The sequence below is a fragment of the Vulpes lagopus genome, chromosome 10 (assembly GCF_018345385.1).
Source record: "Vulpes lagopus strain Blue_001 chromosome 10, ASM1834538v1, whole genome shotgun sequence".
Lineage (NCBI taxonomy): Eukaryota > Metazoa > Chordata > Mammalia > Carnivora > Canidae > Vulpes > Vulpes lagopus.
In genome coordinates, this window is record NC_054833.1 from 15,521,932 (window position 1) to 15,666,110 (window position 144,179).

At 38.7% G+C, this 144,179-nt stretch overlaps 3 protein-coding genes across 3 annotated transcripts; 2 read left to right on the top strand and 1 right to left on the bottom strand.

The window, feature by feature from the left end:
• Positions 1 to 4,920: 4,920 nt before the first annotated feature.
• On the bottom strand, positions 4,921 to 108,157 carry SYCP2L (synaptonemal complex protein 2 like). Its single transcript, XM_041771204.1, has 30 exons — positions 107,765 to 108,157; positions 105,888 to 106,025; positions 103,891 to 103,959; positions 102,140 to 102,277; positions 101,619 to 101,738; positions 98,351 to 98,455; positions 97,956 to 97,980; positions 90,733 to 90,818; positions 90,541 to 90,629; positions 88,157 to 88,191; positions 87,126 to 87,268; positions 85,420 to 85,472; positions 84,761 to 84,806; positions 83,011 to 83,103; positions 82,852 to 82,912; positions 65,880 to 66,025; positions 64,002 to 64,041; positions 63,252 to 63,432; positions 61,580 to 61,609; positions 36,819 to 36,867; positions 34,562 to 34,709; positions 33,621 to 33,674; positions 30,678 to 30,751; positions 30,457 to 30,526; positions 16,552 to 16,647; positions 15,403 to 15,509; positions 14,413 to 14,504; positions 11,594 to 11,693; positions 11,440 to 11,498; positions 4,921 to 5,035 (listed from the first exon to the last, which is right to left on the bottom strand). Exons 1-30 carry the CDS (start codon positions 108,155 to 108,157, stop codon positions 4,921 to 4,923), a joined length of 2,955 nt encoding a protein of 984 aa, XP_041627138.1.
• On the top strand, positions 70,996 to 71,960 carry LOC121500087 (uncharacterized protein NKAPD1-like). The gene is given in 2 exon segments (XM_041771543.1): positions 70,996 to 71,513; positions 71,516 to 71,960. Coding segments are annotated over 2 exon segments (879 nt in total). The 5' UTR covers positions 70,996 to 71,035; the 3' UTR covers positions 71,917 to 71,960.
• Positions 108,158 to 109,945: 1,788 nt separating the features above from the next.
• On the top strand, positions 109,946 to 116,529 carry GCM2 (glial cells missing transcription factor 2). The gene is made up of 5 exons (XM_041772952.1): positions 109,946 to 110,035; positions 113,425 to 113,677; positions 113,818 to 113,930; positions 114,546 to 114,671; positions 115,594 to 116,529. Exons 1-5 carry the CDS (start codon positions 109,946 to 109,948, stop codon positions 116,527 to 116,529), a joined length of 1,518 nt encoding a protein of 505 aa, XP_041628886.1.
• The last annotated feature ends 27,650 nt before the right edge of the window (positions 116,530 to 144,179 follow it).

Consider the following 144,179-nt stretch of genomic DNA (forward strand, 5'->3'; position numbering starts at 1 on the left):
GTTATAGCATGTCCATAAACTACAATATTTTACAATTAATTTAAAAAAGTAGACTCATATTACTGACTTGGAAAGGAATCCTACTTTTGCTAAGAGAACAAAAATATGCCTAATATTTAGTATAGCTTTGTGTTACTTAAAAATACACATATGTATCCTTATATGGACATTTATAGGATATTGTCCATATCCTTATATGAACATATATATGTTTATATATGTTCATATGTTCATATATTTATATATATGGACAAAGTGTCTGTCAATGCTTAAATGCTGTCAAACTGTAAAGAGGTAGTTACCTCAGGATCATAGATAAGGAGGGTTAGGGAAAGGGGAAAAAATAATTCTTTATAAATGTTATGCTGTTTAAATTCATTCCACAAAAGTAATTCATATCTTGGACTAAATTCTAAAAATACAGAAGTAGCCTAGGGTAAGACGATTCACCCAAAATGTTACCACACAGAAATAACCACAGTTGACATTTGGGTGATATCTTTTAGACTCTAGACCTCTCACCGTGTATACATGCATATAGATACACACACAAACTCTCCCTTAAGTTACTTTAACACATTGGAACAGCCCGAGAACTTTCTCCTGACACTCTTCTCTATACTCACACCCTAAGTCAACTCCACTGGTCTCATGTTGCCCTCTGCCATGAGTCTAAGTCTCAACTATCCACTCATTTGCCAACTCCATTCAGATGCTGAAATCACAAATACATGTTCCAAGTTAAGCTTTTAATATTTATCCACAACTTCCTCATCACCCTACCAGCTAAACCAGGCCTTTCATAGTCTCCACGATCTCATTCAGTGACACCACTGTCCATCAGGGTTGCTCAAACCCCAACCCTGGAAGTTTGTCCTACACCCCTCCCGACTCATCGGAAACCCTTCCAGCTCCCTTTCTGTTGCTCATGTCACCTGATCTCCCACCTCAACACATACGCAGAGGGCCTTAAAAGTAGTCCTTTACTGGGGCTCCTGGGTGGCTCAATGGCGGAGTATCTGCCTCTGGCTCAGGTCATGATCCCGGGGCCCTGGGATTGAGTCCTGCATCAGGATCCCTGCAGGGAGCCTGCTTCTCTCTCTGTCTCACATGAATAAATAAATAAACAATTTTTTAAATAGCATTCCTTTACTATTACACCTTTCCCTGCCACTAGAGTAAAGTCTTTCTACAGCCCATAAGGTGACTACCATCCCCCCACACAGCACACCCGCCAGTCTCATCTCATACTACTCTGCCCTCACTCCTGTTGCTTGACTCTCACTGAATTCCTAGAACCTATCAAGCTGCTTCTGGCCTCAGACATTGGTCTTGGCCATTCCCTCTGAAATGCCCTTTCTCAGTCTCCCCATTGCTGGCTCCACCCCACCCTTTGAGTTTTAGCTCATATGTCACTTCCTTAGAGAGGCTTGACTTGATTCTCTTTCTACACCATCAGTCTCTGTCATCACACTTTTTTCCTTCTGACCACTTACCACTGTCATGAATTCTTACCTATTTACTCTTCACCGTCTGTCCATTCTACTAAAGCGCACCCTCTATGCAGCCAAGGACCTCTTGGGTACCATACCGGCCCCAGCATCAGAGACAGTACCTGGCACCTAATAGACTCAGCAGTTTCTTAAGTGAATGACCATATACATCCTCATTAGCATTTAAAACAAATGGAATCATGTGGTCTACAATGCTTTGCAACAAGCTTTTACTTTTCATTCACTGTTAAATGTCTTCCCAAGTCAATTAATCTAATCCAACCATTCTTTTTTGAAATGGCCATGTGGCATATCATGTAAGTCTATGAATCTCTTTAACCAAGCTCTAGCTGGGCATTCAGGCAATTTTCAACCTCTCCTTATTAGAACTGCTTGTGATACACACCACTGTACATATCCTTGCACAGTCCAATCTAATCCTGAAGATAATTTCCTGGAAGTGGATTTGCTGCATCAAAAATCACAAAGCACAGCTTTGGACACTGGAATTTAAGAAAAAAGCCACCCACTTCAGTTATTCTCAAATAAAATGAAACAAAACCCATGTTTTTAAAGTAACACTATAGCTTAAGATACATGGAATGTTATTCTTATGAAAATATAGTTGGACATGGTCTACTTAGGGAACCTACCTTAGACCTCTAAGTCGAAGAGACTTTCAAGTTGAGAGCTGTATAAAAAGCCCCATTATTAAATACTGGGGAAATGAACAATACAATGTTCTATGAACCCAACTAAGCAAGAAGGCTGTTGTCTGTAAAGTGACCGGATCCAAGAACAGAATAGTTGGTGGTTGTTCAACACATTCCATGTTTATTTACTCTGTAGGGCTCACAGCACAGGCAGAAAGCTTGTAGAGCGATAGCCCCAAGAGCTGCTGGGCCATCTGGGGAAACATTAGGGCTCACGGTAATAATTCTACAAACTCCTTCCTTTAAAAATCTCTCTGAATCAAAAAAAAAAAAATCTCTCTGAATCAATCCCATCCTGTCTCAAATCCCTCTCTGCCTTTGCAGCTGCTAAAAGGCAGCCCTTATCAGCCACATTCTCATCCAGTGATGCCTATAGCTCTCCTCTGCTCTGGTCTGCTCCCCAACGTCCTCTGCCTCTTCTTCAAAGAAAATGTCTCCCTGTCTACTTTTCACTAAAATGCAGACTTCTTAGGGTACCACGTTCCCCAATTTGCTCTGTCAATTAAAAAGTTTTTGTGGGTTTTTTTTCTCTGTTGTCCTCTTACTTCCTGGCCAGGTGGAGAGGTAGATATTCTCCTTCTCTAAGCTATCAAACATGGGGATTACTCCCTCTCCTCTAGACACCTCTCTGCTGATGTTTATGCCAACCACCTAACTTATCATCCATCATCCTGGCCCCTCTGTTCACCTGGCCCTGGTTCCCATCAGCCTTAGTAGTAACTGAAACTCCGTCATGAGGGACCCATCTGCATGCTGTGGCTTCTCAGTTTTTTCATCTCCTCATATCCTCACCTCCTCTAGCATTTTCTTCAGTTTCACCACAGCTAGGCACTCTCAGATTTTTGGCATCACTTCCCACCTCTGAAATCTTGATTCTCAACATCCCATTTTTTGACCACACTTTTTGGGCCTTTCCAAGTCACCTCCTCTCCTTCCCTCACTGTCCTAACTTTTGATTCCACTGAAACTGACACCATTTATGTATGGAATGTCTGTGCCCCATTCAGTTGCTACAATTCCCCCTGCACCCAAGTGATGTAGAAAGTAGGGTCTCAGAGAGGTAATCAGGATGACAGGAGGTCATGAGATGAAGCCCTCACAAGTGAGATTAGTGCTCTAAAAAAGTCAGGAGAGAGCTTGCTTTCTCTGCTCTCTACCCTGTTAGAGCTGACATCTTTATGTTACCGGAGTCTCCCCATCGACTGGTCCTGAAATTAGTAATAATGCATTTAGAGTTTCTCTATTAAGTTTCTACTAATAGTTTCTCTATTAGTGGCTTTTGGACTGAGATTTTTCATACTACAGAATATCTAGTTATGACTTTTTTAAAATTTTATTTGAGAAAGAGCAAGAGAGAGGAAACGCAGATGGAAAGGGAGAGACAGGCTCCCCACTGAGCAGGGAGCCGGATGCAGGGGTTGATCCCAGAACCCTGGGATCATGACCTGAGCCGAAGGCAGATGCTTAACCAACTGAGCCACCCAGAGGCCCCTAGCTATGACTATTTGTGTGGGTTTATACAAATTTAAACACAGATGTAGCAATTTCTCAATGCCTTTTGAAATCTATGGGGAGAATCATAGTGATTTTTCTCCCTAGATTGATTAGCAATTGGTGTTATTAGCGGATTTCCTAATATCAAACCATTTTTGTGTTACTGGAATAAATCTCCCTTGATCATGACATATTATTCCTTTAATAAGCTGTGAAATGATGTTTGCCAATATTTTTACTTTGAATTTTGGCTTTTGAGTGAGATTGCTCTATTTTTCTTTGTGTAATTTTCACTTGATTTTGGCATTGTAATGCAAGATGCATAAAAAGAATTGGGGAATTTTCATTCATCTGTGCATTAGAATAATACTAAAGTTACCCTTTAGTCCCATTTAGTCAACAGCACTGAAGTTATCCTTTGCTAAGGGACCAGTAGAATTCCTCTGTGACACAATCTGAACATACACATCTGCATGGTAGTTCATCAACTCTGTCTACTTCTTCTATGAATATCTCCCGTCTATGTAGGAGTCCATTTTATTCAGTTATATTTTTTAAAAGTGTTAGGGTATCCTTTAGGGCTTACTTCCCTCACTCCAATTCCATCAAAGCAAACCTTTGTACCTACCCCATGAATGCAGTAGTGACACGGGGCTTTGGCTTTCCTCATGAAGGCTGATCTGGGTTAAGCCTGGAAGAAATTAGTCTATCTCATTACATTTATATTAGAGGATTTAAAAATAAGAATACACATATATGTACATACGTCCATACATTAATTATTTCATAGATCATTGCATTACTTGGATGTTACCTGAAGAGGATCAATGGCCAATTCAGAATATCAGCCTAAGCTATTAATATTTTTACTTGATTCTATTTTATGCATTGTATCTGTCAAAGCTACTAGCCTACAATATAGGTAGAGATATTTCATCACAACCATTCAAAGTAACGAATCCCTTCCTGATATCCTGGTTGGTCAGACAGATAGATGAGAGAGATAAATAGATAAATTTAAATAAAATAAAAAAAATTGAATTCCTATGTTCTTGCAGCCCTGTGCTAGGGGCTGAAATAATCTCGTGTGAGGAATGTCCTTTGCATTTCCCTAGCAAAATACGTAAAACCACCACATTTGCACCATGATATGCAAACATGCCAAAAGGACAGACACTGAGTACCAACCAGATCCAGATACTGGATCTCAGTCAAGCTCGTTAACCTGTCTCATAGATACTTGCAGCCTGGTGCCCAGTAAGCACCCAGCATGAGCTACAAGCATCATCACCATCATCTCTCTTCTGCAAGCTGCAGGGTGGTTTCTTTCGGTGTCTGGAAGAAAAGAGAGCAAAGGCAAAACCCAGGGAGATGTATATTTTGGAGGAATTTTTGTTCTTTAAGGTATTCTAAATTCACACAAGGGGCCTATTATCAGGAGATGAAAGCAAATAGTAATTAACATCCTACAATGTAATGTGTATGAACTCAAGAGACAGTTATCTAAAATCTGGGGTTTAGTCAAAATAATTCCCCAGGTTTCAGAAGACGAAGGGGTATAAACTTCCCTAATTTTTAATATAGCATTGCTTTATATCAGCAGTTCGCAGAGTGTGAACGTTTGGGACCCTTAAGAGACTGCTTTTCTTGGAGATCTCTAAGCTTCCAAAGGTTCTGTGAGTCCAAAACTATTTTCGTAATAATGGCAAATAATGCTAAGATCTTGTTTGCTTTTTTTTCATTCTTACTCTCACAAATACTCAGTGGAGTTTTCCATTACATGATGTGTGATATCACAACAGATTGAATTCAGAAGCAAATATGACAAAAAAGCTACCTCCTGTGAAGTCTGGCATTAAAGAGATTTGCAAAAATAAAACAATGCGGGCAGCCCTAGTGGCTCAGTGGTTTAGCACCACCTTTGGCCTGGGGCGTGATCCTGGAGACGTGGGATCGAGTCCCGCATTGGGCTCCCTGCATGGAGCCTGCTTCTCCCTCTCCCTATGTCTCTGCCCCTCTCTCTGTCTCTCATGAATAAATAAAATGTTTTAAAAAATAAAAATAAAAAATAAAACAATGCTACTCTACCCACATGTTTGTTTTGAAGAGTCTGGTTATTTTTCATAAAAATCTGTTACTGACATCAATATGTAAAGGTTTGTTTCGGTTATTTTTTTAATTAGTCATTCTATTTTTTATAAACCAGTCTTTTGAATATGTTCAGCCATGAGTGCAAAAGATTCATTCATCTGAATTGTGACCCACATATATATGGTGACAAGCTTTTTAAGAGAGGGAATCCAGGACAAACCTATACTAATATATACATAGTGATCGCACCAGTTTGCATTCCCACCAACAGTGCATGAGGGTTCTGTTTTTTCCACTTCTCCAACACCTGTTATTTGTTTCTTTGTGATACTATCCATTTTGACAAGTATAAGGTAATATATCATTGGATTTAGAATTGCATTTCTCTAGTAGTTAGTGATGTGGAGCATCTTTTCATGTATTTGTTAGCCCTCTGCATGTTTTCTTTGGAAAACTGTCTATTCCGGTCCTCTGCCTATATTTTAATTGGAACATTTGTTTTTTTGTTTTGTTTTTGGTGTGGAGTTGTAGAAATTCTTCATATATTTTGGATACTAGCCCCTTATCAGATACGTCATTTGCAAGTATCTTCTCCCATTCAGTAAGTTGCCTTACATTATGTTGATGGTTTCTTTTGCCATACAAAACCTTTTTATTTTGGTGCAGTCCCACTTTTTGTTTTTGTTTCCTTTGCCTGAGGAACAGGGTCATGTCTAAGAGATTACTGCCTAGGTGTTCTTTCAAGAGTTTTATGGTTTCAGGTCTCACATTTACTTAGGTCTTTAATACATTTTGAGTTTATTTGTGTGTATGGTGTAAGAATGTGGTCCAGTTTTTTCAGCACCATTTATTGCAGAGATAGTCGTTTCCCTATTGTATATTCTTTCCTTCTTTCTCATACAAAATAATTGACCAAGCATGGATTTCTGGGCTCTCTATTCTGCTCCATTGAGCTATATGTCTAATTTTGTGCCAGTACCATACTGTTTAGAATACTAGAGCTTTGTAGTATGGTTTGAAACCAGGATTGTGATACCTCCATCTTTGCTCTTCTTTTTCAAGACTGCTTTCCCTATTCAGGGTCTTTTGTGTTTCCATATAAATTTTAGGATTATTTGTTCTATGCCCGTAAAAATGTTGGTATTCTGATAAGGATTCTATTGAATCTGTAAGTTGTTTTGGGTAGTATGTACATTTTAACAATGCTAATTCTTCCAATCCATCCAATCCACATTTTAACAAAGCTAATTTTTCCAATCCATGAGCATGTATATTTTTCCATTTGTTTTTGTCATCCATTTTTCTCAAAAACGTTCTATAGTTTTCAGAGGACAGGTCTTTCACTTCCTTGGTTAAGTTTATTCCTAGGTATTTTATTCTTTGTGATGTAATCGTAAATGAGATTGCTTTCTTAACTTCTCTTTCTGCTACTCTATTATTGGTGTATATAAATGTAAAAGATTTATGGATATCAGTTTTATATTCTGCAACTTTACTGAATTCATAAATAGGTTCTAATAGTTTTTTGGTGGAATCTTCAGGATTTTCTGGATATAGTATCGTCATCTGCAAATAGAGACAAGTCTACCTTTTTTTTCACCAATTTGGGTACTTTTTACTTCTTTTTCTTCTGATCACTGGGTAAGACTCTCATTACTATGTTGAATAAAAGTAGTGAGTGTGGACATCCTTGTCTTGTTCCTGATCTTAGAGAGAACATTCTCAGTTTTTTTTTATCATTATGATGTTAGCTATGGGTTTGTCATATATGGCCCTTATTATGTTGAGGCATGTTGCCTCTAAATCCACTTGAGAGTTTTTTTTTTTAAATCAGTAATGGAGTTGAATTTTGTCAAATGGTTTTTCTGCATCTACTAAGATGATCATATGATTTTTATCCTTCATTTTATAAATGTAGTATATCTGTTTATCAATTTGTGCATATGGAACCATCCTTGAATTCCTAGAATAAATCCCACCTGATCTTGGTGAATAATCTTTTTAATATACTGTTGAATGCAGTTTACTAATATTTTTTCAGGATTTTTGCATCTATATCCATCAGGGATAACAGCCTATGATTCTCTTTTTTTTTTTTCTTTTTGCCTTATTTTACTTAGCAGTATACTCTCTAGATCTAACCACATTGTTGTAAACGGCAAGATTTCATTGTTTGTTATGGTTGAATAAATAATCCACTGTACACATATACATCTTCTTTATTGATGAACACTTAGGTTGCTTTCATAAAGTAGTTATTGTAAATAATGTGGCAATAAACATTGGGGTGCATGTATTCCTTTGAATCAGTGTTTTTGTATTCTTTGGGTGAATTTCCAGTAATGCAATTAGTATTCTATTTGCAATTAGTTATATGCAATTAGTCTATATGCAATTAGTTAGTAGTTCTATTTTTAAGTTTTTGAGGAACCTCTATACTGTCTTCTATGTTGGCTACATTAGTTTGTATTTCCACCAAAGATGCAAGAGGGTTCCTATTTTTCCACATCCTCACCAATATTTGTTGCTTCTTGTGGTTTTGATTTTGGTCATCCTGACAGGTATGAGGTGGTATCTCCTTGTAGTTTTGATTTGCATTTCCCTAAAGATAAGTGATGGTGGGCATCTTTTCATGTATCCATTGGCCATCTGTCATCTTTGGAAGAATGTCTGTTCATGAGCTTCTGCTCACTTTAACTAGATTATTTGTTTTGGGTGTTGGGTTGTATGAGCTCTTTAGATATTTTGGGCACTAACCCTTAATCACATAGGTTATTTGCAAATATCTTCTGTCATTCAGTAGGTTGTCTTTTAGTTTTGTTGGTTGTTTCCTTCACTGTGCAGAAATTTTTTACCTTGATGAAGTCCAATAGTTTATTTTTGCTTCCTTATTTTGTTCTCCTTGTTTAAGGAGATGTATCTAGAAAGATGTTATGACTGGTATCAGAGAAATTACTGCCTGTGCTCTTTTTCTAGGATTTTTATGGTTTCAGGTCTTACATTTCGGTCCTTAATCCATTTTCAATTTATTTTTGTGTATAGTGTAAGAAAGTGGTCCCGGTTCATTATTTTGCATGTAGCTGTCCAGTTTTCCCAATACCATTTGTTGAAGACACTGTGTTTTTCCCCTGCATATTCCTGGTTCCTTTGTCAAGGTTAATTGGCCATATAATTGTGCATTAATCTGATTCCAAAACCAGATAAGGACACACACAAAAAAAGAGAACTACAGGCCAATGTGTCTGGTGAATGTAGATGCAAAAAATCCTCAACAAAATATTAGCAATATTTCTAAGTATTGCTGTAATCCAGTATAGAAAATGCACTCATCATGATCAAGTGAGATTTATTCCTAGGATACAATGGTGGTTCAATATTTGCAAGTCAATGTGATACATCACCATCAATAAGAGAAAGGATAAAAACCATATGCTCATTTCAGTAGATGCAAAAAAAATGATCTGAGTAAGTACAACAACCATTCATGATAAAAACAAGGGTTTAGAGGGAGCATTCCTTAATATAATAATGGACTTATATGAAAAACTCACAGCTAACATCATACTCAATGGGGAAAAACTGAAAGTTTTTCTCCCTAAGATCAGGAGTAAGACAAAGATGTCCACTCTCACCACTGTTATTTAACATAATACTTGAAGTCCTAGCCACAGCAATCAGGCAAGAGAAAAGAATAAAAGGCATCCAAATTGGTAAGGAAGAAGTGAAACTTCTACTATTTACAGATAATATGATACTATATGTAGAAAATCCTAAAGACTCCATCAAAAAAACTAGTAGAACTGATAGGTGAATTCAGTAAAGTTGTAGGATACAAAATTAATGTACAGAAATCTGTTGCATTTCTATACACTAATAATGAAGCAGCAGGAGAAATTAAGAAAACAATCCTGTTTACGGTTGCACCCAAAATAATAAAATACCTACAAATAAACTTAACCAAAAAGGTGAAACATATGCACTCTGAAAACCATAAAACATTGATGAAAGAAAGAAATTGAAAATACAAAGAAATAGACATTCTATGTTCATGGGTTGGCAGAACAAATATTGTTAAAAGTTCTATATTACCCAAAGAAATCTACAGATTTAATACAATTCCTATCAAGATATCAACAGCATTTTTTTTACAGAACTAGAACACTAAAATTTGTATGAAAATGCAAAAGACCCCAGATAGCCTATGCAATCTTGAAAAAGAAAAATAAAACTGGAGGTATCACAATTCTAGACTTCAAGTTATATTACAAAGCTGTAGTAATCAAAATAGTATGGGTTTTTAAATTACCAATTCAAGTTTGTTACTATGATTCAATTTCATTACTAGTAATTGGTCTGTTCATATTTCTATTTTTTTCTGATTCACTCTTGGAAGATTTTAATTTTCTAGGAATTCATTTATTTCTTCCAGATTGTCCAATTTGTTGGCATATTTCTGTTATTTTTTAAAAAATATTTTATTTATTTATTCATAAGAGACACAGAGAGATGGAAACATAGTTAGAGGGAGAGAGGCAGGCTCCCCCCGTGGGGATTCCCGATGTGGGACTCGATCCCAAGACCCCAGGATCATGACCTGAACAAAAGGCAGATCCCACTGAGCCACTCAGGTGCCCTCGTTATTTTTAAATAAATACATATTTTAAATCTCAGTCTCAATTTTTAATATGGAAAATATTTATAGATATAACCCATGAAACAAAAGCTCTTTGGGGGAATCTGAATAAATTTTCAAAGTGTTAAGAGGTCCTCATTCCAAGAAGTTTGAGAACCTTTCACAACCAACCAGAAGCATTCAGTGAAGAGGTTATGCAAGGATATCTCCTTAATCGTGTGTTGAAAGAGTTTTGAAAATCTATTTACATACTCTCATTGTTATTAATTGTGTTAACTGGAGTAACAGAAGAATGGATAAGTCAAATTTTAAACTTTCTGTGGTGTGATCAGAATAATAGCCTTTCTAAAACTTTGATTTAGATTTCTGTGACAGAAACAGATGCTGAACTGGTAGATAAAGCTCTAGGCAATTACAGGTTTCTATAAGGATTATTTTTTTATTATTCAAGCAGAAACAAAAATCCTAGAATTTCTCGAATAGCAGAAGCAGAGGAGTGGAGGACTCTACTTTCCCATTTCTCTATTCCCTACACTTCAGAGAATCAGACAGTACTCCACACCAATAGAAACAACAGCCTCAGAATGTTCACTGAGTAATCACACTGAAAAGAATGTGTAGCAGAATAAATTCATTGTTTAATACACACACATAAATATATATATTTTAATATACATATATATTCTACAAGACCACAATTCAATATATCTCTTTTTCTCAGAATATATTCATTTTAATTTTTTGAAATATTGCTTAAAAATAAAACATTTTAGATCAAAATCACTGATATTTGTATGATCTTGTTAAATGCTTTGCAGAATTTACACTTCTAAATTGATCCCTAAGCCACGCTCTTTGCTCAGGGAGTGCCACAAAAGTAACTGGTTTGAAGAGATGCAGCTTCATAGCTACCTAAATGCCGTCTTATCAACATCAACCACCCGTACTATAGCTAAAGCACTACCCTCATTCTTCAACTAAGATACATCTGGAAAGAATACTTTGGAAAAAATACCTTAGCACTTGCCGTTCACAGAATGATTTCAAATCATCAGACTGTTTCCCCCAAAATTCCTAAAATTGAACAAAAGTTTTTGTTATTTTACTCTGGAACAGATCCTCTTCAGTGACAGAGGATTTTTTTTTTTTAAAGTGTGGAGGATACTTACCAGAACATCATCCTCAAGGTGTTCCAGAGCCTGAATATCCTTCTCAAGATGGCTCAACTCTTGAAGAATAAAATTGTGAAACTTCTCTAGTTTATGCAGTCTGATAAATGTAAAAAGCAATGGATTTCATTGGGACTGCTTGACTACAACAAAAGACAATCCTCTTATTACAAGAATACTTCTTATTTTGCTCTAGATGCTTGTTTTTTAAATCTAAATTCAAGTTAGTTAGCATATAATGTATTATTAGTTTCAGGGGTAGAATTCAGGGATTCATCAGTCGCATAGAACACCCAGTGCTCATCGCATCACGTGCCTCCTTATTACCCATCACCTAGTTACACCATTCACCTGCCCCCACCCCTCTAGCAACCCTCAGTTTGTTTCCTAGAGTTAAGAGTTTCTTATGGTTTTCCTCCTTCTCCGTTTTTATATTATTTTTCCTTCCCTTCCCCTATGTTCATCTGTTTTTTTCTTAAATTCTACATATGAGTGAAATCCTATGAAATGCACATATGACTGACTTATTTCACTTAGCATGATACCCTCTAGTTCCATCCATGTCATTGCAAATGGCAAGATTTCATTCCTTTCTATGGCTGAGTAATATTCCAGTGTGTGTGTTGTGTTGTGTGTGTGTGTGTGTGTGTGTGTGTGTGTGTGTGTGTATTACATCTTTATCCATTCATCAGTCGATGGGCATCTGGGCTCTTTCCATAGTTTGGCTAAAGTGGACATTGCTGCTATAAACACTGGGGTGCAGGTGCCCCTTCAAGTCACTATTTTTGTATCCTTTGGATAAATACCTAGTAGTGCAATTGCTGGGTGTTAGTGTAGCTCTATTTTCAACTTTTTAAAAAATATTTTATTTATTTCTTTATTCATGAGAGACACACAGAGAGAGGTAGAGACATAGGCAGAGGAGCAGGCTCCCTGCAGGGATCCTAATGCAGGACTTGATCTCAGGACCCCAGGATCACAACCTGAGCCAAAGGCAGACATTCAACCACTGAGCCACCCAGGCGCCCCTATTTTTCAGGAACCTCCATCCTGTTTTCCAGAGTGGCTGCACCAGCTTGCATTCCACCAACAGTGTAAGCAGGTTCCCCTTCGTTTGCATCCTCACCAACCTTTAAGAACACATACCTCTTCTTCCCTCCCCTCTCTGGGGGTGACCATCCTCACCCCCAGAAACTATGCAAACTTTCTGATTTAGCCTTTCAACAGAAGTCTGGATGCAGCTGGCGTTTCAGAATCATCCTTAGAACAAAGGAGAGGTGACTCCACGGAAAAAGACAGAGGCCAGAGCTGGCCTCGAAGCCACTATACCACCAACCATGGCTCCCCATCCCTTCCTACCTTCCACTTGCTCCCTTTTCTCTTGCCTTAAGCTGGTCCCGAAAGCTGAAACTGGCTAATAAACTCGGTCCTCCTCTCCCTATTAGTTCTGAGATTTCCAACATTTGCTATTCTGCATTTACCACATGAACTGCTTATTTGCTTGCTTATTGTCTGTCTTCTGCATTAGGCTGAAAGCTCTATGAGGCAAGAAGCTCCTAAAGCTTGATGGCACTGCTGTCCTGCACTTAGCACTGGATCTGGCACCTAGTGCTACTCAGTGTGTATTTGCTGAATGAAACATGGAAAATTAATAACCCCTAAAAGACAATGGAAGTTCCACAAGTCTAAAGCCCTTCATGGGTTTGTTCTGAGAATTAAATCGCATTGCATGTACAAAAGTTTGAAAAAAATCAAATTCTCATTGACATTATATTTTCTGCCCTAAGAAACTTGCTCCCTCAGTTAAGCTAACCAACCCACCGTTATTTTCTTCCTGTCCTTCATCTGCAGGCCATTCTCTCCAACAAGGAACAATCTCTACACATACCTTCCCTACACCATTCAAACCTTTGTTTCCAAAATCTTGCTACAGAAGCACTTCCATTGTAATGGTTCTGGATTAACTCTAATCGCCACAGAACCCCATCTCCACTCATCTTTCTTATCCTTCACATCTCTATGAAATCTTGCACCTTTGTCCCTCTTGCTCCATGGTCATCAGGGTGTGTTTGTGTACATGTGCATGCGTTATGTGGGAGTGCCTAGCATTTTTTATTGTAGCAATATCTATATATATAACATCAAATTTACACTTTTAGACATTTTTAAGGGTACAATTCAGTAGCATTAAGTACATTCACAATGTTGTACAGCCATCACCACCATTCGTCTCTGGAACTTTTCTATCATCTGAACAAACTCCACACTGATTAAACAATAACTTATTTCCCATGGCCTCAGCCCCTGGTAATCCCTATTCTACTTTCCTTCTCTAGGAATTTGCCTATCCTAAGTACTTCATATACTGAAATCATGCAATTACTTGTCCTTTTGTATGTGGCTTATTTCACTGTGCATAATGTCTTCGAGGTTCATCCTTGATGTAGGTTCTTCCTCCTTAAGGCTGAATAATATTCCACTGTACAGGTATGACACCCAGCATTTACACACACACACACACACACACACACACACACATAACTGGATTCATAATCCAGTCAAATCCTCATAACTGGATTGTAAATATTTTTTAAATAGTGTTTTAGGATCATAGCATGGTAGATCATGAAGAAGCTTGAGACAGGCCTTACCCCATCATCTTATGAATGAAGAACAAGAAACCTAGACAGGTTAGGTAATGTACCAACCTAACATCTTCTCAAGCTTCAGTACCTCAACGACTCTAGCACGGTGGTCATGACACAAATGTTTGTGAGCCATCACACTTTTATGAACTTGATTCGAAACCCAACACTTACCTGCATTGATGTATCTGGTTTAAAAGCTGGATTAAGCAATCTGGTGCTTGCTTTGCATTATTTGAATAAAGTGGACTCCCTCTGTACCTAAGCTAAACCATAACAACAATAACAAAATGATCACGTTTGAATTAACCATAACCACAGAAATGGAGTTCAGGCTTTGTGTGAAAAAGATGCTGCCAGTACCTAAAATTCATAGCAAACATGAGCTGCTAAACAATTGTGATGAGATACCATGTTACACACTTGCTATGTATTACCTCAGGTTCAGTACCAATAAAGAACAATAAGCTAAAATAGGAAAACTTATATTCATGCTATCAAAACACATATTGAATATTTTGAACAAATTTCCATTATAAACTAGCTTACATTGGTATTGCAGAAAATAGGATCAGACTTTGGAGATGTCCTAAATTAGTTAAATGAATATATGTCAGGGTAAGGTTCTTTCCCTGAATGTGCTAATAAATAACTCTTTCATAAAGAGTTTATAAAGATTTATAAACAATAGGACATAAAAGGAGGACACTGAAATGCTTCCAAAGTTCATCTTGCAGACAAGATTTTGGGATAGCCTGCATCTGCACTGCTCAAAGATTTGCCACCACTCAGTTGACCGTCCACCCAAAGTCCACCTCCACCTTTGCCCAGGACATCTCTCATCCACATGATCCCCTCTCCTCCTTGTCTATCGTTATGACCAAATCATGGCTTCCTGGTGCTTCGTGGTCTGAGAGTGGCTATCCCTGGAACCAAATCATGAGTCTGATTTCCACAGAGGCCCATCCGGCCCCCCTGTAGCAAACGGACATGGAATAGCTATCTTATAGATGCAAGCCACAGTTCACAAAGGCACTAAAGTCAGTGGCAAACATATCTCCCCTGCCCCAAAGTCTCAGGAGCAACAATAGTACTGATGAATAATATGAACTTGTTACTTTAAGCTCATAACAAGCTAGCTCTTCATTTTTAGTGAACCATTACCTCAGATTTTCTTTTCAGTTCTTGAGTGAAGTTTTCCAGGGCTGTGATAATAGCAGAATCATTCAAGTTCCCTGGCACAGCTGCCAGGGATGGAGCAGCAATGCCTTCTGAATAATAAAAATAGAACATTAGATAAAGCTAACACAGTGCTCAAAGTAGATGTGCTCAGGCCATCAGCTGCCCAGAGGATGGAGACTCAGTCAGAGGCACAGGTACGATCCATGGTAGTAGCTTCAGTGGAGCCTGACTCTGGCCGACAAGGCCCACCTGAAGCATCAAGTCCTCATGGTGAGCACCTCATGCTGCTTCCCATCAAAACTCACCCTCTGGTAAGTGCTCATTTCATCCTAACTTTCCCAGAACTTTAAATTGGAGCACCTGCTATTATGTCTAAGCAGCAGCCTGAAGGAGGTGTTGCAGGAGGTTTTAATGAGGACGTGATGGGAAGGACATTTCTATGGGGGTAACATTGGCATCATGGCCTCTGGGTGCCCAGCATTTTATGAGGGCCCATGAGGGCTCTGATACTATTCTAAGAGATTTGTAGGTATTGACTTATTTAATTCTCACAAAACCATGTGAAGTAGGCCCTATTGTTGTGCTTATTGAACAGAGGGAGCAAATAAGTTGTGCAAGCTCACACCAACAGTGCCAGGATTAGAACCCAGGCTGACTGGTTCTTAACCACCAACTGCTAGAACCACTGGGCTTCCCAATTAGACCTCTTGGGGCCTCCCATTTTGAAACAGAGTAACATCATTTAGCAGAAGGCCAACCCCACATATGCAGATGCTTTGGATCATTCTCCTTCATTAGTATAGAGTAGATCTTTCTTACAGAAACTTGGTCAATAACTACCAACCCAAGCAGAGATCTAGAAGTTTGAGAACCTGAGGCCCTAAAACTTGTCATAAAGAGGAGTGAAGAGGCAAAATCAAAATGCTAGAAGGACACGGTGCTTGTTTGCCCTTATCTATAATTTGTGCAACAATTTTCTTGGCTTTGAAAGGACAAAATGCTTAGCTTTTAGAGTTCTGCAACTCCTCTGATCTTCAAACCATAACCCCCTTAGAGTGTGTGCTGGGACATTCAGTGCTTACAGATTTATCACAGTCCTGCTTGAATGGCTGGTTGGGCACATAACGTTACCTGCTAAATCTTCTGTCACTGAGGAGAGAGGCTCTGGAGCGGACCCTTCTTCCAATTTTGACTGTTTTGACTTAGCAAAGCTGCCATCTGATACGTCTGAAAGCAAGCACAGCACAATAACCACACACACGTTCCTCTTGTCCCAATTTTATCTTGTCCTCTTTCCACCAGTTAATACCTAACTTTGATAAGTAGCAAGCAAAACTTGTTCCCAGTTACTAAGGACTTATCAGTTGGCATACAAAGAACAGCCCGAGTATCCAAGCACGAAGCCTGCTGATGCCTGAAAGAGGACACAGGGGAACGGGCATCCCTTTGATGAGCTCTGTAACATTTAGGAATGATCTGCTTAGCAAAGTACAGATGGACTCAAACAAAACAGTAGTGGATGTAGCATCAACACTGCTAGGGCTCAGGCTAAATGGCAAGGGAGAAAGGTATCTGAGCAGATGGGAAGCTCAGGAGATCACCCTACAAGGTGCGTCGCCTGCTGGTGACACTAGAGCTTTAGTGCTGTACTGAGGGCTGCCTTATAAATGAAGTCATGCTGGCTCCTCACTAGCTAAACTTTGAGACCTCAGTTTATGAGATTTTAAATATAGATCCTCTTTCAATTTGGCATTTACTAAATATTTTCTTTTGATGTTCACTTTTATCCTAAACATGTCCTTGTTCCTATGTGAGCCCCCGCCCAAACTTATCAATGGCACCACCATTGTCAATAGAGGCCTAGAATTAGGCCCAACTCCTGCTTTTCCTTACCATCCTCCCATCTCTCTTCCATCACCAAAGGCCAAGGTCCTGCATAGAGAATGAATTCATCCCTCTTTCTGCATTCCTACATCACGACCCTGTCCAAGCCCATCCTCCCTTGAGGACCTCACCAGTCCTATGCCTTCAACTGTGTTAACTCCCAAATTTCTCTCGTCCCTTTATTAAGCAGCAAATTTGTGTTTCCAACTGCTTAGCCAACAACCCCATCTCAAAACATACTCTATTCTATCCTTCTCCACCCAAACCACTCTTTCTTCCCCACCATACACTTAGCCCCTACATATACACCTAGCTGTGAAGTCATCTGGCTTTGCCCCTTCTCTTCACATATCCTGCCAGTCATTCATTATACTGATTTGTCCCTTTGAAGGGGAAGAAAAATCCAAATTCATTACTCAATACATATTTGAATGTTACTATGTACAAATATTTGAATGACCTGTACAATATGATGGTACAGTGGAGAAGCAAAGAGACAACTTACTCTTTCTGTGCTCTGCTTCTCTACATAGTCTCCCTGGAGTGTCTCAGGCACCCCAGACGTTTTTATCTCAAGGCCCTGCTCTTGCTGCTCCTCTGACTTGAATCCTTTCCTCCATAGATCTGTATTGGCCAGGTTTCCTCTGGCCAACCAACATAAAATTCAGTACAACCCCTCAACTTTTAATCTCTTTCCATGCTTTTTCTTTTTAAGATTTTATTTATTTATTCATGAGAGACACAAAGAGAGGCAGAAACACAGGCAGAGGGACTCAATCCCAGGACCCCTGGATCATGACCTGAGCCAAAGGCAGGTACTCAACTACTGAACCACCCAGGTGCCCCTATACTTGACTTTCCCCCCCCATCTTTTATCATAATATAACACACTACATGTTTTACTCTTCTTGTATATTATTTGCACTCCCCTGCCACACACACACACACACACACACACACACACACACACACACACACACGAAGATAAACTCTGGCAAAGGCCAGTATTTTGTCTTGATCACCAGAATATCTAACACTTAGAAAAGTGCCTGGTCTGCAGTAGACAATCAGTAGATATTTATTGAATGAATAAATGAATGTTACACAATATCCAAGTTCCTATGAAAAAAAATTATAAACCAAGGTGTTCCCAAGACAACAACATAGGAAGACCCTGAACTCACCTCCTTCACAGACACACACATCTATAGAGATTAGAGAATTAAAGAATGGAGGGCACGGCAAAGGAGAGAGAGACCACATAGAGAACAGCAAGAGAGAGGGAGACATGGTACTGAAGGGGACCCCAGCCCCCACACTGTGAACTGCAGTGGGGAAGGATAGTCCTAAGGAACAGGGAGCAGATTTGTCTGCCCGGGGCAAAGAATAAAGGCTGCGGTTTAAAAGGGCAACTAGGATAAAAAAGATCTAGCCCTGGGACCCTGCCAAACAGTGGAGGAGTGACTAGAACTCACTCTGGATCACAGGGGTTAGTGAGGACTGTGGTTTATGTTCATCCTCTACCTTAATAGCACAGAGGGAATGTGGCTTCCATAGCTGACCTACTTCTATACCAGCCCCAGCCATCCTACCAAAAGGGAGCCAGTGCAGCACATACCACAACACCCCTGGCCAGCAGTCACTATGGCTCCAACTATCTCATCAAGACACAAAACATCCCAGAACGCTTTAGGCCTGAATCACTTCACCTCTAGACAACTTGCCAGGGGCACCCCCACAATGCCTCCCTCTGCACAGAGTGCCCTTGAACCCTCTAGGACCATCCCTCCTTTGGCTCCAGACTACCCCCTGCATGGAGCATCCCAGGACACCCCAGCTTGCACCTACTTCAGTTTTAACCATCCTACTAGCGTGCCCTCTACTTAGAAGGCCCAGGGATGTAGAGAAAAGGGAATCCTCTTGCACTATTGTGGGAATGCAAACTGGTGCAGTCACTGTGGACAACAGTATGAGGGTTCCTCAAAAAGTTAAAAACAGAACTACCCTGGGTGTTTAAAAAAACAAAAAATACAAAAAACACAAAAAAAACCCAAAACAATTCAAAGGGATACATGAACCCTCATGTGTTTAGCAGCATTATTTACAATAGCCAAATTATGGAAGCAACCCAACGGTCCATCAATAAATGAATGGATAAAGATGTGGTGTATATACACAATGGAATAATATTGAGCCATAAAAAGAATGAAATCTTGCCATTTGCAACAACATTGATGGAACTAGAAAATATAAAGCTAAGCAAAATAAGTCAGAGAAAGACAAATACCATATGATATCACTCATATGTAGAATTTAAGAAACAAATGAGCAAAGGAAAAAAAGAAAGGCAAACCAAGAAACAGACTCTTAACTCTAGAGAACAAACTCATGGTTACCGGAGGGAGGTAAGTGAAACAGATCAAAGAGATTACACATACACTTAATCTTGTTGAGCACTGAGAAATACATACAAGTGTTGAATCACTATATTGTACACCTAAACCTAATATAGCACTGTATGTTAACTACACTGGAATTAAAATAAAAATAAAAAATAAAATCAACAGAAAAAGAAATTCCCACATAGAAGGGAACCTCCGTAAGTTTATATTTGGCATATGTCACAAATTATTATAAATATAATTATTTTATGTTATATATCAGCAGATGCCTCATCAGAAATTTTGCAGGCTGAGAAAAAAATGGAAAAAAAACACACACACACACACACACACATATATAAAATGCTGAGAGAAAACAATTGCTAACCATGAATATTTGAACTGGAAAAGTTGCACTATAGAAATGAAGGAGAGGTAAAGACTTTCTCAAACAAATAAAAGCTGAGGGAGTTTATCATCACAAGACCTTCTTATAAGAAATGCTAAAAGTAGTTTATCAAGTGAAAATGAAAGGGTGCCAATTAGTAACATGAGAACGTAGGAAATATAAGTCACACTAATGAGCACACAGTTAATATCAGGATACTATAATGTGGCAGTGTGTTAATTACTTGACTCTAGTATAAAAGATGCAAATATTGAAAATAATTATACCTATAATAATTTGGTAAATGTATGCCCAATATAAACAGAGGTACGTTGTGATGACAAAAACATAAAATTTGGGGGAAGAAAAGGGTGGAGTTTTGTATGCAAAAATTTCATCATTTTGAAATAGATTATTAGATATCTAAGACATTATATGTAGTCTTGGTAGTCACAAGCAAAACCTACACAAAAGTCACAAAGCAAAACCTACACAAAAGATACACAAAGGTATAAAAATATACCAAGGTGAAAAATCACCAATTCACAAAAGAGAGGAAGAGATTAACAAAGGTACTATTAAAATGCCAGAAAATAACAAAATGACATTAGTTATTCCTAACCAATCAATGGCTACTTTAACTGTTAGTGGACTGACCAATTAAAAAAAGGGAAGAGGCCCGAAATAGACATTTTTCCACAATTGGTCAACAGACACATGAAAGGACATTCAACATCACTTATCAGGGAAATGAAAATCAAAACCACAATGAGATATCACCTCACACCTGTCAGACTGGCTAAAATTAAGAAGGTAAGAAACAACAAGTGTTGGTGAGAATGTGGCGAAAAAGGAACCCTCACGTACTGCTGCTGAGAATGTAAACTGGTACAGCCACTGTAGATAACAGTATGGAGGTTGCTCAAAAAATTAAAAATAGAAATACCATATAGGGGCACCTGAGTGGCTCATTTGGTTAAGCATCTGACTTTGGCTCAGGTCATGATCTCAGGGTCCTGGGACTGAGCCCCATGTCAGACTCCTCACTCAGCAGAGAGTCTGTTTCTCCTTCTGCTCCTCTCTCTCCCCCTGCTCAAAGTCTCTCACTTCCTCAAATAAATAAAAGAAATCTTTTCAAAATGCTGTATGATCCAGTAATTCCACTACTGGGGAGGATTTACCCAAGGAAAATGAAAACACTAACTCAATAAGATCTATACACCCCTATGTTTATTATAGCATTATTTACAACAGCCAAGACTTGGAGGCAACCTGAGTGTCCATCAATAGATGAATGAATAAGGAGGATGTGGTGTATACACACACACACGCGCGCGCACGCACACACACATACATATATTATGCAGCCATAAAAAAGGATGAGATCATGCCATTTGAGACAACATAAATGGACCTAAAGGGTATTATGCTAAGTGAAACAAGACTGAGGAAGACAAATACCATATTATTCCACTTACAAATGGAATCTTAAAAAAATGAACAAACAAAAAGTAGAATCAGAACTATAAATACAGAGAACAAATTGATGGTGGCCAGAGAGGAGAGGAGAGTGAAGGGGCTGGACAAAATGGGTAAAGAAGAATGGAAGATATGGGTCTCCAATCATGGATCAAATAAGTCACAGGAATAAAAAGCAAAGCATAAGGAATTCAGTCAATGATATTGTAATAGCTCTGTATGGTGACAGATGGTAACCATACTTGCAATGAACATAGCATAATATATAAGCTCGTCAAATCACTAAGTTGTATGCCTAAAACTAATGTAATATTGTATGCCAAGTATACTCAAAATTTTTTTGAATTAAATTAAGTGCAAGAGGATTGAATTCTTCAATCAAAAGGAATAAAGTAGCTGAGTGGATTTAAAAATAAAAGACCTAATTATATGCTACCCACAAGAGATTTAGTTCACTTTAAGGATGTGCATAGGCTAGGGACACCTGGGTGGCTCAGCGGTTGAGCGTCTGCCTTTGGCTCAGGGTGTGATACTAGTCCAGGATCGAGTCCTGCATCAGGCTTCCTTTAAGGAGCCTGCTTCTCCCTCTATGTCTCTGCCTCTCTCTCTGTTTCTCATGAATAAGTAAGTAAAATCTTTAAGAAAAGAAAAAGGATGTGCACAGGCTCAAAGAGAAGGAAAAAATATTCCATCAAATAGAAACTAAAAGAAAACAGAGATAGCTTATACTTACATCAGACAAAATAGACTTTAAGTCAAAAGTAGTAATAAGAGACTAAGACAATCACTGGATAATGATAAAGGGATCAATTCATCAAGAGGATATAGCAACAGTAAATATAAATGTATCCAATGTCAGACAAATATATTAAGGAAATACTAACCCATGGGAAGGGATAAACAGACTATGAATTAATAGTAGTAGACCTTGATACCACACTTTCAACAATGGATAAATTATACAGACAGAAAATCAATAAGAAAACACTGGACTTGATTTTACTTTACACCAAATAGACCTAACAGACACATACAGATTCAACAGCAGAATAGCAATTCTTTTCAAGCACATGTGGAACATTTTCTAGGATACACCATATGTTGGGTCACAAAACAAGTCTCAGGAAATTTAAGAAGATTGAAATAATACAAAATATGATCTGAAAATAGAAATGCCAGGAAGAAACTGGAAAGTTCACAAATATGTGGAGATTAAGCAGCACATTCCTGAACATTTGTGTCAAAAAGGAAATCAAAAGGAAAATCAAAAAATATCTTGACACAAATGAAAACAGAAACAATCTACAAAAACTGGAGCTCAGTAAAACTAAGTACTGAGAGAAATTTCTAGCCATAAATGCCTACATTAAGGGAAAAAATCCAAATAAACCACCTAACCTTACATCTTAAAACTAGAAAAAGACCAAACTAAGCCTTATTTGCAGAAGGAAAGAAAGATCAGATCATAAATAAATAAAATAGAGACCAGAAAAAAAAATCAATGAAACTAAGAGCTGTTTTTTTTTTCTTTTTTTTGAAAAAAGATAAACTTGACAAACTTTTAGCTAGACTAAGGGGAAAAAAAAGACTCAAAATAAGAAATAAGAGACATTACAACTGATACCACAGAAATACAAAAGATTGTAGGAGGCTACTGTGAATAGTTATACACCAAAAAAACTGGATACTTAGAAGAAATGGACAAATTCTTAGAAACATACAACCTACTAAGACTGAATCATGAATAGAAAATTTGATAGACTAGTAATGAGGAAATCAAATCAGTGAATTCTACCAAGAATTTAAAGAATTTACACCAATCCTTCTCAAACATCCAAAAACTGAATAAAAGTAAATATTCTCAGATCATTTGATGAGGCCATTATTACTCTGATACCAAACCAGATACTACAAAAACAAAAAAAACTACAAGCCAATACACCTGATAAATATAGACGCAAAATTTCTCAACAAAAAACTAGCAAACAGAATCCAACAGCACATTAAAAGGATCATACACCACAATCAAGTGGGAATTTATCCCTGGGAAGCAAGGAGGGCTCAACACCCACAAATCAATAAATGTGATAAACCGCATTAATAGAATGAAAGATTAAAATCATATGTTCATTTCAATAAATGCAAAAAAACCCACATTTAACAAAATTCAACATCTTTTCATGAAAAAAAAAAGCTCAACAAATTGAGAATAGAGGGAATATACCTCAATATAATGAAGACCAGATATGACAGGCCCACAGCTAATGTCATACTCAATGGTGAAAATTTAGTTTTTCTCTAAGATCAGGAGCAAGACAAGGGTGCCCATTCCTACTACTCCTATTTAAGATAGTACTAGGAATTCTAGCCAGAGCAATTAAATAAGAAAAAAAGATGTTATCCAAGTTGGAAAGGAGAAATAAAATTGTCTCTTTGTAGGCTACATGATTTTATATAGAGAAAATTGCAATAGCATCAAAACCAATAATATACTTAGGAATAAAATTAACCAACAAGTTGAAATATCTATACATTAAAAACTGTAAGACACTGATGAAAGAAACTGAATACACAAATAACTGGAAAGATATCTCATGTTTATGGATCAGAAGGACGAGTATTAAGATACGCATGCTACCCAAAGCCATCTATGGACTTAATACAATACCTATAAAATAAATTCCAAAAGCATTATGGATCCAAAAAGACCTAGAATAGCAGAAGAAATTCTGAGAGAAGAACAAAGCTGGAGATATCACATATCTAGATTTCAACCCATACTACAATGCTATAATAATCAAAACAGTATGGTATTATGTGCAATGTAATATTATTCAGTCCATAAAAGAGAATGAAATCTTGCTATTTCCAACAACAGAGATGGATCTAGAGAACATAATGCTAAATGAAATAAGTCTATCAGAGAAAGATAAATACCATATGATTGGACTCATGTGGAATTCAAGAAATAAAACAAATGAACAAAGGGGGGAAAAGAGAGGCAAACAAGAAACAGACTCTTAACTCTAGAGAATAAACTTATGGATGGATGGATGGGGGATGGGTAAAATAGGTGATGGGGACTAAGGAGGGCACTTACATGATGAGCACTGGATGACGTATGGAACTGTTGAATCACTATATTGCACACGTGAGATTGATATAACACTGTGCGTTAACTATACTGGAATTTAAAAAATAATAAAAAGGACTTTTAAAAAGATTTATTTTTAGAGAGAGAAGGGGGAAGGGGATAGGGAGAAGGAGAGAGTCCCAAGTAGATGCCACACTGAGCAGGAGGCAGGGCTCCATTTAAAAACATTGAGATGACAACCTGAACCAAAACCAAGAGTCAGATACCAACTGACTATACCACCCAGTACCCCTAATAAAAAGTTTTTAAAAAACCGTATGGTAGTGGCACCTTGTAGCTCTGTCAGTAAAGCCTCCGACTCTTGATTTTGATTCATGTCATGATCTCAGGGTCATGAGATCTAGCCCTGCCTCTAGCTCCATACTGAGCAAGGAGTCTGCTTCTTTTCTTCTCCCACTTCATCTGCCTCTCACCCACTCACACATGTGCATGCTCTCTCTACACAATCTTTTAAAAAAACTGTATAGTATTGGCAAGAAAATAATCACATAAACCAATAGAGCAGAATCAAGGGCTCAGAAACAAACTCTTGTATATTCAGTCAATTAATATTTGACAATGGGAGCCAAGAATACTTAGTGGATAGAGTCTCTTCCATAAACGATGAGATAATATATGAGATTATATATATATATATATATATAGGATATATATATATAAACGATGAGATAATATATATCAAGGGGACATATACGATATAAAGGGGACATACGATATAAACGATGAGATAATATATATAAAGGGGACAATCCAATAAGAAGACATAACAACTGTAAATATTTATGCACTCAACGTGGGAGTACCCAAATACTTAAAGCAGTTAATAACAAACATAAAGGAACTGATAGTAATACAATTAATTACAGCAAGGGAATTTAACACCCCATTTACATTAATGGACAGATCATCCAAACAGAAATCAAAAGGAAACAATGGTTTTGAATGACACATAGGACCAGCTAAATTTAATAGATATATTCAGAACATTTTATCCTAAAATATCAGAATACATATTCTTTTTTAAGTGCCCATGGATGGGCAGCCCGGGTGGCCCAGAAGTTTAGCACTGCCTTCAGCCCACGTCAAGCTCCCTGCATGGAGCCTGCTTCTCCCTCTGCCTGTGTCTCTGCCTCTCTCTCTCTCTCTCTCTCTCTCTCTGTTTCTCATAAATAAATAAATAAAATCTTTAAAAAAAAGTTTAAGTGCCCATGGAACATTCTTTGGAACTGATCACCTATTAGGCCATAAAATAACTCAATAAATTTAAAAAGATCAAAGTCATACCATACATCTTTTCTGGACACAGTGCTATGAAACTAAAGATCAACTATAAGAAAAAAAATCTGCAAGAAGCACCTGGGTGGCTCAATCAGTTAAGTGTCCAACTCTTTTTTTTTTTTTTCCTTAGGATTTTATTTATTCATTTGAGAGACAGAACATGAGCAGGGAAAGGAGCAGAGGGAGAGGGAGAAGCAGACTCCCCATTGAGCAGGGAACCTAATGTGGAGCTCGATCATAGGACCTGGGATCATGACCTAAGCAGAAGGCAGAAGCTTAACCAACTGAGTCACCCAGGCACCACATGCCCAACTCTTGATTTCAGCTCAGGTCATGATCTCTTGGTTGTGGGATAGGGCCCCATGTTGGGCTTCACACTTAGTGGGGAGTCTGCTTGAGATTCTCTCTCTCTTCTCTCCCTCTGCCCCTCCCCCCACTTGTGCTCTCTAAAAATAAATCTTAGAAAAAAATCTGCAAGAGCACAAATATGTGGAGGTTAACATGCTACTAAGTAATGAATGGATCAACCAAAAAATCAAAGAGCAAATCAAAAAATACATGGAGACAAATGAAAATGAAAACAATGCTACGAACCTTTGGGATGCAGCAAAAGTGGCTCTCTGTGGGAAGTTTATACCAATACAGGGCTATCTCAGGACGAAAAATGTAAAATAAACATTCTTACTTTATACCTAAGGGAGCTAGAGAAAGAACAAACACAACCCGAATCAGTAGAAGGAAGGAAATAATAAAGATTAGAGCAAAAATACACAAAATGGAAACTAAAAAAAAAAAAAAAATTGAACAGATCAATGAAACCAGGAGCTGGCTCTTTGAAAAGATCAACAAAATTGATAAATTTCTAGCCAGACTTTGCAAGGGGAGAGAGGGAGAGGATTCAAACAAAATCAAAAAGAGGAAAAATAACTGATCCCACAGAATTACAAGGATAAGAGAATATTATGAAAAATTATATGCTAACAAACTGGACAATCTAGAAGAAATAGATAAATTCCTAGAAATATATTAACTTCCTAAAATGGAATCAGGAAGAAATAGAAAAGTGGAACATACTGATTACCAGCAATGAGATTGAATCAATAGTAAAAAAAAAAAAAAAACTCCAAACAAACAAAAGTCCAGGACCAGATAATTTCACAGGTAAATTCTACCAAACATTTATTTTTTTTTAAAAATTTTTATTTATTTATGATAGTCACAGAGAGATAGAGAGAGAGGCAGAGACACAGGCAGAGGGAGAAGCAGGCTCCATGCACCGGGAGCCCGATGTGGGATTCGATCCTGGGTCTCCAGGATCACGCCCTGGGCCAAAGGCAGGCGCCAAACCGCTGCGCCACCCAGGGATCCCCTCTACCAAACATTTAAAGAAGAGTTAACATCTACTCTTCTGAAACTATTCCAAAAATTAGGAAAGAAAACCTTACAAACCCATAATTATAAGGTCAATTAATATTCAACAAAGCAGGAAAGAATATCCAATGGGAAAAAGTGTCTTAAACAAATGGTGTTCGGGAAAAAAGGACAGCTATATGCAGAAGAATGAAATTAGACCACTTTCTTTCACCATACACAAAAATAAATTCAAAATGTATAAATTCAAAGACCTAGTGTGAGACCTGAAACCATAAAATTCCTAGAAAAGAGCCCAGGCAGTAATGTGTCTGACACTGGCCAAAACAACATTTTTTTCTTTTCTTTCTTTCTTTTTTTTTTTTTTTTAACATTTTTTCTAAATATTTTTCCTGATGCAAGGGAAATGAAAGCAGAAAATAAGCTAGTGAGACGACACCAAAATATAAAGCATTTGTACAGCACAAGAAACCATCAGTGTAATGTAAGGCACCTTTCTGAATGAGAGAAGATATTTGGTTTTTTGATTTAAATTCAACTAGCCAACATACAATACATCCTTAGTTTCAGATGTAGTTTTCAATAATTCATCAGTTGCATATAACACCCAGTGCTCATCACATCACGTGCCCTCCCTTAATGCCTGCCACCCCGTTACCCGTCCCCCCACCTCCCTTCAGCAACCCTCAGTTTGTTGCCTATGACTAAGAGTCTCTATGCTTGGTCTCCCTCTCTAACTTTTCCCCATTCAGTTTCCCCTTCTTCCCTTATGGTCCTCTGTGTTTTTTATATTCTGCATATGAGTGAAACCATATGATAAATGTCTTTCTCCAGCTGACTTATTTCACTCCGCATAATACCCTCCAGTTCCAGCCACATCGATGTATATGGTGGAAATTCGTCTTTTCTGATGGCTGAGTAATATTCCATCGTATATACAGACCACATCCTCTTTATCCATTCTTCTGTTGAAGGACATCTTGGCTCCTCCCACAGTTTGACTATTGTGGAAATTGCTGCTATGAACATTGGGGTGCAGGTGCCCCCTCATTTCACTGCAGCTGTTGCTTTTCTTTACAATTCATTCTTTGTTTGCAGCCCTAAATAATATGCATTTCAGTTTTATTTCATGTATGATGCAAACAAATGGCATCATACCGTGTAAATTTTGTGTGGCCTGCTTCTGCTCAGAATCATTTGTAAAATCTATTTATGCTGAGGGATGTAGGTGAAATATATTTATTTTAATCACAGCATTACATTCAGTTATATGAATGGACCATATTTTATCTGTTCTAGGGCTGTGGGAAATTTGGATTGTTTGCAGTTTGGGATGTTATAAATAATGCCACTGTGCAGAATGATTTACATTTCCCTGTCCATATGTGAAAAGTGTTCCCTAGATATAGTCTTAAGAACAGAATTGCTAGGCTACAGATCTTATGTATCTTTAACAGTTTTAGATGTGCCAAATTGTTTTTTCCAAACCGGTTGTATCAATTTACTTTCCCATTAGCTGTATGTAAGAGTCCTGTTGCTTCACATTCTCAAACACTCGGGATTTTAAAATTTGTGTGTGTGTGTGTGTGTGTGTGTGTGTAGATGTTGGAGTTTTAATTTGAATATCCCTGATTAAGGTTAAGAGTCATTTTTACATGTTAGCCATTTGAATCTCCTCTTTTGTGTAGTATCTAAAACGTCTTTCCCATTTGTCTGGAGGATTCTTTTTACGTCAGTTCCTAGGAACTCTTCATATATCCAGGACTTGGTTATAGGTCTTGTAAATGTCTTCTTGCACTGTATGGTTTGTACTTCTCTTTGTATGATGCTCTCAGTGTAGGTCTTTATGGCTGATTTTTAAATAAAGTTTTTAATTTTAATAAATTCTAGTTTATTCATCTTTTCTCTGTGGCTAGCACTTTTTGATCTTGAGAAATTCTTTGCTATCAAAAGTCAAAGATATTCTCACGTAATATTTCCTATATCATATATATTTATTGCGGTACATTTCTGAGTACCACTAGAAGTAAGTGCCACGTGGCATATTTTCAATTTAAAATATTTTCTATTTTTTGCTTGTACTTTTTTGGCCCAAAGATTACTCAGAAGTATATTTCTTAATTCTCAATAGTAGGGGATTTTTTAAAGCTATGATTCTGTTACTGTTTTCTAGATTGATTGCATTGTGGCTAGAGAACATAATCTGTATCACATAAACCTTTGAAGTTTTGACATGTACTCTGACCCAGTAGAGGTCAATTTTTTAGAGGTAGCTTATGGTCAAAAAGTATAATTCATGATCACTGTAACATCTATATAAAGTATGGTATGTCCATTAGGTCCATATAAAGGTATATGTCCATATATGTCCATATATGACCTTATATGTCCATATAAAGGTATGTCCATTAGGTCACTTAAAATTATGTTCATCAAATATTTTATGTTCATTTTTTTCAGTCTGATTGTTCTATCAATTGTTGCATTCCCACCAACAGTGTAAGAGGGTTTCCCTTTCTCTGCATCCTTGCCAACATCTGTTTATTTCCTGAATGTACAGCTATTTCAATCTTCCTGATATTTCACTTAAAATGTAAAGAGAAAACCAATGGTTCGGGAACATCCTAAAGAGTAGCTAGGTGCTAACACTAATTCACAAACCTGTGAACTGTTGGAAAATCTTACTGCGGTTACCATGAGAAAACGAACTGGGAAGTTTCCATACTTGGCCACGCCATTTTTTTAGAACATTGCTTTATCAACTGCAAGTGACCTACTCACTCAGGGATGGGAAGAGCCTCTGGGCCAGATCCTTAGGAAAGAGCCCCCACTGAGCTCTCCTTTGAGGCCAGAGAGGAGGCAGCCAGTCCCAGACTACATGCTTCTTGAAACAAGACCCTTGTTGTTCCTGAGTGAAGCCCCCTGTCCCTCCCCTTGACCTTGACACACTTTTAGAGATGGTAAGCAGATTGTACTGCTCTCTCCAATGCCTGGTGTCCCTATGTAAAGTGATTTTTATCTGCTGCAATTGGAGTAACAGTCCAGCCTACCAAAATCAAATTATTATTTGCTTTATTCTGCAGAGTTTAGTATTCCCTCACCTCCATCTTCCAAGTTTTGCAGTTTGTGTTTGAAGCTAGTACTCTTCATCAATGACTCTTGGTCTACAGTCTACAAAAAAAAAAAAAAAAAGGCCATAAAAGTATGTTACAATAAGACACAAAAAGTGCTACATCAACCCAAAAGAAGGAATAAAGCACATCATGCAAATAGGATATTAGCTCTGGAAAAACCAGATGAATAACCAACAATTAAATAGTACCTTAGATACATTTTCTTCAACTTCTGAGTGTTCCAAGGAAGACAGATCGCTCAGTGGGTGGGGACTTTGAAGTTCTAGGCATTAGAACAGATTCCAGGGAATAAACATGCGAAGAAGCAATTTCAGATAATAATGTTTCTCTATCACTCTCTATGTTAAATCTTACCATCAAAAAAATATATACTAAAAAAGAAGTCCCTTTGTATCTTTCAGGGGGTGTGGGGTTACTAGGTTTGTAGATCTGTAGGTAAAATGAAGAGCCTCAACTAAATCAGCACCTTTCATAGCTTCCCAGTTGGCCCCCAACATATGGACAAAGTTCCTACCACCTTAAGATTGTGATCCTTCCTTCTTCTCTTTCATAGTTCTACCTCTTGCTGTCTACTGCCACATTTTTCTCTTTTCCTTACTCCTTTTCTTCCAGTGGCAGCCATGCTAAGAAGTGGTCCGTCACCAGCTTACTGACTGCTATCACGTGCCTGGCAATGTGCACAGCTGCAGAATGATAAAGGTGAACACACTAAAATCCCTAGCCTTACAAAAGATGTGAATAGTTTCAATAAAATGCGATGGAGGTTAAGATACACACCTAACAGGACAAGGGTTGGCAAAATCTGGCCCCTCCAGGCAAAGCCAGTCTACCACTTGGTTTTGCAAATAAAGTTTTAATGGAAATGCAGGCATGTGCACTGGTTTACATCTGGGCTGGGGCTGAGGTTGCAGAGCTGAATAGTTGAAACAGAAACTACAGAGGCGAAAAAAGCAAAAAAAAATACCATCTGGTACTTTATAGCAATAGTTTACCAATCCCTGCTATAAGTCATCATTTGAGTGTTCTTGCTTCTTTAAAAGTGGAAGGAACACGAGCTAATCTCCAGTGTTAAAAGCAAAATTAAAACACAATGTCCTCTATATTTTGCTAATGAGGACATTAAAGGAAAGATCATATATTCATACTTTCTTCAACAGATATTAAAAGAAAAAATCTTGTTTAGTTCCAATGACTGTTCCTAAAATTTATTTTTTCTATGTAAATCAACAGAAAATCAGGTACCTGTTTTCTGAACAGAATCTTCAGGAGAATCTCCAGAAACTCTTGGAGGTCGTGGAGTTACTCTGCTTGGAGGTCTCTTTCCATAATGGTGTTAGAGGTTTCACCTAAAATATAGTATTTTATCTATACTTTGGCAAATCGAACTTCAATAAAATATATATATAATAAATAAAATATAGTATTTTTAAAGAGTGTTAACATCCAGAACCATTCAAAATAGCTTTCAAAAACTTCCAGTATATTTCTAATATCCTTTCAAGCAGTTTAAGTACTGGATTTGCTCCATTCGAAAATAAACACTAAGACCATGATCTCAAAGTTGGAAGCACATTAATTCGGTTCAATTAATTCAATTATGAATCAATTCACAATTCTAACTCAAAAATAACTCGAAATCAAAGTCCTCAAAGTAGGGCCCCCATACCAGAAGAGAGCATCAGCGACACCCAGGAACTTGACAGAAATGCAAATTCCAGAGCCGTCTCTTACTTAGTCAGAAACTATGAGGACAGAACCTGGCAGTCTGCATTTAAATAAACCATGTTAGTCATTCTGATGATCACTACAGTTTGAGAACCACTGCTCTAAATCAGGAATTCACAAACTACAGTTCACTGGACTTCTAATAAAGTTTTATTGGAATGCAACACACTCATTCACTTAGTCCATGGCTGCTTTCGTGCTACAATGAAAGAGTTGAATAGTCACCGCAGAAAATATTTATGATCTCTGTGTCTAAAATGTTTACAGTATTTACTATCTGATCCTTTACAGAACAAGTTTGCTGACTTTTGCCTGATAAATTATTCTCTTATATTCCAACACAGAGGAGTGGATTTTGAAAGCTAATATTTGTACAAAGTCAGCACTGTTCTCACTGAAAAATCAACAGACCCTGCCAGTTGCACAGCTTATATGCATGGATTCTCAAAGTTTTGATGTTCCTTTAGTGTTTCCTTAAAGCAAAAGCTGTATTTAAAATTTTCTTTTGATCTATTTCTAACTGATAAATCAGTTTGAACTCTTCGACAAATATTTAAGTCCTTGTTCTGGCTCACAGGTTTAAACTATAAACTATCTTTGTTGGTATGGAACACGGCAGCCCCTTAGATTCGCAGAGGGCAGGGAATAGAAGGGGGCAGAGGTAGGGGCAGAAAACTGTGATTAGAGTACTAACCACACTGTATTTCTGCATGGGTGAGTAGGGTGATGCCCTCCAAATTCCAGCAGCCACCCCCTTAGAAAACTCATATACCTGGCACTCTCTCTGTAAGTCTTTATATATCTCACTTGACAAGGGACAAAAATCAACTGTTGAGAGGGGTGATTCAGCTATTAGAGGAAAATCTGGCTTTGAATTCATCTGGACAACACCCGTGTTCCTATTTTTAACTCAAAAACAAGGATAACCAAAGTGAATTAAGAAACTTTGAGGATTTATTCAATATTTATATAAGCCCGAAGCCATTTCAACCACTTACAAAATAAAGATTTAAATGTTTAAATCATTAAAAAGCTTTAGAAATAACATGTCAGCAAACTAAAAACTGAGAGACGAATTAAACCAAGAAGTTTATTTTAAAATGTAAATTCAAAGAGCATGTATTTACAGGAACGTAGCCCAGATGTGAGCATCATTCATAATAAACATCTTGCAACAACTTTGGGAACAGTGAAGAAAGATCCGAAGTCTTCAGCTAAGATGCATACTAAATGTTTACAAATCCTTGCAGTTTCTATTGACAGTGATTTATGTACCAGAAAACCACTGGTTTGCTATCCTCATAATCCTGAAAGGAGTTTTTTTTTGAGAAGTAAATGAAATTTAACATTAAGCAGATTGACCTGTTTCATTCTAAAGCCATAGGGGACACCTGAATATAATTTACTTACATGGTCTTTCTCATGCTCACTGCCACTGCTGGGAGGGGTAAATAGCAAAACTAAAAAAAAAAAAAAAAAAAGAAGAAGAAGAAGAAGTATATTACGGATAAGTTTGCTTCTGAGAAGTGCAAAGACTCATTTCTCCCTCCCCCAATTATACATGTCCATGCTGGAAGCAATTTCCAAATCCTGAAGCTTGCTCAAATGTCTAGCTCTTAAGATCCCTTTCTAATTATCCAATTTGCTCCTGAGCCTCCACACTCAGTGTGAATTCTCTGCTTCAGACTCTGCTCTGATCCTCTCCTCATGTCAACTTGTCCATGGAGCTTTATCTAATTTAGAATGCTTCCCCTTCTGCACATCTTTTTGAGTACTATCTTTCCCAGAGATTAGCTCAAATCCCACCTGGCTCCTCCTTGAAGCTTTTCCTTGGGATGCCAGCTCATGTTAGATTCTCTTACCTGAACTCCCACTCCATTTATCTATTATCAATATATATTTATAGATATATAGATATCTGTATATAATCTATAACATCTAAATATTACCTATAGAGGACCACCTGGGTGGCCCAGTGGTTGAGCATCTGCCTTTGGCTCAGGTCATGATGCTGGGGTCCTGGGACTGAGTCCCACATTAGGCTCCCCATAGGGAGCCTGCTTCTCCCTCTGCCTGTGTCTCTGCCTCTCTCTCTGTATCTCTCATGAATAAATAAAATATTTAAAAATAAATAAATAAATAACCTATATATTTAACAATTATTGGTCAATTCCATTTTCTTTTGTACTGTTTTATGTATGTACATTTTACCTTTTTAATGTAATTGCACCCAGGAAGAGGGATCATAAAATCATTTTTTCTTTGGTACCCTCCCTTCTATTGCATAACTGAAAAATACCTGATTTATCTGAAAAATGACTTGAAAGAAGACATGTACCAAACTTACGTCTTACACTATTTCTGGTTCTTGTCTTTTTTCTACTAGAATACGGTTTTAGGGATTTCTTTTTTTGGTTACTGGTCCAAGATCGTTCACTGGTACTAGTACTCGAATCTTGATTACTATCCGAGAAGAGGTGTTTCCTATAATTAAACTTTTACAAGCACAGATTATAAATGTATGCTATTAAAAAGGTTTTAGCTCTCTTTACATACAACTAAACATATCACTACAAAGTTAGACAAAAAAGAAGTAACTTCTAGAAGCCTGGGCTCTCATATAATAAAAAGGCACAGTAGTAAGGAGAGAGGAGGAAAAAAGAAGAAACAGATTTCTTTAGTCAATTCTCAACTAAGTTGCTGTTGTAAAGGATGATTAAAAAAAGAAGAATTCTTTCTCATCAAATATTGCAACTAAAGAGATCATAGTTATTTGTTCAAAAGCTGATGCAGAGGATCCCTGGATGGCTCAGTGGTTTAGTGCCTGCCTTCAGCCCAGGGTGTGATCCTGGAGGCCCAGGATCAGGTCCCACATCAGGCTCCCTGCATGGAGCCTGCTTCTCCCTCTGCCTATGTCTCTGCCTCTCTCTCTCTCTCTCTCTCTCTCTCTCTCTCTCTCTGCCTCTCATGAATAAATAAATAAAATCTTTAAAAAAAAAAAAAGCTGATGCACCTATCATGTCAACACTGTGCCTTTGAAATATTAACCCAAATGACAAAAGAATTTAAAAGATAACTTTTGCAATGACAACCTTGTCTACATTTGAAAGGAGTTAAAATAAAACAAGGGGATCATTTTTATTTAAACCTGAAGTATTCTGAAATTAAGACCAGACTACCAAGGCAAATTTAACCTCTTCTGATGGTTTAACTGTACTCTGATTACTTATATATTTTTAACTTTTTCTGGTTTGGGATTAGTTTTTACAAATGCTGTGACAAATAATGTTTATGCTCAATTTCAATGTGGAATTTGTCTTGATTTTAATTAAAAGAACCCTCTATTTGAACTCTGTCTGTTGTGCCCCTCCAGGGGGCCCTGTCCTAAATCATCAATGCCTCAACAGAAACTCCACCATTCAGCTGGTGACAGCTCATTCTCACTTTAAGGCAAGGAGGATTCTTATGAATACAAATGTATTAAGTGGTGACAGTCTCTCACATAGTCTTCTCAAATATGAAATGCATCAGCTGGAAGAGACACCCTGTGCCTGGAATAGCAAAATGCAGACTCATCTCCCAAGGCCATCACTACATCCAGAAGAAAACCAGTACCCTCCTTGTTTATGACAGCATGACCCACAACTTTTAAGGTGGGTCATGGTGAGTGATCTACTTTTGAAATGAATTTGTTGTTGAAGACCCAATTACTCCTACTTTAAAATGTTTAGCAGTTCAACATTTTTCTAGAGAATGTCATTTTTAAAGGGTACCTTATAAGTGAGGCCTATTTGCATTTTACATTTATGGTGGGGCAGGAGTTTCGGTGAGCCCTCAGATTTGTTCCACAGTTCAGCCCAAAGTCATGTTAAGAGCAAACATTACTTCATTTTATGCACACAATTAAAAAACCATGCAGCAAGGTTTTGCTCGTTTCTTTGATTTATGTAAAAAGGTATTGAAAGTTATCTACAAAACAAAAATCTAGAGCAGTGGCTCTTAAATTTGGCTGCATATTAGAATCATCAGAAGGGGCTTAAAAAAAAAAGCCTGAGCATCACCCTAGGTCAATTAAGTTGGAATCTTTGGAGGGCGGCACCTATCTAGCCTCCAATAGTCTCATCAACTTCCCTGATGTGATTCCAACTCAAGACTGAGCAGCAGAGAGTGAGAACCATTGCTAAAAGCAAGCCAGAAGGAACCTTAACTCATTTAAAACCCATTATCTCAATTTTTAAAAATTCATTTAATGTTCATTAAAAATGCACTGACTATAAACCTAGAACGTCCATAGGAATGAAGAAAAAAAACCATATCATTGACTCAGAGTAAGTAATTTCTTTTCAACTCATTAATGCTTCTGGTTCTATTCAGGATAAATCTCAGGTATGAGAGGGTCTTTAACACGTTTCTTTTTATTTATCTTTTTTTTTTTTTAACAAAGCAAGAACCAATTTTTCATTTAAAAGTGAAATAATTCCTCTTATAACTTTAAGATCAATTTAATTAGAGATAATAAAGACTAGAGCAGTGACAAATTTTAAAGATGACACACACATAATTTAGAAAGTACTGCCTTAAAACAAGAAGAGTAACTTCATTACCAATATCTTTGTTTTTCGTTTTCTCTCACCCTCGGAAGCAGAATCTGTCCTAAAACAAAACAGGTCAAATGAACAGAACTTCACCAACACTACCTTCTCCCTCCCTCATCGTCCAGCCTTAACTTTTTTTTTTTTCCTTTCTGTGCCTTTGTCTGATCAGGAGTCCAGTGAATGGGAAATATCCCATCCTGCCAACAAGGTTCTCTTACAATCAATTTCCATAGATTCTCTGCAGACAACAACTGGTAATTTAAAAAAAAGCAATCTTTGTTGAGCCCTTCTCTAGGTGTGGTAATGTGACAGAGTGGTATTTCCTGCCTGGCCTTTCCTTAAAATCAACAGGGAGAGCTTAACAAGAAAGGTATTCCCACTAATTCGTGAATATTGAGCAATTTTTCATATACCTGTAGGTCTTCGGAGAAATGTCTATTCAAGTCCTTCACTCGGTTTTTAAAATCTGGCTGATTTTTTGGCTGTTGAGTTGTAGGAGTTCCTTAGATACTTTGGACATTCACTTATTACTATATGGTACGATAGTATTTTTTAAAAGCCCCCAAAGATAACAAGTGTTGGTGAAAATGTGGAGAAATTAGCACACTTACACATTGTTTATAGAAATATCAAATGGTATAGCCACCATGGAAAAAAATTGCTCAAAAAAATTAAAAAGTAGAACTATCAAATTATCCAGCATCCCACTTCTGGATATATATTCAAAAGAAGCATTTTTACAATAGCCAAATTATGGAAACCATTTAAATATCCATCAATGGACAAATACAGCATGATTCTACTTATAGGAGAGATCGCCTATAAATGGCACTTAAAATGTGTTAAGATGATAAAACTCATGTTAAGTGTTCTTGCCATAATGAAAAACAAAAACAAAAATAAATGAAAAGTTAATGCACCCATATATGTGGGCAATCACTGATCTACTTTGTCTCTATGAATTAGTTTGGATTTTCTAGTATTTTATATGAATGGAATCATATAACACGTACTCCTGTTTTTTTGTCAGGCTTCTTTCATTTGGAAATAATTTCGTGTTGTATATATCAGTTGTTAATTCGTTTTTATTTTTGAGTAATAGTCCATCATATGGATATACCAAAATCTGTTTATGTGCTCATCTACTGATGGACATTTGGGTTGTTTCCAGTTTGGGATAATTACAAATAAAGCTGTTATAAACATTCATTTGTATGGACACATCTTGTCACTTCTCTTGGGTAGACAGCTGGGTTTAGAATAGCCAGGCCAGAAGATATGTGCTTATTTACCATTTTAAAGAACTACCAGCAGTGTATAAAGTTGCAGTTGCTCCACATCATCACCATTTGATATAGTCTGTATTTCTCATTTTAGCCACTCTACTACATGTGTAGTGGTATCTTATTATAATTTATATTTCCCTAATAGCTAATGATGTTGAATAAGTCCTTACCTACCATCTGCAGATCTTCCTTAGTGAAGTAGCTATTCAAATGTTTTGCCTATATTTTTATTGAGTTTTATCTTTGTTACTGAATTTTGAGAGTACTTAAATATATTTGGGGTATAAATCCTTTATCAAATATATGCTTTACAAATATTTTCTTCAGAGCATCTGGGTGGCCTAGCTGGTTAAGTGTCCAACTCTTGGTTTCAGCTCAGGTCTTGTGGTCATGGGATTGAACCTTATGTTGGGCTCTATGCTCAGTGTGGAGTCTGCTTCAGATTCTCTCTCCTTCTTCCTCCCAACCTCTCTCTCTCTTTCTCTCAAATAAGTAAATAAAATCTTCAAAAACAAATATTTTTTTCAAGTCTGTGGCTCATTCCCTTTATTCTCCTATGTTTTTTTTTGAAAAGTATAAGTTTTTAATCTTGATTAAGTTCAATTTATTAATTTGTTTTTTTATGGGCTGTATTTTGGTGTTATATCTAAAAAAATCTTTGCTTAATGCAAAGTCACAAAGATTTTTTTCTTATGCTTTCTTTCAAACAGGTTTTTACATTTGAATCCATTTTAGTTATTTTTTTATGTTATGGACTATAGACTTAAGATCATTATTTTGTTGCACATATAGAGAGTCAATGGTTCTAGCATCATTTGTTGGGAAAAAATGATCATTTCTCTACTGAACTGTCTTTGCATTTTTGTCACATGCCAGCTGTCCATCTATACATAGGAAGACTCCCTGCTGTGTTCCACTTTTTTTTTTATCTGCCTTTATGATAACAACACATTCCTTTCATTACTGTAGCTCTATACTAAGTCTTCAAACACATAGTGTATTAGCCATTTTGTATTTATTTTGAAATTTAATTTGGAGTTATGGATTCCTATCTGAAATCTAAAAATAGCTTGCCAATTCCTGAAAACAAAAATAAAAATCTCTGCTGGAATTTGAATTGGGTTTGTATTAAACCTAGAGGTCAATTTGAGAAGGATTGGCATCTTACCAATATTAATTGAATCTGTCATCCCATGAACACCGTAGCTGTCTCCATTTATTTAGATCTTCCTTAATAGCTCTCAGCAATACCCTGTACTTTTCATTGTAAAAGTCCTACAAATATGATGCCAAATTATTCCTTAAGTATGTTGTTTTTAATACTATTATAAGTGGTGTTGCTTCTTAAAAATTTTTTTTGCTAGCATATAGAAACCTGATTTTTGTATATCAATCTTGTATCCTTCAATTATGTTGAATTTACTTATTAGTCCTTTAATACTTAATTGCAACAAAGTTGCAGTATGCAAAATGAACACACAAAAGTCAGTTGTGTTTCTATACGCCAACAATCTGCAAAGGAAATTAGGACGACGATTTCATTTACAATAGCATCAAAAATACAGTACTTAGGCATATACTCAAGGAAGTGAAAAATAGAAAGGTAGCTCATGTTCGTGGATTGGAAGACACTATTATTAAGATATCAACACTATACAAAGCAACCTACAAATTCAATACAATTCCTATAAAAATCCTAATTTTTTTTCAGAAAGAGGAGAACCCATCCTAATAAGTCATATGATATCCCAAGGGATTCAGAAATGCCAAACAATCTTGAAAAACAAGAACAAAGTTGAAGATCCTAAACTTCCTAATTTTAAAACTTACTACACAATGACAGTCAAAACAGTGTGGTGTTGCCATAAAGAGAGACACATAGACAAACAATAGAAGAGAGTACACAAAAATAACCCCTTCACATATGGTCAAATGATTTTTGACAATGATGCCAAAACCATTCAATGGGGGAAAGAATAATTTCTTCAACAAGTGTTGAGAAACCTGGAAATTCAAATGCGAAAGGATGAAGTTGGACCCTATCTTACACAAATACAAAAATAAACTCAAAATAGATCAAAGACCAAAATGTAAGCACTGAGGCAATAAATCTCCTCAAAGGAAAAGAGAAAAATTTTCAGACACCGAACTTGGCTGGCAGTGATTGCTTGACTAGGACACCAACAACATATCCAACAAAAGAAAAAAAATAAACTGCACTTTATCAAGTAAAAAACTTCTGTGCATCAAAAGATATAATCAATAGAGTGAATAAACGGCCCACAGAATGGGATAAAATATTTTCAAATCCTCTATTTGATAAAGACTTGATATCCAAAACATGCAAAGAACTCCTACAACTTGACAACAATAAGCAAAAAAAATTTAATAGACATTTCTCCAAGGAAGATATGAAAATAGTCAATAAGTATGTGAAAGGAATCTCAACATCACTAATTACTAGGGAAATGCAATTCAAAACCCCAATCAGATACCACCTTACGTGCATTGGCATGGCTGCTATGAGAAAACAGTGTTGGCAAGGATGTGGAGAAATTCACACCTTTGTGCTCTACTATTGGTAGGAATGTAAAATGATACAGTTGCTATGGAGAACAGCATGGCAGTTTCCCAAAAAAAATTTAACTAGACTACCGTGTGATACATTATGATACATCAATTCCACGTTGGAATATATGCAAAATAATTGGAAGTAGGAATTCAAACAGATATTCGAACACCCATGTTCATAGCAGCATTATTCAAAATAGCTTAAAGGAAGCAACACTTGACACCCCAGTGTCCATTAAAGGATAAAAAGATAAACAAAATGTAGTATATAACATGCAATGGAATATTACCCAATCTTAAAAAGAAAGGAAATTCTAACAAAAGTTATAACATGAATTAATCTTGAAGCATGAGGCTATAAGTGAAATAAGCAGACACAAAAGAACAAATGCTGTAGGAGTTCATTTACGTGGTATACATGTAGTTGTCAAATTCAGAGATGGAAAATCAATTGGTAATTGCCAGGGGGTGGGGGAGGGAGAAATAGGGTTTTGTATATATAGTTTTATGGGTACAGAGTTACATTACAAAAAGAAAAAAAAAACAGACCAATATCCCTGATGAATATAGATGCAAAATGCTCAAAAAAATCAGCAAACTGAATTCAATATATGAAAAGGTCAATTCATTGACCACAATCAAGTGGTATTTATTTCAGGGATGTAAAGATGGTTCAATATCCACATATCAACTACTGTGATACACAGTACATTAACCAAATGAAGGATAAAAGCAATATGATCATCTCAAAAGATACAGAAGAAACATTTGACAAAATTCTATATCCATTTATGATAAAAAATTCTCAATAAATAGGTTTATAGGGAACCTCAACATAATAAAGGTTATATATGGTAAACCTACAGCTAATATCATACTCAATGGTGAAAGACTGAAAGCTCTTACTCTAAGATCAGAAACAAGACAAAAATAAGGATGTTCACATCACCACTTTTATTCAACATAATACTGGAAGTCCTAGCAGCAGCAATCAGACAGGAAATAAATACGAATTAATGAAAAACAATAAAACTGTCACTATTTGCAGATGACAAAATACTATATATAGAAACTATAGACTATTGGAACTATTAAGCTATTAGAACTACTAAATGAATTCAGATACAAAAATATAAAAAGATCTATTGCATTTTTATACAGTACTAATGAACTAGTAGGGAAGTTAATAAAACAACCCATATATAATTGCACACAAAAAAAAACCAATCCCAAAATAATTATAACCAAAGAAGTAAAAGACCTCTACTCTGAAAACTATATAACACTAATGCAAGATAATAAAGATATCACAAATAAATGGAAAGATCTACTGTGCTCATGGATTGGAATAATAGTAGTATTTCCATAAGCAATCTACAGATTCAATGCAATCTCCATCAAAATACCATAGTATTTTTTAACTAGAACAAATAATTCTAAAATTTGTATGAAAACCAAAAGATCCCAAATAGCTAAAATCTTGAGAACTAAGAAGAAAAATAGAGGTATCACAAGCCCAGATTTTAAACTATACTACACAGCTGTAATAATCAAAACAGTATGGTACTGGCACACAAATACACACATACATAAGGGAACAGATAGTCCAGAAATAAACCCAGACTTACATGGTCAATCTACAGTAAAGGAGAAAAGAACATACTATGGGGAAAAGACAGTCTCTTCAATAAATGGTGTTGAGAAACCTGGACAGCTATATGCAAAACAATGAAACTGGACCACTTTCTTATGCCATACAAAAAGAAACTCAAATGGAATAAAGACATAAATAGAAGACCTGAAACCATAAAGCCCCTAGAAGGAAACATAGGCAGTAAACTATTTGACGCTGGCTATAGCAATATTTTTCTTGATCTGTCTCCTTAGGCAAGGGGGGGAAAAGCAAAAACAAACCACTGGGGCTACATCTAAATAAAAAGCTCTGCACGGGGCAGCTCCGATGGCCCAGCGGTTTGGCGCCACCTTCAGCCCAGGGTATGATCCTGGAGACCCGGAATCAAGTTCCATGTCTGGCTCCCTGGATGGAGCCTGCTTCTCCCTCTTCCTGTGTCTGCCTCTCTTTCTTTCTGTCATGAATAAATAAAAATCTTAAAAAAAGGCTTCTGCACAGCAAATAAAACCATCAACAAGAGGAAAAGACAATTGACTTAATGAGAGAAGGTATATGCAGCAGATTTATCTGATAAGGAGTCAATAATCAAAATATATAAAGAACTCATATAAGTCAACACCAAAAAGACAATTATAAAATGGGTAGAGGACCTGAACAGACATTTTCCCAAAGATGACATACAGATGACCATCAGTAATCATCAGGGAAATGCAAATCAAAACAATGAGATATCATCTCACACCTGTCCGAATGGCCAGGCTCAATAAGAAATAACATGGTTAGTGAGAATGTAGAGAGAAGTTGGGAATGTAAATTGATGCAGCCAGTATGGAAAACAGTATGGAGTTTCCTCAAAAAAATAAAAATAGAAATACCATACAATCCAGCAATTCCACTTCTGGGTATTCACCTGAATAAAACAAAAACACTAATTTGAAAGATACATGTGCCCCTATGTTTATTGCAGCATTATTTATGATAGCTAAGATATGGAAGCAATCCAAATGCCCACTGATAAAAGGATAAAGATGTATATTACTCAGCCATAAAATGATGGAATTTTGCCATTTGTGACAATACAGATGGACCCAGAGAGTATTCTAAGTGAAATAAATCAAAGAAACAGAAATACTGTATGATTTCACTTCTATGTGGAACGGAAAATAACAAAACAGCCTCCCAAATACAGCAACAAATTGGTATTTGGTCGGGGGGCAGGGGGAGGCAAAATAGGTAAAGAAGGTGAAATGGTACAACCTCCTAGTTATAAAGTCAATCATGGGGATGAAAAGTACAGCACAGGAAATAGTAAAAAATATTGTAATGATTTTGTACGGTGACAGATGAGTACACTCAAGGTGAACATTTTGTAATGCATGCAATTATTTAATCACTATGTTGTACACCTGAAACTAATGTTGTATGTCAACTATATAAAACAATGGGTAAAGAGTTTCAGTTTTGCAATATGAAAGTCCTGTGGATTGACTAGTGGGGATGATTGCACAGCAATGTAATGTACTCAGTGCTACTTAGAAATGGTTGAGATAATTTTATGTTGTATATTTTAAAACTTTAAAAAAATATAATTATCTGAAAATTATTAGCTCATAATTGATGGACACTTGGGCTGCTTCCATAGTTTATTATAAATAATGTTGTTATAAACATAGGGGTGCATATATCCCTTTGAATTGGTGTTTTTATATTTTGGGAGTAAATACCCGATAGTGCTATTGCTGGATCCTGGGTAGTTCTATTTTTAGCATTTTGAGGCTCCCCTATACGGTTTTCCACAATGGCTGCACCATTTAGCATTCCCACCAGCAGTGCAAGAGGGTTCCTTCTTCTCCACATCCTTGTCAACATTTGCTGTGTCTTCTGTTTTTTTATTTTAGCCATTCTGACAGGTGTGAGGTGATACCTCATTGTAGTTTTGACTTGTGTTTTCCCTGATGATGAGTGATGATAACACTCATGATTTTTGTCATGTGTTTATTTGCCATCTGGATACTGTCTTTGGAGAAATGTCTGTTTATACCTTCTGCCCATTTTTTAATTGGATTATTTGTTTTTTGAGTGTTGAGCTTTTATCAGTTTTTTTTTAATTTTTATTTATTTATGATAGTCACAGAGAGAGAGAGAGAGAGAGAGGCAGAGACATAGGCAGAGGGAGAAGCAGGCTCCATGCACCGGGAGCCTGATGTGGGATTCGATCCTGGGTCTCCAGGATCACGCCCTGGGCCAAAGGCAAGCGCCAAACCACTGCGCCACCCAGGGATCCCCAGCTTTTATCAGTTCTTTATACATTTTGGACACTAATAGGTCAGATAGGTCACTTGCAAATATCTCCTTCCATTCCATAAGTTGCTTTTTAGTTTTGTTGGTTTCCTTCACTGTGCAGAAGCTTTTGATTTTGCTATAGTCCCAATAGTTTATTTTTGCTTTTATTTCTCTTGTCTCCAGAGACACATCTAGAAAAATGTTGCTATGGCCACTGTCAGATTAGTGCCTGTACTGTCTTCTAGGATTTTTATAGTTGATTTTTATAGCTATATAGGATTTTTATAGTTGAATCTGTTATGAGTTTATTTTTCTATACGGTCAAAGAAAGTGGTCCAGTTTCATTCTTTTACATGTGGCTGCCCATCCAGTTTTCCCAACACCATTTGTTGAGGAGACTTTTTCCCACTGTATATTCACTTCTCCTTTGTCAAAGATTAATTGACCACATAATTGTGGGTTTATTTCTGGGTGTTGTTCTATTCCATTAATCTGTGGATATTTTTATACCAGTACCATATTATTTTGATTACTACTGTTTTGTAACATAAACTGAAATATGGAATTGTGCTACCTCCTCCAGTTTTTTTTCTTTTTCAAGACTGCTCTGCCTATTTACAGTCTTTTGTGGTTCCATACAAATTTTAGGATTCTTCTAGTTCTGTGAAAAATGCCATTGGCATTTTGAAAGGGATTGTATTAAATCTGTAGATTGTTTTGGTTAATACAGTCACGTAAAAATATTTCTTCTTCCAACCCATGATCATATAATGTCCTTCCTTTTTTTTTTTTTTTTTTTTTGCTTCATCTTGAATTTCTTTCACTAATGATTTGTTTTTTTGAGTATAGGTTTTTCACCTCTTTGGTTAAGTTTATTCCTAAATATCTTATTGCTTTCTTAAAAAGATTTGAGAGGAGAGAGAGAGAACATGAGTGGTAGGGAGGGACAGTGAGAGGGAGAAGCAAGCTCCCCATTGAGCAGGGAGCCCAAAGTGGGGCTTGATCCCAGGACTCTGGGATCATGACCTGAGCCAAAGGCAGACACCTGAACCACCCAGGCACCCCAATATCTTATTGGTTTTGGCGCAAATATCAATGAGATTGTTTTCTTATTTCTCTGGCTTAATTATTATTGTATGGAAATGCAACAGATTTCCACACACTGGACCAGATGGATTTAACAGACATATTCAGAACACTCCATCCTAAAACAGAATTCATACTCTTTAAGTGCTTATGGAACATTTGCCAGAAGAGATCATGTGTTAGACCACAAAACAAATTTCAACAAATTTTTAAAAAGAAAAAAAGTTCTACCATGCAGCTTCTCTGACCACAGTGGTAAGAAACTAGAAATCAATCACAGGAAAAAGTCTGGAAAGAACACAAATACATGGAGGTTAAATAACATGCTACTAAACAACGAATGGCTCAACCAAGAAATCAAAGAAGAAATAGAAAATTACATGAAACCAAGTGAAAATGGAAACCTTGCTCTCAAGAATCTATGGGATGCAGCCAAAGTGTCCTAAGAGGAAAGTTTTTGGCAATACAGGCCTATCTCAAGAAGAAAAATCTCAAATAAATGACCCAACCTTACACCTAAAGGAGATAGAAAAAGAAGCAACAAAGCCCAAGCCCAGCAAAAAGAAGAAAATAATAAAGGTTAGGGCAGAAATAAATGATACAGAAACTAAACAACAACAACCAACAATAGAACAGATCTATGATACCAGAACTTCTTCGAAAAGATCAATAAAGTTGATAAACTCTAGCAAGACTCATTAAGGAGAGGGACAAAGCCAAATTGCTAATGAAAGAGGAGAAATAACAACTGACACCCCAGAAATACAATTATAAGAGAATATTATGAAAACCTGTACACTAACAAATTGGACAACCTAGAAGAAATGGATAAATTCCTAGAAACAATCTACCAAAGCAGGAATAGAAAATTTGAACAGATCAATCACCAGCAATGAAATTGCATCAGTAATCCAAAACATGCCCCCCACACTCCCTCTCCAAAAAAAAAGTCCAAGACCAGACAGACAGCTTCACAGGCAAAATCTACCAAGCATTTAAAGAGGAGTTAATTTCTGGGACACACCTGGGTGGCTCAGCAGTTGAGCACCTGCCTTCAGCTCAAGGCATGATCCTGGGATCCGGGTTTGAGCATTGGGCTCTTTGCGGGGAGCCTGCTTCTCCCTCTACCTGTGTCTCTGCCTCTCTCTGTGTGTCTCTCATGAATAAATAAAATCTTAAAAAAAAAGAGGAGTTAATTCCTATTCTTAAACTGTTCCAAAAATGGAAAAGGAAGGAAAATTTCCAAATTCATTCTATGAGGCCAATATCATCCTTCTCCCAAAACCAGATAAAGACACCACAAAAAAGAGAACTACAGTCTAATATCTCTCATGAATATAGATGTAAAAATCCTGAACAGATCATTAGCAAACCAAATCCAACAAAACATTAAAAATAGGCATACACCACAATTAAGTAGATTTTATTCCTGGGATGGAAGGGTGATTCAATATTTGCATATCAATGTGGTATGTCATTTACATTTTAATAAAAATTAAACAACAACGTGAAAGAATCAGGGAGCATTTACAGGAAAGAGAATTTTCACCTGCCATGCAAATGTGACAGAAAACTTGTAACAAGCACTTTATGGGTGTGATCCTGTTATGTCTTCTCAACACTAGGAGAGGGGTCCTGCTATTATCCCATATTACAGATGAAGACACTGAGGTCTGGAGTGATTAGTACTGTGTCCAAGGCTACACATAAAGCAAAGATTTGACTCCAAGTACTTTTACCCAGGGACCCAAATTCTTAACAAGATGCTATAGTTGATATTTGCACATATATGGTCAGAATGGGCTAGAAAGTTGCTCTTGGGTTTGTGAAGAAATGAAAATGGTGTTAGATTTGTTTCCTTTAAGCTCTTATTTTCTTTTTATATTAAAGCCCCCTGCATACATTTGGGTCAGTTATGATCTGTACCTGCTAACAGACTCTTATGATTGGCCCATTCATGGCCATCTTACATCAAAGAAACCTCTAATAAAGAGAAAATAAAAAGGAACCAATCAGAGATGAAGAATCCAACTCAAATTAAAATATACTATGTGGAATAGTAGACTAGAGAAAGCAGAATAGATCAGTGAAGGGCCTGAGTGGCTCAGTCAGTTAAGTGTCTGCCTTTGGCTCAAATCATGATCTCAGGGTCCTAGGATTGAGCCCTGAGTTGGGCTTCCTTCTCAGTAGGGAGTCTCTTTCTTTCTCTCCCTTAAGCCCCTCTCCCCTGCTTGTGTGTGCTCACTCACAATCTCTCTCTCAAATAAAATCTTTTTAAAAAGAGAACAGATTAATGGACAGGAAGACAGAGTAATGGAAAGCAATCAAGCTGGCTAACAAAAAGAAAAATAAAAAGTGAGAATAGGTTAAGGGAACTTAGAGACATGATCAAGTTTAATAGCATTTGCATTATAGGGATCTCAGAAGGAAGAGAGAGAAAAGAGGGCAGAAAATTTATTTGAACAAATCATAGATGAAAAAATACTTCCCTGAGTTTAGGAAGGAAACAGACATCTAGATCCAAAAGGCACAGAGAAACACCAATAAAAACAGTCCAAAAAGGACCACAATAATTAAAGGGGAGGGTGTAGGGGCACCTGGATGGCTCAGTTGACAGAGCATCCAACTCTTCGTTTCAGCTCAGGTCGTGATTTATGAGTTGTGAGATCAAGCCCTGCCAACAGGCTCTGCACTCAGCAGGAAGTCTGCTTAAAGATTCTCTCCCTCTCCTGCCCTCCCATCTCCCTGAGTTGTGAGATCAAGCCCTGCCAACAGGCTCTGCACTCAGCAGGAAGTCTGCTTAAAGATTCTCTCCCTCCCCTGCCCTCCCATCTCCCTCCCCTGCCCGTCCCATCTCACCCCTCCCCTCCCCTCCTCCTCTCTCTCTCTCTCTTGCCTTCTCTGATAAATCCAAACAAAACAAAAACCATGGAGAGGAAGTAAAAATTTAGTGCTTTTAAATGCATTAAAACTTAAGTGGCCATGAGCTTAATATAGACCACTATTTGCACAGGATGTTATATATAAACCTAATGTTACCTAAAATTAAAAGCCTGTAATAGATATACTAAAAATAAAGAGAACGGAATCCAAGCATATCACTAAAGAAAGCCATCAAACCACAAGAGAAGAAAGGAACACAAGAGAACTACAAAACGACCATAAAATAAGTAATGAAATGGCAATAAGTACATAATTATCAATAATTTGAATATAAGTGGACTAAATGCTTCCATTTAAAGACATAAGGTAATTGAATGGATAAAACACAATCCAGTCATATGTTGCCTGTAAGAGACTCACTTCAGACCTAAAGACACATGCAGAATCAGAGAAGAGACAAAAAGAAACATCATGCAAATGGAAATGAAAACACAGCTAGGGTAGCAATACTCATTTCAGACAAATAGACTATAAAACAGGCTAGAACAAGGGATGATAAAGGACACTACGTGATGACAAAAGAAACAATCCAACAAGAAGATAAAATAATTATGAATATTTATATACTCAACATAGGAGCACTCAAATACACAAAGTAGCTTATAACAACCATAAAGGAAAACAACAACGGTAATTTAATAATAGTACAGGACTGTAACATACCACTAACATTAATGGGTAGATCAACCAGATAGAAAACAAGGAAATGGTAGCTTTGAGTGACATACTGCAGCAGATCGAATATATATATATTCAGAACATTCTATCCTAAAACCGTAGATTGCACTTCTTTTCAAGTGCACATAGAATATTCTTGAGAATAGATCACATGTTAAGCCATAAAACAAGTCTCAACAAATTCAAAAAGGGTGAAATCATTATGCATCTTTTCCCACTACAATGATATGAAACTAGAAATCAATAACAAGAAAAAATCTGAAAAGAATATTAATACATGGAGGTTAAATAAAAATCCACTAGACAATGAATGCATCAACTGAAAAGTCAAAGGAAGTAAAAAAAAATACATGGAGGCAAATGAAAATGAAAATGCAACAGTCCAAAATCTTTAAGATGCAGAAAAAGCTGCCCAAGAGTGAAGATTATAGCAATACCTCAAAAAATAAGAAAAAAAATCAAACAATCTAACCTTACACTATAAGAGCTAGTTAAAGATGAACATAGCCCAAAATCAACAAAAGGAAGGAAATAATAATTAGAGCAGAAATAAATGAAATAGAGACAGAAAAAAAAAAAAAACCCAATAGAACAGATCAATGAAACCAGGAGCTGATTCTTTGAAAAGATCAACAAAATTGATGAACCTTTAGCCAGAACTCATCAAAAACAGAAAAGAAAATAAAAAGAGAAACAGAATTCAAAAATCAAAAATAAATAACACTACAGAAATACAAAGGAGTATAAGAATATTATGAAAAATCATATGCCAACAAATTGGACGATGGATAACTTCCTAGAAACATATAACCTAAAACTGAATCAGGAATAAATTGAAATTTGAACAGGCTGATTACTAACAATGAAATTAAACCAGTCATATAAAAACAAAGCAAAACAAAACAAAAAAACAGTACCAACAAACAAAAGTCTGGGACCAGATGGCTTCATAGGTGAATTCTACAAACATTTAAAGTTCAGATAATACTGATTTTTCTAAAACTATTTCCAAAGATAAAAGAGGAGTAAAAGATTCCAAATGCATTCCACAAGTCAAATATTAGCCTGGTACCAAAGCCAGATAAAAATGAAAGACAATACAAAAAAGGAAAACTACAGGCCAATAGCTCTGATGAACATAGGTGTGAAAATCTTTAACAAAATATTAGCAAATTGAATCCAACAACACATTAAAAAAATCATTCACCATGATCAAGTGGGATTTATTCCAGGGCTGTGAGGGTGGTTCAATATTTACAAATGTTTACAAATATTTACAATATTTACAAATCAACATAATACATCACATTCCTTTCAGATAAAAACCATATGATCCAATCAACGGAATCAGAAAATGCATTTGATAAAACCCAATATCCATTCATTATCAAAATATTTAAGTAGGTTAGAGGGAAAATACCTGAACATAATAAAGGCCACATATGAAAAGCCCACAACTAACATACTCAATGGTGAAAAACCAGGAACTTTTCCCAAAACCAGGAACAAGACAAGGATGTCCCTTCTCACCACGTCTATTCAATGTATTAATAGAAATCCTACCCATGGCAATCAGACAAGAAATAAAAGATATCCAAATTGGTAGGGAAGAGTAAAACTTTTACTATTTACAGATGACAGGTTATGATATTTAGAAAACTTTAAAGACTAACAAAAAACTACTAGAACTGAGAAATGAATTCAGTAAGGTCACAGGATACAAAATTAATATACAAAAATTTGTTGTATTTCAATACACTAATAATGAAGTAGCAGAAAGATAACTTAAGAACCCCACTTATAACTGCAAAGAAAAAATATAATACCCAGGAATAAACTTAATCAAGGAGGTTAAAGACTTGTACTCTGAGAACTATAAAACAATGATGACAGAAACAAATGGAAAGGTATTCCAAGCTCATGGATTGGGAGAACCAATACTGTTAAGATGTCCATACTACACCAAATCATCTATGGATTCAATGAAATCCCTATAAAAATACTAACAGCATTCTAAAATGCGTATGAAAACACAAAAGACCCCAAATATCCAAAGCTATTTTGAAAAAGAAGAACACTGGAGATATCACAATCCCAGATTTCAAGATATGCTACAAAGCAATAGTAAGCAAAACAGTATGGTATTGACACACAAGTAGAGATCTAGATCAAAGACAGAGAGTTCAAAAATAAACCCATGCTTTTGTGGTCAATTAATCTACAACAAAGAAGGCAAGAACATACAGTGGAAAAAAGATGGTTTCTTAATAAATGATTTTGGGAAAACTGAACACCTATATGCAAAAGAATGAAACTTACACCATAAACAAAAGTAAACCTGAAAGACATTGAAGACCTAAATGTGAGACCTGAAACTATAAAATTCTTAGAAGAAAACATAGGCAGTACTTTGACATCAGCCATAGAAACATTTTTCTAGATATTTCTCTTAGGCAAAAGAAACAAAAGCAAAATTAAACTATTGGGACTATATCAAAATAAAAAGCTTTTGCACAGTGACAGAAACCATTAATAAAACAAAAAGGTGACATACTGAATGGGAGATATTTCCAAATGATGTTTCTAATAAGGGGTTAATATTTGAAATGTGTAAAGAACTTACACAACACTAAAAAACCACAAATAATCTGATAAAAAAATTGGCAGAGGACCTGAATAGACATTTTTCCAAGGCAACATACAGATGACCAAAGGTCACATGAAAAGATGCTCAACATCATTCATCATCAGGTAAATGCAAATCAAAACCTTACGTTTGTCAGAATGACTAAAATGAAAAACGCAAGAAATAATTGTTGGTGAGGATGTAGAGAGAAAGGAACCCTTCCTGCACTGCTGGCGGAAATTCAAACTGGTGCAGTCACTGTGGAAAACAGAATGGAAGTTCCTCAAAAACTTAAAAATAAAATTATTAAATTATCCAGAAATTCCGCTACTGGGCATTTGCCCAAAGAAAATGCAAATGCTAATTCTAAAAGATTTAGGTTTATTGCAGCATTATTTATAATAGCCAAATAATGGAAGTAACCCACATCCATTAGTAGACAAATGGATAAAAGAAGTTGTCATATATATCTATACAACAGAATATTACTCGGCCATAAAAAAGAATAAAATCTTGCCATTTGCAACAAGATAGAGCTAGAGAGTATAATGCTAAATGAAATAAGTCAGTCAGAGAAAGACAAATACCATATGATTTTATTCACCTGTGGAACTTAAGAAACAAAGAAAAAAAAGATAACAGACTAGACTCTTAAATACAGAGAACAAACTGGTAGTTGCCAGAGGGGAGCTGAGTTGGAAGATGGGTGAAATAGGTAATGGAGTTTAAGAGTACACTTATTGTGATGAATGCAGAGTAATGTATAGAATTGTTGAATTATATTGTAACACCTGAAACTAATAGTGTATGTTAATTACATTTGAATTAAAAAGTTCATGGATATCACTTCAGATTTCTCAATGCAACTAACTTCTGAAATTACCTCTTGTTAAATTTTGATATAATTTCAAATAATAATACTCACAATTTTCCCAAAAGGCTATGAAGGTACTATTCTCCTTTCCTGTAACATATGTGTGGCAAGGTTGGATTTTCATTATGTACTTAGTGACACCTTAGAGTACCAAACTGAACACAGAAGCAGATATAAGAAACCAGCTGTTTTCTATTAAGCCAGATATGAAAGATATTTGAAAATATGCAAATCAATACAAGTCTTCTCATTAAAATTTTAGTTCTTTTTCATAAAAGTGTTATTTATGTTGACATGCAATAGTTTCATTATCTCTATGAACTATATGAACTAATAAAGTATTTTTAAATATCACATTTAAAGATTTCCATATAGTCACAACTTCAATATAACCCCCACATAAACAAGAGCTCTCTGGTTCCTCTAATTTTTTAAGAGTGTAAAAAAGATCTTGAAACAAAAAGTTTGAGAACTACAGCTTTAGTTGCTACCATATGCTAGGTACTCAAAAAATTCTGGATGAATATATTGAAACATTCTCTTTAATATTTCTTTCCTCCTACTCTCTTTCAACAAACATCCCATAAAGCTTTTATAAGGGCTGATAAGTAATAGACTAGGGCTGGTGACATGAAGTCCCATTGACAGGAATACATATCTTGTCTGGGAAAGCTAAACTCTTTTCTTATTGTCACATCAATGATGAACTAGCAACAGCCATGGTTCACAGTTGGCCAGGTAACCTAGAACTCCTATGAACATCAACAAAGTTTTTTGTGTCAAAGCCTCAAACAGAAAAGAATATGTACACATAAGGATACTGATTGTAGTCTCACAGCTGCTTTGCCAGGATTCTCCAAAGAAAGGGTCTTCTGCTTCCAAAATCCCATGTTAGCTAAGCATTGTCCTTGAGCCACAGGGAGCCTTTCTTCTATCAAGTGTAACAGAATCATTAGATTAAATATTTTTGTTTCAGTTAGATGAAATTTTTGGTTAAAAAGAGAAAAAAAAATCAGTGGAGCACTTGGGATCAGGACCCTTGATCAAGTCCTGAGTCAGGTTCCTGCTGAGCAGGAAGTCTGCTTCTCCTCCTCCCTTTCCCTCTCTGTGAGCTCTCTCTCTCTCTCAATTAAATATAAATCTTTAAAGAATAAAAAAATCAGCTTGCATTCTGAATGGTCACCTTTGAACCTGATATTCTAAATATCTCCCATTGTACTTTCAGAACTTACAGCCTGTTCCACCTGGTTCACTGTTCAACAGTGGCATCACCTGAAAACTAGGAAGTCACTAAACACCTGTCAGCAAAAATGTGGCTAAACCTGGTCATCACAGGAAATCTTCAGAAAAGCATACACAGTAATAAGCATATCATATGTACTAATAACAATAGTAACAATAATAATAGCTAACATTTATTGCTGACTCCATATAGAGCAAACACTGTTCTAAGCCCTTCACAGGTCTTAATTCTTTTAATTATTTACAACCCCATGAAGCAGGTATTAATATTACTGTTTTGCAGATTTCCCTTATCAAATATAAGGTACCATTCACTGAACACTTACTAAAACCCAGGCACTATGCTAAATATATAAAGCCTCTCATTTAATTGTTCCACTTTACAGATGAGAAAACTGAATTCACAAGTGTTAAGTAATGTGTGGTTAGTAAGTGGCTGGAACACAAGTCAAATCATTTACGTGATTCTCAGGCCTCCTTTGGACTCTTGTAATTGCAATTACACCACTGACTTTCCTGGGCCTCTGTCTTGCAGATGGCAGATGTAGGACTTCTCAACTTTCACAATTATGTGAGCTAATTCCTCATAATAATTCTCTTCCTATATATTCATCATATTGGTTCCATTTCCTTGGAAAGCCCTGACTAATAGAAGTACCAACCATGCATATAAGACTACCTGAGGCTGGGAAAAGAACAATTTCAAAGAAAGACAACAAAACAATCCCCAGAACTCAAGGGACTGGGAATAGTTTGTGTTTTTATTAGTCATGGAGAAACCTTTTAACTCATGGAGCATTAGGTATAGTATTCACAAGAATATTGCATCAGTGGTGGGGAAAAATTATCCCTAAATTAGAGCCTGCTTTATTCTCACCTAACAAGGCTTACAAGTAAACCTCAAAAGGATCACTTGGCTTTACAACACTTAAGCCACATCCCAGAACAAAGTACAAAGAATTTACTAGAATACACAAATATCCAATTACTAACCAGGTAGAAACTCACCAATTTTATTGTCAAAACTTACTAGGAATGCAAAAAAGCAGAAAAACATGCATCATGAAAAGGAAAAACCAATCGATTGAAATAAAAAATGTCACAAGAGATAGAACTAACAGGCAAGTATATTAAAACAGTTATGATAACTGTATTCCATAAAGTGAAGAAGGTTGAGGATAGCTTGAAGATGTTAAGGCATTAAAGATGAAAACTTCAAAAAGGACCACTAGAAATGAAAAACAATCTCAGAAGTGACAAGTACACTGAATGGGATTAAGAACAGTTGGAAAAAAAAAAAGAACAGTTGGAAACTGTAGAAGAAAAAATTGGTAAACTCGAAGATATGACAGTAAAAATAATCTAAAACAGAAAAAAATCTGTTATACACATACAATATATGTATAATTGGAAACTTCAGGAGGAAAAGAGGGAAAGACTAATAAATCTTTGAAGAAATAGTGGCCGAGTTTTTCTCTTTAAAATTAAAAAAAATTTTTGATAGAGAGAGAGAGAATGCATGCATGCATGCACACAAGCAGAGGGAGCAGCAGCAGGAATTGGAAAGCAGGCTCCCTGCTGAGCAGGGTATCCAATGTGGGAGCTGATCCCAGGACCCTGGGATCATGATCTAAGCCAAAAGGCGGATGTTTAGCCTACTGAGACACCCAGGCAATCCTCAAATTTTCATTTAATAAAATCTAAAAACCAACATTTCTAAGAAGCTCAACAACCCCTAAGCTGAAAAAAAAAAAAGCGAAAACTATATCAAGTCTCATTACAACCAAATTGCTTAAAATTATTAACAAAAATAAAGTCTGAGAAGCACTCTTAAGGAAAAAAGTCACCTTACATATAAGGGAACAAATATAAGAAATAGACTTCTCAGGGCACCTGGATAGCTCTGTGGTTGAACATCTGCCTTTGGCTCAGGTCGTGATTCCAGGGTCCTGGAATAAAGTCCCAGGTTCCCTGCAGGGAGCCTGCTTCTGCCTCTGTATGTCTCTGCCTCTCTCTGTGTGTCTCTTATGAATAAATAAATAAAATCTTTAAAGAAAACCAAACTTATCATTAGAAATAATCAAGTGAGAAGTCAATGAAGCAAGATCTTTAAATTAATGGGTGTGGGGGGGAGGGACCTATTAGCCCAGAACTCTATACCCAGTGAAAACAGCTTTCAAAAAGTTGAAACAGACTTTATCAGATATGTAAAAGTTGTAAGAATTAATCACCAAGAAATCTTCACAGAATATTAAATCTTTCATGCAAAGCAAAATGATAGCAGATGAAAATTTCTATCTGTACAAAGGATAGGGCAGTAGAAATGGTAAATATGTGGTAAGGCAATGTAAGTTTTGTTATTTCTAAAGTGTTTTAAAATTATAATTATTTTAAAAAGAAATAATAAAATTAGAGGTTAACAACAAATGTAAAAGTAAATTGTATGGTAAAAGTAGCAAAAACTTGGAGTTGTGTTTAAGGGCTTATGTGTAAAGCAATACAATGTTATCTGAAGGTCAAGGGTGGTAAGTTAAACATGTATACACATACACAAACACACACACATATATATATATGTATGAGAGAGAGAGAGAGAGATCATAAAGTAACCACCAAAAAATCCAGAGTTATACCAGATAAACTGACAAAGGAGATAAAATTGAGCCATAAAATATATTCCATTTATCCAAAACACAACAAAAAAAGGAAAAGTGGAACAAAAAACAGACATGACAAATAGAAAGCAAATAACAAAATAATATGATATATATAAATGCAATCATATCAATAATCATATAAAATATAAATGGTCTAAATATCCCAATAGAGAACAGAGACTATCATATTGAGATATAAAGCAAAGCAAAACCAAATGCTGCCTGTCATAAACCTACCTTAAATATATAGACCCAAAAAGGTTAAAAGTAAAATGATGGGGGAAAATATGCCATACTTACACTAATAAAAAGAAAGCAGTAGTGGCCATATTATCATCATACAAAATAGTTTTCAGAATAAAGCTTGCCAGAGGTAATTCTGACATATTTGGTCAACTAATATTTGACAAGGGAGCCAGGAACACTTGATAGGGAAATAGTCTCTTTAACAAGTGATGCAGGAAAATTGGATAACCACATGCAAAAGAGTTACATGGGATCACTCTCACAATACTCACAAATATTAATTCAAATGGATTAATGACTTAAACATAAGACTTGAGATCATTATCTCCTAGGGAAAAAAAAGCACTGGGACTAAGCTTCTTGACATTGGTCTTGGAACAATTTTTCCAAGACTTCAACAATTTTTTATATGTTAACACCAAAAGCAACAAAAGCAAAAATTTTAAAACTTGGACTGCACAGAAGAAAAAATTAACAAAATAAAAATGCAACTTGCAGAAAGGGGGGGGCGTATTTGCAAGTCATATTCTAATAAGGGGTTAATATCAGGGAAGTAAAAATCAAAACCACAATAAGGTATTACCCCATACCTGTTAGAATTCCTACCAAAAGGACAAGAGAGTACAAGTGTTGGTGAGGATGTGGAAGAAAGAAAACTCTGGTGCACTATTATTGGAAATGTAAATTGCACAGCCACTATGGAAAATTAAACAGCATGGAGGTTCCTCAAAATTTAAAGAATCAGCAATTCCACTTCTGGGTATAAATCCAAAGGGAACTAAATCACTGTTGAAAAGATATCTGCATCCTCATGTTCACTGTAGTGTTATTTACAATAGCCAAGATATGGAAACAACTTGTCTATTGGCAGATGAATGGATAAAGAAGATGTGGTGCATAAAAATGCAAATCCTGCAATGCCCGATGACATAGATGGACCTTGAGGATATTATGCTAAGTGAAATAAGTCAAAGACAAATACTATTTGATTTTACTTATATGCGGAATTTTTAAAAGCCCAACATAAAACTGCAACACAAGTGTCCATTGATAGATGAATAAGGAAAATGTGGTGTATATGTACGTGTCACAGCATGTATACATGGTGTATACGTAAAGTATAAAGTACGTATACTTTATGGTTGGAGTATTATTCAACCATTAAAAAAAAACCCTGCCATTTGTAACAACATGGGTGGGCCTAGAGGGTACAATGCTAAGTGCAAGAAGTCAGAGAAACACAAATGCCATATAATTTCACTCCTATGTTGAATTTAAGAAACAAAGAAGGAGACCAAAAGCCAGACTCTTAAATATAAAGAACTGGTGGTTGGCAGAAGGGAGGGAGGTGGGGAGATGAATGCAATAGATAAAGGTGACTAAGAAAACACTTATTTTGATGAGCACTAAGAAATGTATAGAATTGTTGAATCATTATATTGTATTCCTGAACCTAACATGACACTGTATATTAATTGTATTTCAAAAAAACACCACCAAATTCATAGGGAAAAAAACATCAGTTTTGTGGTTACCAGAGGTGGAAGTTGGAAGGTGGTCGGGTAGAGGTGGTCAAAAAGTGGATGAAACAAAGTGTGGATGACAACACATCTGTTCACAGCAGTGGTTTACTAAATATTTTATGCCCACTATTGAGACCTGAAAAGATTCCTTTCAACATGTAACTGCTCATGACAATATACCTGGTCACCCAAGAGCTCTGGTGGAGATGAACAGCAAGATGAATGTTGTTTCATGACTTCTAAGAGAATCCATTCTGCAGCCAATGGATCAAGGAGTCATTTCGACTTTCAGGTCTTATTTAAGAATATATTTCATAAGGCTATGGCTGTCATGGATATTGATTCCTCTGATGGATCTGGGAAAAGTCCATTGAAAAACTTCTATAAAGGATTCACCATTCACTAGATGCCAGTGAGAACATTCATGATTCATGGGAAGAGGCTAAAATAACAACATTAAGAGGAGTTTAGAAGAAGTCAATTCCAACCCTCATGGATGACTTTGGAGGGTTCAAGATTCTAGTGGATAAGTAACTGCAGATGTGGTGGAAATAGCAAGAGAACTAGAAGTGGGGCTTGAATATGGGGCTGAACTGTTGGAATCTCACGACAAAACTTGAACAGATGAGGTGTGGCTTCTCATGGATGAGCAAAGAAAGTGGTTTTCCAAGATGGAATCTACTCATGTTGAAGATGTTATGAAGATTGTTGAGATGACAACAAAGGACTTAGAATGTCACATAAACTTAATAATGCAGGCAGGGTTTGGGAGGATTGACTCAAACTTTGAGATAAGTTATACTGGGAGTAAACTGCTACTAAAGAGCATCTCATGCTACAGAGAAATTGTTCATGAAAGGAAGTGTCGATTAATATGGAAGACCTCATTTGTTGCCTTATCTGAAGAAATTGCCACAGTCACCCCAACATCAGCAACCACCCCTCCGACCAGTCAGCAGCCATCAACATGGAGGCAAGAGCCTCTACCAGCAAAAAGGTAATGACTCACTGAAAACTCAGTGAGAAATAGGTTATTGCTACCAATATATATATATATATATATACATATGGTCCTAAGGCCTCATGGTTCAAAAGTAGCATGTATCCAGGGTGGAGTAGGGGAGGACAGCATCATTCTGGAGGTCTCCACCACCACAGATCTCCATCTCTGGGGGGTGTGTCCAGAGCTGGACGGATGTGGCTAAGAGCCAGCCATGGCAGGTAGCTGTCCAATGTTCTGTAGTACCCTGTTCTCTGGAGGCTGTCTGACTCCTTTTGGCTCGTGGATGATGGCTCCTATGCAGACAGGTCTAAGGCTGGCTCCAAAGTGTTCTGGGCTCCAGATGAGTGGCTGTGTTGAGGGCAGGTGTGGTTCAGTAGCCCACACAGACTAGAAAGTAGTTCCCAGTTATACATATATACATATATATATATATTCAGTGCGCCTAACAGGATGCTACTGCATACTTAATAGATTACAGTAATAATGTAATCATAATCTCTGTATGCACTGGGAAGCCAAAAATTCATTTGACTTGCTTTATTGCAACATCCCCTTTATTGTGATCTGGAACTGAATTTGCAGTATCTCCAAGGCGGGCATGTACACGGTCCAGAAACAGACCGACATACATATCGTCAATTGATTTCTTCAAAGGTTCCAGGAAAATCCAATACAGGAAAAAATAGTTGTTGCAATAAATGATCTAAAGTAATTGGACAGCCATATGAAGGAAAGAAAATTGAAGGGAGGGTGGGAAGAGAAAGAAGGAAAAAAAAAAAAAAACCTCAACCCTTACTTCACACAATATATAAAAATTAACATAAAATGGTCCATAACTGAATAAGATCTAAAACTATAAAACTCCTAGAAGAAAATGTAGGGGAAAAGGAAATGTAGGGAAATTGATCATGAGTTTTGCCTGAGATTGCTTTCTTTCTTTCTTTTTTTTTTTTTTTTTAAAGATTTTATTTATTCATTCATGAGAGAGAGAGAGAGGCAGAGACACAGGCAGAGGGAGAAGCAGACTTCCACGTGGGAGCCTGATGTGGGACTCGATCCCAGGACTCAAGGATCACGCCCCAGGCTGAAGGCAGGCACTAAACCGCTGAGCCACCCAGGAATCCCATTGCCTAAGATTTCTTAAGCACATCACAAAAAAAAAAAAAAAAAAAAAGTATAAAGTATAAACGAAAAAAAAAAATCAATTGGAAACAAATCACTTGAGCTTAATAAAAATTAAGAACTTTTATTTTTTAAAGACACTGTTAAAATTAAACCAATGTTTTCTAGGGATACATCCTTGAGTAAGTTCTGTTGTTCTCATGTCCTTCTTTAGCAAATGGAGGTAAAAATAATACATTTCTTAGGGATATGGTGAAGACTAATATATGGAACTGAATGCATTTAGTAAAGGATATTGGGTGTCTAACAAAAATAAGCATGAAAGCAAAAAAAAAAAAAAAGACAAAAATGGGGATCCCTGGGTGGCTCAGCAGTTTAGCACCTGCCTTTGGCCCAAGGCCTGATCCTGGAGTCCTGGGATCGAGTCCCACGTCAGGCTCCCTGCATGGAGCCTGCTTCTCCCTCTGCCTGTGTCTCTGCCTGTCTCTCATGAATAAATAAATCTAAATAAATAAATAAATAAATAAATAAATAAATAAATAAATAAATAAAATGTAAGCCAAAGATAGGGAGAAAATACATGTAAAACATATCTAATAAAGGACTTGTGTGTAGAATAAAGAACACTTAAAGCAAATAATCCATTTTTAATAGTGAAAGATTTGAAGATGTAGAATGATATAAAATAAACACATGAAAGGATGCTCAACACCATTAGTCGTTACAGAAATGCAAATAAAAACCACAATGAAATATCACTATACTTTCACTGGCATGGCTAAGATTAAAAAGACTAACATTAGCAAGTAGTAGTAAGAATGTGAGCAACTAGAACTCTCAACGACTGTTGGTGGGAATGTTAAATAATTTAACTACTTTAGAAAAACTTTTGGCAGTGTTTTTGTTTTGGGGCTTTGGGGGAAGTTAAATGTATACCAAGAATGATCCAGTCATTCCACTTCTATGTATTTACTCAAGAGAAAATATGCATCCATACCAAGACTTATACACGATCTCAAGTGCTTTACTTATAACAAAAAACTGGGAACTCAAATAGCCATCGACGGGTGAATGGATCAACAAGTTGTGGTATATCCATGAAGGAAGTATTTACTTGGCAATACAGAAAAATTAACTATTGATACACACAATATGGATAAATCTTAAAATAATTATGCTGAATGAACGAAGCTGGTAGAAAAAAGTGCATATTCTTTTATTCCATTTATATCAGATTTTTTTTTAACTGCAAACCCATCTATCATGGCAAAAAGCAAATCCGTGATTGTAAGGGGCATGTGGATGAGAGAAAAGGCAGGAGAAAAGGATTTCAAAGGGGCAAGAGCATCTTGGAGATGATGGATATGTTCATTATCTCGACTGTGCTGATGGCCTAGGTGTAGACACATGTCAACACTCAAATTGCATGCTTTAACTATGTACATTTTATTCCAGTTGTCTCTTTCAATAAAGCTATAAAAAATTACTTGTCCTATGACCTATTCTTCATAGGCCTCCACAGAAAAGCAGGAAATTAATGCCAGGTGATACATGTTTCCTGGTTAGGGAAAAATACACCACCCCACAGATCACTGGGGGTATAATGGTAGAGATCTACAGGTCAGGAGAACATCCCAGCACTGCTCAAATCATTCTACAGAAAACTGTATGCAATGTTCTCTCCTCCTGTGGGGTGTGGCCAGATGCACAAAAGATGGAAAGTCCAGACATTTGATTTATACACTAACCAGTCATATTAATAGCAATCAACATGGTTTATTAATTTTCAAAATTTCATACCTAGATTTGTCATTTAATTTAGGGTTCGGACTTCTTACTGATGGTTCTTGTAAATCTGAAGAATGTTCATGTTCTGCAGTGACTTCCAGTCATGAAAATTAAAAACAAAAATTGTTGAGCTTCCCAAGTAAACATACTACTCAGGTCTTACAATAGATTTTTTTTAAAAGTTTACCTTGTTGTAGGTCATCCAGTATCAATTTTTCAGGTGAACTATCTACTGTATTTGTTTGCTGTAGAAAAAAAAATTATGGTGACTTTGAAAATTTTTTTGGAGTTTTATTTTCCACTTCCAAAGAAAGCATTTCAGCATTTCTGCTAAATACTAAGATACCAGGCTTTTTATTCATTAGAATTGGCTCCTGATGGCTGTTGGCTATTCCAAAAAATTGATGTCTGCCCTCAGGAGATGATTTCTCAGCACCAAAAACACTATCATTCTGTATAAGGTCCAGGTGATTAAGTAGAAGAAAGTGAGGACTTGTCTGAGGACCTGCATATGCCAAGCAGTATATCAGGATTAAAAACAAAATGCACATATAGTATCTAAGAGGGCTACAATATGAACCGGCTATCACCCCCATTCTACAGAAGAGAAGCCTCAGACCGAGTGATATTAATTTTCCCAAATTCCTATATCTAGTAAGTGAAAACCAGATCTGGCTCCAAACATTAGATTCTTTTCCTTCTGTCTTGTTCTCCAGGATTCCAAGTGAGGGAATGAGGCAGAGCCAGCCAAGTCACACGTTCCATGGAAAAGCCAAGTTGTGTGAAAGAAGAGAACACATAAACTTGCAGGCAAAAGTAATCTAAAGGAGATGATGGCCCAAAAAAATGGAGAAATAGTTGGGCAGGGAAAAAAAATAGACTATAAGCCTGGAGAGGTGGCGTCCACCTGCCAGCATCCTGGTGGACACAGTTCAGAATCTTGTACCCAGCATCCCGTACTCACGACAGGCTCAGGCTGGTCATTTAAGGGGAGAGTTATTGGGCTGTGGTCATCTCCGGCACTCGTTAACTCCGCCAGCCTGGTGGAGTCTTCTGTTTGGTCTATACAAGAGAGAAAAGAGCATTAACACTGGTAACAATAACCAGGACCATGGTGAACTCACTCTCCAATTGCTCTTCCTGGGACCACACGCTGCAAGTACATCACCATCTACTGATAAAAGCTGGTAATTACATCCTGCATCAAATCTGTCCCAAATCTTTGGGCTCTTTGAGGAACAACTTTGGATGTCTCCTGATAGGTAAGGGATCTGTCAGCTTTGGGTCAGGGTCAGCTTTGTGGGTAGCCAGGCCCTTCCATGCCCTCATCTTCTGCCTCCAGCCACACCTATTATTTTTTTCTCCCTTGTCATTTCCAATTGGTCCACAAGACAATGTATTGGGTAGGGGAAATGATTCTTGGCGGCCAGCAACTTTGTTCTCTAGATATAATGGTGTATTTATTACTCTTACAGGACCACAGGGTTTCAATGACCTCTTCCAAGTAAGATTTTAGCCCAGGACCCCGGGATCATGACCTGAGCCAAATCAACCACTGAGGCACCCAGGCGCCCCTCTGAATTCCCTTCAAAAACAATGATAAAAACCTTACCAGAAAGTTTCCAGCTTACCAGAAAGTTCTGAGAAGCTTCTTGTCTGATGGGGCAACATCTGAAATACAAGCCAAGATCCGCATGACTTTGAAAAGGGTAAACTCTTAAAATTTTGGTTAAAGAAAACTTAACACTCATAACATAGCAAACAAATTAGAAGTTAGTCTTCCGTTTGTCCTCCTTTGAAGGATAATGTTAGTGTTTCCACCTCTAACCCCCTTCCCTCCAGAACTAGCTCTGGCTGACCACCTCCCTACTCTCACTCACTCCATCCTCCTGTCCTCACAGCCTCTCCTTCTGACCCAAGTCTGACTCCTTGTTACCTTCCAACTCTTGCTTCACTCTTAGACAACCCCACAGGAGGAGTCCACAGCGAGTTCCTTTCAACCCTACTCCTTCCTCACAAGGGCCTCACAGTCCCCCAACTTAATCACACGCAAACCTTAATTCTACCCCCAAAACATTTTATTCATTTGGGGAGATGTGGAAAGGCATATTATTCTGATGGTTTTCATTAAGTAAAGGCAGATTTAGAGTGTTGAGTCAGGCAGGGAGGCTCAGGAGACAAGTTCAGCAAAATAAGGCCATTTTTGTTTTAGGCTGACGTCTTAACCTAAAGTCAGCATGTCATAAAGAGTCATAAGGTCTGACTCATGGAGGACTCCACTCCCTCTGGCAGTAAAAGGCAAAGAAGCCATTCTTAAAATTGCTCCTTGTAGGTAGTCTCACAACCCAAAGAAAATGGGAAAACTTCTGCCCAGCATAAATGATAAGCCCAAATTTAAAAAACACAGAATTTTTGTCAGGGCAGAGAGGGGTCCTCTTCCTCATCTGGGAGGGGAGACTACTTGCTTGTCTGTGAAGTAGCTCCTTTCTTACTTCTAGACTTAATAAATCTTTGTCCCCTTCTCAAATGGCTTGCTCTGAAATTCTTTGCCCCACGAAGCCAAGAACCCTCTTGGTGAGGAGCTGGAGGCCCTCATCCCAGGGGAGGGGCTTCAGCCCATAGAGCATGAATGTTGGGCCAATTAATATGTAACATGATACAAGAGGTATTTTTTTTTTTATTAAGTGATTGATTCTACTCTACTTCTCATCCATGAAATGATCTTTTCATGAGGTGAGTCTTTGGAAGCTCTACCGCAGTAGAGTATATAAAATGGCTTTACAGTATCTAAGATGTCTTCATATAAAACTCAAGGCCAAAAGTTGCCCTCAGCTTCCTCCCTCAGGTCTCTGACCTCTTAGAGTTCAACCTTCTAATGGCCACTACCACAGATCTTAGATCTTTTTGTCACAGATGTCTTTGGCTCTGCTTGCTGTATGTGATAGAGGAAGGCACTGTGCTCTTATATATATATCAGGACACATTATAGTCAGTGATACTGAGGCACAGACCATTTCACCCTAAGACCAGGAAACATAACTTAGAATAAACTCCCTAAGAGAGGCTATTTCTAGTGAATCTCCTCAATTCTCAAGGGTCACAGTGGGGAGGAGGTGGAGGGAGAGAAGGAAATGGTAAGAAACCCACAGCAAGTATCCTTAAAACTTCAGAAACAAACAAACAAACAAAAAAACCAAAGAACAAAACTTCAGCAAGAATGTGGTGAGGTGGTTATGTTATCCTAGAAAGTTTAGAAAGTTTTCTACTGTTCATAATAAATGTAATAAAGCATTTAGAGGCACAAAAAGGCTTTGGGTCCTACATAAGGCAATGATATATGAAAAAGAACTGATATTAGAACACAGATTTCTCAACTCTCATTACATGCTATTCCAAAGATCAAGCTATCCACTTGAGCAAAGGTTCACATCAATATCCAACAAGGAAGTTAGAGACAAGAAAACATACTAAAACATTTTCAAATACTCAAGAAGAACTAAATCTGCCACCTGTTTGTCTTCTCCTAAAGCTTCAATGGAAGTCTGTGATATGTTGAATTGCAAATCAAAATGGATTTCTATTTTCATCACTTCTTTGTTGCCAACATTAATAGGCTTCTTGAGGAAAATGATGAGGATCTTCATATTTTCTGTTTCTAACAAAAAAAAGTTATGCAATTGCATATCAACAAAGAATCTTAAAATTTTTAAGTATAAATAACTGCACTGAGATATTTGTCAGCAGTTCAGATTTTTCTGCGATAAGCTGAAACTGTATTAAATAAAGTTACTTTGAAATTATTTTTAGATGCACATTGTTGAGTGTTTATACAAATACAATATGACTATGTGATCTTGCAAAGATAGAAGTAACTTACTTTAGCAGCAAAGCAATGGAGATGGTTTTGACTTCTTGAATGCAATCTGAATTTTAAAGAGTATTTTAATACAACACTTTCAACTGCAGCAGGTATTTTACACTTAAACACATTACTCATTAAACACAACACTCATTCTCATTCTTTCAGATCTCACTCCTAAAAACTCAAAATAAAATTCACTATTCCCCATATGCAAAAATGGAATAATCTTCCTTAATCTCAATAGACTCCACTTAAGGAGGAGGCACCTGTATCTCAGACGACAACCTCCTTGAGGGCCTCCTACCAGGAGATCAACTCTCTACTGACAAACAGCAATTGGTTTTAGAAAACAGTTTAGACCAAAATTCACAAGGAGTTCAAGGATAAGCCATAGTAACTACAAGCTGAGTCACAAGTAGCAGAAGGGAAAAAAAGAGTAAGCTGCCTGAGAGAACAAGCAAAACTAAAGGTCACAAATTGAGGAGAATGAGGAGAAGAGTGAGACACACTTGGGTCTGGATCTGTGGCCACTCAACACCTAAAACATGGTTAGTGCAAACTGACATGTGCGATAAGCATAAAACACATCAACCAGTTTGTGAAGACTTCACAAGAAAAAGAGAAGGCCGAGTATCTCACTTTTTATAGTGATATGTTAAAATGTTAATATTTAGGACATATTGGGTGGAATACAATATATGTTGAAATTGATCTATTTTTTACCTTTTTATCAGGCTACTATAAAATTTTAAATGTGTGGCTGACTCAATGGTACCACACATCCCACCCTTGCATTCTCCCACAGACCTGCTCACTCCAATATTCCTTTGGCTTGACCCCACACAAGGAGGTATCACAAGTCTGGCAGTGTGCAAGCAGCCTCAACAGGAACCACCACCAGTCCAAAGTGACTCCTGCTCTAGGGAGAGAGAAAGATAACCACATATGCCAATCCCACTGTGGGGCCACCCATGATGGGGATGGGAAACAGACATCTAGTCTGACTGCAGGCCCACCCACCAGTAAAGGCTTCTTAGGAAAAGGAAAATATAGGGAAAGTGCCCTGCAGTTTGGTACTAGGCCATTTTACAAACCCCTGGTCTGACTCAACTCAAGGCCAAGATGGCCTCAGATAGGCCCACTAAAAACACAGGGATCAAACTCTGCCACAGCAGGCACTGAGAGCCACTGAAGACACCTGGACTGAAGGCTTAGCCACAATAATAGGACACATGTGACAAATAAAGGGGATACTCGGGAAGTATCAGATTCTCGTGAACGGGGGGCATTGCACTGCAGGACCTCTTCTTCTTTTTTTTTTTTTTTTTTTTGTTTTTTTTTTTTTGTTTGTTTGTTTTTTTAGGACCTCTTCTTCATAAGGCCACTACTTTCCAGAGCAGGAAACACAGTTACTTTCCTAACACAGAGAAATGGACACAGAGAGTTAGACAAAATGAGGTTACAGAGGAATAGGTCTCATATGAAAGAATAAGATTATAGCAAAAGAGCTAAATGCAACAGATAAGTAATATTCCTGATAGAAAAGATAAAGTAATGATCATAAAGATACTCCCAGGATTTGAGAAAAGAGTGGAAGACCTCAGTGAGACCATCAACAAAAAGAATACAACCAATTGGAGATGAAGACCTCAGTAACTGAAGTGAAAAATACACTATATGGAATAAATAGTAGACTAAAAGAAGCAGAATAGAACAGTGACCTGGAAAACTGAGTAATAGAAAGCAATCAAGCTGAACAGGAGAGAAAAAAAAATAGTAAAAAAATGAAATAGACTAAAGGAACTCAGCAATACCACCAAGTGTAACAACATTCACGTTATAGGGATCCCATAAAGAGAAAAGAGAAAAGGGGGCACAAAATCTATTTGAAGAAATATTGCTAAAAATTTCCCTAATCTGGGGAAGGAAACATATCTGGAGCCAAGAGGTATAGAGTCACTGACAAAATCAACCCAAGGGGGTCCACAACAAGATACATAATTAAAATGGCAAAAATTGGTGATAAAGAGAATTTTAAAAGCAGCAAGGGGAAACAGTTACATACAAAGGAAACCCCATAAGGCTATCAGCTGATTTTTCAGCAGAAACTCTGCAGGCCAGAGAAAGTGGCATGATGTATTCAAAGTGCTAAAAGAAAAATCTCTCAACCAAAAATACTCCATCCAGCAAGGCTATCATTCAGAGTAGATAGAGATAAAAGAATTTCCCAGAAACAAAAGTTAAAGGAATTCATGACCGCTAAAACAGCCCTACAAGAAATGTTAAGGACTGAGTGAAAGGAAAGACCACAAGTAAGAGTAAGAAAAGTGGGAAACACAAAATTAGTAAAATCAAGTACATCTATAAAAACAAGTCAAGAGATTCACAAAACAAATGGATGTTAAGTATGATGCCATATCCCTAAAATAAGGAGGGGAGAGGAGTAAAGAATGGATTCAAACATAAGTAACCATTACCTTTACTATATGCATACGATGTTATAAACCTAATGGTAACCACAAATTGAAACCCAATAATAGATTTATAAAAAAAAATAAATAAAGAGAAAGGAATCCAAGCATATGCTTCAAAAAAAGCCAGGAAACTGTGAGAGAAAAGAGGAAGAAGGGAACACAAAACTACATAAACCACCGTAAAACAAGCAACAAAATCACAATAAGTACATACCTATCAGTGATTACTTTGAATGTAAATGGACTAAACACTCCAATCAAAAAGAGGGCGACAGAATGGATAAAACAGCAAGACCCATCTATATGCTGCCTACAAGAGATTCATTTTAGACCTAAGGACACATGCAGATTAAAAGTGAAGGGGTAGAACAGCACTTATCACACAAATGAATGTGAAAACAAAGCTGGGGTAGCAGTACTTCTTTTTGACAAAATAGATCTTCAAACAAAGACTTGCTCTGTCTGCACTCTGCTGTGACCTCCTCATGTGGCCCCTGGAGGAGCACTGGGTACTTCCTCCAGGATCTGAGGAATGAGGTTATGAACAAACACTGCTGACAAAAGATGGTGGTGGAATAGGAGGACCTTAGGCTTGTCTCACCCCACAAACACAACTAGATAACTATCCAATCATCCTCAATACCCCCCCCCCAAGTCAGCCTGAAGATGGACAGAACAAACTCCACAATGAAGGGAAAGAAGAGATCACACTGAAGAAGGTAGGAAACAGGGAGGGATGGTTTAGGGGAGACATGGATCCTTGTGCTGTGGAGGGGAAGGGAGGGATCCATGGTCTTATGAAGGGCAAGAGAGAGGAGCACACAGGAATAATACATAAGGGAGCATCCAAGGAGGCCATTTCCCCTAAAGTCACTGGCTTGGAAAGTGAGATAGGCTGAATTTTGCGAGGTCATGCAACCAGCTTGGCCGGGATAGAGCCCTGAGGGCATGGATTGCTTCTGGAGAGAGGCAGGAAAACAAGCTGGGGGGGGGGGGCAGGTAGCATGGAAAGAGCAATATGAAAAATGCCCAGAGCCCAGAGGAGGGAAATTCTTCTCAGAGTGTCTTCCTGAAAGGCAGTGTTCATGGAGATACCTCTCTGGGAACAAAAGAGCTGGCTGGCACCATTTCTCTTCCCTGCCCTTTGGCATAAGCACAGTGCCAACATATTCTTTCCCATTCCTACAGCCACTGCCCCCTATTCATCCCCTACTCCTACCCCTCCCACTCCCCCTCCCCCTCCTCCTCCTCTCCCCCTTTTCTTCCTTCCACTCCTCTACTCCTCCCTCCCCCATTTCCACCTCTTTGTCCCCTCTGACCCTTATACCTAACTAGAGAGAGAACAAGAAATGAAGTCCAAAGCCAGCAGAATGAAGGAAATAAAGATTAGAGCAGAAATAAATGATATAGAAACTACAAAAACAATGAAACCAGTAGCTGGTACATTTCAAGATTTAGGAAAAGTGATAAAACCCTAGGTCAGACTTACCACAAAGAAAAGAGAAAGGACCCAAATAAAATCACAAACAAGAAAGGAGAAATAACCAACACCATAAAAATACAAATCGATTATAAGAGAATATTATTAAAAATGATATGTCAACAAATTGGACAACCTGGAAGAAATTGATAAATTTCTAGGAACAGAAACTACCAAAACTGAAACAGGAAGAAATAGAAAACTCGAACAGACCAATAAACAGCAAAAAAAAAAAAAAAAAAAAAAAAAAAGAATCAGTAATCAAAAAGCACTCCCTAAAAAGTCCAAGGCCAAAAGGCCTCACAGGTGAATTTTAACAAACATTTAAGTAGTTCAGGCCTAGTGTTCTCAAACTATTAAAAACAAAAACAAAAACAGGCAAACTTCCAAGTTCATTGAAAACACTGATGGAAGAAATTGAGGACGACACAAAGAAACAGAAAGACGTACCTTGTTCATGGATTGGAAGAACAGATATTGCCCAGACCGATTCCTCCCCGCCAGTCCCCGCCACGCGAGGCTGCGCGCACGGTGTGGGTGTGCTTGTGTGTGTCTGTACGGGGAGGGCGTTGGGAGGGAAGGTTACCCGGAGCTCCTGGCCGCTGGGGGCAGGGGTCCTGGTGACAGAGACGGCGGGCTGGGGGAGAGGCAGCCGCGGCCTGGGCCACGGCGGAGGGCACAGGAACCGGTGGGAAGGCTGCGTTTTCACGAAGGACTCGGGTGAAGCTGCAGAGCTGCTCTGAGCCCTGACCCCTTGGCTTCCTGGGTCGGAGGAGATGTTGTAACGGAGTGGCTCTTCGTCCCACACTAGCAAGATGCCTGATTTCCTCAGGACCGAGGGATTGAAGAATGTCCCGTGTTCCACTGGGGAAAGTCCTCCTGAGGAATGTCATCCGGCACACAGATGCTCACAATAAGATTCAGGAGGAATCCGATATGTGGAAAATAAGAGAACTGGAGAAACAGATGGAAGATGCTTACCGGGGTACCAGGAGGAAAATGTTACCCAGTAGTTCAAGCCGGATGCGTAGTGATGGTTTTGATGAAGAAAGTCAAAGAGACCATTGGAGGCCAAAGAATGAAATTTCTGGGGCACTAGAAGATGATTTTCTTAAGGCTAAATCCTGGAACAAGAAGTTATATGATTATGAAGCTAATATGCCAGACAGATGGGGTCACAGTGGTTATAAAGAGTTATACCCTGGAGAATTTGAAACAGACAGTGATCAGCAAGATATTACCAATGGAAAAAAAACATCTCCTCAAGTAAAATCATCTACCCACGAGTCTCACAAACACAAGAAGTCAAAGAAATCCCACAAAAAAAAAGCAGAAAAAAAAGTCACACAAAAAAACAGAAGAAAAGCAAAAAAGAAGCCGCAGATATAACAGCAGATTCCTCAAGTGAGTTCTCGGAAGAAACCGGGACTTCTAGTACCAGGAAAAGGAAACAACCACATAAGCGCAAGAAAAAATCCAGGAAAAAGTCTCTCAAAAAATCTGCTTTATTCTTGGATGCAGAAAGTGACACTTCCCAATCGGATGATTCTGCATCCAGCAGTTCTGAGGAAGGTGAGGAAAGAGAGACTAAGAAAACCAAAAGGAAAAAGAGCGAGAAAAATGTTCACATCCCTCTAGTTAACAATGAAATACAAGAGAGGACAAATAAACGCACAAATTGGAAAGTGGCTACAGATGAAAGGTCTGCAGAGAGTTCAGAGGAGGACTAGATGAGGAGGAGACATTCTCCATTTCCCGTCTGACTGGTTACTTACAGCTCCTCCACCTTGGGGTTCTGCTGGTGGCTAGTCCCAGCACAGGGGCCCTGAGGTCAGAGCTGTCCTGTGTCATCTACATACGTTCTGACAGACTTCTTGTCTTCTATTTTGGCCTGTTAAACTTGATCCTCTTACTGTTAATAGGGAATCTGGTATTTTGTTATGAAGTTTTCTCGAAGAGATTATTTTTTGCAATTAATCACATTTAAGGTAGAGTGCATATACAGCAAATTAAAGGACCCAGAAGGCTGAATCCAATAACAACCTGGGTACACTAATTGGGATGTTGAATCCGGGGAAAGCAAGGGCTGGGATCAAGAGGTGGATTGGAACTGGTGCTGTGTAGAATGTTGTAAGGGAACATCGTGTTGCTGTTTATATAGGTGCCACAACTTGACCTTTTTTGTCTTCAGCCTTGGTGCTTTGATCTTTCTGTATTTTGGCCTCATAGATGTGGTCCAGCTTATTTAATGAGAAGATGAGTATAAGAGCAAAACATTTTTCCTTCATGATAACATCCATAGATGGCTGTTAGGAGTCTAGGGTTTCTGTCAAGTTTCCCTGCTGGACAGGGTCCATAGCTACACTCACTATATCCCTAAACATAGTAATTGGTATAGTAAATGGTTTTCTACTTCCATTGCTGTATATCGCCTAAATGGACTTGTGTTCAAAATTATTTCTTTAGTTATCTTGGGGAAGTCCTCAACCAAATGGGATAAAATTAGGAATTAGTCATGCTCATGGTGCTCTGAACAGGATTCAGGGTAGCAATTGCCAATTTAAATATTTGTTCATTTCTAAATCTATTAATGAACTTGAGATTTTCCCTGAAACTAGGTCGAATCAGTTCCAAAGTGAAACAGGCTTCTCAGGGACGCACCTACTTCTTCCCAGTCTGCCTTCTGATTAAAGCACCAAGCAGAGACCATAGTATTTCCCTTTGCTATATACTGTGATCCCTACTGTTAAATCCTAAGAAACCAAAATGTCACGGAGAAAAGGCTGGCAGAACACAAGTGGATTTGTTCATTATGACAGGATATCAAGTGTCCCACCATTGTTTTTCCTGGTTGTCACTTCATGGGCTGCGTAGAAAGCTTGAAAATGCAAGACCCTTAGTTTTGGTTCTGCCACTAATTCGGTAGTTACAACATCTGGAACAGGTAAGTTAACCTCCCTGGCTTTACTTTCCCCATGTAGAATACAGAAATGCTTCATGGCAGCAGGACAGCGTAAGACACCAGCAATAGAATATAACATTCCATGAGGTGGTAATATTTTATAGTTCTAACTACTAAAGTTGTTCTCTTTACAGATGTCTAATAAAATGTTTAGTCATAAAATACGTGGCCAGCTAGAGGCTCCCTATCCCTTGATTATAAGCAGGTGCTACCTTTGGGGATATTTACTTGAAATATTAATACTTTCGTACTTAATTGTCAGTGTTCCATGGTGTATATTTTTACTTTTGGGATTGGTAGGGGCCCAAGGTGGGGAAAAACAGTCTGTAATTACTACCTCTTAACGTAAAGACAAATTGTTATGTTCTTGGAAAAAAAAAAAAAGGAAGAACAGATATTGTTAAAATGTCCATACTACCTAAAGCAAGCTACAGGTTTAATGCAATCCCTATCAAAATACCAATAGCACTTTTCACAGAGTTAGAACAAACAATCCTAAAATTTGTATGCAACCACAGGAGACCCTGAGTAGCCAAAGCAGCTTTGAAAAAAGCAAAGCAAAGCTGGAAGCATCATAATTCCAGACTTCGAGTTATATTACAAAACTGTAGTGATCAAAACAAAATGGTACTGGCACAAAAACAGACACAGAGATCAAGGGAACAGATGAGAGAACCCAGAAGTGGACCCACAACTATATGGTTAATTACTCTTGGGTTATAATTAATATCCACTGGGAAAAAGTCTCTTCAACAAACAAGATTGAGGAGACTGGACAGCCACATGCAAAAGAATGAAACTGGACCACTTGCTTACATCACACACAAAAATGAACTCAAAATGGTTTCAAGACCTAAATAGGATTCAGTGGAACAATCCACAAAAACAAGGACTGACTAGATATCATGATGACACTAAACTCATACCTTTCAATAGTAACTCTGAACGTGAACAGGCTTAAATACCCCATCAAAAGGCGCAGGGTTTCAGACTGGATAAAAAAGCAGGACCCATCTATTTGCTGTCTACAAGAGACTCATTTTAGACAGAAGAACACCTACAGCCGAAAATAAAAGGTTGGAGAACCATTTACCATTCAAATGGTCCTCAAAAGAAAGCAGGGGTAGCCATCCTTATATCAGATAAACTAAAATTTACCCCGAAGACTGTAGTGAGAGATGAAGAGGGACACTATATCATACTTAAAGGTTCTATCCAAAAAGAGGACTTAACAATCCTCAATATATATGCCCCGAATGTGGGAGCTGCCAAATATATCAAAATATATCAATCAATTAATAACCAAAGTGAAGAAATACTTAGATAATAATACACTTATACTTGGTGACTTCAATCTAGCTCTTCCTATACTCGTCGGTCTTCTAAGCACAACATCTCCAAAGAAACGACAGCTTTAAATGATACACTGGACCAGATGGATTTCACAGATATCTACAGAACTTTACATCCAAACTCAAGTGAATACACATTCTTCTCAAGTGCACATGGAACTTTCTCCAGAATATATGTGACACATACTGGGTCACAAACCGGGTCTGAACCGATACCAAAAGATTGGGATCGTCCCCTGCATATTCTCAGACCATAAGGCCTTGAAATTAGAACTAAATCACAACAAGAAGTTTGGAAGGACCTCAAACACGTGGAGGTTAAGGAACATCCTGCTAAAAGATGAAAGAGTCAACCAGGAAATTAAGGAAGAATTAAAAATATTCATGGAAACTAATGAGAATGAAGATACAACCATTCAAAATCTTTGGGATGCAGCAAAAGCAGTCGTAAGGGGGAAATACATCGCAATGCAAGCATCCATTCAAAAACTGGAAAGAACTCAAATACAAAAGCTCACCTTACACATAAAGGAGCTAGAGAAAAAACAGCAAATAGATCCTACACCCAGCAGAAGAAGAGAGTTAATAAAGATTCAAGCAGAACTCAACGTAATCAAGACCAGAAGAACTGTGGAACAGATCAACAGAACCAGGAGTTCTTTGAAAGAATTAATAAGATAGATAAACCATTAGCCAACCTTATTAAAAAGAAGAGAGAGAAGACTCAAATTAATAAAATCATGAATGAGAAAGGAGAGATCACTACCAACACCAAGGAAATACAAAAGATTTTAAAAACATATTATGAACAGCTATACGCCAATAAATTAGGCAATCTAGAAGAAATGGACGCATTCCTGGAAAGCCACAAACTACCAAAACTGGAACAGGAAGAAATAGAAAACCTGAACAGGCCAATAACTAGGGAGGAAATTGAAGTAGTCATCAAAAACCTCCCAAGACACAAAAGTCCAGGGCCAGATGGCTTCCCAGGGGAATTCTATCAAACATTTAAAGAAGAAACCATACCTATTCTACTAAAGCTGTTTGGAAAGATAGAAGGAGATGGAGTACTTCCAAATTTGTTCCACGAGGCCAGCATCACCTTAATTCCAAAACCAGACAAAGACCCCACTAAAAAGGAGAATTACAGACCAACATCCCTGATGAACATGGATGCAAAAATTCTCAACAAGATACTAGCCAATAGGATCCAACAGTACATTAAGAAAATTATTCACCATGACCAAGTAGGATTTTTCCCCGGGACACAAGACTGGTTCAACACTCGTAAAACAATCAATGTGATTCATCATATCAGCAAGGGAAAAGCCAAGAACCATATGATCCTCTCATTAGATGCAGAGAAAGCATTTGCCAAAATACAGCATCCATTCCTGATCAAAACTCTTCAGAGTGTAGGGATAGAGGGAACATTCCTCAACATCTTAAAAGCCATCTACGAAAAGCCCACAGCAAATATCATTCTCAATGGAGAAGCACTGGGAGCCTTTCCCCTAAGATCAGGAATAAGACAGGGATATCCACTCTCACCACTGCTATTCAATATAGTACTGGAAGTCCTCGCCTCAGCAATCAGACAACAAAAAGACATTAAAGGCGTTCAAATTGGCAAAGAAGAAGTCAAACTCTCCCTCTTCGCCGATGACATGATACTCTACATAGAAAACCCAAAAGCCTCCACCCCAAGATTGCTAGAACTCCTACAGCAATTTGGTAGCATGGCAGGATACAAAATGCCCAGAAATCAATGGCATTTCTATACACTAACAATGAGACTGAAGAAAGAGAAATTAAGGAGTCAATCCCATTTACAATTGCACCCAAAAGCATAAGATACCTAGGAATAAACCTAACCAAAGAGGTAAAGGAGCTATACCCTAAAAACTATAGAACACTTCTGAAAGAAATTGAGGAAGACACAAAGAGATGGAAAAATATTCCATGCTCATGGATTGGCAGAATTAATATTGTGAAAATGTCAATGTTACCCAGGGCGATTTACACGTTTAATGCAATCCCTATCAAAATACCATGGACTTTCTTCAGAGAGTTAGAACAAATTATTTTAAGATTTGTGTGGAATCAGAAAAGACCCCGAATAGCCAGGGGAATTTTAAAAAAGAAAACCATAGCTGGGGGCATCACAATGCCAGATTTCAGGTTGTACTACAAAGCTGTGGTCAGCAAGACAGTGTGGTACTGGCACAAAAACAGACACATAGATCAATGGAACAGAATAGAGAACCCAGAAGTGGACCCTGAACTTTATGGTCAACTAATATTCGATAAAGGAGGAAAGACTATCCACTGGAAGAAAGACAGTCTCTTCAATAAATGGTGCTGGGAAAATTGGACATCCACATGCAGAAGAATGAAACTGGACCACTCTCTTTCACCATACACAAAGATAAACTCAAAATGGATGAGAGATCTAAATGTGAGACAAGATTCCATCAAAATCCTAGAGGAGAACACAGGCAACACCCTTTTTGAACTCGGCCACAGTAACTTCTTGCAAGATACATCCACGAAGGCAAAAGAAACAAAAGCAAAAATGAACTATTGGGACTTCATCAAGATAAGAAGCTTTTGCACAGCAAAGGATACAGTCAACAAAACTAAAAGACAACCTACAGAATGGGAGAAGATATTTGCAAGACATATCAGATAAAGGGCTAGTTTCCAAGATCTATAAAGAACTTATTAAACTCAACACCAAAGAAACAAACAATCCAATCATGAAATGGGCAAAAGACATGAAGAGAAATCTCACAGAGGAAGACATGGACATGGCCAACATGCACATGAGAACATGCTCTGCATCACTTGCCATCAGGGAAATACAAATCAAAACCACAATGAGATCCCACCTCACACCAGTGAGAATGGGGAAAATTAACAAGGCAGGAAACCACAAATGTTGGAGAGGATGCGGAGAAAAGGGAACCCTCTTACACTGTTGGTGGGAATGTGAACTGGGGTAGCCACTCTGGAAAACTGTGTGGAGGTTCCTCAAAGAGTTAAAAATAGATCTGCCCTACGACCCAGCAATTGCACTGTTGGGGATTTACCCCAAAGATTCAGATGCAATGAAACGCCGGGACACCTGCACCCCGATGTTTCTAGCAGCAATGTCCACAATAGCCAAACTGTGGAAGGAGCCTCGTTGTCCATCGAAAGATGAATGGATAAAGAAGATGTGGTTTATGTATACAGTGAATATTCCTCAGCCATTAGAAATGACAAATACCCACCATTTGCTTCAACGTGGATGGAAATGGAGGGTATTATGCTGAGTGCAGTAAGTCAATCGGAGAAGGACAAACATTGTGCATTCTCATTCATTTGGGGAATATAAATAATAGTGAAAGGGAATATAAGGGAAGGGAGAAGAAATATCTGGGAAATATCAGAAAGGGAGACAGAACATGAAGACTCCTAACTCGGGGAAACGAACTAGGGGTGGTGGAAGGGGAGGGGGGCGGGGGATGGGGGTGAATGGGTGACAGGCACTGAGGGGGGCACTTGACGGGATGAGCACTGGGTGTTATTCTGTATGTCTATGTCGGTAAATTGAACACCAATAAAAAATAAATTTATTTAAAAAAAAAGACCTAAATAGGGACCTGAAATCATAATAATCCTAGAAGAGAGCCCAGGCAGTAAGGTCTCTGACATCAGTCATATCCACATTTTCTTTAGATAGGTCTCCTATCTAAAGGCAAGGAAGATAAAAGCAAAAATCAACTGTTGAAATTACAGCAAAATAAAAAGCTTTTGCAGAGAGAGGGAAACAATCAACTAAACTGAAAGACAACTTACTGAATGGGAGAAGATATTTGCAAATGACAAAGCTGATAAAGGGTTAGTGTCCAAAATATATAAAGAACTGATAAAAGCTCAACACCAAAATAAACAAATAATCCAATTAAAAATGGGCAGGAGACATTAATAGATATTTCTCCAAAGAAGACATACAGATGGCCAACAGACATTGAATATATGCTCAACATCACTCATCAGGGAAATGCAAATCAAAATCACAATGAGCTATCACCTCACACTTGTCATCATGGCTAAAATCAACACAAAACACAAGGGTTCATGAGGATTTGGGGAAAAAAATGAACATTCTTGCACTGTTGGTAGGAACGTAAATGGTGCAGCCATTGGGAAGACAGTGCAGAGATACCTCAAAAAGTTAAAAATGGAATTATCATATGATCTAATAATGCCACTACAGCATATTTACCTCAAAATTACAAAAACATTAATTTAAAAAGATATACGCCCCTAGGTTTATTGTAGCTTTATTTACAATAGCCAAGTTACGGAAGTAGCTCAAATGTCCACTGAAACATGAACGGATAGAGATGATGTGGGGTGTGTGTGTGTGTATGTATAAATTTATGTGTATACACATAAATTTATATGCACATATGTGTGCATATATGTGTATTATATATGTATGTGTGTATATAAATGTGTGTGTGTGTGTATACACACACACACACACACACAAAATGGATTGTTATTCAGCCATTAAAAAAGAGTGAGATCTTGCCATTTGCAACATGGATGGATCTAAAAAGTATAATGCTAAGTAAAATGAATTGGAGGAAGACAAATACCCCATGATTCACCCATATGTGGAATTTAAGAAAACAAAAAAGAGGCAAACCAAAAACACAGACTCCTAACTATAGAGAACAACCTGGTGGTTACCAGAAGGGAGGTGAGTGGGAGAAAGGACAAAGTAGGTGAAGGGGACTAAGCATACGCCTATGATGAGCACTAATGTACAGAATTGCTACATCACCATACTGTACACTTGAAACAATAACACTATATGTTACTTACACTGGGATTAAAATAATTAAAATTAAGAATATGTGTCTCCCACCATACTTTCAAAGGGCAGTTTTGGGGGAGGCAATCCCCCCCAAATACTGATCTTACTCAATATTTATTCAGTGCAGGTAAAATCTAGAACTTGGCAATAGGAGTAATTCTAAACGGGTATCTGAAAAAGTAAATAGTTGGGTTTGCACGGCTTAATGCAAACCTAAAGGGTCAGAAGAAAAAGCCTGAGGGCTGTACCCAGCCCTCCACAGGCTACTTAAATGTTGCCAACTCCTTCACAAGAAGGTCTATGCATACAAGACTCATGTCTTGCTTGTAGAGTTTGCCAGACAATCTTCCATTTTTCCAAAAATATCAGGTAACACCTACCTCATTTAGATACTGTAAATTATGAAGTCTCATAGATACATGATATATTAAAGATGCATAGGGTAGTAAGTGGCAGATTGGTTACTGAAAACCCCTACATCAGCAAAGTTTGCACTTCAGGAGTTTAAGATCTGAAAAGCAATGTTAGGAGTATTGTAGTCAGAAAATCCATGGAGGTCCTTATAAAATACCACCTTGGAGAAAATAGCAAAGACGTTTTACGTTTCTTAAGAGTAACAAGCAATGACTACATAAACACTCTCATTCACATTTATAATTGTATTTTAATATTTCTAGTGAGATGTTTATCAATTTCCTTTCTTTACTACAGATTGGAGGCACTTCCAACTCACCGTATACTATCTTTCTAATTCTGTGACTGCGTAACTGCTGGCTTCCTCATCCTCCCTTCTGTGACACAGTAATTTATATCTGGTCTTTGCCTCATTTTCTGGCACAGAGCTCCTAAAAATTCTTATAATTTTAAGTAATGGTTCTAGGGGCAGCTTTTGTTCTTTTTTTTTTTTTTTAGAAGAGAGGGAACTCTTCTTAAATTTTTTTTAAATTTATTTATGATAGAGAGAGAGAGAGAGAGAGAGAGAGAGAGAGAGAGGCAGAGACATAGGCAGAGGGAGAAGCAGGCTCCATGCACCAGGAGCCCGACGTGGGATTCGATCCCGGGTCTCCAGGATCGCGCCCTGGGCCAAAAGCAGGCGCTAAACTGCTGCGCCACCCAGGGATCCCGGGGCAGCTTTTGTTCTAATTTTTGGTCTTAGACCCTGGTTCCTGACACAAGAGCTAGGTTCCCTTGGAATCCAGGGTGATGACAGTCTTTTGTCTGCTAATAAGATGACTGAGGGGGTTGGTGGGGTGGGCAGCAGTAGGAGATAGCTTCAGGATGGGAGCTGCTCCCAGAAAGACTAAGGCATGATTAAAGGATTGACCTCCAGGGAAGGGACCGGGGCTAAAGATTGAGTTAATAATCCATCATACCTATATGATAAAACCTCCATAAAGATCCTTAAACTATGGGGTCCAGAGAGCTTCTGGGTTGGTGAACATATCCCTCTGCTGGGTTGTGCACCCCAACTCCACAGGGACATAAGCTCCTGGGCTTGGGACCCTTTTGGATCTTGCTTTACGTATCTCTTCATCTGGCTTTATTATAGCCTTTAGGATACACTAGTAGAACGTAAATAAGCATCTCCCTGAGTTCCATGGGCCAGTATAGCCAATTGTCTCACCTGAGGCAGCAGCTGTGGGAGCCCCCAGTTGGTAGCTGGTTGGTCAGAAGTGCAGGTGGTAACTCAGAACTCGATATTAGCCTCTAAAGTGGGGGCAGTCTTGTGTGGCTAAGCTCTAACCTGCGGAGTATGTGCTAACTTTGAGCAGTGTCAGAATTGCTCAATGTGAGGAGAAAACCTCTATATGTTTGGTGTCAGGAGGGTTGTAAGTAAACAAGTCTTGTTTCACAACTTACCAATTACATCATTAATGAGTTAAAATTTCCAACTCACATTTATGTTTGTTCTGAGGGTCATAATTTTACTTTTTGAAAAATTATCCTTTAGCAGAACATTGAAGTTAGCTTATGGACACAAGAAATCACAGCAAGGAAAACTCAGGGCTGCAAAATTATTACCTTCCTCTAAATAACCCCAATTGGAGAAACTACAGTCTGAGTTTAAGGCTAAAAAGGATTTATTTGTTCTCCCAAGAGCTTCTCGGAGGAAAATCATATTACAGATCATGTTTCACTTTTTACCTTGGCTTGCAGGAAGCTAACCATGACATGTGAATCTCCATGATAGCCACTTTAAATTAGCCTTCCTGAAAGATACTTTTATTTTGTCTGTGGATCCATTTTTCTATTCCTATCATTTTGGTATAAATATGCAAGCTGACCTAAATTCTTTGAAGGAAAAAAGTGAAGTGTAATATCCATATAATTACATAATATTCACCTTTAATTCTTTCATAAACCAAATTACTTAAAAATGTTATATATACTGAGTTACTTTCAAAAAGTCCCTCCTCTTTTTTCTCTTTTTAAGCAACCCAATTCAGGAATTCTGATCTAATAGGGTTATAGCTAAAATGCCAAACTAGACTAACAACTTACTTGTACCCACTCAAAAAAGGATAACTCATGATTTCATGCCCCTCAACATTTCTAACCAAGGCAAGAAGAAAGTTGAGTGACAGTTTTAAGAGGGCAGTCAGAGGGCTGATATTTAAATACAGATGGACATACCTACATGAACTCATCAATAATTACTATAAATTTCTGGGAGGAGAAGGGCAGGTACTATAACATTTTTTTAATTGTGGCATAAAACATTTACCATGTTTAATCATTTTAAAATATACATTTCGGCAGCATTAAGTATATTCACATCATTGTATAACAGGTCTCCAGAACTTTATCTTGCAAAGCTGAAACTCTACCCATGAAACAGAAGCTCCCCATTTCCTCCTCCCTATAGCCCCTGATTACCACTACTCTTCCTGGCTCTATTATTTTGATTATTCTAGATACCTTATAAGTGGAATCATAAAATATTTGTCATTTTGTGCCTAGTATGATGTCCTGAAGGTTCAAACCATGTTGTAGCATGTGTCAGACTCCCCTTCCTTTTTATTTATTTTTTTAAATTTATTTATTCCCCTTCATTTTTAAAGCTGAATAGTGTTCCATTGTACATATATACCACTTTTCTTTATTCACCTGTAGATGAACATTGGGGTTGCTTCTACCTCTTGGTGATTGTGAATAATACTGCAATGAACATCAGTATGCCAATATCTCTTCAAGTCTACTTTCACTTCTGGATATGTATCTACAAATGAAATTGCTGCCTCATATAGTATTCTATTTTGAAGTGTTTAACTATAACTATTTTCACATGAAAAACCAGGCAAGTAACTGAATCCTAAAGTCACAAAACAAAAAGAGTCCTCAACCTTGTACCTCTGCATCTTGGCCCTGAGCACAGTGTTCCTTCCACCCACTATACCATCTCCCTTCTACCTCAAAGAACCGTCTACTCTAGAATCAGAACTAAACGTGGGGTATTTTAGAATCATCATCTTACCTCTCACACTGAAATTATTCACTGCTTCCTTCAAAAGTCTTACTGAATCCCACAGAGCACTCTTGGAAAAAAAAAAAGTTACACTCATGAGCACATAACACACTTGCATATGAACAATCTCTAAGCACTTAGGTTTACATAGGAATCAAACACAGTTACCTTAGTATTGTTTATGTAAAAAGTTATACTCTGACTTCCGAGGTTGAAATCAATCCAAAATTTCTCTAGTTTTTCTTCTTCTGGTTTTTTCATCTGTAATATGAACACAATTCATTCTGAAGTTATGTATCATGTTAAAGGGTCAGATGGTAATTATCCCACTAAAAATGTCTGCTTTCCTTACAAAAACACTACCTTAATATTTTAGGATATCTTTATTGCCATACTCATTTCTGCAGAACAGGAGAAAGGACTCAACTTTATAGAACTAAACTATTTCTGGAAGGAAAAAAAACACAACCACTATCCTTAACACTTAAAAGATGTTTAAAAGTGTCAGAGGACTCCATCTACACAAACTTTTTTGTTTTTCTCTAGAGAGAATCAAGAGAAAATAGTCATATATTAATATGAGAAATATAATAATGAGAAAATAGTCATATATTAATAGTCACAATAGTCATATCCTGCATATGAATAGAAACTTCTAGAGAAGGAGGTATTATGAAATATAAGTGATTATTTGCCATCTACCATGCCATATCCACTATAGTAGAGCTAAGAATTGAAGATTTCAAATTACATGCATTTTAATTGATTGCTAAATAAATATGTGCCTATAATTAAAAAAAAAGCTTCAAACAGTATTGTGTTTATAGAAACAGAAAATGTCTCCTCCTCTGGCCTTCAACTTCCCATAGGTACCTTTCCCAGAGACACATTAACAATGTCTCTATTTCCTCCCAGATGTTTTCTAGACCTATCAGGAAGTTTACTGAAGAGCTTTTATTCCTTGACAATGGAAAGACACTAGACTTAACCTGTCCTCTTGCTTTTCTGAAAACAGCATTTCTTAGACATCTATCATATGTGCCTATTTTTAACCTCTATAGAGCTGAATGAAGGTTTTAACCTATAATGTACATCACTCGAAGCCAGTTTAAAGGCCCAGATTGGAGCTGATGAAATTTAGTAGTCCACATAAGAAACCACCACCAACCAGATGTTAGAACCTTCAGATAACCAGAAGGAAGATACAGGAACCAATCAGGCTATTAAAATCAGTCCTAGGGAGAAGATACGTGTAATCAAGAGATGAAGGCTTATTAGTTCACAGAGGCCAGGAAAGGGGCTCTAAACCCAAACAGAAATGGTTGATGAGGACATTTTGAACACAGGGTCCAGGAAACCTCAGCAGAGTCAAGGTTCAGAAATCTTTGAAGATTTTACCTCCCCCTCCCCCATGGAGATGCTGTAGTTGACCTTGTTCATTTAGAAACCAAAGAAAGTGATGAAAAGGGACAGCTCATGCTTAGACTATAAAGTACAAGGTAGAATGATCTAGAGAAAACAGAGTGCCCCCAATTTCTGTGGACAAAGTGGGGAGCATCGTTGGATGGAAAGAAGAGAACTGCCCATTAATAGGGTAAAATAAGGCCAGATTCCTTGACCTCACAAACACAGTATCAATCCTAAATTCCTGAATCTTGTAGTTAACAGTAGGGCCCTTAAACCTATTAGTCATGCATTCCAATTACGGTAGGAGAGAAGACAGGCAAAGAAAGGCTTCAGCGTTGAGGCCTCTAAAAGAAGTAAGCTTCCAAAAAAAAAAAAGAAGAAGAAGAAGAAGTAAGCTTCCTTTTCTAAAAGGCCCTTCTGGGCAGGAAGGGCAGTTTGGCCTAGTGATTATGTACACTGAACTCTGGGTTTCATTATATACCACTCTCAGGACCCCCAGAGATAAACATACCTCATGCCCATCAGCAAAAGCAGCAATACATGGAAATGAAAAGACCCTGCAAAACACGTCACAATTAAAAAGTAAAATATAATTTGGGTGGATCCCAAGCACAACCTACAGATATTCCATAACAAGCATTTATATCTAGGGTATGCGATTAAATCTCTTTGCACAAAGTATAGAAGAGAGTCTCAAACCTGCAAATGGATGCTACTCCAAGTAGATTTCCAATCTCCATCTGGCCAGGTCTACAAGCCAGGTTTACTGGTATTATCTCTCTGCCTCCTTGCTTAGCAACATTCCAATGAAATGAATTTAGCAAATTCTCATCAAAGACTTTGTCTGTAATCTACCTATCTCCAATGACCTCATATCTTCAGGAAATCACTTTATAAAATCTCCCAGAGAACATGTTACAAATATTCCAGATCATAAGTAACTATGCTTAAAAAAAAAACTGATAGAGATAATTTTTAAACATATACAATGAATCACTAGGGAGAATGGATCTAATCTCCCAATGTTTCTATTCAACGGATAATCCAGTAGTGATCAATAAGTTATATATCTTCCATTCTCTCCTGAAATAAAACAGATCCTAGATTTTTAGTATTAGATATTTTCAAAATAAGATTAGTCAATAAAATAACACCCAGACAAATACTTACTTTCTTTCATCACCAAGTCTGTTGTTTAGGTGATTGAGAAACAGTCTACAATCCTTCAAAAAAATAATACAAACTTTAAAAAAAAAATAGGTTTTATTTAAGTACTATTTTTTTCCCAGCATGTGTCATAAAGAGGTGGCTTCAGACCCAAATTCTGGAAGGAACTTCCAAGCCAGGAGATTTTCAACTGAAGAATGCTTTAAGTCTCCAAAAGTTATACACACAGTTACATTTCAACTGGGTTAAGAGGAAAAGAACTACATTTATAACTTGTGGCATAGATTATAGGTTTTCTGACCCATTGGGCATCCAGCTTACTAATATCTGCCCAGCATGAGTCAACCATAAACCAAAAAACTTACCAGCTTTGGGTTTATTCTGGGTGCATTACCTTCTGCCAATATTCCTTATGAGAAGTTCTCCCATTCCTTCCTGTTTTCTCTCTCCTCATACAGTTGCAGAGAATGAGGATTATTTTTAGGTTCTCCTGACCAGAAGCAAGTAGGGAGGTACATCTGTTGCCTCCAAAATACTAAAGGTTAATAAACTGACTCAGGCTTTTGTCCCTTTTCTTAGGGAGGACTGGCTACTTTAGTCCATGCTTACACTCTGTCTCTTTTTGCAGCACTAAACAGACAGCAGTAATGTAAGCCTTAACTTAAAAGGAGTTCAATAAAGAAGTCGATGGCTCTGTGGGGGAAAGGATTTGAAAAATATTACCTATTTTCATGAAATGTCCCTGCCCATGAGGGAATGACCCAGAAGAATAAGGAAATTAACATCTGAGGGTCCACATCATCACAGGCACTTTTGGTTTCGCTCATTCAGTTCTCATAATTTTAAGGCGGGTTTTATTGCCATTTCACAGATAATGACACTAAAGTTTCCTAAGTCAACTAACCAAAATGCATATACATCATATAAGCCAGGGAGGTGGTACTCAAACCTGAAGCTTATGGTCTTTCTATTGAGATCAACTGGAATACTAATTGAACAACTACTACCTATCTGGCAGTAGGCTCAAAGTTAAATGTATTACTTTTAATATATTTAAATTTTCAGATTTAATACAATTCTAATTGCCAAGCAGTTTTGACTGCAAAGGCTTGGTTCTACATGAGCATGGTTATTAAGAATTTTACCTCTTCCCAGGGCCTAGCCCTCATTTCAGAATCACAATCACCGTGAGCCCAGATTGCATGCAAGACATTGGGAATTATTCTTCCAAAATACAGAAGCCAGGTGGCTCAAAACACATCTACCCATAATACTCCTCTGCAACTAGAAACCCCGTGTCATTTTCAGCCTTCCCTCCTCTCTGGAGCTGCTCTGTGCAAGGCTGAAAGCACATTCTTTACTCCTCCAGCTCTCCCTACATCTGAGATTCGTTGAAAATTGCTTCCCTCTCCATGATGTTTTCTCTGACTGGATACATCCTATTCACATCATTCTGTCTCCAGTCCAAATTGCCTATAAAGAAATTTTATCTGTTTGCCCCTATTTGGCCCACAGATATTCTGTTCATCCGGTCCTCAAATCCTTTCATAGAAATGGGAAATAGAAAGCTTAAGAATGGCAACTTCATCACTCGACCTTTTTTTATTTTTAAGAAAAATTCCTCCCCTGAGCTTGATGTTGAGGAAAACACTGTGAGGATGGCTTACTAAGAACTGATTAAATGGAATTTTGGTGACCAAGAATCTCACCGTCTCAAATTCTCGATCCTTAATTTCTTTGAAAGCTTCAGCAATGACATCATCTTCAAACCACTCATGGACAAGGTCACCCCTTGATTTTTTCAAGGTCAGTCTACACAATGCTTCAGAAAGAGCAGCTTGCTGGTCATAATCTAGAGATTGAAAACATGGTAGATCATTCCAGGCTGGGCATAAAGCAGAAGATAAAAATGAATCCTACAGATAAGCACTTGCTTTAAGAAATTCCATCTTAGAAGACTAGCATGGCATGTTACAGTTATAAGCAGTAAGATGTATCTTAGAGATTGTTTAAATTCAATATTTAAGAAACATTAAGAGAAAATCTACATAAGCCAGCATATGTCAATTAAGATATACTTTTGTATTTTACATTTTAGATATATTAAAACATTCATCAAAAGCTCAAACAGGTTTAAAAATATTTCTACTACAAAAATAAAATCAAGACAAATTGAGGTATTTCACAACTGATAAAAACTACATACAACATATTTACATTTCAAATAATTCTAAGGGTAAAAGGCAAGTTGCAGCCAGATATGTACAACAGGAGGATATTTTTAGAATGCTTTTAAAATTTGCAAAACAACGTATGAAGTGATGAACCACTAAATCCTACTCCTGAAACGAATTTTACACTATGTTAACCAACTAGAATTTAAATAAAATTTTGGAAAAAAAACCAATGTATGTTGTTTATGAATACATAGAATAAAAGTAGAAAAATATACTTTTGAATGAAAACCAAATCCAAGTGTAACTCTTATTTTACATAGAAAAAAGACATGAAGTAAATGTGGAAAAATGATAAAATTTGACTAGGCTGGTTGGTGAGGAAATGAATATTCATAAATTATTCTTTAGGCTTTCACTATGTTAAAACTTTTCATAAAAAATTTAAAATGCTAATTCCTATCTTGAACTTGACCATAATTTATTACCTGTAGTTCCAAGATACTCACAAACCCCGAAGTATCCAATGCAATACTCTAATAGTTAAAATTCTAAACATGTCTTACCACCCACAGTCAAGATTGTTCCTGCAAGGTCTTTCCTGAAACATTTAAATAAATTACATTTTACTAAAGTGAACACATATAAGACTTTACTATATTGGCATCAAAATTTAAAACCAAGATGTAAATATTTTTTAAGATTTTATTTACTTATTAGAGAGCACACAAATGGAATGGAGGGGCAGAGAGAAAGGGAGAAGCAGTCCCCCTGCTGAGAGCCTGCCATAGAGTTGATCCCAGAGTCTTGGGATCCTGACCTGAGCTGAAGGCAGACACTTAGCTGACTGAGCTACTCAGGTGTCCTCAAAGATGTATATTTCTTAAATTATTTCAAATTCAGCATCAGAATTTCTTAAATGTCAAGAATACATCTTTATGGAAAAATTGTTTATAATTAATGATTTAGGGGGATCCCTGGGTGGCGCAGCAGTTTAGCGCCTGCCTTTGGCCCAGGGCGCAATCCTGGAGACCTGAGATCGAATCCCACGTTGGGCTCCCGGTGCATGGAGCCTGCTTCTCCCTCTGCCTATGTCTCTGCCTCTCTCTCTCTCTGTGTGTGACTATCATAAATAAATAAAAATTAAAAGAATGATTTAAATGCACTTCTAAAAAAGAAGCTAGAGTTATATATTTGGAGGTTCTATTTCTTCTTCTGCAAAGTGAATTCACTTGAAGTCTGAAAATTATCAAATGCTAAGATTCTGGAATTTTATTGTCACCTCACCAACTTGTATGAATATATTTTTCATATGATTTTTTTTTAAAACAGTTGGCACCTGGAAGAAATGATGTAGTAGGTGCTTGGTCTTTCTAACAAGCTTTTTTTTTTTAAATTTATTTATTATAGTCACACAGAGAGAGAGAGAGAGAGAGAGAGGCAGAGACACAGGAGGAGGGAGAAGCAGGCTCCATTCACCGGGAGCCTGACGTGGGATTCGATCCCGGGTCTCCAGGATTGCGCCCTAGGCCAAAGGCAGGCGCCAATCCGCTGCGCCACCCAGGGATCCCTCTAACAAGCTTTTGACCTGGTTTTAAAAGTTGACAAATTTATCATTTATTATAATGTAATACCCATAGTACATCGAACAACAGACTCCCATATTATATTTTCATTTAATAATTTCAGTTAAAAGCTAATAAGTATGATTTTGGTCTTTTAATGTCTGAAATAACTCCCATTTTAAAGAATAGATTGGCCAAGTAATATCGTAGTTCAGTTTCTCATAAACAGATTGACTTGTTACTATTAAAAAGAAGCCTTAAAATAGTACCCCTGCTTTATGCTTGCAGTCTTCATATCTGGCCTAGAGTTCAGAGCATTCCAGACTTTCTAGAACACACAAATAAGGCAGGGCCATGGGATTAGTTTGAAAACTTAGGAGAAAACATCAGGCCAATTGTTCTCCAAATCTAACATTAAGAATAATAATTAAATTAATGCAGCCAAATATTTTTAAGGAAAGATTCAGTAGAAAAACACATCCTGCAAACACCAGTTAAACAGGCAAACATTAGAGCAGCAGGATCCATGCTCACCAATCTCTACATTCAGACCTACAATAGGACAAACTTGGTTGCCTTCCTCTCATCAGTTATAGCTGCGTGTCATATGAATGAGGACATGCCACATGAGGTCAATGATGCTGGTTAGTGGTTGGCACAGTAACAGATTTACGTTCAAATTTTAAAATAGGATGCTGGTTTTGCTCTTTCCATGGCCACACATTATCATCTTGCCTCCAATTTTCAAGGTCCCAAGAACTACAGAATTGTAACTGGGTCATCAAAAAACAACAACAAAAAAAAATCCACTGATTTTTTTTCCCATTGTTGAAAAGCAACACGAATTCCACTGGCATAGCTAAAGGTTGGTAGTCTTTGAGCATTTGCTCTCTACCAGGTAACCTGCTCATCACTTTCAATGGGTTGCTTGATTCAACCTGTATAATAACTATCAATCAAGGATTAGGGATGGCTCCATTGTACAGTTGAGCAAAGAGAGGTGGCAAAACCAGAATCTGAAGCCCAGCTGTCTGGCTCCAGAGTCTGTACCCTTAACATCCTCCCATGAATCACTAATTTAATTCATGTATTTAATTCACACTCATAGAAAAAAAAAATTACTCAGAGCCCATGAAAGCATTTCAGCTCTCAAAATTGATGAACATACTACTGAAAAGAAGAATGTAACCAAGTCTAGCTTTTTCCCTTAGTCCTCCTTCACCGCTTAGCACAGTGCCTATATGCACAAGGTGCATAGGTGCACAAAACATTCATTGAAGAGAACCATGAAGGCAACAGGTCTACGGAGAACCAAGACAAAGGTAGTACAATCCAGAGGGGTTTTACCCTTCCACTACCCCATAATCAAGTACAAGGTCACGTACATAAAACGATATGGGCCTTCCAACAAGGGGAGTCGTCTTCTCTTTTCCTGAGGCACGGCATGCAAAAGGGAGTTCAAAGTTTTCAAAGCCTGTTTGGAGTGGGAGAAAGTATTTACAGGAAGAAACGGGGAGGCTCAGCCCTCTCTAAGGTCTTTAGAGCAACTGTTGTCACTTTTGTTATTTGCAACTCACCTCCTGTTTGACCGAATGATTTACAGTCTTTTCTGTCACCAGAAATCCTAAGGCAAATATGAAGGAATCCAACATCTGAATTTTCCCTGAAAGCATAATTTTAAAAGAATCAAAGTGATGCTAAGGAAATAAGGAAATGACTCCCACAAAACAGGAAGAAGTCTGGAAAAGCCATGAAAGCAGTAAACATTTTAGAAATTAAAATAGTCCCGGACAATAAAACAAGGACAAAATACACTTGCATTGCACAGACCCTCTTCGAAGAAACGAGCAGCATGCACAAAGTGGAACTGTGTGTGATGACTCTATCCCAAGTAAAGCTACTTTTTTTGGTCCAGACTGAGGGACAGAGATATACAAAGGGTCGCTCCTGCACATTTTCTGTTGTTTCTGACAGTTGCATGTTTTTTAAAATAAAAATGTTAAGACCTTATGATAACAGAAGTAGGGTTTTAATAAAGTATCGGCCTTTATTAAATAGCAGAATTATAGAAACTTCAGTTATTATAGGTCAGTATATAGCTAACAAAAGCATTTGTGATTATCCTTTATGCTTATTAAACTATATTATTTCATTTATGTACATTATGTTAAGGTACAAAATGTTTTTGCAAACTTATGAGAAGTACAAAAATTTATGGTAAGGTCATAACATTACTTTGATAGGTTCAAATGAGCAATTTGATACATGGATTATTTACCATATGTCATATACTTACTCCCCATATAACTCATGAAATTGTAAGAACACATACCAGAACATGGAAGGGAAAAACATTCCTCCTCCATCAAAAAAAAAGCCATTGATACTGCTGGATGATCTCTGGAAACCAGAAATTCGGCTAGGAGCTGTGCCAACAACTTGCCTGCCAGTTTAAAACTTGAGAAGATTTCAACACAGCCTAGATGGACAGCAGAGGATCCTAAAGACATTTATGGACCCTGTTAATCAGCAGCTATCAAACATCAATCTTTTCATGGAAATAGCCAAGAGAAACTAACAAATACAGCCCTACACAAGGGGCAGAGGAACACTGCCATCAGGTAGCAGAAAGGGGACTTTTTAGAAAGTGTTTACTTCAGGAAAGAAAGAGTTAAGAAGCACGTGACTTATCACCAAAACTCAAAAGAATATGACTTCTATGAAAGAATCCCCACCCTTAAGGCTCCAGCATAATAAAAAATCTGGCCTAAGACACGGCACAAAAGTAACCGTTTCAAAAGTACTGGGACATGCACTGCAGAGATTTATTTACTAATTTCAGAATATGTGGTGGAGAGACTGGAATCTTTAGGAGACTTCCCCAAGAACAAAAATGCTAATGGGCACCACTTCTCTTCCCCTCCCTCAGCCTACATAGCTGGACACTTACAGGAGCCAGCAGTGATTCTCTCCTCCAATCTTGGCACCACGTGTCCCACCCCCAATGCACCCTTACAGACCTGCCCCAGCCAACCCATCTCCCTCCACAGCCATCCCTACACAGTGGCTACTACTCCATCACACCATGCAAGCTGCACCACTCCAAAGCAACTACTACCCTGGAGAGAGGAGGGGATAATCCCACCATACCTGTTTGCCCACAGTTCTAGTAACCAAGCCTTTTAACTGGTCACACAGGGAGAAAATCCTGCCATTAGATGAACTTCCAACAGAGGCTGACTGCTGATATCTCGTCTGACTGCCAACCCCACACATCAGTGAAAGCCTCCGAGCCACATAGCTAGAAAGGCTGGTCATCTGATACACTCACACAGAGAGGATAATTGCAGACAACTAGCCTGACTGCTGACCCTGCCCACCTACAATGCTGCATGGACCAAACCCTGCCCAGTGTACCTACAGTAGGCAAAGTGGGTCACTGCAGCTGACTGGGCTGAAAACAAACATAGCTAGACACAACAGTAAGGTAATATGAAGCCCACATAGAAGATACCCCTAGCTTGTGAGGTTCTGATGACCGGGGGACATGGCACTACAAGGAACCACTGAACTTCTTCTACACAAGGCAACTCTTTTCAAAACTAGGAGATATAGCTATCCTCCCTAACACATAGAAAAAGACAAAATGAGGAATGTCCCAAATGAAAGAACAGGACAAAAATCACAGCACAAGAGCTAAAGAAGTGGAGATAAGCAATATGAGAGAGAATTCAAAGTAATGGTCCTAGAAATACTCACTGGACTTGAGAAGAGTGGATGAGAATGGGAACATCAACAAAGATAGAAAAAAATCAAAAAAAAAATTCAGTTAAAAAAAAAACTAGAGGGAATCAATAGCTTATTAGAGGAGACAAAAGAAGAGCTCACTGATCTGGAAGACAGGATAATGGAAAAGAACCAAGCTGAACAGCAACAAATGAAAAACGAGAATAGGTTAAGGGAACTCAGCAACATCAAGCATAGTAACACTGACATTGTAGAGATCCCAGAAGGAGATAAGAAAGGAGCAGAAAACTTCCCTAAACTGGAGAAGGAGACACCCAGATCCGGGAAGCACAGAGAAATCCTAACAAAATGAATGCAAGAAGGTCCACACCAATACACATAAATACTAAAAATGGCAAAAAAAGGAGTAAGAGGATTTTAAAAGCAGCAAAGGAATACCATTACATATAAGGGAAACCCTACAAGGCTATAAGCCTATTTTTCAGCAACTATTAACTTAAAATAGACCACTGCATGCAGATGTTATACACAAACCTAATGGAAATCACAAATCAAAAACTAGTAATACATACACTTGGATTCCATTCTATTTTTGAGATATCACTAAAGAAGGACAATTATGAGAGAAGACCACAAGAAAGGAACATGGGAAAAAACATACAAAACCACCATAACAAGTAACAAAATGTCACTACATACCTATCAATAATTACTTTGAATGTAAGTGGACTAGAAACACCAATGAAAAGACATAGGGTGATGGAATGGATAAAAAAACAAGACCTACTTATACACTACTGACAAGAGACTCATTTCAGACCTAAAGACACCAGCAGATTGAAAGTGTGGGGATGTAGAAACATGTCTCATGCAAATGGGTGTAAAAGCTGGGGTAACAATACTTATACAGGAAAAAATAGACTTTCAAACAGACTATAATAAGAGACCAAGATGGACACTACATAATCATAAAAGGAACTGTCCAGCAAGAAAATGTAATAGCTGTAAATATTTTTCCAACCAACATAGGAGCACCCAAGTACATAAATCAGTTAACAAACATAGGGGAAGTAATGGATAGTAATATAATAGCAAGGGACTTAACATTCCACTTACATCAATGGATAGATCATCAAAACAGAAAATCAATAAGGAAATAGTGGCTTTGAATGACACACTGGACCAAACAGACTTAAATACATTCAGAACATTCTATCCCAAAACAGTGGAATACACTCTCAAATGCACACAGAACATTCTCCAGAATAAATCACATATAAGTTCACAAAAGCAAACCACTCTCAACAAATTCAAAGAGACTGAAGTCCTACCATGCACTTTTTCTAACCACAAGGTCAGAAAACAAGAAATTGGCCACAAGAAAAAAAAAATCTGAAAAAGAGCACAAGTACATGGAAGTTAAATAACATGCTACTGAACAATTAATGGATCAACCAATAAACCCAGGAAGAAATAAAGACAAATGAAAATTAAAACATAATGGTCCAAAATCTTTCGGATGCAGCAAAACTGTTCTAAGAAGAAAGTTTATAGCAATACAGGCCTATACCAAGAAGAAAAATCTCAAATAAACATAACTTTATACCTAAAGGAGCTAAAAAGAAATCCCAAACAAACTGAAAACCAGCAGAAGGAAAGAAATAATAAAGATTAGAGCAGAAATAAAAAAGAAACTTAAAAATAGAGCAGATCAAAGAACTACGATTCTTTGAAAAGATCAACAAAATTGATAAACCTCTAGCTGGACTCACAAACAATAACAAAAACTCACGTGCACCCAAATAAAATCACAAGTGAGAGAGAAATAACTCACACCACAGAAATACAAACAATTGTAAGAGATCATAAAAAAATATATACCAACAAACCGAACAACCTAGAAGAAATGGATAGATTCCTGGAAACAATCTTTCAAAACTGAATCAGGAAAAAATAGAAAATTTGAACAGACTGCTTACTAGCAATGAAATTGAATCAGTGATCAAAAAATTGCCAAACAAAAGTCCAGGACCAGATGGCTTCATGGGAGAATCTACCAAACATTTAAAGAAGAGCTAATACTGGGGTGCCTGAGTGGCTCAGTTGGTTAAACAGCTGACTCTTGATTTCAGCTCAAGTCATGATCTTAAGGTCGTGAGGTCGAGCCTGGTGATGTGCTCTGCACTGGGCATGGAGCCTGCTTAAGATTCTCTCTCTCCCTCTGTCTCTCCTCCCCACCCCCTGCCAATGACTCACAATTAAAAGGGGAAGAAAAAAAAAGAATTTATACCCATCCTTCCCAAACTATTCCAAAAAATAGAAGAGGAAGGAAAACTTCCAAGTTCATTCCATGAGGCCAACATTTCCCTGATACCAAAACCAGATAAAGATACCAAATACACCCACAAGCGTGAACAAGCCAATTTTCTCTCATGAACACAGACACAAAAATCTTCAAAGAAATATTAGCAAAGATAAACTGATGATACATTAAAAAAAAATCACTCATCCTGATCAAGTGAGATTTATTCCTGAGATACAAGCATGATTCAATTCACAAATCAAAGGGTTATAGCACATCAGCAAAAAACATTTTATCAGATGTAGAAAAAGCATTTGACAAAGTACAACATCTATTTATGATAAAAACCCTCAAGTAAGTAGATTTGGAGGGAACACCTTAACATAATAAAGGCTTTTTATGAAAAACCCACAGCTGATGTCATACTCAATGGGGGAAACCCATTGAGAGCTTTCCCCTAAGGTCAGGAACAAGACAAGATGCCCACTCTCACCTTTTATTTAACATAGTACTGGAAGTCTTGGCCACAGCAATTAGACAACATAAAGAAATAATAAGCATCCAAATTGGTAAGGATGAAAACACACTTTTTGCAGATGACAATATTCTATATAGAAACCTAAAGACCTCACCAAAACACTAGAATAAATGAATTCAGTAAAGTCACAGAATACAAAATCAATGTGCAGAAATCCACTGCATTTCTATACGCTAATAATGAAGCAACAAAAAAGAAAAGATCCCGGGGCTCCAGGATAGCACCCTGGGCCAAAGGCAGGCGCTAAACCACTGAGCCACCCAGGGATCCCAGTCTAGTATTTTCAACACATGGTGCTTGGAAAACTAGACAGCTGCATGCAAAAGAATGAAATTGGATGACTTTCTTTCATCATACACAAAAATAAACTCAAAATGGATGCAAGACCAAAATGTGAGACCTGAAACTATACAAACCCTAGAAGGGAGCACAGGTAGTAAGGTCTCTGACATCAGCCATAACATTTTTCTAGATCTATCCCCTGAGGCAAGAAAAACAAAAGCAAAAATAAACTACTGGGACTTCATCAAAATAAAAAGCTTCTGCACAGTGAAGGAAACTAACCCTTTACTGGATATATCATTTGCAAACGTCAGTGTCCAAAATATGTAAAGAACTTATACAACATCAAAGAAATAATCCAATTGAAAAATGGGTAGAAGACATAAACAGAATATTTCTCTTAAGAGGACATACAGATGCCAACCGACACACAAAAAAGGTGCTCAACATCACTCATCATCAGGGAAATGCAAATCAAAACCACAATGAGACATCCCCTCATGCCTGTCAGAATGACTAAACCCAGAAACACAAGAAACAAGTGTTAGTGAGGATGTGGAGGAAAAGGAACCCTTGAGGACTGTTGGTGGGAATGCTAATTGGTGCAGCCACTGTGGAAGACAGAATGGAGGTTCCTCAAAAGATTAAAAATACCATATGATCTAGTAATTTCACTACTAGGTGTTTACCCAATGGAAATGAAAACACTAATTTGAAAAGATGTACACACCCCGATGTTTATAGCAGCATTATTTACAACAGCCAAGACATGGAAGCAACTCCAGTGTCCATCAGTAGATGAGTAGATCAAGAAGAGATGGTATATACTAATCGAATGTTACTCAAACATAAAAAAAGAATGAGATCTTGCCATTTACAACACCATGAATGGACCTCAAGAGTATTATGCTAAGTGAAATTAACCAAAGACAATACCATTTGATTTTACTTTAAAAAAAATATTTTATTTATTCATGAGAGACACACAGAGAGAGAGAGAGCCATTTGATTTTACTTCTATGTGGAATCCAGAAAACCAAACAAATGAAGAAAACTAACAGATTCTTAAAGAACAAAGGTGGTTGCCAGAGGCGAGGTGGGTGGAGGGATCGGCAAAATAGAGGATTAAGAATTACAAATTTCCTGTCACAAGTCACAGGTGTAGGAGTGCTGACAACACCAACTCCCTCTTTGGCCTTGTGTCTTTTTCGTATCCTCACAATGACCTCCCTCGGGGTACATGTTCCATGCCCCAGGGAGGATAATGTGTGCCCTGTCTGGAATGCATGTTGTGTTGTTCTGATCTTCCTAAAGTGGGACACAGCAGATCCCACTGCAGAGTACAGATCCTCTGGCACACAGATGGCACCACTTTAGCTAACTACCCTGTGACCTGACCTCCATGTCTCTCACTCTATAAAAGCTGGGGATTAAGGTGCAGACTTGGCAGTGAAGAGCTGCGTAGCTCAGGGATCATATATTTGCTTGATCCCCCTTTCCCTCCCTCATCAGTAAATTACCCTGAATACAACTGAGTAAACAGTATGGAGTGCCTGCTTCGTTTTTTGGTCCTTGAGTGCCTTCTCAGACTGGAGGATATAATCAATAATATTGCAAAAATGTTGTATGATGAAAGAATGACTACATCTATCAAAGAGATCACTAAGTGATATACATAATTGTCAAATTACTATGCTGCATGCCTGAAACTGTATGTCAACTGTACTTGCATTAAAAATATTTAAAATGAAATGCACTTCAGGCAAACTGAGACATACCCCACAACAAAAACTCTGCATTGCCATAGGAGATAGTCAATAAATCCAAATACTGAAATCTGTTTTACTTTTATATGTCATTTACACAAATATTTATACCAGAATATTCTAATGAAGAGTAAGTAATCAATTAGTGGTAAATAATATACTTACCTTTACTACTACTCCTGGAAATAATCTAGTAAAAAGAAAAAAGTAAAGCTTGTATTATTTTTTTTTAATTATCACCAATAGGATTAATTGATTAATGCTGATATTTCTCTAACAGGCAGGAGTTGACTTTAGTTGAAAAAAATTGAGAAATCCTATCTGACCTTCAATCACTATTATGATCAGCTTATCACCCTTAAAAAGGTGAATAACATGTATATGAAAATAACCTTTTTCTACAGCGTTGCTTATATATGGTTTCCATTTCATAGTTTAACAAAAAATGAGTCTTAGTAAAACCCACATCTTAGAAAACACAGATTTTGTATAAATAACTTGAAGATTCCTGCAAATACCCAATGGTATCTGTTTAGTGATGCATCCACCCCCATCCTTACCAAGGCTGTGTCAAAGAAGTCTTCTGTAACATCAATCAGGGATGTGTCGGGTGCTGGATCTGCTGTGGTCAGAAATTGTGTTGTTTTTTCAAACCAGGAAACCATGTACGCAAGAGAAGAAACACTGATGAAACCTTCTGTGACTGTATCACTACTGCCTATTCAGTAAAGTTTCATAAATCTTATACTGGAGCAAAATAGTTTTAAAGACTGGTTTCTATACCATCTCAATTAGACCTGGCTCTAATGCCTCCATCTAGAACTCTCTAGAATCAAGGTCCTACTGGTCCAGGTCTGGTGCTAGTAAGTTCTCAGATACCAGCAAGAGATAGAGATTTGGCCAAGATTGATGCAGTCCTATCTAAGGGCTAGTGATTAAAGATTACGAGTAAACGAGCCTCAACACAGGAGCAAGCCTTGTCATCTGGGAGGCTGTAGAAAACAAATGAATCAAAGGAGATGCAGAATTTGGAAAATTCTCTGAAAGTTGGTTAGTACAGTATATATGCCTCAAGCCTTTCTCTGGTCAAAAGCTTCCAGCTAATTGGAGATTTGTTTTTCTATAGAAACATATATCCACGTTCATATTAAGTTGCTAGGATTGGTAGGATTCAAAATAAACTCATAGAAACCTTCCTACAATATTTAATCAGAGAAGCAAAGGCCACCTTTGGACCATTTTTGCTTATAAAAAAGAAAATCCTGGGTGCATAGGTTGAAATTATCAATTGAATGTTAGTTTAGTAAGAGGAGTTTGTAATGGAAAAAAAAAAAAAAAAGCTTATGGGAACGAGTCTTGGAAACTTCATCCACTTTGGAGCCAAGAACCCAAAGCACCAGCTGGAGACCACGGACAAACCAATCCGTCCTCAACCTGAGCTGTGCATTAGGAAAACCTGGGAAGCTTTGATACACTCTGCTGCCTGGCACCCACCACAGGCCTAGTACATCAGAATCTCTGGTGGTGGGACCCAGGCGCAGTGCTCGTTAAAGCTTTCCAGGGGATTCTAATACTTAAAGCTCTCTAGGTGATTCTAGTGCACAGCAAGGTGGGAGGGCCACTACTAAGTTCCAAGTTATGTTTCTTTTATCTCAAATCAGGCAATGATTTGCACCAGACTGCATTATTCACTTTCTGAGGCAAACTCTTCTCCAATAGTGTAATGGGGGGAAAAAAATCTTCTATACAACAGAACTCACCACTAAGGCAATACTTCCTCCCTTCCTATATTCATACTCTGAATTCTATGCTTTTAAGTACTTTTTTTGGTCACTATTCTATTTACCACCCCAAATCCTATCCCCCTCCCAGCACTCCAAAAATATATTGAGCACAAATACGGAGAAATGGGGCCAATGCCACATTATTTGATCAAGCCTTGGGACTAGGAAGTCACACTCTGGACCTATTTATGTGCCACGATCATACATGCTCCCCACGGCTGTGTGATTACCAGAAGCCATAATAGTTATTTACAGATGTAACAGGTACTATCCATCATGCATACAATCTAGAACAAGTTGCTTAATCCTCTGGGACTTAAGGTACAGGACTAAATACATTCCTTTCCATAAGAAATTCTTATTCTAGGGAGAAGAACTTCTCAGTATATTTTGTGTTGACCTGCAAAAATAAACAGCTTTAAAAGTTCAGAACCCAGTATCCCATCTACTTTGGTAGTATCCACCTAGTTTCCTGGACCAAAACCTACATGAAAGAGAACATGATTTAGAAGATGTCTCAAAAAAAAAAAAAAAATATATATATATATATATATATATATATATATATATAAAATAAAAAATAAAAAAAAGAAGATGTCTCAAGCTCTGGTTCTGAAATTTCTATCACCAACAGGAATTCCAATGGAATACAGAAAATGCTATTTGATTTCAGAACTCCAATGGAGATCTGATCAGACTCTTTAATCTTGGAAGGGCATTTTAAAATCTAAATAGAAAATTCAGATTGAGGCAGATCCCAACTCATCTCCACACCAAAAAAATAAATCAGTTTAAAGTTCTAAGTTACCCCGGGGACATCCTGTTCCATTTCCTTTAAAATCGTTTTACCTCCTCTTCCCTAATTTCTATTACCTACAGGAGTAAATATATGAGGGAGTAAGGTGGCGCTACAAGCAAAATGAAATATATACAGTTTGCCTAAGCAAAATCCTTAGCTCTACCCCCACCCTGCAAATGATTTTAAAGTCACGGAGAGGAGTTAGGGAAAGCCTGGTGTTTATGCAGTCTCCCCATAGAGGTGCCACATAGTTAGAGGCATTTTACAGTAAAAGAAAAAAAAGGGTACAGACAGATCTCCCTGAGTCAACCTGGTTTTACCAAACTTCAGGTACTCGAGTCCAGGGGGTGAAAAAAAAAATCAAAGGTTTTAGAACCAGCCAGATCACCCTCCTGCCCCTCTATCTTCCCTCATCTCACCAACAAATCGAGTATCTAAGGGTTGCAAAATCTCATCGTGAAAAGAGGGGTGTAACAGGAGATTTTACAAACACTGCTCTGCTTCTAGATGCCATTTTCAAGGCCCTCAGCATATTGCCCTCGGTTAACACCTAGGAAACAGGATAAAATGTCATAAGGGCATGAATTAGAATAAGCAAAAAATGTTTCTGCTCTTTGGCTTTTCAGATTCAATGGAGATTTTCCAAGTTGGAAAAGCAGGCCGTGGCAAGGGGAAGTAGTTGATCATTTATCCAGATTCAATCTTGTTACTATTTAAATAGTTAGGGAGCCTTTGGTGGGTAGTATACAGTATAGTAGAATCCCTACTCCTCCTGTAGTCCCAAGTTAAAGTCACTAAAGTAAAGCATGTGATTACAGCATTGGCTTGTCAAGGGGGGAAGAGGGTAGGCCTGACTCATTTCCGCACACTCCCAAAGTGCTCAGCACATGGATCAGGAAACCTATACTGAGCTTCATTTTTTTTTTTTTTTAAGATTTTATTTATTTATTCATGACAGACACAGAGAGAGAGGCAGAGACACAGGTAGAGGGAGAAGCAGGCTCCCTGTGGGGAGCCCGATGAGGGACTCGATCCCAGGACCCGGGGATCACGACTTGAGCTGAAGGCAGACGCTCAACCACTGAGCCAACCAGGCACCCCCTGAACTTCATTTTTGACTGATCTTGGCCATAAAGCATCATTACCAACTTCTTTTCAAATCTGATTTCAAAGGAACAGAAGCTACCAAAATAGGTAACTGGTTTCGTCACCCAAAGCCACACAAAATGAAAACAAGACACTTATCTTTGGGATCAGTCCCTGCTGAATTAGCAAAGGCTCATCTTCTTTGAGACCATCAATGAAGAATCGCTGAATACATTTCAGCAACAGCGAAACATACGGAAATTCATTTTTCTCCAGTTCCTGGGCAGTAGACCACACTAAGTTAGAGCCTTACAATGAAAGTTATTAAGGGAGCAGATCCTAAGAGTTCACATCACAAGGGTTTTGTTTTGTTTTGTAAGTTTTGAGTAACTGCTACACCCAAGCAGGACTCGAACTCATGACTTCTAGTTTTTCTGCCTCAGCCAGGTGCCCCTCATCAAAGAATTTTTTCTCTTATTTTGTATCTATAGGAGATGATGGATGTTAATTAAACTTACTGTGATCATTTCACAATACATGTAAGTCAAATCCCTATACTGTACCCCTCAAAGTTACACGGTGCTATGTATCAATAATATCTCAAAACTTGGGGCGAGGGGAAGCCTTACAAATACTTTCACATCACTTATCCACCCACAAAACAACACAACTTTACTTGCCTTATTTATTGATTCATCAAGATGAGAGAATACAAGATGATTGTATTTTTGAGGAATGTGGCTTGCTCTCTGTTGAAGATATTCCTTTATTTTCTGAAATCCTTTATCATGGCATGCGTCAATAATAAGTGATTGAAGCTGGCAAGTTGAAAGTTTGCAAATTATTTTCTCCCAAGGACATTTATTTCATAGTAATAGTTCTATTCTTATCAATAATTCAATGTGGAAATATCCCTCAGAACAGTAAATCATCAATTAGCCAATGACTGAGCTCGTTGGCTTAAGACAGTTTGCAGAATGTGGTTCCTGGACCACCAGCAGCAGGGGATGGAGCAGGAATCAAACCCTGGGCTGGGGGTTCTGGGGTGGGGGGGCTTCTCACACATGCTAAGTGTGAGAGCCACCGACTTAGAACTGCACTTGACCCACAGAGATCTGTGGGAGAAGAGATTTTCTCCTCAGTAATGCTAGAAATTCTAAAAACGCTAAAAAATGCAAACATACCATAAGTAACATAAATGATCAGAACAGAAGAAAATCAACAATTACAGACCGAAGTATGCAAATTGTCATAATGAATTTTTTCCCACCTGAACATCAGCCAAGACGTACTTCTAAATACATACATTTGAGGAGACACTTCCTTACGTATCTGGACTATAAAGGTAGGATTATTTTTTTCATTTAAAAAAATTCAGCTCATTCCTACAGGCTATTATTTTAACAAGGAGGCATTTTGCTGTATATGGCCCCAATTTCCACATAGGCTTAGTGATTTAAATGGAAAGATAGCATTTGAAATTAAACACGTGAACAGAGCATTTTTAAGTTAGCGCGTTTTCAAGTGAACCTTACTGCGCCAAGGGTGTTGAGTGATCCACAGACCTTTACCACTGATCCTTATCCTAAAAGGACAGATTCTCTGTTGGGGGGGGGGCTGTGGAACAGCAAGGCTGAGAAAGGTTAGGAACTTGCAGGAGATCACCCCGCAGAGATTCCTGCTCAGATGCTCGGACTCAGAAGCTCTGGCTTCTACCTGGCTTCCTTGCACTCAGAATAATTCCAGACACTGCACTCTGCTCTGCAGGGCTCTGCAGGGCTCTGCATGACTTGGTCAATCAGCTTCTTTTGCCTGACTTCCCTACTGATAATTATGTATGTATATATGTATGAATTAATTAATAAAAAATAAGTTTTTTTAAAAAAATCAAATCCCTCCTTGCCTCAGGGCCTTTGCACTGACTGTTCTAGGCCTAGACTGCTGCTTCTCACCACTCTCTACCTGGCTGGCTCGTCATCACCCTCTGATCTCAGCTTCCATATCACCTTTTCAGGCTGGTCTTCCAGGACTTTCTCAAGTTAAGGCAAGTGCCACTCTCCACCGGGATTCCCTCTACCTTTTTTTCCCCACTCCGTCCTTTCTGTTTCTTTGGCTCTCTGCCAGGCTATAAGCTCCATGTGGGCAGGAATTGTATCTGTTTTGTTCAATACTATCTACCTGGGATAGTACCTGGCCCAAGATAGTTTAGTCTAAGAATATTGGTAGGATAGTTGAAGGCATGGTGATAAACTGGATATAGTAGATTAGGGAAGGAGAAGCAGCAAAGATTTTTTTTTTTTTTTTTTTTTTTGCCTCTGGTTTGAGCAACTGAGGAGTGATTGTGAGGACAGCGCAGCAAACACAGAACTAGAAAGAGAGCATGCACACAATACCCGCTTCCTCCCCTCCCCAAAATACGCTTGATCTTTACATAGAAAGCATCCAAGGCAATTCCACTCCCATCGTCTTCCTTAAGGGACTGCAAAGGACCTTCCTCGTCCTGTGTACAAAAGGATTAAGAAAATGTCTCAAAGAATGGCAGCTCACGTTTTAAAAATAAAAGAAACGAAGCTTCAGATGTCAGCCCCAACAAAACGGTTTTGTTTGCTCATACAATTAATAGGTCTAAGCAACATACTAGGAAGCACCTTCTTTAGCCCTGTGACAAGTACACCTATCACAAGAAGCAAAGCAACCGTTGTAACAATCACACTAAGTAGACAAACTATAGTGACAACTAATAATAGGAAGCTTTGGGTTAATGACCCATTTTTAGAATGAGAGTTTATAAAATGGAAGTTTTGGCAAGTGTGTTTCAAGCCCAGTCAGGAGATCAAGCTTTAGGTTTCTGACTTCAGTGAGTTTTAAATGAACTTCTCTAGGACTTTTACTGCAACTTCCAGGGTCAAATATTCACCACCACCACCAAAGAGAATTTATAAAACATTAAGTAGTGGATGGTTACATCCTTTCTTCAAGAATAATCCCTGGGTCTGCCACCTTGGTTTTCGCAACACATTTTGCTACATTAAATAACTTCATCCCAACAACTATTTAAAAGTACAAATCACAAAAAAAATACACTTCAAATTATCTTCTAAAGAGGTTTTTTTTTTTAAATAATAATTTTTTTCTTATTGGTGTTCAATGGGTGACAGGCACTGAGGGGGGCACTTGACTGAGGGGGTGAGCACTGGGTGTTATTCTGTATGTTGTTGTTGTTTTTTTTTAATCTACCTTGGGCTCACAGTCCAAGTCCCTTCCATATGTATGTGACCAAAATCCTTGAGTGCCAGCATATGTCACAGTACTATCCTCATTATCTACAAATATGAAAAGTTAGGTGGGGATCCCTGGGTGGCGCAGCGGTTTGGCGCCTGCCTTTGGCCCAGGGCACGATCCTGGAGACCCGGGATCGAATCCCACGTCAGGCTCCCGGTGCATGGAGCCTGCTTCTCCCTCTGCCTGTGTCTCTGCCTCTCTCTCTGTGACTATCATAAAAAAAAAAAAAAAAAGAAAAGTTAGGTGAATTCAAAGACCCAAATCCAGACTTATTTTTTTCACCAATAGTGATTTTGGTTAAAGGAATGTTGAGAAGTGGAGGCACTGGCTCCACCTCCAAATCGGGGGGGGGGGGGGGGGAGTTGTCTTTAAGGGACCTTCCCCTATAGTGCAGGTAGCCCAAGTCCCAGCGCTCAGGACCACAGTTCTGGGGCCCAGGTGGGTTCCTGTCATTGCCGGGTCTACGCAGCAAGAGGGCCTGGGAAAACAGCAGCAGCAAAAAAAAAAGACGCACCATCTCATTGCCTTTTTTTTTTAATGTTCTTGCTCACGTCCTCATTTTATTTATTTATTTTTATTGGAGTTCAATTTGCCAACATATAGCAATCACCCAGTGCCCATCTCCTTGCCTTCTAAATGCGAATTCTCCAGTTTCCTCTTTTCTGAGCGAGGGATCAGAGGTTTCTATCCTGCTCGGCTGCCTCCCTGAACGCTCCTTAACGGACGCCAAGCAAATCTAAGAAGGTTGCAGGTGTTATCTACATGTTGGCAAATTGAACACCAATTAAAAAAAAACGTAAAATAAATAATAAAACTTAAAAAAAAAAAAAAAAGAAGAAGGTTTCAGGGCTCCAGCCCCCCCCCCCATGCCAGCTCGCCCCAAGGTAGCCAGTGCGGGGTCTGGGGGGACCCCCGCGGACCGTGCGCTCTCGCAGCCCCCCTGGAACCGCTACACCCGGACCCCCCACCCCGACCCCCACCCCAGGTCACTCACCGCCCGCATCCCCAGGCCGAGCCCAGGGTGCGCCTGGCCAGGGCGCCGCACTCAGCCTCCCGCGCTTCCCAGGCGGCTCCGGCTGCGCCCACCAGCGCGCACCCGCCCCTACATCCCCGCAGCCCTCATTAGGCCCCAGGTGGTCGGGCCACCTGGGCGCGCGCACCTCGGAGCAACTCCTCCGCGGACGCCGGCGACACCCTCCTCGCCGCCTCGCGGGAGCCGCTGGCTGCCCCGCACCCGCTAGAGCTGCGCGGCGGGCTCTGGGCCCGGACCGAGCAGTTTGGTATCTGGAATTGTGAGACACGTTCTGAATTCGCAAAAAAGATTAAAAATAATAATAACGTGGTGTACTCAAAAACCAAACCAAATTGGGGGGGCGGGGAGTCAGTATTTCCATGCATTGCTTGTTTTCTACCTAACTTTTATTTATTTAATTTTATTTTTTTCTTTTTTTTCCCTACCTTCCTGTAACCCGCCGAGAGTGGGCACTAATGGCCAGGTTTTCCGCTAAGTAGCTTGCTTTAGGTGACCACAGAGGCAAAAAATAAATAAATAAAAACAAAAAAACAACCCCCCCCCAAAAAAAACCCATAAATAAACTGGAGTAGTGTTTTCTTAAAAACAAACAAAACGACCCCTCAGATCCAAATATTCCTTGTGTAAAAATTAATTTGTGTTATAATCACAAGCTATGGGGTATTTCATGGCAAGACATTTACAGAAAATACTTGTTTACATCAAAGCGAGACCCAGTAGAACCAGAATGTCTGCTAGTCTGCCCAGGTCTGTGCACACACCTGCTGGTCGTTCAAAATGATACTTGCTTCAAGATTATTAAATCTGTTTCCTGGCCAAAATGATGTAAAATACTTACATTACCTTATAGATTTTCAACTAAGCCTAGCAAATGCAAAGCCTTTGCTTTTGAATTAATGAGCCTTATTAGACCAAAGTATCAATCAAGATAGAGCCAGCTGTGAATATAAAGTGTTCTGAATCAATGAAAATACCAGTGCAGGAAAAAAAAAAAAAGAATCATAACCAATAATCAAAATACAGGTTAAATGCATTTGATTTTACAGAATAAGAATATAATAAACAATATAATAAAGTTACAGTTTTCCTAATAGGCAAAAGCATTTTATCCTCAATTATTTACAGAATTTTGGGGGAAAACATATCCTTCCAAACTATAGAGTTGCTAGTGCATTCAAATCTTCTGGAGAAATGTAAGACAACACCACTACTTACTTATTTTTATTTCCCCATTTTCACTTCGATTACCTTTTAAAATCTATTTTTCTTTCTTTTAAGTAGGCTCCTCAATATGGGGCTTGAACTCACAATCCTGAGATCAAGATCTGCGCTGAGATGGAGTCAGATATTCAACGAACTGAGCCTCCCAGGTGCCGCTCAATTAGCTTCTTTTACGAACATAGTTTACTGGGACATAATTTTAGAGCAACTTGGGATAAATATTTTATTTCTTCTGAAACTAAGTAAGGTGGGAACTCTGTGATATTTCTTTGGCCACCAGAATCTATTTAGAAAAAAAAAAAGGAAATGATTCATTGATTTGGCTTTAGCGTCAAGAATTGTATTTGTATGTTTGAAGGGTAAAGACCCTCTAGGAACATTCCAAGATTATAGAGACAAGGAAGATTCTAACAACCTTTACAGTAAAGCCTCGAAATGAACTTCTCTGCCGCGACCGAGGTGATTTTAAATTATTCTCGAAGTCACGTTAGACCCTTTTAAAATCTACATTATCTCAACTTATCACAATTAACGAAATGTGTTTTTTTTTTTTTTTTAAGAGGGAAGCGTGAAGGATGTTAACGTTTGGAAGACAAACAGCATAAAGAACAACTGAAGGATGGGGAGTGGCCGGATCTTCGCAGTCGGTTAATATGATGAACCTGCGGCGGGGGAGGGGGGGGCAGAGTGGAAGGTCCTTGGTTTCGTCTCCCACAGTCCGGGCGACACGGGGAGAGTGACTTTAATGGAAAACCCTGACCTACAAGACCTTTCTGAAAAGTGAACTTTGGGGGAGGAGAGGCTGAGGGATGAACAAGTCGCTTTCATCTCCGGGGACTTTTGGCCTCTGGTTGGGAGGAGAATTTAGCTCGAAACGAGAGAAAGAAGAAAATTCGTGGCACTGCCCGACGCTGGCATCCCGGTCCCCGAGCATCCGCTGCGCGCGGCTGGCGGCCCTGAACCGCAGCGCCACGGACCCACCGACCGCGCCCTTGACCCGGAGGTCAGGGCACCGCGAGCGTGGGTGGTTATTTAGCCCAGGATGTGCGTTTGAGGCGCCTCTGCTTTTCCCCAAAGCCTTTGGTCCAACGAGGGGACTGGTCCCAGGAGGTGCTGCTGGCCCGCGCGCCCTCGGGGTTTGCGAGGATACAGGGCCGAGCATCCCCCGCCCCTAACCGCGATTGGCCTTGGGGGCGCCTCTTGTCTGCACGGGGCTGGCAACCGAAGCGTGCCCCCCTGCAGAACGAAGGCACGGAGAGAAAGAAAAATCTGGAAACGCCCTTCCTCCGCCGCTCAGAGCGGCTACAGAGCGATTTGGGTTATTTCCAACGATTTGTTTTATTGGACGCCTCCAGGTACCCGGGGATCACCCTCAGGAGGCGGATGAGCAGACGGAGACGACTGGGTGTGGGTCCCGGGGAATCCGCAGCATCCCGCGCCCCCCTCACCGGGCTCCTCCGGGCTCTAGAAAACTTCCCCAGAAGGAAGGTGGGGGGTCGCGACAATACCAGTAAAAAACGATCTTTAAAACGTTGTCTCCGGCGGATGGCGACTGAGAACGCGGAGTCCCAGTCCCCTGTTTAAGCGGACAAGGAAACTGAGGCTCAGGGGGAGCCGAGACAGGAGGGGGGGTGGGGGGTAGGAGGAGGGAGAGCGCAGTCGGCGACCTGCTCTCGCGCCCAGGCCCCGCCGAGCCCGCCTCCACCCCTCCCCGTCCAGCAACCCTTAGGTAATCTCCATCCCCCCACCCTTGTTCCAGGTTCGCTTTCCCGGACTCTAGTCCCACTGGGCCGTTGTCCCTGGCGCAGCCCCCGCGGAGCACAGGTGCCCCCAGGCCCGCGAGCTCGCGGGGACCTCTGGCATTCCTTCGGACGACACTCCCCGCCCCCAGACAAGCAGCACAGGCTTCCGCACACTCACGACCGCGACGACGGAGCCGAGCGCGGAAGCCCAAGGCCAGCTGCGGGGGGCGCACGCACCCAGACCCGGGGCGCGCCGGCCGGGGTCCTACAGAGCGCGCCCGGGAAGGACGATCGCTCTCAGGGCCCTCGGCTGCAAAGCCGGTCTCAACACCTTCCATCTAAACGCAATCCGAGGGGATCCCTGGGTCGCTCGGCGGTTCAGCGCCTGCCTTCGATCCTGGAGACCCAGGATCGAGTCCCACGTCGGGCTCCCTGCATGGGGCCTGCTTCTCCCTCCGCCTGTGTCTCTGCTTTTCTCTGTGTCTCTCTCATAAATATATAAAATCTTAAAATAAAAAAAAAAGAGAGAGAATGTTGTCAGATTCCAGATGATTCTGACTTTAAAAAATAAAATAAAAAAATAAAACGCAATCCGAAACTCCAGAGGCGAGGCGACAGTAGTGAAGGAAGAAGAAAAAAAAAGATCCCAACTTAAATGGGACTTTTAAAAAAAGATTTATTTATTTATTTATTAATGAGAGACACACACACACACAGAGAGAGAGAGAGGCAGAGACACAGGTAGAGAGAGAAGCAGGCTCCACGCAGGGAGCCCGACGCGGGCCTCGACCCCGGGTCTCCAGGATCGCGCCCTGGGCCGAAGGCAGGCGCTCAACCGCTGGGCCCCCCAGGGATCCCCCGAGACACTTCAACTCCCCACCCCCACCGTGGCCTCTCGGGTCCCCCCCTGGGCCCCCAGTTCCGTCCGGGCGGGGGAGCCGCCGCGAGCGAGGAAAGGCGGGGCAGGGGGAGGCGCGTCTTTATAAACCCGCTCGCCCTGAGCCCACGCAGGGACCCCGGCCCGGGACCCTCGCCCGCCACACCTGGCTTCCTAAATAAATTCTCTCTCTCTCGGCCTCCCTGCGTGTCTGTCTCCGGCTCTACTCAGTTCGTTTTTAAAGAGGGCACACAGCCCCGCGCACCTGCACCTGCCGGGGTTTCCCTCCTACCTTCCAGGACCGTGGGCGGCGCGCGGGCCAGGTGCGGCGATGCTGGCGGAAGCCGGGCGCAAGGCGGACTGCGCGTGCTCCTACGGGATGGAGCTCACCTGGGACGTCAACGATCCGCAGATGCCTCAGGTGCGTGGACCCGGGGCGCGCGCACCTGGCTGCGTCCCTGCGGAAGAGGCCTGGTGGCGCCGGGTTCCTGCAGGGACCGAGGGGAGACCCCCGCTACCCCGCAACATGCCTGCGAGCCCTCGACTGTTAGAGGGACGCGGCAAAGGGCAGCGTTGGGGGTGGTGATGTGTGTCCCCCAGGTCTCTGCCGTGGCCCCTGGGAACTGCCGATTGGGCCTCACCTGGCCACAGCGGGACGCCTGTCCCTCACTTTTCTTTATCCACGGTAGAAAGCAGGTGATCCTCGCATCCAAATCTATGCGGAGGGTGCAGCAAATGTAGATACCACTGCTTCTCCAGACCTGTCAGGTGCGACTATAAATCGCGGTGGCCTGACTCTTAAACAATTAGCATGACTTGGGTGATTTATGCAGATGCCCGTGGCTGCCTGGAGGGTCCTGCTAACCAGACCACAGGCGACAAGGGAGCCTCTGGAATCGGGATTTTGGACTGAACTTCTGAGCTTACTTCTCTAATGACAAGGCGATCCCCTCCTTTTAGGGTGATTTTGTTTTCTTTTGTTTGGTTTTAATGGAACAGAGTAGTTTAGAGCGGAGTCCAGGGAAGGAGCTGGACAGTTCCATGCTTGGTCATACCGGTTTGAGGCAAAAACGGAGAAGTGACTTTGAAGTCCCTGGTGTAGGTAGGAGGAGAGAGGAGTGGCTTCCCAAGTATTTGCAAAGGTGGACTTCCAGCAGTGTTGTGGCACAAGGATGACACATGGCATTTATTCAACTTCTACAATGTGCCATACAGATATTCAGGCAGGTAGCCTCTCAGAGGTCAGCGCTGTTTGGGACGTACATATGTGCAGGAATTTGTCTTGTTTTAAAGTCTGCTAATTTACAGTCAGCCTGTACCGTTTGTGTGAAAGCAGGGACATAGCACAGCGAGGATGCCACATTCGCTCTGACTTCTGTCCAGAAAATCTTCATGGGAAAATAATCTGATCTTGCCTTTTAAAAAAAAGAGCCACTTCCAAATAATGGAACGATGACTCCTCTTTCATGCATTTTCCAGACTTCCTGTGCGAATGTAAATTATTTGTCCTTTATGAGACTGATTCTTAAACAGGGGATGTGTGTAATATCTCAAAAGGGCAGGTGCATTGGGAAATAGGAGTGGAGAAACAGGATGCTAGCCTTGCTCCCGCTGACCGAAGGAGAAAGAACCAAACTAGCTGAATGACCTTGAGATAGTTCCTGAATTTGCCTTAGTTTCAGGCTAAGGTGACCTGTCATCAAGTGGTGGAACTAGATAACAATCTTAAACTATCAGCCAGATTTTCTGTCATGTTCAGTATGTGCATACTTGTCTGCAAGTGCGCATGTGCTGACACATTAGGACAAAAGAAGCCCAATCCCAGAGTCCTCCTTTTTTGTTTGGACTTAAAAATATGGCTTCTGTGGCTTCATTTTCAGTATCACTGCTTTAGTGGCTGGTATGGGATGTGGGGGGTGATTCTCTACCTTTACAGGGGTATGCTAGTGGAATACTCTCTTCTGGAAAATTGTCTATTTTATGAAGAACTTTAGATTGAAATGTTCACTTTAAAAACAAAGATATTGGCATTAGTATAAACTTAAATAGTAGATCATTATATATTTCATTTGTGACTTACCTTAAGCCGATATATTAATTTATGGCAATTACAATATTTCTGAGAAAAGGTAAATGAGGCCTGGTAGTAATAACAATGATTTCAGACAATATCCCCATGGTTTTGAAAACTAAATTATCCATTTTCCTATTATTGTTAGAATGTATAATACTAGCGATGTATCCAAATCTGAATTGTCAGGCTGAGCATAGTTTTGCTTTGCAAATGTTAGATCTAATTTCCTTGGGATGGTGGGAGGGAGATGAGGTGAAAATGGCTTATTACTGTGCTAATACTCTTCTGAGCCTTCATCACACCAATAAAGCCAGTGGAACCTGGCTACACCACTCTAGAAGGTTGTCTCTCTTAACTCCCGCTTCCTCATCTATGAAATGTGAGGATGGATGCCCATGATGGAAGGTGGTGGGGAGGGTCATAGATACTCCACGATGAGGCTTTGCAGGCCATACTGTCTCTGTGCCAAATACCCAGTTCTGCCATAGACAGAAAATAGCCATAGCCAATATGTAGACAAGTGTGCATGGCCATGTCCCAACTGTATTTATGGGTCTTGAAATTTGAGTTTTATATAATTTCCATGAGTCACGAAATCTAATTCTTTGGATTTTTCCCCAACCATTAAAAAATATAAAAGTCATTCTTGGCTTGTGGATCTTACTAAAACAAGTGACAGGCTGGATTTGGCTCAGGATTCCTAGCATGCTGACCCCTCCCGTAGCGAGTACCCGCTAAATATTCAGTGCTTAGTAAAGGGCAATTTTTTATTAAACTCCTATATGAGAAAGACATTGCAGATAGATAACGCTTATCATGGGCAAAGACCACCCATGATGGATACTGAAGGAGTGCTCAGTGTTTTAGATACAACTTACTATTTCAGCCATGTGGCTCTTTGTTGAGGAGAGTGATATAATTCATGTTGCTCCAGGGAGGGGTCCAGAGCTCGGCAGTTTCCACTCCATGCTTGGGTTAACCTTGATGGTTATGTTCTTCATCATAGCGTCCCTATAAACTTGGAGAGCTAAGTTGGGAGGAGCAAGGGAAGCTGTTCTTGTCTCTCTAATGTTGCTCTCTGGGTATCACTGCTGATGTAACTGGTAGGTTTGGGGTAGAGGCAAGAACTTCAGGAGAAAAAAGTGCTGGATCAACGTGGAGCCATATTTATAGACTGAATTGCATTTCAGTGATAGAGCATTCCAATCACTTTTTGCCTTAGCACTTTGATGCTTAATTTGAAAATGTTTTCATTTTTAACATTTAAGCCTTAAAAAAAAAAAACAACAAAACATTTAAGCCTCCCCAGAAGTGGTATACCATGGTGGTAAGGAAGATGGGCTCTGGAGTCAAACTGCTAGGGCTCAAACCCTAGAACCAGGTCTCCTAGCTGTGTGTCCTTGGGCAAGTCAATTAACCTCTCTGACCTCCCTATTCTATAGGATTAAATATGGGTTATAGTAGTACCTATTGTCTGTGTGAGTTTGGAAGTCTAGGTCAACTAGTACATGTACATTTGGAAGCTAAGAGCTTTATAAACATCAATGAGTAGCCAGTGGTCAGAATGGCAGGCACAGACAAAATGTGATTGGCATAGTTTGTGGGTTTTATGACACTTCTGGAATTAAAAAGAACCAGTTTTTATTCTAACGTGCTTGGGAAAAATTAAAAGCGTGATGTGTCAGGTTTGGGTCTGGTCAACTCGTCCATCCTTCCTTTCTTATGCTCCCGTCCAGGAGCTGGCCCACTTTGACCACTTCTGCGAGTGGCCGGACGGCTATGTGCGCTTCATCTACCGCAGCGACGAGAAGAAGGCCCAGCGCCATCTGAGCGGCTGGGCCATGCGCAACACCAACAACCACAATGGCCACATCCTCAAGAAGTCGTGCCTGGGCGTGGTGGTGTGTGCCCGGGCCTGCACCCTGCCCGATGGCTCCCGCCTGCAGCTGCGACCTGCCATCTGCGACAAGGCGCGCCTGAAGCAGCAGAGTGAGGGCCCAAGGCCAGGATGGGGTGGGATGACCTTGTAGACTCGAGAGTTCCCTTTTGCCAAGGAATTTCCCTTGCTTCCTTCAAAAGCACCTGGGGTCTGAGTTGTTAGTAATATTGCTCTCCGTCTGGCTTTGCAGAGAAAGCATGCCCCAACTGTCATTCCACTTTGGAGTTGATTCCCTGTCGCGGGCACAGTGGGTATCCTGTAACCAACTTCTGGAGGCTTGATGGCAATGCAATATTTTTTCAAGTAGGTGGGGGCACATGACAATTTGTGGTGGGTATGTTCATCAGGCCACAGGGACCAGACCACCTGCCCTGGACCTTAGAAACTCTGGACTAACCCAAATAGAGCTTCGTGGTCAGAAACCTGGGTTGGGGGACGCCTGGGTGGCTCAGTGGTTGAGTGTCTGCCTTTGGCTCAGGACGTGATCCCAGGGATCGGGATGGAGTCCCACATCGGGCTCCTGCAGAGAGCCTGCTTCTCCCTCTGCCTCTCTCTCTCTGTCTCTCATGAATAAATAATCTTAAAAAAAAAAAAAAGAAAAGAAAAGAAAAAGAAACTTGGGCTGGGGCTCCCAGGGCCTTACTGGGTTCCTAGGAATTAGGTCAGCTTCTGCATGTTCAGTAAGGGTGAGAAATAGTAAACCAAATTAGAGTTATAGCTGAGTTAATACGGGAAAGGGTTGTTAGGTAATCTTTTAAGAACTCTATTATCAATGTTGTTTTATTTGGTCATTTTTCCCTGTCATGTTGAAAAAACAAAAAACACCTTGAGATCTTGAGAAAGACAATCAATTTTTAACAGACGTCACCAGCTTCCTTCAGCAAAATAAACATATGATTTATTTCCTTATTAATGCAGGCCAAAGGAGTTCACGACCACCCAAGACCAGAGAGCAAATCAGAGACGGAAGCTAGAAGAAGCGCCATCAAGAGACAAATGGCCTCTTTTTACCAACCCCAGAAAAAGAGAATTCGAGAACCAGAGGTAATGGGGAGCTGACATGACACTGTGGTCTGTGTTCATTTCCATTACAAAATACACTGCTAATTATGTAAAATATGAATGCTACAAATTAATTAGGTTTTATTTTATGGGAAAATTATATCTCCAACAAAATGTCATTGAATCCACATTTTGGATAGGGTTTCTAATTTCTTCTTCTTCTTAAAAAAAAGGCAAACTGTCTCTACAGTCAATGATATAGTGAGGATGTGTGCTGACACCCTGACATAAGGGCCAGGTATCCAGTTTTACTAAAAAGAGAAATACGTGCATACCAACAGTCAGTTAATAGCACATCCTTGAGAGCATCCTTTTATTATTTACACAGAGCAAGTAAGACTTCCAGTCGGGGCAACTTGATCCAGTTTGGCTTTAGTCTGGGGACGAGAGAAGCTCGTGTTTGAGCACTTTCTAAGAGTTACACACATGAAATGGTCACAAAAGCCTTACGAAGAGGTGGCTGTTATTTACATTTTTTAAATTAGGAATCTGAGGTTCAGAAAGGTTAAGTAACTAGTTTGATTAATGAGGGACAGAGTCAGGATTTGAACAGAGTCAGGTCTATGTCAGGCAGGAGCCTGTGTCTCCGTTATTATAAATAGAAATCCATTATTACGATCAGGCACCACAGAGCCATCTGCCACTCAGCCCCAGCCTGCCTGGCTACTGTGGACTCTCTTCATTCGGCAGCATAGTGTTGGTGCCTGAGCAGGCTCAAGTGATGCAGCCCTTGGACCACGTGCCCAAAGCATGTACCTGAGCGGTGCAGTGCTCACAACACACAACTGGCCAACTGGAAGGAAGTTTGTTTTCACTTGGTTGGTTGGCCACTGTTCCAGATGAGGGTGACCATGTAATTTACATTTCTGTTGACCAAAAAAAAAAATTTATATCATTTTTTTAGGCCGGAGAGAATCAAGACAACAGTGGACATTTCAGCAACATACCTCCCTTGGAAAATCCAGAAGAGTTTGATATAATTACAGACGCTGGCTTCCCTATTTCAGGGCAGCCTTGCTTTTCCTTCCCAAACTCCGATGCTTACAAAGCTACCTGTGACCTAGCCACCTTTCAGGGAGACATAATGCCACCCTTTCAGAAATATCCAAACCCAAGAATTTTTTTGCCTAGGCCACCTTGCAGCTATGAATTGGCAGCTCCTCGTTACACAAATTCAAGCCCACATCCCACCCTTTATAAGAATTCTAGCAATGTCCCTAATGACACAGACTGGGTTCATCTGAATGCACTACAATACGTCAATTCATACGGCAGCTTTGAGAGAAGCTTTGATTTCACCAGTAAACAACATGGCTGGAAACCAGCTCTTGGAAAACCTGGAACTGGGGAGAGGACTGACCATGGACAGTTCCAGGCCGTGGCCACTCACCCTTATTATAACACAGAGCTCCCCTGCAGGTACCTCGCAGCTGCCCCAGCAGGTGCTCCAGCACTGCAGACAGTGATCACCACCACCACCAAGGTGTCCTACCAGGCCTACCAGCCCCCGGCTCTGAAATACTGTGACAATGTACAGGAAGTGAAGAGCCTTTCAGGGTGTAACTATGCTTCTGAAAACATCCCCATGTCCATCTACCCGGAAGTCTTGGACTTCCCAACCACAGTAGCCAGGGCAGCCTCGCCAGCAGGGTCATTGCCTTTGAAAATTCCAGGTGATTGCAGAGCCATCAGACCCACTTTGGCCTTTCCTCAAGAGTCCGCTCCCCCTAGGACAGACGGAGCAGAGACTTGGGATGTGTGTCCAACTAGGTTGGGGTCTGCAATCAATTATTCAGATGGGGTCAGTCCATTCTTTAGCTACGACAGTGAGGATTATTGAACAGCAATCCTGGCCACAGCATAATATTGGTGTCCATGTGTGCAGTGAAATGTGGGATAGGAGCTATCTCTTGTTTGAGTTGGGAGATTGATCTAGCAGACATAAATAATAATAATACTGATCAGTTGAGAAAATTATGGGTTGGAAATGTTTAGATAGTATAGGGAAAGTTGTGCACAGCACTATAAAACCTACCATGCTACAGGGTGCCTGGGTGGCTCAATCACGTAAGCCTCCAGCTTGATTTTGGTTCAGGTCGTGATCTCAGGGTCAAGATCAAGCCCTGTGTCAGGCTCCACTCTCGGGGCAGAGTCTGCTTGAGATTCTGTTTCTCCCTCTTCCTCTGCCTCTCCTGCACCCCAGACTCATTCACTGGCTTTTAAATAAATAAATTAAATAAATAAATAAATAAATAAATAAATAAATAAATAATCTTCAGAATAAAAAAGAAACCTACCACACTACATAGATTTAGGTCTGAAATGTGACTCCCCCAAATGAACAAATAAGCAGATTAATAATCTAAATTCACTGGAGTAGAAGCCATGAATCCTGGTTCTCATTCTAAGCCCTTTCCCATTTGACCATAGGTAATTTCATAAATCCTTATCTGGCACTTAGGGGTTGTCAAAATAGCTTCCAGAAGAAATCTTAACAATCTTATCTCCTGAGTTGTTTCTTAAAATGTTTATTTAGCATTTACACTATATTAAAAGAGCTTCAGGAAATATATTTAATCATTTTATCTCCAAGTATATATCTACAACTTTTTAAAAATCTACAATATTGTAATGATAACGTGCAATTGTTTTTAAGAGAATTTTGTTTGCCAGTATCAGCTGAATAGCTTTTCTTAACATCGATGAATGTTTTCATAACAGAAAGAGCCCATGATGTGTATTTAATGGATTATTATTGTGCTAAAAATTGTTTTTTTCTGATTAAGTTTTGGAATTAGAATTGAGATGTTTTATTCAAATGCAGCTTTACTGTTCTTTTGTTACTCCTTATAAATGTCATTGATAATATTTGATTGAATGTAATAAAGAAGTTTTAAGGTAATGTTGATGCTGGAGTTATTTCAAAATGAAAATAGGAAAAAATATTGTTCATATTATCACCTGGGAAACAGTTTCTATAATATACAAAAACATATTGGTTCATTTAACAGTTTTATAATTTATTTCTTTTTATCCTTTTGTATCTTTTGACCCCCTTCACCCATTCTGCTCACTCCCCCTCCTCCACCTCTGGCAACCACCAATCTGTTCTCTGTATCTATGAACTCTATTTTTTGTTATTTTAGATTCCACATGTAAGTGAAATCATATGGTATTTGTCTTTCCCTGTCTGACTTCTCACTTTGTATAATGCCCCCAAGGTCTATCCATGTTGTCACAATAGAAGACTTCATTCCTTTTCGTGATTGAATAATATTCCAATATATCTATATGCCATATTTTCTTTATTCACTCATCCATAGGTAGACAACTATTAGGTTGTTTCTGTGTCTTTGCTATTGTCAATGCTGCTACTATTTACGTGAGGGTGCATATAGCTTTTCAATTTTGTATTTTCATTTTCTTAGTATAGATATACCTAGCAGAGGAATTGCTGGATCACATGGTAGTTCTGTTTTTAATTTTTTGAGGAAACTCCATGCTGTTTTCCATAGTAATTATACCAATTTCCATTCCCACCAACAGTGCACAAGGAAGGGTTCCCTTTTCTCCACATCCTCGCCAGCACTTATTTCTTGTCTTCTTAATAATAGCCATTCTACGATGTGATGAGCACTGGGTGTTATACTATATGTTGGAAAATTGAATTTAAATAAAAAAATAATAGCCATTCTAAAGGTGTGAGGTGATTTCTCACTGTGATTTAGACTTGTATTGCCCTGATGATGGGTGCTGCTGAGCATCTTTTCATATACCTATTGATCATTTGTGCATCTTCTTTAAAAATGTCTATTCAGGTCATCTGCCCATTTTTTAATTGGATTGCTTTTTGCTATTGACTTGTATGAGTTTTTTTTATGTGCCTTGGATATTAACCCCTTATTAGATATATGATTTGTAAACATTCTCTCCCATTCAGTAAATTACCTTTTCCTTATGTTAATAATTTCCTTCTCTGTCCAAAAACCTTTTAGTTTGATGTCATTTGATTCACTTATTTCTGCTTTTGGTATCAAATCCAAACAATCACCAAGACCAATATTAAGGAGTTTATTGTTTGTTTTCTTCTAGGAATTTTATGGTTTCAGGTCTTATATTTAAATTCTTAATCCACTTTAATTTTTAAGTATGGTGTAAGACAGTGGCCCAGTTTCATTCTTTTGCATGTAGCTATCCAAGTGCCATTTATTGAAGAGACTGTCCTTTCCTCGTTGTATATTTTTGGCTCTCCTCTGTTATAATTGCCCATATATCTATGGATTATTTCTAGGCTCTCTGTTCTGTTCCATTGATTTATGTGTCTGCTTGTTATGCCAATACCATACTGTTTGTTTACTACAACTTTGGAATACAGTTTGAAGTCAGAGAGTACAATGCGTTCAGCTTTGTTCTTCTTTTTCAAGATTGCTTTGGCTTTTGGAGTCTTTTTGTGATTCCACACAAATTTTAGAGTTGTTTTTTTCTATTTCTGTGGAAAACACCAGTGGAATGTTGGTGGGAATTTTGCATTGAATTTGTAAATTGCTTTGAGTAATGTGGATATTTTAACAATATAAATTCTTCTGATCCATGAGTTTGGGATATCCATTTATTTGTATCTTATTTAATTTCTTTCATTAATGTGTTATAGTTTTCCGTGTGCAGGTCAGGTCTTTCACTTTCTCAGTTAAACTTATTTCTAGATGGGGCATCTGGGCGGCTCAGTGATTGAGCATCTGCTTTCGTTCAGGTTGTGATCCCGGGGTCCTGGGATCAAGTCCCGCATCAGGCTCCCCACAGGCTCCCCTCTGCCTGGTCTCTGCCCCTCTGCATCTCTCATGAATAAATAAATAAAATCCTTAAAAAAATTATTTCTAGGTATTTGTGGGGTTTTTAAAAAAGAATTCTTTGCTATACTAGTAACCGAAAACATTCAAAACATTCAGAGTGCATGGATGCGCGCACACAATTTTTGTACAGTTCCCAATACTTACTAAAATCATTCCGTTTTCAAATTAGTACAAAGTACATAAATTTTTTTTGAGAATGGAGTATTCTATTCACATAGAATACTCAATTTGCATAACTAAATGGCAGTAAGTCAGATAGATTCCACTTTAAATTACTGAGTGTTATATATTTTTTACCTGACTCATAAAACCCTAATACTCTGATGTAATAAATACATAGAGTCCTGGCCTTGATATTAAATGAATATGAGTACACTCCTGTGATTCCCTAGCCAACTCTTTCTCCAAGGAAAGGATGCCTAGCACACTCAGACTACTTCTGTTGACTGAACACACAGCTTATAATAATGTCTAACATTTATATGGCACTTGCAGGGGCCAGACACAGTTCTAAGCTCTGAACATATGCTAATGCTTTTAATCCTCACAGCAGTTCTCTGAGCTACCAGAGACCTGCAGTGACTGACATGTAAATAGCAGCTGGAACTTGAATTCAGAGCACCTCCTACACTCTTAACCACCACATGATGTTAGCTTTGACTATAGCTATTTATCAGTGAAATTCCATTTGTACTTAGCACATGTGTACTTGGCACCAAGCAGGGAGCTTGACTACTTCTAAGTATTTATGCCCAACACAGGACCTGAGGCATCCACATAAGACAAGTAGAAAGGGGCAGGGCAGGGAAGGGAGTGAACACACTCAGGGTAGAGGCCCTGAAGCAAACATTTCCTAAAGTGTGGTTCAAGGATACCCTGGTTACAGGGTGATTCTAAATAGTCTGCAGATATTTTATGTGAATAGTTGCAGATGTATTTTAATGTGTAAAGGAAAAGATATAAGTAACACATCAAGCCTATGATTTTAAAATATTTTTGCCTAGACAAAGCAAGATAGTATGGGGGTGTGGGTTGGTTGGTTTGTTTGAAGGCAAGGCAACTTATGATGAAATATTATGCAACCAACAGTACAGATGTTGCAAAGAAATGCTGAACAATGATTAAAATGGTTCAAAATGGGTGAGAACTACGAACTAGTGAGACACATTTCTCTGGAACAAGGGGACAGTGGGTGGCTCAGGTAGAAAGGGTAAAAGGCGATGACAATGAGATTGTATAAAGCTGGGGCCAATGGAGAAAAACAAACATATATGAGATTTTTAGCATCTGGAAGTTTAATCACAGGGCTGAAGGGTCTAGACAGTGGGTAATACTCAGGAGCCAAGATGTGGGAGTTCATCCCAGGAGAGGTGGGTGAAGAAATATACCTCAAGTGTCTGCCAGGGCCCCCCAGCCATGCTATCTTCCAAGGAGCCAGGTTATGGAGCAGGGTGGCTGTGTAGCACAGATCAGTTCTTGTGAACAGGGCCAACTGAGGAAGGCATGGGAGGGTTTACACTCTGGATCATATCTAACGCTCAGAAAAACTGATTGGTTAAGGGAGCAACAAGTTTTGTGGAAAATGCTTGGAAGTAGGAAACTTACAAAGGCCTAGTTGTCATCCTGTTATTAACATGAAATATTAATTATGAAGAATGCTACTTATTAATAACTCTTTGCTTACTAATTTATTATTAGCTTTCAACTATGGGGAGTGTAAGTTAGAGCATCCAAGGTTTCTGACATACTTTGCTCTGCTCATCTGATGAACTGGGAAGGGCCCAGGCCTGCAGGTAGACGCACGACAATGGTGGCTGCTGAGGGCAGAGGGAAATAAAGCAAAGGAGGTCAGGCTGGACTGGTAGCTGACATTTTGGTCAAGGCAGATGACCACAAGTGACTTCACCTGTGCCAAGGGACACTAAACAGAAACACAAGTTATGCACTTGTTAGTCATTCTTTCCTCCTCATGAATTGTGCAGAGTCGGCAAGTGGACTCACCTGGAAGAGTGTTGAATCTAACCTCCAACAGTTTCAATGGAATATTTGTCAGAAAAGCTAATGGGCTTTTAATTAATGAAAAGTCTTACAAATAATTAAATTAAAAGTCTTATAAAACACTATTAGCTAATCTGTGAGACGTTGCACTAAGAACATCATGGCAAATAGAACTCCCAGCTGACCAAAATATTTGAAAAACAGTCTCTCACTGCGTCCACCCCCCTTCTTTGCTCCACAACTTTCCTATGTGATTTCCAACTGTGGCTACACATTAGAACCTCCTGGGCAGCATTAACAGTCCTAGCATACAGGATGTACCTCAGACCAATTAAATCAGAATCTATGGGGTTGAGACCCAGCCAGCATAAGTTAAAGCTTCCCAGATGATTCCAAAGTGCAACCAGTGTCTACAATTTGCCAGAATAGTCCTGAAAACCTCTTTCATGTCAAGTAGTTCTAGAAAGCCGAAAGCAATATGGTCTTGTGGAGACTTGAAAGAAAGACAGTATTCCCAGTGTAATTAATCTTTATTATCTCTGACTTTTCCCTGAATGCTATTGTTGTGTTCATCTAATGAAAAAGGGAAGAAGGTGGTAGGGAGCCAAGTCATCCACTCGTTGCTATTTAAAATACAAATTAAAAATTGGATTTTGGAAACAATAAAATGAGATATGATACCCTGCCCATAAGTCAAAGCATGAGCTCATTCATTCATTCAACAAATATTTATCAAGTTCCACTATGCATCAATAATGTGCTAGTATTAGATATATGCAGGGAGTTACATCGAGGCCTCTGCCCTCTTAGAGCTCATAGGCTCGTGGGCTATACAGACGTTAAGGAGACAAGCATACAATGTGAAGGAGGAAACAGTCTCTATGCTGGAAGAATGGAGAATAAAGAAATGGAAGCGAACCCATTGGGATAAGTGGTTAGGGGAGAGCTCCTTACAGTTCTGAGTTAAGAGCCAAAAGGTAAGAAAAGGCTGCCCAGGTCAACAGCTGGGGAGGAGACTACAGATGAGAAATAGCAAGTGCAAAGGCCCTCGGGTAGCAGAGCACACACGATCCCAGAAAGTCTAGTGCAATGGGACAAGAAGAAACACAGTATAAGATGGGTTGGAAGGGAAAGCAGGGTCCAGATTCTTGAAGTCCAAAACAAGGAATTGACATTTTATTCTAAAAGTAATGGCAAAACATGCAAGAATCATTAGCAGGAAAGTGACATGATCTAACTCATGTTTTGAGAGAATTATGTTGAAACTATGTATATAATGGGCTGAAAGGGGGTTCCAGAGGCAGATAGACTATTGCAAGTCACCCACTCATGACATAATGACAGTTTAGATTAGGTGGTAGTGGTGGAGATGAAAGGACGTGGACAGATCCAAAATGCAAGTTGGAGGTAGAATCAATGGAAGTTACTTACAGTTTGGATGTGAGATAGTAAGGAAAAGGAAAAAGAAATCAAGAGCAGCTCTCATTTTCTAGGTTCAACAAGCCAAGTGGCTGGTGGTACCACTCTCTGAATCATGGCAGCTGAGAAAAGAACAGTTAAGAATCAGTCATACCTGTGAGTCATCTGAATTATCAGATGAATATAACCCTCTGTGGGGAGATCTGAACTACAGATAAAACCGAGGAAATCATAAGTCTAAAGCTATTTTTTAATAGCTCACCTTGCAAGATAGCCTGGAGTTGTGTTGTCCAGTATGGTAGTAACTGGCTTTATGTGGCCACATTAGTTAATTAAATAAAATTAAAAATTCAGCTCTTGAGTCATACTAACCACATTTCCTCAGTAGCCACGTGTAGCTTGTGGCTGCCAAACTGATAAATGCATATATAGAATACTTCCATCCTCACAGAAATTTCTATTGGACAGTGTTGGTTCAGAAGGAGGAACCTTCTATAGACCATAAGAAATTCCCCAACTTGTAGTTAGAGTAGGAGAGTCTGGCAGAGGAAAGAGAATGAATGGTCAGATAGGTAGAAGAGCAGGAGAGCGGAGGGGGTCACAGAAGTCAAGGATGAGGGCAGAAAAGTGTCCATTAGATCTGACAACATGGAAATCACCACTGACCATGACAAAAGCCGTTTTTGGGGTGTGATGGGGCTCTATGGGGTGGATTGCAATGGGCTGTGAGCCAATGAGATGAAAGGAGCCAGACACAACATGTCTATTCCATGCATCATACGGAGTTGATTTCACAGTGTAAATAAAAGCCAATGTATTTTATTAAAAAGCTATATTGAGAGGTGCCTGGGTGGCTCAGTTAAGCATCCAACTCGTAGTTTCTGTTCATGTCATGATCTCAGGGTTGTGAGATCAGGCCCCATGTTGGGTTTCCTGCTCAGTGCAGAGTCTGCTCATCCCTCTCCTTTCTCTTCTCCTCTCTCTCTCTCTCTTTCTCTCAAGTAAATAAAACATTTTTAAAAATTTTAAAAAGGAAAAATTTAAAAATGCTATATTGATAGCTTGAAATTTCTTCCAGAAAAATTTGCCTTGCTGATAGTGTTGCCAAAGTTAACAAATAATATAAAAGATTTCCTGTCACATTCAAAATAAATAACAAGTATATATATAAATATATATGTATATATTTTAAAGATTTTGTTTATTTATTCATGAGACACACACACACACACACACACACACACACACACACACACACAGAGGCAGAGACAGAGGCAAAGGGAGAAGCAAGCTCCATGCAGGGAGCCCGATGTGGGACTCAATCCTGGGACGGGGATCAGGCCCTGAGCCGAAGGCAGATGCTCAACCGCTGAGCCACCCAGGTGCCCCACAAGTATATTTTGAGCAAAAGTATATCCCAAATATTGCATGGACCTACAGGGAATATTCATTTTTTATCTAAAATTCAAATTTAACTGGGTATCCTTTATCTGGTACTCCTACTTAGTGGGGATATTATTATTTCATTCTTGTTCAAAATATGGTAAATGAGATTTGATGAACTAGGGTATTAAAAATGTCTTTACAGGGGCACCTGAGTGGCTCAGTTGGTTATGATTCTGGGGTCCTAGGATAGAGCCCCTCGTCGAGCTTCCTGCTCAGTGGGGGGCCTGCTTCTCCCTCTCCCTCTGCCTGCTGCTCCTCCTGCTGTACTCTCAAGTTCTCTCTCAAATAAATAAATAAATAAAATATTTTTAAAAAATAAAAGTGTCTTTACATAAAATGATTTGGTTGTTAAACTTCTATAAGGAAAAAAATTATTTTCACTGTGTAGTCTACTCAGTGGAAGAGAAAATATTTTTATCATTTTTTAAAGCATAAATATCACAGATAAATTTAGCAAACACTTCAAAAACCGAAAAATCACCCTATAACATTTCTATTTACAAACCACACAGAACAGACAACCAGGGCGCCCACCACTAACCTCTTCCGCTGGCAGTCACCCTATTTATTCATATTTCCATGCCACTTGGTTAAAGCAAAAGAAATATTCTTCTTATCCTACAACAGTAATGGATTTTCCATTAATTAGCCCATTAGAGTTGGATCTTCGGATCCTCTCTCAGACAGCTGAGCTACCCATATAACGCTGTGTTTTACGGTGTGTCTGAAACATCTTTTGAAACATGAGGCATTCTGGGGCTGCGGGAGTAGGGAGAAGAGGTTGAAGCAGCCCCTCTCTGATTGTAGCCACCTGTGACCCTCCTGACTGATGTACCAGAAGGACACCACTGAGTAAAAATGCCACCTGGCTGTCTACGGAGACCTCTGCATGAGGAAAAATAAACATTCTCTTTTATAATGCTTCTTAAGGGTGAGGTTTCAAAACCCCAATCGAAAAAGCCTTCTGTCCCCAGATGGCCCATTCAATAGGCTATATTACTGATCCAGGTTTCCACAAGCCACCTGAATTCCTTTTCTTAACCACACTAAGCACTATGCTTTTAAAGATCGTTTCTGGCTATTGCCAAGAGGTAGCAATAAAACCCCTTAAGTCAAGGACACCCAGAATTACGACACCAGGAAGGGATGTACAAAAGTCATCTATGGAAGTCTCTGTCTTCAGGCTTAAGTGCTAGCTCCAAACAAAGATCCATTCATTTCTGCTTTGGGTGTTACTGTCCATGTTGCAAGAATATCACAATTCATCATGGAATTCTAACGGTCTTTTAAGATAAAGATACATACAACCTTACATTTTGATTTTATGATTTAAAAAAAATCAAGTTCATCTTAGAGAACATATCTGCAAAAATGATTGAAAAAAATTGTGACATATTCAATGAAATATATTCATTCACCAGCCATATACTAAGTACTCAGTATAGGAATTATACAAAAAAGCACAAAATGTGGTCTCTGCTGTCAAGAGATTTCTAGTAAGCAAGAGAAATAAGACATGCTAAAGAGCATGCTATGTAGCAGTGAAGGCTACATGATCACATGCATTATAATATTTTGGAAATTTAAAAATATAATGATGTTTCTAAGAATTCTCCCTTGCTAATTTTAGAATGGACATCCACTGAACAGCCACCCCTGAATGAAGCTGAGACACTTGAGAACTTGTGTTGCAAAAAGCAGAAGAGAATGGAGAACACTAAAGGCTGCCCGTGGTCAGTCTGCAGGTAGAGGAGAGCTTCTCAACTATGCTGTTAGATTTGGCTAAGGAGATCTTAGCCTGCTGCCTGTGTGCCAGAGTCTTACACAGCTACAGTAAACAGCCCCCCTCTACTTCCAGGTGGACAAGATGAGCCTGGGGCATTTTGTGGTGGTAGAAGGTAAGTGCTAAACAAAGAAAAACAAAACTCTACAACAATGGGATCATGTCAAAAGGTCACAAAAATCAACTGAAAGAAGTCCCAATGGCCAAAGCCAGAATCATTTTTTAAAATAGTCTTGTATTATACAAAATATTTTTAAAAATCCATGAGTCCATCCTGATATAAATATACGATTGAATAAACAAATTAACAAATGGGGGAGAAGAGACAAATGTTCAGAATAATTCCAAATAATTTATGTAGATATGTATGTGCTATTTTCTCAATAATTTTGTAACTCAAGCTGTTATAAAAAAAAAAAACAAGGTCTAGAGCACTCAAAATATTTCTTAAGTGATTATTCAATGTCGGCATTATGCTCAATACTTTTCACATACAACCCAATTTTATCCTTTGTCAAAGGATAGGACCACCACTCAACGCCTGCAACAAAAAGCTGAAATTATTACTGAACAAGAGAGAGCTGTGCTTATGAACCACACAGTCTCTGAGCAAAGCAGAGTTGTATAGGGTTTGGGAAGATGTCAAGTTCAGGGACTGAGACTGTTCAGAAGCACAGGTCTTAGGGTTGGGTTGATATTTAACTCTGGAGACAGAGTAATTCAGGTAAGACAGTTGCTGGTTGGCTGACCTTCAGAAGGATGGTCATTGCTGTGAGGCTGTTGCTAATTGGCTGTTTTTAAGAAGTGTGATCTTTACCGATTGGTTTACTGGTAACTGTAACAAGTAGTCATTGACCAGTTGGGATTACCTGTTGCTAAAACCAAAGGACGACTGGTTCTTTCCTTAAAGGGGAGTATCTTTTTTATTCTCACAACACAAAATACCATGATGCATTCCATTACTTTCCTCATCCAGAGATTTGAGAAACTGAGACTGAAAGAAGTTGAGTAACTGAAGTCATAGAATTGTAAGATGGCAGCTTAAAAGCAGCTCTCTTAAAAGCAGCAAAAGCAGCAATGTCCACAATAGACAAACTCTGGAAGGAGCCTCGGTGTCCATCGAAAGATGAATGGATAAAGAAGATGTGGTTTATGTATACAATGGAATATTCCTCAGCCATTAGAAACGACAAATACCCACCATTTGCTTCAACGTGGATGGAACTGGAGGGTATTATGCTGAGTGAAGTAAGTCAATTGGAGAAGTTAGACTCCTAACTCTGGGAAACGAACTAGGGGTGGTGGAAGGGGAGGAGGGCGGGGGGGTGGGGGTGAATGGGTGACGGGCACTGAGGGGGCACTTGACGGGATGAGCACTGGGTGTTATTCTGTATGTTGGTAAATTGAACACCAATAAAAAATAAATTTATTATAAAAAAAGCAGCTCTCTCTATTGCCAAGTTTCTGTTCTTAAGCACTAAATCATATGCTAATCCTGGAGCTAGGATAAGGTGGAAACGATACTGCTCTACCTTGAGCTCATTATACCTTGAGTATGTATATTAGGTGAGGTGTTAGTCACCAGAACCATTTTCAGAAAATAGTGAGGAGAATGGGAAAATGAAAATAGTTTGTTGTTTGGTGTATTAGTTAGGGTTTTTTTTTTTTAAGATTGTATTAATTCATTCATGAGAGACATAGGCAAAGGGAGAAGCAGGCTCCCTGCGGTTAGCCTGATGTGGGACTTGATCCCAAGACCCTGGGATCATGACCTGAGCAGAAGGCAGACACTCAAACACTAAGCCACCCAGGTGCCAGTCAGGGCTCTTTGGAGAAACAGAACCAATAGATAAGTTGCTAGAAATATATAAAAAAGAGAGAAAATGAGAGAGAGAGAGAGAAAGAGCATGAGAGGAGAGATTTTTAGGGAATGGGCTGACATGATTGTAGGGCCTGGCACATCAGAAATCTGTCAAGCAGATCCACAGGCAAGAGCTGATGTTGTGGTCACCTTAAGCCAATAGAGCAACAGGCTAGAAACTCAAGTAAGGTTTCTGTGTTGCAGTTTTGAGGCCAACTTGCCTCTTTGGGCAACCTTAGTCTTTCTTCTTAAGGCCATCACCTGACTGGATGAGGCCCACCCACCTGAGAGGAGGAACGTGCTTTCCTTGAAGTCTACCGATTTAATGTTAATCACATCTATAAGTACCTTTACAGAAACATCTAGATTAACGTTTGACCAAACAGCTGGGGATCACAGCCTGGCCAAATTACTCATAAAATTAACCATCACACTTGATAAAGTTGGCTATGAGGGACCAGGGATATTTAGCTAGAAAAAAAAGACTTAGATGGAACATGATAAAGTCTAGAAATATTTAGATGTAATCTCACGCAGAGATGGGATCAAAAGTACTGCAGTGTGGAGTTTAGGGGCATGGTCTTGACGCACAATTGCAAATAGTGAGGCTAAGAAAGGATGCTGCCACCAGGGTGCGCACAGCTGTTTCGTGGGGGCTGGTGTTTGGACCTAGCACTTCTGTGCACTGTGAGGATGCAGTAGGCAGTTCCTTCTGTGGGAAGACTGGAGGATCCTTCCCTTAGGGTACCTGGAATCTCTCCTTCTTGCTTGCAGACAGATGTTCTAAATTACTCGGAAGACTTGTATAGCAACGTAGGAAATATGTGCTTTACAATCTGAAATAAAAGTGAAGGGGGGGACAGAAAATAGGATGTATTCTAGAAGTTTCCTCAGAAGCAACCCATAGAAGGCAAAAGAGGGCAAGACTGAAAAAAAAAGATTAAGCAAAAGTATTTTGTCATCATAGAGCCTTTTCCATGGGCCTTGGAATCCACGAAGCAAGCTAACCCCTCTGAAAAGGGGACTCAGCACATCCTTAGAAGGAAACAGGAGGTGAGACTCCAACATTTCAAATATCTATTTCTATCACACATCCCCTGTTTTGGATTCCTTCAGGATTAATTTGGGACAAAGGCTCAATTCAAACTTACAAACTGTCTATCCATAAAACACAGCTTAGAACATGCACACTTTGAAGTTTGGATTTATTTTGACAAAATTTGATAATAATGTAATAATTTAGATAAGATCAGGCATCATAAAAACTAAAACATATTTTATATGGAGAAGAAAAGAGGACTAACAATATGCAAAGGTAATATAAAAGACTTTACTCATCAAAATGATAAGCTTACCATAGTAATCTATAATTCTTACTCTGTTACTAGCTGTCTGGTAGCTAATGACATGCTTCTACACTCTGCACTGCTGGTGGAAATACTGGAGATACATCTATGGTTGTCAGCCACGGCCAGGGGACCCTGGAGGTTCAGTTCTCTGGTGAGAAAGTTGCCTTGAGTTGGTGAAATGAGCCATTTGCTAAGTTTGAAGGGAGTAGTAAGTGGAGACACAATAACAAATGCTATCAGTGACCTGTATCACTTGTGCAAATGCCAGGAAGACCATTTCAAGGTGATTTCTCAGGTATTTATAATAGATTATAAATCAAAAATGGCTGCTGGCTGATAACATCATGCACTTCACCTTGAATTTCTAGAGTATTCTTTGGACTGTAGATATGGAAGTTCTCAAAAAACATAAATATGTTGACTTTAATCCAGCAAAGAATGGAAAAATCTAATTTGAACTCCAATAATTACCACCTCTTCTTTAATCTGTTCTCCAAGTGAAATTCTAAGGGATTAAATCAATTCTTCTTTTTTAAATATTTTATTTATTTATTCATCAGAGACACAGAGAAGAGAGGCAGAGAGACACAGGCAGAGGGAGAAGCAGGCTCCCTGCTGAGCAGGAAGCCCAACATGTGACTCGATCCCAGGACCCGAGATCATGACATGAGCCAAAGGCAGACACTCAACAACTGAGCCACCCAGGTGCCCAAAGTAAGAAATCAATTCTAAAACACAAAAACAGAGTAAGGGATGAAATCTCCATTTCTTTTTATTGGACATCTGTGATGGTAGGCTACCTGCTACACTGTAGGACTCAATAGACAGCAAGGATATCTGCCAAATAGGAATATTTTCTAAAAGTTCCATTCACAGCTTTTTTGGTCCCTAAATAATTCTGGCATCATAAGCTGTTAGAGTTTCCTCTCCACTCCCACTCAATCAGCTGTGGAATCACAGAACCTCATGCCAGGATATGCAGAAGCTCCCAGGAAGGGGTCTATATAAGTCCTAATTCTCCAGAGAAAAAGAACCAAGAGGGTATACACCTATAGGTGTGTGGATGTACACATATATGTGTGGACATATGTATGCAGGTACTATACACACACACACACACACACACACACACAGATTTATTATAAGGAATTGCCTTGTGCAACGTAGGGGCTGGCAAGTCTGAAACCTGTCGAGTAGGCTGGCAGGCTGGACCCTCAGCAGGATTTGATTCTACCTCAGTAGTCTTGAAGTAGAATTCCTTCTTCTGGGACGCCTGGGTGGCTTAGCAGTTGAGCATCTGCCTTCAGCTCAGGTCATGATCCCGGAGTCCTGGGATGGAGCCCCACAAAGGGTTCCCCGCAGGGAGCCTGCTTCTGCCTCTGCCTGTGTCTCTGCCTCTTTCTGTGTGTCTCTCATGAATAAATAAATAAAACTCTTAAAAAAATTTCTTCTCAGAGAAACTTCTTGCTCTTAAGGTGTTCAACTTATTAGATGAATAACCCACTTTCGGAGGGTAATCTCTTTTCAGGTCAACTCATTACGGATGTTAATCACATCTACAAACTACCTTCACAGCACATCCAGGTTAGTGTTTGACTAAACAACTGGGCATCAGAGCTTAGCCTGGTGGACACATGCATTTGAACCATCAAAGGGTCATTGGCTGAGGGCTCTCCAACATCCCCCCTTGTTGTACCAACTGCCTGGAATGTCCTTCCCTGAGATACTTACATGGCTGGTTCTTTCAGTCATTTCCATTTCAGCTCGAGAGTCATCTTCACAGGGGCTTCCATGACCATCTACTCTTATCCAGCTCCCTTTCCACCTCCCTTCTTTCTATCACCATGCTCTGTTTCATTTTCTTCGTGGACATTTTATATTAATAGTGGAGTTTTTGTTTGTTTTTCCCTATTGTTTCTCTGTCCCACCAGAATGTATGGTCTATTACAGCAGGTCCCCGACTATCTCATTTACCATTTGCTCATGTCCAAAACAGTGCTGGCATAGAGCGGACATTGAGTCAATAGCCATACAACTGATCGATAGAGCCAATGAGACACATAACTCATTCTAATGTTAAATAATAGCTAACTTATAAGAAACTTATGAACGTATTGTGACTTATACTAAGCTGAAATCGCCTCTGCATGAAAAGCCATCCATTTGTCCTAGATATATCTTTTGGACCACCCAAAATAATTCTTGCCTCATTCTGTATCTTTTTTTTTTAAGATTTTATTTATTTATTCATGAGAGACAGAGAGAGAGAGAGAGAGAGAGGGAGAGAGGCAGAGACACAGGCAGAGGGAGACCTCATTCTATATCTTTAAGCATTTGGACACAGTATTTTTGGCTCCTATTAATCATTTCCTATCCAGGCTAAATGCCTTCAATACCTCCTACATTATGGTTTCCAGAGTCTACCCTAATTTGTTCTTAACCAGATTAAAGATCGCTCTCCTAAGGCAAGCCTGCCACAGTGGAACACATTATTCTGGGCATGTTGTAAGCAGAACAAGTAGCAAGACTGCCACTTCGGAGACCTGAACATTATAACTCTACTAGTTTGACCTAATGGATCACTACCATTTCTACGAGTCGTACCACACTTCTAAATACACAGAAACATGAATCTTTATAGTGGCTAGAAATTTAAGAAATCCCTGTCTGTACTGAACACAATACATTGTGGAATTTTAAAACATATGTATCTATCTCAAGAAGTTTATAATCCAAGAAAAAAAAAACTTTACTTATAAGCAGAATTTTCAGAGCAGGAAGAAAGTTTCAAGGACATTTAGTCTCACCCTCTCTGTTGATGGAAAAGGCAATGGGGCCCCAGAGTAGCCAGTGATGAAATGATAATGAGCAAGACAGAACAGAATGTAACTGAGTGATCAATCATGTAGTGCAGACAATAAGAGCAGTAGCAGAAAATCAGAGTGGCAAGAAAATCAGTGACACTTTGAGTTGCTGGTAAGAAGCTCAAAGAAGAAGGAAACCTGGGCCTTGGAGTGTGGAGAAAATTTGACAGATGGAGGACAGAGAGAGACTTTGGGAAAAGTGAGCCCCTGCGAGGTCATAAAACAGGACAGAGCATGGCATGTTCCTGAGACAAACTCACAAGAATAGATAGTATTTATATAAAATATCAATATGTTATAAAATTTATAATTAATTAAATTACAAAAATAGACTTTCTGAATCTAAAATTAAAGTTTTACAGAAAGTCTGCAGACTATCGAGCAGACACTCGATAATGTGAACTAAATTTTATGAAGAAGTGTAATATAAGCATCATGAAGATGCTGTGAATAGTAATAACTAACCACACATCAAAAATGCTTATGTCACTGTGCTATTTATATGATTTTTTTTTCTAATGCCCTAAGAGTACTAGAGGCTAGCGATAGTCCAGTGAACATGGTAGAAAAAAAAATAACAGTGTTATTTAATCAGAAGAAACTGATTCACAGAAAAGAATTTGGGTTCTCTAAGTTTTCTTCTGACTTTATGCTCTACATTTGTCATAGCACAATCTAAAAAAGAGAGAGAGAGAGGAGACAAGGAAAGAAGGAGGGGGAAGGGAAGAAAGGGATGAAGGAAGGAACCACAGAAGGAAGGAGGGGAAGAAAGGATTAAAATCTTGTATTTTAGAGAGGGTGGTTGCACGACACTATGAGTGTATTAGATGCCACTGAATTATTCACTTTAAAATGGCTAATTTATATTATATAAATATCATCTCAATTATTTAAAAATATGTTACTAGTTCAGAGGAAGTATAATAATATGGAAATAGAGACATCTAAAACTCCTTCTTTTATTGGTTTACAAAAACAACATCTACATTTCCTCATTGGATTCAGATGATTCAGGAATATACTGGTCTCGAATTTGGGATGGAGTAGTGTAGTGCCATGGAAATACCTGTGAATCTAGATTTAAAAAAAAAAAGCTATATATAATAATTGTCTTTAAAGTTAGCTATGTGCCTTAGACTAAGTCCTGTAATCACCTTGAATGTACTTTCTGCATCAGTAAAATGGAAATAGAATTGTAAGGATCAGCTGTGGCAATGCTATGCATATTCATTCAACAAATATGTTTGGAGCTCCTACTGTGTGCTTGACATTGCCTTGACACTGGACATAGAGCAGAGGACAACTAGCTCAAAGCTCTGCCCTTGATGAGTTTACATTCCAGTAATGGAGATTGGTGATACACAGCAGCTCAATAAGGAAATAGATAGTATGGCATATAGTGATAACTGCTAGGTAAGGAAACAGAGCAGATAGGGGATGCGCTAGTAGGAGGTATGCACATTTAGATGGAGAGGCCACTAAGAATGAGCCCTTTGGGTTAAAATCTGAAGAAAATGCAAAAGCTGGCCATGTAGATAAACGGGATAAGAGCATTCCAGCACAGAGAAGAGCCAGTGTTTGGCATGTTTGGAACAGCCAGTTTGCTGTACTTGGATAAGTAAGGGGAGACTAGTACAGGTAGGGTAGAGCCTTTAGATCTTAATAAGAACTATGGGGGATCCCTGGGTGGCGCAGCGGTTTGGCGCCTGCCTTTGGCCCAGGGCGCGATCCTGGAGACCCGGGATCGAATCCCACATCAGGCTCCCGGTGCATGGAGCCTGCTTCTCCCTCCGCTTGTGTCTCTGCCTCTCTCTCTCTCTCTGTGACTATCATAAATAAATAAAAATTAAAAAAAATTAAAAAAAAAAAAAAAGAACTATGACATAAGATTGGCATAGGAAAACATTGGAGGGTTTTGAGCACAAGGTCTTAATCTTGAGGAAGGGTAAGCGTAGAAACAGAGAGGAAGGTTATTACAATGATATGGGTGAGAGATGATGTTGGTATGGGCCAGAGTTACGGGCTGAAGGGGTGGTAAGACATGGTCAAGTTCAGGGCGAATCACAAAGGTAAAGCCTGTGGATTTTTTTTTAAGATTTTAAATTTTTTATTCATGTGTGTGTGTGTGAGAGAGAGAGAGAGAGAGAGAGGCAGAGACACAGGCGGAGGGAGAAGCAGGCTCCATGCAGGGAGCCCAACGTGGGACTCGATCCTGGGTCTCCAGGATCACGCCCTGGGCCAAAGGCAGGCGCTAAACCGCTAAGCCACCCGGGCTGCCCCAAGCCTGTGGATTTTGCTAATGTGAAGAGCAAGAGAGAGAAGATTCAAAAGATGATACACTAAATATTTAGTCTGACATTAGCTGAGATGGGGAAGGCTGATGGAGGAGCACTTTGGGGAAATGGTGGAAGGAGAGAGTATCAGGAGCTCAGTTTTGAACATGTTAAGTTCAAACTATTAGATTTCTATGTGAAGCATTGAATAGGCAGTTGGGCATATGAGCCTAGAGTTCAGTATGAAGACACAGGCTGGAGACACACATTTCAGAATCACTGGCAAATAATGATACTTGGAATCCACAGACTGTGAAATGCTCTTCCAATGTACAGCATTGCTACCTAGCCATTACTCATGAATATAACACATAGCAATCATTGCCCCCACTAACTCCTCTGTTGGCACCAAATATACTTTTGAAAAGATATATATTTTAGAGAACATATTTTTTTTCTTTCTGGAATATAGGGCATATGCAAGAGTTAAGTTTTTCTTGTTCTACTTCTCAACTACTTTATTGCTGATCTTAAATACTAAGAAGTGCAGAGGTTCATAATTACCTTTAGGCTTGCAAAGTATTATCAATTGCAAGTCCTGAGAAGGCCATGTAATGCCATCCTCTTCAAGAATGCTTATCTTCTTAGGATTGAACAGCTCAAATGTGAAATGTACAGTCTTAAAGAAGCATGAAGCTGCTAGATCAGCCAAGGTCTTGATAGTGATCATGTACTGAAGGATATACTGCCAGTCTTTGATAAGAAATATGCTGGTAGTTAAAAATATACAGACTTTTGAGCATTCGATCCCTTAAAAAGAATTGAAAGAAACCTCCACTAAGATTTAAGCACTTAAAAAACAATTATTTGAGGCTGAAACAAAAATGTAAAACACAAGGATGGGAGTATATGAGGGAATTCCAAGAATAACGATTCTATTAAATCACTGAAATCTTGATTTATGTGAGAATTGGAATACATATTTTGTGGGGCTCAGTGGATGAGCATCTGCCTTTGGCTCAGGTCATGGTTCCAGGGTCCTGGGATCGAGTCCCGCATCAGGCTCCCACAGGGAGCCTGCTTCTTCTCTGCCTATGTCTGCCTCTCTGTGTCTCTCTTGAATAAATAAAATGTTTTTTTAAGTACATATTTTGCCACATGTCAATTCATAAAAATATGAACAGAAATATTTGGGAGTCAGAAAATATAATATTGCTTTGAAATTTTTGAAGTATTGATACTTAAAAGTAAATTCTTGAATTTTTTTGTTCTGAAAATGGTGGAGTGACTTGTGTTGGACTCATTCTCTTTCAGGTAACAGTTCTAAACTCTGGGAAAATATAAAGTTTAATTACTTGAAGGTTCTGGAAAGTCACCAACTTTAGGTAAACATTGGAGGGCATTTGACCCTTGCGAGAAAGAAAGGAACCACACTGACTGCAGCTCTGCAGCAGAGCTCCTCTGCTGAGTGCATGCCCTAGCCCACACGAGGAGGAGCGGCTAGAACCAGAGCAGACATTGCAGTGTCTTTGGCTTGTCAGAGGATGGAGTGTGGGACAGGCAAAGCAGCTGGAAGGAGAGGGCGGAGTATTGGAAAATAAAAAGCCACAGAGACAATGTCTTAAGTCTGTGAATAAATTCACATTAAATTCTTGCCTGAACCCTGAATTGTGCTTGCCTAGATGAGATGCCAAGTAGACCAACGTAAAGCAACAGCTGGAAAGTTGCAAGACCAGAGCAATGAATCTGCTGCTGCCACTGCATGGGAGACCAAATTTGGAGTTTGCATCTCACCAAACTACAAGGGTCTGGTAAACACTGCAGGCTTCCTGCCAAAACCCTAGAAGGGCCACAAAGAGTAAAGGTTATATCCTAGTTCTAAAGAATTTACCCCAAAACTAACAGCAAAACTAAATTAAACTCATCTTTAAAAGCGTAATACCAAGCACGCACAACTTCAAGGTCAGCAAGGAAATGACTGCATAAAACAAAAATCAACAGTCCATTAAGCTTCCCAGAATGGGTGAAAACCATCCACAGACAGATTCAAAAAGCTTGGTGAATCTCAGAAAGGATAATAAGAAGAAAACCAGACTGTGAAACAGCTAGAAAATTAAAAATAAAGATCTTAAAAATCCTCAGACAAAAAATGAGGGGAAAAGATAAACATAATTTTTGGCATCTCCTCAGAAATAATAGAGGACAGAATAACATCATCAAAATTCTGCAAAAACAAAAACTGTGTCAATCCAGAATTCTATATCCTGTAGAAATGTTTAGAAAAAATAGAACCACAATAAAGATACATCCTACAGGCATCAAGAGGATAGTAAGGAAAAATATGAACAACTGAAAGCCAGGAAATCTGACGATTGGGATGAAATGAGAAAATTTCTTGAAAAACAAACTTACTAAAACTAATACAAAGAGAAATAAAATTTATGAACCCTTCTATGTTTATTTCAAAAGATGAACTTGTAATTAGAAACCTTCCCACAAAGAAAACCTCAGGCCACAACAATTTCACTGTTGAAGGCTATCCAACATCTGAAGAAGAAATCAAATCAGTCTACTCCAATGCTTTCAAGAAATCAGAGGAGGGAATAGCCCCTAACTATGTTCATGAGTCTAGCACAGCCACAATATGATAATTTGACAAAACACTGCAAGAAGGAAATTGTAGACCAATATCCCTCATAAACACAACTGAAAAATCCTTCCCCAAATATTATTAAATTGAATCCAGAAATATGTAAAACATATTTATGTAAATATAAATATATGTTTAAAAATATATAAATATAATATGTAAATATTTATTATAATATATACTTTTATATTTATATAAATATATTTATATGTAAAAAGTGAGGTTTATCCCAGCTTAGTTTGATTTAACATTTTAAAAATTAATGTACACTAGGTATCTACCTGGGGAAAAAATGACCTGAACCCCTACATCACACTGCACATGAAAATTAATTTGTGATGCAGTACAGACCTAAACGTAAAAGCTAAAATGATGAAGCTTCAAGAAGAAAACACAGGAGAATATCTCTGTGACTTTGTGGTAAGTAAAGATTTCTTAAAACACAAAAACCACTAGCTATTAACGAAAAAAATGATAAATAGGACATCAAAATCTAAAACCTCATCTCCTCAAAAGACACTGTTGAGAAAATGAAAAAGCAAGACGCAAGGAGAAAATATTTGCAAAACATGTATCTGACAAAGAACTTATATGCAGGCTACATAGAGAACTCAAGCTAATCAACAGGACAAACAACACAGTAAAAAAAAATTGCCAAGAAACTGGAGCAAGTGCATCGCGAAAGAAAGCATATGAATGGCTAACATGGAAAGATGTTAACATTGTTCGTCATCAGGGAAATGTAAATTAAACTAAATGAAAGATTTTGCAGCCAGTAAAATGGCCAACTGTTTTTTAAAGCTTCATTTTCATTTATTTAAGAGAGAGAGAGAGAGAGCACATGTGCAAGCACATGTGCGGGGAGGGGTAGAGGGAGGGAATTTCCAGCAGATTCCCCGCCGAGCGCTGAGCCCAACAGGGGCTGGATCTCGCAACACATAACATCATGACCTGAGCCAAAACCAGGAGTCTGAAGCTCAACCTACTGAGCCACCCAGGCACCCCTGGATTTCATTTCTTTTGCTTGAAAAAGTGTTATATTCCAAGAGTTCTAGTGTTATATTCTAAGAGTTCTTCTCTGTTTTCTGAATATTGCTTTTTATAGGATCATCTTTGTTTCATAGATATAACATTTCCCATTTGTGTCTTGGAGAATATTAGTTATTGTTTTGGTTTGCTCTGCTTGTTTTCTCTTTTAATGTTCCCTGTGTTGCTTTCGTCTCGTCTGAGTCACAGAATTCCCTGGCGTCTCACATTCCTTTTTGGGGTGGCACTTGTGAAATTAGGGGGACTTAACTATCAGTATCTGCAGGATTTCTTCTTGTTCCAATCCACTTCCCCAGAGAGTAATGTTCTCATCTATTACCTATGGCATAAGCCAGAGCCATCTTTCTGGAAGCCAAGCAGAGAAAGTGACCTGGGGTCTCACCACTCAGAATGCAAGTAGCTCCCTAAACGTTCCTATTTTAGCGGGTCCTGTGTCCGGCCTTCTTCTGTCCGAGGGAGGGCAGCCTCTGGTTGGGAGTGAGAGAACAAGACCTGAGAGTCTGTTTCTTTTATGGATTTTCAGCCAGTCCTCCTATCTTCAGCCCCACCCCAGCCACTTTCTGGGGTCCCTCGAAATAGCTGATTGCTGAACTTCATCTGAGTTTGGCAGCCTGAGTCAGCTTTCTGCTCCTTAACAGCTAAGTCTTTGCGATTATAGTTTTACTTGAATGGGTGAACATTTTTCCTCTGGAAGAACTACTTTACTTTTCTTGATTCACCCAGGATTTAGGCTCTGTAAGGACTGTTCACAAGCAAACAAACAATAAGCATGAGTTGTTAAAATACCAAATGGTTTGGGCTAAGTCTAACTTTTACTTTATAACTAAATAAAACTCGTTTCTATCAAAAACCCGTGAGTCTTGAAACTTCAGTAAACATGCATCAAAATAAATACCTCTAAAATCTACGCAGGAAGCTGATTAAAAACTATGCCGACCAATCAAAGATTGGCGTGTGGTGTTCTTATAATATGAAGCTTAACTTTGCCTCCTGTGCCTAAAAAAAAAAACTTCAATGATTTGCTGAGATTTTTTTAAAACATAATCTCCCCCAGATGCAACACAAATTATGAAGTGTGCATTTTAAGAAATCAGAAAAGGTGGGAATGGGATTTGCAATTTTAATAGTCACTCATCCTGATGATGTCCCACTAGTATTTTTAAAATTCTATCTCAGAGGTTTTAAACTCCATTTAGGACAAGAACTTGATGATATATCATCTTACAGTAAAATCCTCTCAGTCAGTGAATACAACATATAAACAAAGTTGCTGGACCTAGAAACATATTGATAAAGATCTGCTCCACAAATCCATTTGACAGAAGCAAACAGACTTGAGGGGAGATAATTTATTACTTCCTCCCAAGCAGGACACTCTATAGACTTACTTGTGAAAGAAATGAAGTGAACTGAAGAGTCTGTTTAAACATAGTGCAGTGACGTGGCTGCTTCTTGACAGATAGACCAGATCTCAGGTTCCCATCCCTGCCCTGTGGCCCTTCCAGCCAGTTCTAGTCCCCCGCAGGGATGTTTTGTGCCTGAAACTCCAATAAAGTGTTTTGCATTTAATACCTTTTGGTCTCCTACATATGGGCCCTCTCTAGAAGCCTCTGGATCTTTCTGAGGAAGGTGCAAAGGGCCCCAGAACTGGGAGGCAGTGGACCAAGATGCTGCTGTGTATCATTGAGTGACACTGATACCCTTGCTCTGGTAAAAAGCTACAAGCTGTGAACACTGTTAAAAACCAACACATCCAAAATAAACCAAACCAAACCCACAAAAACAACAACAAAACCAAAAATACAACATAACCACACATACTCTTGCTTTCTACTTAATCTACTTACCTGGTGATAGAGAGTTATTTTCTTTGTTTCAAGTAGAAGCTCTTTGTTTAAGGAACTGGTTTTTTCAGTGATACCAGTTTTTATTTTATAATAAAATTTTAGCTTAGAAAATAAAGTGGAAAGGAATCCAGCAAAATATTAAACTGTAAACACAGGAAAGTTGTATTTATTTTCTCCTTTTAAACTTGCCTGTGTTTTCCAATTGGTTTACATTTTTTTTAATTTTTAAAATTTATTTATGATAGTCACAGAGAGAGAGAGAGAGAGAGAGAGAGAGGCAAAGACATAGGCAGAGGGAGAAGCAGACTCCATGCACCGGGAGCCCAATGTGGGATTCGGTCCCGGGTCTCCAGGATCGCACCCTGGGCCAAAGGCAGGCGCCAAACCGCTGCGCCACCCAGGGATCCCCCAATTGGTTTATATTTTAAAAAGTAAGAATAAATGTTAATTTTTTAAAATGTTAATTTTTTAAAATAAAATTTTAAGTGCTTCTAATGCAAAGAAGTTGTTCAAAAAAACAAATCCAAGAAGCAATTTGTTAAAAATATCTCTATAGGGGCGCCTGGGTGGCTCAGTTATAGTGTCTGCCTTTGGCTCAGGTCATGATCCTGGGGTCCTGGGATCCAGTCCCACATCGGGCTCCCTGCATGGAGCCTGCTTCTTTCTCCCTCTGCCTAGGTCTCTACCTCTCTCTGTGTGTCTCTCATGAATAAATAAAATCTTTAAAAAATATATGTATCTCTATAAAAACATAAGTGAATCAAACCTAAAAGATATAGCACTTACTAACCTGTATATTCCCCCAGAAAAATATAAATTCTTTTTCTAGAACATGAGCTGCTAAAAGACAGAATCTGTATCATTCATTCATTTAACAAATGTTTATTAAGCACATACTATGTGCCAGGCACTCTTCTAGATGTCGTAGAACAACAATGAACAAATCACATGAAACACCTGCCCTGTGAAGATTATAATCTGGTGGGGATGAAGGGGAAAACAAATAATAAACAAAATTAATAATTAATTATATAGTATATTATAGAGTGGTAGGTGCTATAAAGAAAACTAAAGCAAGTAGAATCATTCTTAAAATTATGACTATGCAAAATTTGCTTTGAGTTTATCTAAAATCTGACCATGATCTTTTTTTTTTTTTTTTACCATGATCTTATATAGTCAACAAATTTCTTTAGAAAATAATTTAATTGAAATCCAACTCATTTGACATTAGCTGGCTCAGAGTTGGGAGCTGAGAAAAAAGTTATAGAGGACAATATGGTAAAAAGTGTATTGAATCAGGAATGTTCTGATCCCTCAGTCATTAACTGAACTTCAGGGCCACATATCTGGCATTGAGACTGAGGGAAGAATAGGGGAGCTGGACTGACTGACTGGATGACCATACATCCTGTATTCTGGGGTGCCAGGGGGAGGCATGGAAATACGGGACAGCTAAACTTCAAATATGGGAAAGGTTAACATGTGAGAGAAAAAAGTCTTCCCTATGGTCCCGTATAAGTCAGGAACACTTGCAGTTGTTAGTGGAAAGGAAAAATCAAACAACCAAGCAATATGAGGAATGTTCCAGCTCTTCCAGTTGAAAAGACCAAGAATAGATTCAGGCATGGCTCTCTGCAGGTGCTCAAATGCTGTTGCCTGGAAAGTCTCATGCCCTCGCAGCCCTGCATTGTGCTGTGTTCGTCCTCAGCAAGGACATGTTGCAAGGCTGGCCCCCAGCCAGTCTGGACCGTCATTTTACGCTAAGGATCTGCAGCAGAAAAGGAGCACCTTTCCCCCATGACTCACAATCCTGTGCCCATCTACATAATCCAATCACTGAGACTGAGTGGCTGATGTGCCATCCCTGAAACTGAACCACCTAGACAGGAGTCAGAGGTGTCTCCCCAAAGATACCTCCTGACAGGGAGAGGCAAATGCTAGACAGGCAAAAACAAGGGACCCCACTGCAGATCATACAGGGTAAAATTTAGAGTCTGGTCAGGAACTTACAAAGTAACATGTTGCCATTCAGTAAAAGGACAGTGTAAACCATCAAAACCATCCCAACCTGAGATTAGAGGAGGTAGTGAGTTGCATCAGAGGACAATCCAAGACTTGCATTTCTAAGATTGCTAAGGTTTCAGTGGATCCACTGAACCAATCAATCAATGGATGGATCGCTTTGTGATTGGACACTGCAATGCCTCCCTGTCTCTACTGCTGTTAAACTTTTCCATCCTACCATCATCTCTTACCCAGAGGACTGCAAATGTCTCCTGGCCAGCCTCCCTCCTCGCCACTTGTCCTCCTACAATTCATTCTCCAGAGAACAGCCAGTGGAAACATCCATTTACTCAATCAACAAACATCTATTGAGCACCTAGTGTGTGTCAGGTCAAGAGACAAATAGATTGGTGACCAAATGCATAAACCTCTGTCTTCAGGGAGCTTCTGTTCCAGGAGGGGAGGCAGAAAGAAAACAGCATAAACCAGTAACATATAGGCTATAATAAATGGTGAGAAAATGCTAAATAAATAAATAAATAAATAAATAAATAAATAAAGCAAAGGGGTGTGCATAAAGTATGAAGGTTGTGGGTAGTTTGGAGGGTCAGGGAAGACTTTACTGAGAAAGTGATTTTTTAAACAAAGACTAAAAGGAAGTAGGGGACTGAGCCACAGTTATCTGCAGGATGAGCATTCGGAGCAGGGGAAAAGCTAGAGCAGTGTCCAGAGGCAGGAGCACTGTAAGCAACAGTGAGAAGGCCTGTGTGGCTGAAGCAGAACAGAGGGAGACTAGTAAGACACGAGGTCACCCTGAACAAAAAAAGGTGGCCAGATAAACATTACAGGCTTTAGGGGTCATGAAAAGGACCACACAACAGAGACGAGAGCTGTTGCAGGGTTTTAAGCGAAGTAATGAAACCCGTCTTGTGTTTTAACAGGATCACTTGACAGGGGTCGGCTTGAATTAGGACAGTGATAGTCTCAAGGGGTCGGGGGGGCTGGTGTTTAAAATGTAAATCTGATTCCATCACACCCTACTTAATTCCCTGCAAAATGAATTTGTCTTATGACACGCAAAACAAAATTGAAACTCTTCTCCAGACCCACAAGGCCCTGGGTCACAAGGATCTTGCCTCCTTTTCCAAACTTGTCCCATATCATTCTCCCCCTCTGGCAGGTGCCCATCCTGTCATTTCCTTTGCCCTACCCTTCCCCCTGTCTTTATTTGGCAGTCTCCTTCTGTCCTCCAGGTCTTTCCTTAGGTGTTTGTCCTTGACAAGACTTTGGGAGTAGGCTTCTTGGAGTCTTGTTCAATATCCTATTCCTCACCACCTACAATAGAGTCTAATAAGACATAGTATGTGCTCACTGAGGTCTTGTTAAGTAATTAGACTGCAGATGGATAGCTTTATTTTCCCTTTAACTTCTCAGAAAATAGCACATAGATATAGACAGACACACAAGGAGGAAATGACACCACTCATGATGCTTCAATAGGAAACAGGGCACAGCTGTATGGACCGCACCACTCTAAATTTATAAAATGCAAACACAATCAGGACCATAATAAGTACTTCTTTCAGAAGGAGTTATTGTTCTCCTGTCTGAGGCTAATTCTCCCTGCAGCCCTAGTCCATCTCCACAGCCCCATTCCCTACTTTAGATTCTTGCTTATTTATTCATCCTCCTCTTATGTCTCTCTGCTTTCTCACTACCAGTTTTGCCTCCAATCTTCTAAACATCCTGAAATCTTCCTTGTTGAAAAAAGTCTCTTTTCTCCCCTTTATTGATCAATTCACCCCTTTTCCCTTTCTTCATGGGAAAACTATTTTCAACTCCTCGTACCTCGTATACTACCCAACCCACCTCAGTCTCACCTCCATTTCATTAAAATAATAAATGAATGAATAATTAACAATGATGATGATGTTAATTGTAAGGATCAGGATAGATATGAAGGACTGCCTAGCAGGAGGTGGTCAGTATTTCAGTTCCTCTAGCAACTTCCAAAGTTATGCATCATTAGACCATTTCACAGAAAAGAACATGGAGTATCAGAGATACTGAGTACTTTGCCTAGAGAAAAATAATAA

Bases quoted from the DNA above. Each gene is read 5' to 3' on its own strand.
- GCM2 (XM_041772952.1), top strand. From the start codon at position 109,946: ATGCTGGCGGAAGCCGGGCGCAAGGCGGACTGCGCGTGCTCCTACGGG. The intron at 110,036-113,424 runs GTGCGTGGACCC...GCTCCCGTCCAG, and splicing joins ACGATCCGCAGATGCCTCAG to GAGCTGGCCCACTTTGACCA. The intron at 114,672-115,593 runs GTAATGGGGAGC...TCATTTTTTTAG, and splicing joins AGAGAATTCGAGAACCAGAG to GCCGGAGAGAATCAAGACAA.
- SYCP2L (XM_041771204.1), bottom strand. From the start codon at position 108,157: ATGCTCGGCCCTGTATCCTCGCAAACCCCGAGGGCGCGCGGGCCAGCA. The intron at 98,456-101,618 runs ATAAGTGTCTTG...TCTCTTGCGTAC, and splicing joins AGCAGGGACTGATCCCAAAG to ATGGTTTCCTGGTTTGAAAA. The intron at 66,026-82,851 runs GTAAGATGATGA...TTTTTTTGTTAG, and splicing joins GAATAATTTCAGTGTGAGAG to AAACAGAAAATATGAAGATC.